The sequence below is a fragment of the Dendrobates tinctorius genome, unplaced genomic scaffold (genome assembly GCF_039654945.1).
Source record: "Dendrobates tinctorius isolate UK_male_01 unplaced genomic scaffold, ASM3965494v1 ptg000158l, whole genome shotgun sequence".
NCBI classification, from domain to species: Eukaryota; Metazoa; Chordata; class Amphibia; order Anura; family Dendrobatidae; genus Dendrobates; species Dendrobates tinctorius.
The window spans coordinates 41,537,975-41,682,153 of NW_027361825.1; the positions used below are offsets into that span (position 1 = coordinate 41,537,975).

The 144,179-nt window shown below is 46.7% G+C and overlaps 1 protein-coding gene across 3 annotated transcripts; it reads right to left on the minus strand.

Moving 5' to 3' along the window:
* Positions 1-22,512: 22,512 nt before the first annotated feature.
* On the minus strand, positions 22,513-81,624 carry PPP1R37 (protein phosphatase 1 regulatory subunit 37). 3 transcript variants are annotated; one of them, XM_073549365.1, is made up of 15 exons: positions 81,255-81,624; positions 79,792-79,871; positions 78,152-78,825; positions 54,688-54,785; positions 47,252-47,297; positions 44,879-44,979; positions 44,606-44,725; positions 44,205-44,355; positions 43,770-43,925; positions 38,526-38,638; positions 38,297-38,438; positions 33,473-33,639; positions 30,021-30,591; positions 27,534-27,629; positions 22,513-27,446 (listed from the first exon to the last, which is right to left on the minus strand). In XM_073549365.1, exons 3-14 carry the CDS (start codon positions 78,768-78,770, stop codon positions 27,535-27,537), a joined length of 2,379 nt encoding a protein of 792 aa, XP_073405466.1. In that variant the 5' UTR covers positions 78,771-78,825; positions 79,792-79,871; positions 81,255-81,624; the 3' UTR covers positions 22,513-27,446; position 27,534. The 3 variants fall into 3 exon arrangements, with proteins under 3 accessions (XP_073405466.1, XP_073405467.1, XP_073405465.1); XM_073549366.1 differs by having other exon boundaries at positions 79,792-79,874; XM_073549364.1 differs by lacking the exon at positions 79,792-79,871.
* Between the last annotated feature and the right edge of the window lie 62,555 nt (positions 81,625-144,179).

Here is a 144,179-nt window from a genome sequence, read left to right on the forward strand (position 1 = left end):
GCCGGTAATAAAATTCATGGAAAGATGAGTCCATGGCCTATCAGGAACCGGTAAAGGTATGAGTTCCCCAGACGGACGGTTATGTGAGCTTTTGGAATGGGCACACACACAAGCAGAAACAAATTTCTTGACATTGGACCTTAGTGAAGGCCACCAAAAACCCCTGGCTACTGCCTCTCTAGTGGCCGTGATACCTGGATGAGCACTCAACCTAGACTCATGAAACTCCTGCAGAAGTCTAGGCCGCAATAAATCTGGAGCAAACAATTTATCCCCTGGCCTGGTTGCCAGAGCTAGGGCCTGAGCCCTTAGAATTTCTTGTTCCAACTCAAATGAGACCCCCGCCACCTACCACCCCTGGGGGAAGAATGGAGGATGGCTACTCGGGAGCAGATACCGGGTCAAAACTTCTGGACAGGGCATTCGCTTTAACATTTCTGGACCCTGGTCGAAAAGTAAAGGAGAATTGAAATCGTGAAAAAAAAGTGACCAACGGGCTTGTCTCGGAGTAAGCCTCTTAGCAGATTCAAGGTATGCCAAATTTTTGTGATCCGTGACAACCGTGATAGGGTGAGCTGCCCCTTGCAAAAAGTGCCTCCATTCCTCAAACGCCAGCTTGACCGCAAGAAGTTCTCTATTGCCTACGTCATAGTTTCTCTTGGCTGAAGAGAACTTCTTGGAGAAGAAGGCACAGGGTTTGAGATTGGCAAGGGTGGCCGGACCCTGGGACAGCACAGCCCCCACCCCCACTTCAGAAGCATCCACCTCCACAATGAATGGTTTGGACGGGTCTGGTTGTACCAACACCGGGGCGGACATGAAACATTTCTTAATAGCTGAGAAGGACTCCTTAGCGAGTACAGACCAATTTTTTACATCAGCGCCCTTCTGGGTAAGATCCGTGAGTGGTTTAACCACTTGTGAGAAACCTTTAATGAATCTCCGATAATAGTTTGCAAATCCTAAGAAGCACTGGAGCCCCTTGAGATCTCGAGGATGAACCCAGTCAGCGATCGCCAGCACCTTCTTAGGATCCATATGAAACCCCTCGCAGGACACAATCTACCCCAAAAAAGACAGTTCCTGTACAAAAAACGAACATTTTTCCAATTTAGCGAACAATTGGTTCTCCCTGAGTCTCTGGAAAACTGTCTGTAGATGTTGCAAGTGAGATTGGCTGTCCGGGGAATACACCAAAATGTCATCCAAATAAATAATAACAAAATGGCCTATCAGGTCAGAAAACACAACATTGATGAAATTCTGGAAAATAGCGGGTGCATTAGTTAACCCAAACGGCATTACCAGGTTTTCAAAGAGTCCTTCTGATGTGAGGAACGCAGTTTTCCACTCGTCCCCTTCCCGAACCTTTATCAGATTGTAGCCCCCCCGGAGATCTAACTTGGAGAACCATTGGGCCCCAGCTAACTGGTTACATAAGTCTGGGATGAGGGGAAACGGGTAAGTGTTCCTAACCGTTATCTTGTTCAGTTCCCGAAAGTCGAGGCACGGCCGCAAACCACCATCTTTCTTCTTCACAAAGAAGAATCCTGGTGACACAGAAGGCCTGATATGCCCTTTGCGGAGACTCTCAACTATGTACTCCTTCATGGCTTGGCGCTCAGGCCCGGACAAATTGAACAATCGAGCCTTAGGCAACTTGGCTCCGGGTACTAAATCAATGGCACAATCATAGGGTCTATGTGGTGACAGCACCGCAGCCTCACTTTCAGAAAAAACGTCTTCGAAATCCTTCAGGTACTCCGGAATACCTTCCAGACTGACACAGATACGGATTTAACAGCGTTAACAAGATGTCCCAGGTTACCACATTTATCTTTACATCCCCATTGAGTAATCTCCCCTGTCACCCAATCAATGGTAGGATTATGGCGTTGAAGCCAAGGCATCCCCAGTACCAGTCCTGCAGGCAAGTTATCTAGCACAAGACAACTTAGTTTTTCCACATGAGTGGAACCCACTTTTAGAGAAAAAAGTTCAGACCGGCAACAGATACCATCCTGGGTAAGAGGGGACGAGTCAATTGCCACAAGTTTAACAGGATCTTGAAGCCTGACTGTCCCTATCTTATTAAGAGTCATAATTTTGGTATCAATCAGGTTCACGGCAGAACCACAGTCAACAAAAGCAGTAGTTTGAACCGGACCATTACCAAGTTCCAGTTCCACCTGCAGCACCATTTTTGCACGTGAGGAAAATTGTACCTGAAGGTCTGGGTAGCCTCCTCGACTACTACCCAGACCTAGTCGTTTCCCGCCATCTTGGAGGATGACAGACAGGAGGGGCAGTCCTTCCAATATCCAGATTCCCCACAATAGAAGCACCACTGCTTCTCCCGGCAGCGTCTTCTTTCCTTTTCCTCACAGGTGACAGCGCTCACCTCCATAGCCACAGGAAAAGTCCGGGTCTCATCTCCACTGAAGAATAATGGTGTTTCCAGTTGCATAACGCCTCTAGCCTGCAGTCTGCGATCCATGCGAACCGCTTGGGTCATGGCATCCTCCAGGGAGTCAGGTGGAGGATGGAGTGCCAGGGCATCCTTCAGACGTTCACACAGGCCTCTACGGAACAGCCCCCGAAGGGCAGCATCACTCCAAGAAATCTCGGCTGCCCAACGTCTGAATTCAGTACAGAACCACTCGGCCGAGTGCTCCCCTTGAGATACTCATCACCTTGTCCTCAGCCAAACGCACTCTATGAGGCTCATCATAAATATGTCCTAAGGCTTCAAAAAACGCATCCACAGACATTCTATCAGGGGCAGAAGAGGAAAGCGAAAATGCCCAGGCTTGTGGGGACATAACCACCCCCACCCTCTTTCTCATCCCCAGAGGAGCGGGGTCTCAAAGAGAAAGAGAGCTTACAGCCCTCCTTAAATGCTCTGAATTCATCTTTGCTACCAGAAAACGTATCTGACAATTTAACCGGGGATTCAGGTGGGACTAAAATTACATCTCTATTCCCCACCTGCTGAAAGCCTGCGGAAAGCACCCCCTGAACCGAGTCTGCAACCTGCCGCTGGGACTGGGCCAGAGCTTGGTGTTCCAAACTTAGCTTCTGCAGCGACTGAGTCAAGCATTTCACCTGCTCAGATAAGGCATGCATTGGGTCCATGCTGCAGAAGTGAGGAGAGGAAAAAAAAAGAAGTTCACAGTCAGTTATAATGTCAGAAACACCGCACTGCACTTGCTCACTGAGCCAGTGCGCATGTCCTGAGTAAAGCGAACTGTGCTCAAAGATACCTGTGGAGCGGGCAGCAGCCGAGTAGGTGCGTACTTTAGAACAGCAGGACCTGAAGCACGTGACTGCTGGGGGCGTGGCCTAAACTCCAGAGAGCTAGGAGCTGCACGAGAACTCCTAGCAGGGTAACTGCGAGACAAAGTTACCAAGGGGCATAGACAGGGAGGATAATCAGGACGTAGCCAATGAGTTATACACAGAGATAGCTGCAAGGTACAAGAGGGGCGAGCAGGGAGTAGTCAGATCACAGGCAATGCGTCATACACAGGGAGGAAAGCGAAGTACAGAATCAACAGGCAAACTCACAACGGGGAACAGAACCCCAGGGGTTTAAGAAGCTCTCCCAGAACCATAGAGAGGCCACAATCATTAACCCCAGGTGTGCAGGTCAAAACCTGCACTGAGCTCCAGACATTAACTCCTGACGTGCAGCTCAAAAACCTGCACTGGGATCATGACAGGTGGCCCTCAGGTCATTGAGGTTCTGGGGTACAGAATTACAAGTCTCTACACCGCCACTCAGCTGGTCCCATAGGTTTTCTGGAGAAAGTGCAGGCCGCTCCATGTGAGGTCCCCAAGTCTCCAGCAGCTGTTCCCTCATGATGAGACCTCGATGAGTTGGAGCATTGTTGTCCATGAAGATGATATTAGGTTTGTGTTGTTTGTGCAGAGGCACAATGACTGGATTAATGATGTTATTCCAGTAGTAGGGGCTTGTCACAAAGTGTAGGGCCATTCTGTATGACTAGACACACCTGCCCACACTAACATCACCACGACCAAAGGCTCGTCTGGTGACAACAGTGGCTGATGTATTGTGCTCTCCCTGATGTCTCTAACATCGTTGGTGGCCATCATTTCTGCTCAGTGTGATTCGGTTTTCATCAGTGAACAGCACTGAGGTCCCCTGGTCCCTCGTCCACCGTAGATGACGCCTGTGCCTGGTGGTGGGGTCAGGTACCCTTTCAGGTCATCTAACACACAGAATTCGCAGATGTAAATGGTATTGAATGGTCTGACGTGACACTAGAGCACCTATCACCTCCCTTACATGTGCCTGGAGTTGTGCGGCATTCATCATCTGGTTCTGAAGGACATTGTTCACAATCGAGAAGTCCCCATTGTGGGATGTGGCCAAAGGACGTCCACTTCTCTGCCTCTCTGTGACTCTTCCAGTCTCTATCTCTGTAGCATCCTGCTGATGACTCTGGCACTGTAAGATCAGAGGCCGCTTCTGTCTGAGAACATGAGAACATCCTGCTTGAAGCCTCGCAATGGCAACGTACTAGGGATCAATTGTTAGTAGTGTTGAGCATTCCGATACCGCAAGTATCGGGTATCGGCCGATATCAGCGGTATCAGAATTCCGATACTTAATTCCGATACTTTTTTCATATCTGATTCCGGGATCGGAATCGGAATAGGAAGTTCCCATCATGCTATGAGCCTGCTTGCTTTGATTAAGCCAATGGGAATCCTCCGAAGTGTGGGCACATCCTGTTAGGCATGTAGGCATGTTAACTATTGGCATGGCTGTGATTGGCTGCCGAAATGATGTCATGATGCACTATAAAAGCCACCGCAGCCGCCATTTCTGGTCACTCTGCTGTGAATTCAGTTAGGGACAGGCTGCTGTAGAAGACTGTGAGGGACAGTTAGAAATAGCGATTCTAAAAACAATATTGTGCTTTATCCAGGCTACATAAACCACCACTGTAGCTTGCTTTTCCCTAGCAGCGCTGTTTTCACAGCTGTCTGCAAGGGCTGTGTGAGTGCAGCTCACGCTGTGGAGTGGGTCCTGCAGCCACGTCAGGCTGTAGGCCACCCAGTGTGATCACTGCTGCCTCATACATCTTTTATTTTTTGAGCTGCATTTTTTAAATAATTTCAATCTAGTGTGCTTCCATCCGTATCCATATACGTTGGTTGCAAACACTAGTAGTAGACAGCGGAGCCTTTCTGCAGCCTTTCAGTGCTAGTGTCCACTTTGCTGCACTGTTCACGGCTGTCTGAGAGGTCTCTGACTGTGTGTGAGTGCAGCTCACGCTGAGTAGTGTGTCCTGCAGCTACGTCTGGCTGTAGGACGCTCAGCGTGCGTCACTGCCTCACACATATTTTTATTTGAGTGCAGCTCATTTTTTCTTCTATTAGTGTGCATCCATCCGTCTCCATCTACGGTGGTTGCAAACACTATATAGGAGTACACAGAGGAGCCTTTCTGCAGCCTGTCAGTGCCAGTGCCCACTTAGCTGCACTGTTGACGGCTGTCTGAGAGGTCTCTGACTGTGTGTGAGTGCAGCTCACGCTGAGTAGAGTGTCCTACAGCTACGTCTGGTTGTAGGACGCTCAACGTGCGTCACTGCCTCACACATATTTGTCTCTGAGTGCAGCTCATTTTTTCTTCTCCTATTAGTGTGCATCCATCCGTATCCATCAACATTGGTTGGTTGCAAACACTATATAGGAGTAGATAGAGGAGCCTTTTTTTCTGGCTTGTGCCCTGCCGGCGCAGCCAGATTAGTATTACCCAATTTTTTTGGAGCCTCATCTTTTGCATTGTAGGTTACCTGCCTGCATTGTAATAGCTCCAAAAAGTTGGTGATACTATCAGTTTCAATTCTTTGTTCTCATACTTTGAGTTTGTTTCAAACAAAGAAACCACATAAAAAGTTCACCAAACACTACATTTTGAACTTGTGTAGGCCACATCAGCTCCTATTAAAGTCTAGTCCACACACACACACTTCATAAAATTAGTGTTTCTTGTACCTGTAACCAGCTGTTCAGGAATAAGCACACTAAGGCCCCCCTTTGTCCTTTTTTGCCTATCTTAAGCAGTCTTGCAAGATGAAGAAGGCAGGGAGTAAGGCGCGGGGGCGTGGGCGTGGAGTTTCAGCAGGGAGAGGACGTGGGGATTCTGCAGGGAGAGGACGTGGGGATTCTACAGGTAGAGGACGTGGGGATTCTGGGCCTGCTGCGGGCACCAGTGGATCAGCATCCCCCAGTTTTAGCAGGCAACAGTCCTTTATGCGCAGCTTTGTAGGACCTCAACGTACCCCACTGCTGCGGGAGGAACAAATTGAAGCCGTTGTCGGATGGATGGCAGCTAACGCATCGACTTCAATTACTTCCGCATCCTCTCAGGGTCAGAGCACCGAAGAGCAACCATCTGTCTCTTCACCACCTGCCAAAGTGCCCAGGCAGTCAGAGAGACATGGACAGGAGCCATCACAATCTCTACTTCTGTTCTCGGAATCTGTTGGCTTGGAAAGAGGGGGCCAGCCAAGCAGCATTCCTGAATGTGAAGAAGAGGGAGTATGCAGTGATGCGCAACTTCTTTGTCCCTCTGAATCTGAAGAGGCGAGTGGGCCAGTGCCTATGGTCAGCACACCTCAGTACGCATCAGATGATGACGAGACTCAGTTGCCACTTTCTGGTGCGTACGGTGCTGGCGAGACAACCCCGGAGAAGCAGCTGTTTGAAGAGGGGAGGGAAGATGATGAGGTCCTTGACCCATCATGGCGTGAGCAACAGGAAGGTGGTGGGAGCAGCTCGGAGGAAGAGATTCCCCTACCGGCCAAAACAGGAGGCAGAGGGAGGGGGAAGACTTGGTTGCCTGTACCCTCCACTTCGGCACCCGTTAGGAGCATTCCTCCTTCCAAAGGCAAACCGGGCGCTCACAAGAGTTGCAGTGCGTGGTCCTTTTTTGACACAGTTGCAGATGACATTTGCTTTGTCAAATGCAAGCTGTGTCATCAGAGAGTCAAAAGAGGGAGAAATGTCAGCAACCTCAATACCACAAATATGTGGAAACATGTGCGCACCAAGCACGAGTTGGAGTTGCATAGACACCCTCAAGACGTAGGCCAACGTACAGCACCACCTACCACCTCTTCAGTTCGTGTTGGGCCCTCTTCCTCCAGCTCACACACTGCTGGTTCGGCTTCCTCACAGGATCGCCAAGGAAGAACCTCTGCCACTGTTGTCCGGAGACCCTGTCAGATTCCACCCATAACAGCACGTTCCCATCCATCACAGCCATCGGTAGCACAGGCATGGGATAAAAGGCGCCCTTACTCGGCAAACCATCCCCGAGCACAGTCTCTGAATGCTGGCATTGCCAAACTTCTGGCAGTTGAAATGCTGTCATTCAGGCTGGTGGACACTGACACCTTCCGGGACTTAATGGCATTGGCAGTCCCCCAATACAACGTGCCCAGCCGCTTTTATTTCAGCAGGCGAGCCGTCCCTGCCCTGCAGAAACATGTTGAGGGCAAAATAAAACATGCGCTACTAAACGCCGTTAGTAGCAAGGTCCACCTGACCACCGATGCGTGGACCAGTAACCATGGACAGGGACGATACCTTTCCCTCACTGCCCACTGGGTCAATGTTGTGGAGCCGGGTACGGATCTGGAGAGTGGCGCTGTACGTGTTCTTCCAACGCCACGGATTGCAGGACTCCAGTCTGTACACATAGACTCCTCCTCCTACTCAAGTTCCTCAGAAACAGCAGAGCAGGAGCCTGTTACGACCGATATGAGCACAGCCGTGGCCAAACGTCAACAGGCTGTACTCAAATTAATTTCTTTGGGGAATCGAAGCCACACAGCGCAGGAGCTCTGGAATGCTATCAAGCTGGAGAGCGATGTGTGGTTTGGGCCAGCGAATCTCCAGCCGGGCTTGGTAGTGTGTGACAATGGCCGAAATCTGGTGGCAGCTCTTGGCCTAGGCAACCTCACACACATCCCATGTCTGGCACATGTTCTTAACTTGGTCGTGCAGAGCTTTCTGAGGGACTATCCGGATCTTGATGCACTGTTGCACAAGGTCCGCATAGAGTGCGCTCACTTGCGACGTTCCAGCACGGCAAGATCGCGCCTCGCTGCTCTGCAGCGACGATTTGGCCTTCCGGAACATCGCATCATATGTGACCTACCCACCCGGTGGAATTCAACGTTACATATGTTGGAGCGGTTGTGTGAGCAGCAGGCAGCAGTCATGGAGTACCAGCTGCATCAGGCGCAAACAAGTCGCACTGTGCGCCGTTCACACTTCAGCACCATTGAGTGGGCCTCTATGAAGGACATCTGCCTCGTTTTGCGTGCCTTCGATGAATCCACGCGGATGGCGAGTGCAGATGATGCACTAGTCAGCATGACTGTCCCCCTTATCTGCCTGCTTCAACAAACACTGCAAGCACTAAGGGATGAGGTTTCAGAAGAGGTGGAGGATGAGGAGTCCCAAATGCCATCTGCTTCTGGACAGTCTGCGCTACGTGTTTCCTCACAAAGGCCTAGGCAGGGGACACTTTGTGAGGAGGATGAGGAGGAGTCGATGGAGGAGGAAGACATCTCTCCAGAGGAGGGAGGTACACAAACCTCTACTCAGTATGTACAGCGAGGGTGGGGTGATGCAGAGCAGGTCGAGGTCACGCCTCAAACAGGGGACAGCGGTTCTTTGGCAGTTGGGAGTCTGCAGCACATGGTTGATTTCATGCTGCAGTGCCTGAGAAACGACCGCCGCATCGCCCACATTCTCGTCTCGGCTGATTATTGGGTGTACACCCTCCTAGATCCTCGCTACCGGGACAGCGTACAAAGGCTCATACCAACGTTGAACCGGGAGCGTAAAATGCGGGAGTACGAAGAGTCACTGGTGCAGTCCATAATGTTTTCCATTCCACCCGACAGCATTGTTGCAAGTGCTTTACAAAGCAGCTCTGTGCGTCGAGGCAGTGGAGGAAACTCTGCACAAAGAGGGAGCAGAGGCAGTGCCGCAGCACAAGGCAAGACCACTATGGCCCAAATGTGGCAAAGTTTTGTGTGTCCACCACAATTGTCTACACCATCAGCGACGCCTCGAGTCAGCAGGAGGCAACGCTTCCGTCAGATGGTGTCAGACTACATGTCTTGCCCTGTCGCTGTACTCCCAGATGGCTCTTCCCCCTTCAAGTTTTGGGTCTCTAAGCTGGATACATGGCCAGAGTATAGCCAGTATGCATTGGAGGTGCTGGCTTGCCCTGCTGCCAGTGTATTATCGGAACGTGTCTTTAGTGCCGCAGGTGGTGTACTAACAGACCGTCGCACGCGACTATCTTCCGATAATGTTGACCGGCTGACTTTTCTGAAAATGAACAAGGCCTGGATCTCCAAAGACTTTGCCATTCCTCTTACAGACTAAATTAGTGGTTGGCAACTGTATCCAGGTCTGCTGGTGTGTTCATTTTTCTACCACCTGAACTATAATCCCTGTGCTTCAACACAGCCAGTTGTCGCTCAGATGTGTCGTCTGCACAGAGAAACACACTAGCTCCTGTGTTACTGGGGTTCAGTAATGCCAGCTGATCCCCTGCTGTGTGGACGGCAGAGTCACCAGCTCCATCAACATTCAAACCACTACTGATTTTTAACCGTGCCCAACTTAGGTCTCTGGCTCCACTGTCTCTACTATTTCCCCTGACCTCCAACCCCGCCATCTACATCTCTGAAGTGGCGTCAGCACAATCTACACTTGTTCCTGTGTTCCTGTGGCTCAGTCCCATCAGTTTATCCCCTGATGTGTGTCCGGCAAGGTCTCCTGCTCTGTCCACATTCCCATAACCAGTAGTGGGAATGAGGACAGAGCTGGCGAACTTGCCGGACAAACATCAGGGGATCAACTGATGGGACTGAGCACCAGTAACACAGGAACAAGTGTAGATTGTGCTGACGCCACTTCAGAGATGTAGCTGGCGGGGTTGGAGGCCAGGGTAAATAGTAGAGACAGTGGAGCCAGAGGCCTAAGTGGAGCATGGTTAGAATCAGTAGTAGTCCACAACCTCCATAAAAACCGCTGCCCATTGGCCTCTGCATGCGGCATGCGTAATCCTGGGCACCAACAGCGTCAGTTGGTGTTCAGAAGTGTCGTCTCCACAGAGCCAAACACATTCGTTCAAGTGTTAGTGGGGTTCAGCACTGCCAGCTGTTCCCCTGCTGTGGAGATGGCAAGTCTCCTGCTGCCTTCACCTGCCAAAATCCAGTAGGCCCCAGCCTGCTCCTCGCCTAATCCTGGGCTCCAACAACGTCAGTTGGTGTTCAGAAGTGTCGTCTCCACAGAGCCAAACACATTCGTTCAAGTGTTAGTGGGGTTCAGCACTGCCAGCTGTTCCCCTGCTGTGGAGATGGCAAGTCTCCTGCTGCCTTCACCTGCCAAAATCCAGTAGGCCCCAGCCTGCTCCTCGCCTAATCCTGGGCTCCAACAGCGTCAGTTGGTGTTCAGAAGTGTCGTCTCCACAGAACCAAACACATTCGTTCAAGTGTTAGTGGGGTTCAGCACTGCCAGCTGTTCCCCTGCTGTGGAGATGGCAAGTCTCCTGCTGCCTTCACCTGCCAAAATCCAGTAGGCCCCAGCCTGCTCCTCGCCTAATCCTGGGCTCCAACAGCGTCAGTTGGTGTTCAGAAGTGTCGTCTCCACAGAACCAAACACATTCGTTCAAGTGTTAGTGGGGTTCAGCACTGCCAGCTGTTCCCCTGTTGTGGAGATGGCAAGTCTCCTGCTGCATTCACCTGCCAAAATCCAGTAGGCCCCAGCCTGCTCCTCGCCTAATCCTGGGCTCCAACAGCGTCAGTTGGTGTTCAGAAGTGTCGTCTCCACAGAGCCAAACACATTCGTTCAAGTGTTAGTGGGGTTCAGCACTGCCAGCTGTTCCCCTGCTGTGGAGATGGCAAGTCTCCTGCTGCCTTCACCTGCCAAAATCCAGTAGGCCCCAGCCTGCTCCTCGCCTAATCCTGGGCTCCAACAGCGTCAGTTGGTGTTCAGAAGTGTCGTCTCCACAGAACCAAACACATTCGTTCAAGTGTTAGTGGGGTTCAGCACTGCCAGCTGTTCCCCTGCTGTGGAGATGGCAAGTCTCCTGCTGCCTTCACCTGCCAAAATCCAGTAGGCCCCAGCCTGCTCCTCGCCTAATCCTGGGCTCCAACAACGTCAGTTGGTGTTCAGAAGTGTCGTCTCCACAGAGCCAAACACATTCGTTCAAGTGTTAGTGGGGTTCAGCACTGCCAGCTGTTCCCCTGCTGTGGAGATGGCAAGTCTCCTGCTGCCTTCACCTGCCAAAATCCAGTAGGCCCCAGCCTGCTCCTCGCCTAATCCTGGGCTCCAACAGCGTCAGTTGGTGTTCAGAAGTGTCGTCTCCACAGAACCAAACACATTCGTTCAAGTGTTAGTGGGGTTCAGCACTGCCAGCTGTTCCCCTGCTGTGGAGATGGCAAGTCTCCTGCTGCATTCACCTGCCAAAATCCAGTAGGCCCCAGCCTGCTCCTCGCCTAATCCTGGGCTCCAACAGCGTCAGTTGGTGTTCAGAAGTGTCGTCTCCACAGAGCCAAACACATTCGTTCAAGTGTTAGTGGGGTTCAGCACTGCCAGCTGTTCCCCTGCTGTGGAGATGGCAGTCTCTCCTGCTGTCTCCGCATTACAAAGACAGTAGGCCTCTGCCTACACCCTCCTATTTCCTGGGCTTCAACACAGCCAGTTGTAGTTCGGAAGTGCCGTCCACACGGAAAGAGATACTTGCTCCCGTGTCTCAGTGGGGTTCAGTAACGTCAGCTGATCCCCTGCTGTGTGGATGGCAGTCTCTCCTGCTGTCACCTCATTCAAAATTCAGTAGGCCTCTGCCTACACCCTCCTATTTCCTGGGCTTCAACACAGCCAGTTGTAGTTCGGAAGTGCCGTCCACACGGAAAGAGATACTTGCTCCCGTGTCTCAGTGGGGTTCAGTAACGTCAGCTGATCCCCTGCTGTGTGGATGGCAGTCTCTCCTGCTGTCACCTCATTCAAAATTCAGTAGGCCTCTGCCTACACCCTCCTATTTCCTGGGCTTCAACACAGCCAGTTGTAGTTCGGAAGTGCCGTCCACACGGAAAGAGACACTTGCTCCCGTGTCTCAGTGGGGTTCAGTAACGTCAGCTGATCCCCTGCTGTGTGGATGGCAGTCTCTCCTGCTGTAAACTCATTCAAAATACAGTAGGCCTCTGCCTACACCCTCCTATTTCCTGGGCTTCAACACAGCCAGTTGTAGTTCGGAAGTGCCGTCCACACGGAAAGAGATACTTGCTCCCGTGTCTCAGTGGGGTTCAGTAACGTCAGCTGATCCCCTGCTGTGTGGATGGCAGTCTCTCCTGCTGTAAACTCATTCAAAATACAGTAGGCCTCTGCCTACACCCTCCTATTTCCTGGGCTTCAACACAGCCAGTTGTAGTTCGGAAGTGCCGTCCACACGGAAAGAGATACTTGCTCCCGTGTCTCAGTGGGGTTCAGTAACGTCAGCTGATCCCCTGCTGTGTGGATGGCAGTCTCTCCTGCTGTCACCTCATTCAAAATTCAGTAGGCCTCTGCCTACACCCTCCTATTTCCTGGGCTTCAACACAGCCAGTTGTAGTTCGGAAGTGCCGTCCACACGGAAAGAGACACTTGCTCCCGTGTCTCAGTGGGGTTCAGTAACGTCAGCTGATCCCCTGCTGTGTGGATGGCAGTCTCTCCTGCTGTAAACTCATTCAAAATACAGTAGGCCTCTGCCTACACCCTCCTATTTCCTGGGCTTCAACACAGCCAGTTGTAGTTCGGAAGTGCCGTCCACACGGAAAGAGATACTTGCTCCCGTGTCTCAGTGGGGTTCAGTAACGTCAGCTGATCCCCTGCTGTGTGGATGGCAGTCTCTCCTGCTGTAAACTCATTCAAAATACAGTAGGCCTCTGCCTACACCCTCCTATTTCCTGGGCTTCAACACAGCCAGTTGTAGTTCGGAAGTGCCGTCCACACGGAAAGAGATACTTGCTCCCGTGTCTCAGTGGGGTTCAGTAACGTCAGCTGATCCCCTGCTGTGTGGATGGCAGTCTCTCCTGCTGTCACCTCATTCAAAATTCAGTAGGCCTCTGCCTACACCCTCCTATTTCCTGGGCTTCAACACAGCCAGTTGTAGTTCGGAAGTGCCGTCCACACGGAAAGAGACACTTGCTCCCGTGTCTCAGTGGGGTTCAGTAACGTCAGCTGATCCCCTGCTGTGTGGATGGCAGTCTCTCCTGCTGTAAACTCATTCAAAATTCAGTAGGCCTCTGCCTACACCCTCCTATTTCCTGGGCTTCAACACAGCCAGTTGTAGTTCGGAAGTGCCGTCCACACGGAAAGAGATACTTGCTCCCGTGTCTCAGTGGGGTTCAGTAACGTCAGCTGATCCCCTGCTGTGTGGATGGCAGTCTCTCCTGCTGTCACCTCATTCAAAATTCAGTAGGCCTCTGCCTACACCCTCCTATTTCCTGGGCTTCAACACAGCCAGTTGTAGTTCGGAAGTGCCGTCCACACGGAAAGAGATACTTGCTCCCGTGTCTCAGTGGGGTTCAGTAACGTCAGCTGATCCCCTGCTGTGTGGATGGCAGTCTCTCCTGCTGTAAACTCATTCAAAATACAGTAGGCCTCTGCCTACACCCTCCTATTTCCTGGGCTTCAACACAGCCAGTTGTAGTTCGGAAGTGCCGTCCACACGGAAAGAGACACTTGCTCCCGTGTCTCAGTGGGGTTCAGTAACGTCAGCTGATCCCCTGCTGTGTGGATGGCAGTCTCTCCTGCTGTAAACTCATTCAAAATACAGTAGGCCTCTGCCTACACCCTCCTATTTCCTGGGCTTCAACACAGCCAGTTGTAGTTCGGAAGTGCCGTCCACACGGAAAGAGACACTTGCTCCCGTGTCTCAGTGGGGTTCAGTAACGTCAGCTGATCCCCTGCTGTGTGGATGGCAGTCTCTCCTGCTGTCACCTCATTCAAAATTCAGTAGGCCTCTGCCTACACCCTCCTATTTCCTGGGCTTCAACACAGCCAGTTGTAGTTCGGAAGTGCCGTCCACACGGAAAGAGATACTTGCTCCCGTGTCTCAGTGGGGTTCAGTAACGTCAGCTGATCCCCTGCTGTGTGGATGGCAGTCTCTCCTGCTGTCACCTCATTCAAAATTCAGTAGGCCTCTGCCTACACCCTCCTATTTCCTGGGCTTCAACACAGCCAGTTGTAGTTCGGAAGTGCCGTCCACACGGAAAGAGATACTTGCTCCCGTGTCTCAGTGGGGTTCAGTAACGTCAGCTGATCCCCTGCTGTGTGGATGGCAGTCTCTCCTGCTGTAAACTCATTCAAAATACAGTAGGCCTCTGCCTACACCCTCCTATTTCCTGGGCTTCAACACAGCCAGTTGTAGTTCGGAAGTGCCGTCCACACGGAAAGAGATACTTGCTCCCGTGTCTCAGTGGGGTTCAGTAACGTCAGCTGATCCCCTGCTTTGTGGATGGCAGTCTCTCCTGCTGTAAACTCATTCAAAATACAGTAGGCCTCTGCCTACACCCTCCTATTTCCTGGGCTTCAACACAGCCAGTTGTAGTTCGGAAGTGCCGTCCACACGGAAAGAGATACTTGCTCCCGTGTCTCAGTGGGGTTCAGTAATGTCAGCTGATCCCCTGCTGTGTGGATGGCAAAGTCTCCTGCTGCCTACACAGTCGTACCACTACTGATTTTTAACCGTGCTCCAATTAGGCCTGTGGCTCCACTGTCTCTCGTATTTCCCCTGTCCTCCAACCCTGCCAGTTACAGCTCCGAAGTGGCGTCTGCACAATCCACACTTGTTCCTGTGTTACAGGTGTTCAGTCCGATCAGTTAATCCCCTGATGTGTGTCCGGCAATGTCGCCTGCTCTGTCCACATTCCCATTATCGGAATGTGGACAGAGCAGGCGACATTGCCGGACACACATCAGGGGATTAACTGACCGGACTGAACACCTGTAACACAGGAACAAGTGTGGATTGTGCAGACGCCACTTCGGAGCTGTAACTGGCGGGGTTGGAGGACAGGGGAAATACGAAAATCAGTGAATCCACAGGCCTAAGTGGAGCTTGGTTCAAATTAGTAGTCTACAACCGATCTTAAAATTTCTTCAATGCAGCCTAAGCCTGCTCCGTGCTTGTCCCTGGGCTTCAACACAGCCAGTTGTTGCTCGGAAGTGCCGTCTTCACAGAGTAAAACACTAGCTCCTGTGTTTGTGGGGTTCAGTAACGTCAGCTGTTCCCCTGCTGTTTTGATGGCAATCTGTCCTGCTGCCTCCCAATTGACAGCACATCAGGCCTCAGCCTGCTAAGTGCTTGTCCTGGGCTCCAACATCGCCAGTTGCTGCTCATAACTGACTTTGGCACGGGTACTCCCTCCTGCCCAGCTTGGTTCCAGCCCTGCCTGCTGTTTCCGGGAAGTGTCAATGTCAGTTTGCCACCCCAAGTTTCCATGTCGTGTTGCGGTTGGGTTAGCCGAGGCTAGGGTGCCAGCAGTTTAGGTGCTTCCTATGTGGACTGCGGGTTCTGGTAAGAAAGGTTTGTTCCATAGTGCCAGTAGGACAAGCACCCCCTGTAGGACTGTGTGATTCGGTAACTGCGGCCAGCTTGCGGCATGCCAACTTTGCTTTTCAGGGGTAACTTCTGATACCCCTCCGGGTTCCAGCACCGTCAGCTGGTTCTCATCAGAGCCTTTGGCCTAGGTGCCTCCATCTCGGTATCCGAGTTCCAGCAACGTCTGCTGGTCCTTGGTAGTGCTTTGTAGCACAGGTACCTCCTGCTTAGTAACCGGGTTCCAGCACCGTCAGCTGGTCCTCGGTTGTGCCATTGGCTCTTATTCCTTCTGCTGCCCCTCCGGGTGCCAGCACTGTCAGCTGGTCCTCGCTATTTCCATTTGCTCTTGCAGCTTATGCTACCCCTCCGGGTTCCAGCACCGTCAGCTGGTTCTCGTCAGAGCCTTTGGCCTAGGTGCCTCCATCTCGGTATCCGAGTTCCGGCAACGTCTGCTGGTCCTTGGTAGTGCTTTGTAGCACAGGTACCTCCTGCTTAGTAACCGGGTTCCAGCACCGTCAGCTGGTCCTCGGTTGTGCCATTGGCTCTTATTCCTTCTGCTGCCCCTCCGGGTGCCAGCACTGTCAGCTGGTCCTCGCTATTTCCATTTGCTCTTGCAGCTTATGCTACCCCTCCGGGTTCCAGCACCGTCAGCTGGTTCTCGTCAGAGCCTTTGGCCTAGGTGCCTCCATCTCGGTATCCGAGTTCCGGCAACGTCTGCTGGTCCTTGGTAGTGCTTTGTAGCACAGGTACCTCCTGCTTAGTAACCGGGTTCCAGCACCGTCAGCTGGTCCTCGGTAGTGCCATTGGCTCTTGTTCCTTCTGCTGCCCCTCCGGGTGCCAGTACCGTCAGCTGGTTCAAGAGGACAAAGAACAGGAAGACAACCACCAAGATGCAGAACAACAAGAGAGAGAAGACAAAGAAGCATAAAAAAAACAAAGCAGAAGAACATTAAGCATAAGACTAATACTCTGAGCAAATGATATTATCTTATTTATAAGCAGAAGAAGACTAAGCAGTGTATGGGGGTGAGTCCGTTCCTCCTCGTGGTGCCCCTGGAAAAGGCCTGCTTCTGCAGGCCAAACTGAACGCGGACAAATCCTGTTGTAAATCTTTTGTGACAGGCAGAACGGAAGGTGTAAACTTCTAACTTTTCTAGATAACAACTACAGGAATGCCTGACACAAACAAGAATATGATGAAGAAGAATAGGAAGAAGATGAAGAAGCTGAATATGTAGAATAATAATTGTTGAATAAGAAGAATATGAAGAATGTAAGAAAAGGAAGAAGAAGAAGAAGAAGAAGAAGAAGAAGAAGAAGAAGAAGAAGAAGAAGAAGAAGAAGAAGAAGAAGAAGAAGAAGAAGAAGAAGAAGAAGAAGAAGAAGAAGAAGAAGAAGAAGAAGAAGAAGAAGAATGTAAAAAAAGGAAGTAGAAGAAGAAGAAGAAGAATGTAAAAAAAGGAATAAGAAGAAGAATGTAAAAAAAGGAAGTAGAAGAAGAAGAAGAAGAATGTAAAAAAAGGAAGTAGAAGAAGAAGACATACATGTCTGGCAAAATATAAATGAGGCTAACATAGTCAATATCTTTGTAACTCCTAACATCTTTAAAAAAAAAAGTTTAATTCCTGCTATTCCATTTGATTGGGCTAAACCTCTATGGCTTTAATGTCTCCTCCACCTCCCACAATACATTCTACATTATTCTTAGTTGTTTTTCTTCATGTAGAATTAACCTACAAGGAAAGAAAGGGTTTTTTTTAATTCCGATATTTTGGCCCCATTGACTTGCATTGGTTCCCGGTATCGGAATCGGCGATACCGATACTTTTTTTTAAGATCGGCCGATCCATTCCGATCCGATATTTTCAAGTATCGGCTGGTATCGCTCAACTCTAATTGTTAGGTGTCATCTTGGTGTCATGATGTCAAGAAGTGACCAGCCGGATGAGGAGGAGAACTGATTAATAACAATTCTAACTGAACCCCGAAATGTATTGGCGGATTCATGGATCAAACACCTCTTGTGAATTATGCCATTAATCTCCTTGTTAGAGAACAACAAGTTGTGCAAAAAGTACTGAAACATTTGTACAGATGGACATGTACACTCAGAAGCTTAGCGATGTGACATTAAGTTCACCTGAAAAGGTTACAGGGAATTTTAGGTTCACCCTGAAATTTCATCTGAAAGACAAATATCCCTAACTTATTATGAGTAGAGTATAATGACCCTTCCTGAAATAATTCTGTGGCTACATTTTATAAATGAAGTTGTGCATTGCAAGGATTAATGTGCCCCCCACTGTGAGATTATCGGGGTATTTCTTGTCACCTTGGAGCTTTGTGCTCATGGTATTAGAGGCACTTATACTCCTGCTAGATTTAATGATTCACAATAGCAGCATAATGCAGACATTGCTGTAACATTACAGCACAGAGTTGTAGAGTCAATAAAAAAAGGTCAAAGTCCTGAAAATTTATGTGCATGATGAGTAAACCGCCATAGTTGGCTGTAGAAAATATTGCTCTCTCCTTAAAGGGTATCTCCATCTTTTATTATAGACCAGTGGTTCCCAAACTTCTGTCCTCACAGACCCCAACAGGTCATGTTTTCAGGATTTCCATAGTGTTACACATGTGAGAGAATTCCTGATGCCTTGATGATACTTCAAATCACCTGTGAAATGCTAAGGAAATCCTGAAAACATGACCTGTTTGGGTCCGTGAGGACTGGAGTTTGGGAACCACTGTTATAGACTGTGTAAGTCCATATTATTCTGTGCTGATTAATACATCTATAAAATACCAAGTCCAATGCAAGACCTTCAACTTAAAATATAATGTTCTGACTCCCAATAGTCACCACTAGGGGGAGCTCACTGCATTCTGTGTTATTATTGAGTCTGAAGCTTCCTCTAGTGGTAAATGAAGGTAGGTCTATGCAGGGGATTTGGAACACAGAATCAGAGAAGAAAAAAAATCAAAACTCCAAAACCGATAAAGAAATTATTAAGCACAAAACTTAACTAATTTAAATACAAGAGAAACTGCCCAAATTTATGATACTTCAGGGATATTTTCTCAAGTGGCAGGGTGCTAGAAATGCATGGCGATGGGAAGTGGCTGTAAATCACCAACTGCGACACTACAAATTCATGGTCTAGTATAAAATCCCCATCCGTAGTAGCAATAATCCTTACTAGGAGCCCAATATAGCGTCAAAAAGCACAGACCTGATGACTCCCTGACATGTTCTTATGTTTTTAACATTTTTCCATTTTAAGTTTTTCTAATAAAGGCTATGTCCACGGAGTTTTGTTTAAGAAGATTTTGGAGCAGAATGCCTCTAAATCTTCTTCAGACTCAAAATTTCTCAACAACATGGAGGTTTTGCTCTATTTCTTCTCCGTAAACCCTGCAAAAAGTTTGTGCGCATAACAGTGATTTGAAGTGGATCCCTCCTATGCAGTCAAAGGAACCACATAACGTGGACCTACAGAGGATTAAGGGGAGTCCTTCCTGGAGTCCCAAAACCTCGTGGTAGTTTTTTTTTTCGTGCTTGACGCCGCAATGCTCGATGATCGCTGACCTTCAAATGTACATTTAGGGCCAGATAACTGCACTGAAAACGTAAGGTTTTTGAACTCCTGTAAAAAAAAAAAAAACAACAACAACTCAGTGTGACCATACCCTAAGCATTGGGCATGTTCAGCCATAACTGCTGAACCGCGACAGTGTCAGTATCCGAGGCGCTGTGCAGTACACAAGAACATTAAAAATCTTGACAACGGACAGGATTTTTTATAACAAGTACGGTAAATTGCAAAGTTGCTTGTTTTTACCAGCACTTTGCAATTTTTGTTTTCCTATAAGAACATGAGAATAACTATTAGGCCGCAGGCACATTAGACATCTATATACTTTAGTGCTGGAACCTCGCAGGGCTTAAACACATCCAGTATGACATTGTACATGACCTCGTATCACATGAGTACGGATGAATAAGAGCCGATGTGCGTGAGACTAGGACAAAGTCTACACTAGTGTACCAGCACAAAGCACAAGAAAAAAAAAAAGATTCGAGATCAAAAGTTTAAAGAGAATTTTTCAACGGGATTCCACCCCCCAAACATTTTATATGTACATATAACGTACGCTAGACAAGTCCAGCAATACCTTTACACAGTCGATCTGTTCCTCCGTTGCTGAGAACTCAGTGCTTGAATGGAAATTCAAATTAGGCTGAAGTGCTATGGTAGATCTAAAGCCTCTGTCACTGCAGCTCTATTCCCCCGACTCCTTCTGCTTGACTGACAGCCTATATGCTGTGTGACTTCAGGAAAAGGAGCCGCCGGTCAAACAGAAGACAACATTTGGACTTCTCTTTAAAAAAGAAAATATCGCCAGGTCAAACATGACCAGTTTTTGTTGATTTTATTCCCACTGTGCCTGAGTCTCCTGATTACTGTTGTATTTAAATCCACCATATGGCTCCAGAAATACGGTCTTTTTTATTTATTGATAACTATTATGGTCTTTACAAGGGGGCGTACCTCACAGGATCCTCTGGGGCGTGTCTTTAGGCTGCTCTGCATTAATTACCCTGTGAGCCACACCCTCTTGGTAAAGACTATAAAAATTAGCAGTAAATAAAAAAGGTCCATATCTTTTGAATCATAGATTTACAAAAGGTGGAATACTAAGGGGACCCGTGGGAATAAAATAAATGCGACAGGTCTTCCTTAAGGCCACATTCACACATCTATGTGTGCAAATCCGAGAGAAATTGAACTTTTTTTTTTTCCCCACAGGTGTCATCTTAGTTACATCTTTTTTTTCCCACTGAAGCGGGTAGACTGTCTGAACTTTGAATGAATCAGTTAGAACTGGTGGAACTCTGATGTATAAAGTTTGTCTTCAGTATGTCATCCATGATTCCCCCCCCCAATAGCCTTTAATGTCCGACTCTGATCTGCAAAACAGAGAATAGGATCTGCTCTAAGAATCGCATCTGATTTTTTAAAACTAAACAGCATGGCTCACTAAAACTATGGGTCAGTGAGCGGAGAAAAAATATTTCGGGATGTTGGCTCTCCTCAGTGCAAAGTAAGAGAACTTGTCTGTATGGCAACTCTAGGATGTGAACTCTAGATGGCACTAGAGGTTAAGTCCTCTTCCTTTGAAGAGGCTATGTGCATGTTTAATTTCCCAGAGGAGCATTGTATGGCCTATAAATCTCCTTACACTGGCATGTCGCTCTCCACAAGGATAGATGTTACCCCTTAGGCTCATCAGAGGTCTCTCATACAGCCAAATCAGATCTCTCACTTTGGACTAAGGAGGGGCAAAACCCTGAAACACATTTTTAGGATTGCTAATTCCAATAGGTGGTGCTAGAATTCAGGTCTTCCTCTCAGAAGCGGCAATTTGCATATTTAATTTCCCAGAAGAGCACTGCATGGCCTATAAGTCTCCTTAGACTAGCATGTCACTCTCCACAAGGAGAGATGATACCCCTGATAATAAAAAGGATGTGTCACACTCACGTGTGGATGTGTCCTATGAAAAATGAGCTGCATCTTCCACCAATGTTTGCACGCGACATGGGTATATGCAGCGTCAGATAGGGCCGTGTGATTGATGAAGTGAGAGTGGCCCTTTAAGCCTCCCCATAAACAAGGCAACCAAGCTGCAAGCAATAGCTGTATCCTAATGAAGTCGAGGTAAACTGCAACAAAGCAGCTACCCTTAATGAAATAACATACGAGGTAAGAATTAGCCAAGAGCTCTCAGTACTGCAGCTTCATTAGATCTCATTGATTAAAGCTAGATCTCAGCGAAGACCTAATCACCTGAAAACAAAAGGCAGTAGTCCCTGCTCCATGGAGCAGATGCTGGATTGACACGCTCCACGGTGACCCTCCGATGCTGCTGTATGCTGGTCACAAGACAACAGGGACTATTTCCCACGGGTTTCCTGCCTCCAGTAAATTACCAGGCTGCTTAAATCACTATGGCTAGGTGCACATTGCGTTAGGAGCATCCGTTTAACAGATCCGTTTAACGGATGCGTTAACGCAGATGTCATTTTTTACATCTTTGTGCACCTAGCGCTAACACATGGTAGCATTTTGTTACCATGCGCCATCATGCGTTAGCCATACAGGTCTATGCACAGCGAATGCATCCGTTCACTGTGCGCGAGACCTAACGCACCCTAGAACGCTGCAGACCGCGTTCGAGGGTGCGTCACAAAGTAGCGCATCATCGCTAATGCTTCCATGTGCCACTGCAAGAAATATACGCTATAACAAAAAAAAAAAAGATTTCAGTCTTACATCGGAATTCTGGCCAAGACTGATGAATCGGCCCCATTGAACTAGTGGGCCGATAAAAGTAGGCCATAGACAAAATGAACATTTCAACGAAAATGTATCCCACCAGTCAGCGGCAGTCCTCTATCTATGGAACATCAATCCCATCAGTCAATGTTGGACACGTGACTTGAGGACAGGGGTGAGCGACCACACGGATAAGCAGACCACCTTCTGCAGGGATAAGCATGTATCCGGTGCATGTGTCCCATTTAACTTGGGTAGAGCACACGGCCACGTGGATTTAAAAGTTTATGTGCTTACACACAACTTCTTTAAAGAATCATTCAGGTATCCAATTTCAGATTGATGCTTCCATATATAGATGGCTCCCATTGACTTTAATGAGTTCTGTATATAGGCTAATGCAGTGAGCTCCCTCTAGTGGTGGCAGATAACAGACAATATCACATCAACCAAGTAATGGAAAAAGCTGAAGACCTGGGGTGACAATCCAGCTCTGGGATAGAATAGAGAAGCAATGAGACATATAAGAAATCAGTTTATTTGACAATAGGAGGAAAACCCTTCTAAAACACAGCATGTAATTGTAGGGTGTATATAAGGGGTGACCACATAGGTAAGAAGAGGTGTGCAAAGCAACATGTGTTCAGATAATGGGGGTGGGCTGTATTGCACATCATTTTTGGTTTGCATTACTCATATCGCACCTTTAAGGATCATTTTATTTAGCATTTCCAATGTCGGCTAGTAAAAGGAGATGGTTAAAAACAGACGAATGTGTGCTTTCTTTAATAGAGTCGTACACACAGGCTTTGCATAAATATTGATTCTTTACAATAAATTAGGAATAAAATTACTAGTGTAAACATGCCGGCTTCTTTCATGTACCGGACCATTACACTGGATGGAAGCCGCCATTGTCAGTCCATGCTTGGGTGGATGGAGCCTGTACAGGGTCTAGTACAGAGTAATGGTAGAGAAGACGGGGCGGGAGGCTTAGGAACAGTGCAAGGAAATAACGGCTTCCACCAAACGCAGGCAACGCCGATTCCTTGAGGATTCACTTCTGGCAGCAGAGGACTGATTTTTTTTTTTTTTTTTTTTTACAAAATAAACTTAAAATATCTACATCCAGAAAAATGGATAGAAAGCAGACATGGTCAATGGTAAGGAACAGCTGCTTAAAAGAATATTTTACCTTAAATGTACCCAACAAGTAATATGGATTGTGCAGCAATAGCCCCCATTACACTGACATTTCCCAGGGTCCTAATGTGGCTGCATCCATTCTCCCATCTTTGCAAAAATAGGACTCACATTCCAGCAGGGGCGATAAACTTCCAATCAGAAACCTATCCCAAAAATGAAAGGTTTTCAGTACTGGGATCCTTTCTTCAGTTCGAAGAGATGGCTCTTTGTGTATCCAGCCTTAAAAAGAGGTTCTTGCCGATTGGTGGGAGGCCGAATACCGGGACCCCAACTGATGTCTATCAGCCCTCTCTGAATGGAGTGCACAACTCTACTCCATTAACGCTCTACAGAAATGCCCAAAACACCCGAGCACTGTAATCTGCCATCAACGGCAATCCCATAGAGCAGGGAAGTGCACGCCTAGCCACCACTCTACTCACACAGGGCTGTGCGGAGTCCCGTCCTTGGCATCCGCCAGGATCCTTGTGATCACAACCCCACTAATCAGATAGGTGACAACCCTTTAAAAGGGCAGGTACAAGATTAGAAAAAACAATAAAATGGGATGTTTGCTTTCAGAAAACAGCTGTTCTTGGGTTGTGACTGGTATTGCAGATCATCCCCAACTTAAAGGGTTACTCCCATCTTCATGGATGTAAAAAAAAACAAAAAAAAACCAAGCATAGCTGACTGTACACAAGCACTTTTGCAATTTAGGGCTTATTACAATTTGTAGATGTTTGTAAGATATTGACACTTGTTTACAGCTTGTTGCCTGGGAGACCGACCAACGCTGCTGTGGAGCTTATAACCAATATACTGTAGCTGGCTGGAGTTAAGCGGGATGGCGCAATCCAACGATCCTGGCCAGTTGCCAAACAGTACTTACAAGGTCATTAGGAAAGAGCTTGTAAGCACAGAGCATGTTCTACTGCATAGCAGCAGTGGTCAATTTCCACCTCCAAAAATCAAAAGTATAAATATCTCAAGAATGACTGAAAACTTTAATGAGTACATTCCAAAATTGCTTGTACTTAATAGAATAACCCTTTACTGGAGATGAATTACAATGCCAGACACAAGTGGCGTTGCTTCTTAAACATCTATATTCCCATAAACTTATCTCTTCACAGGATAAGTAATAAATGTATAAATTGTAGGGAAACCCACCCGAGAATGGAGGGTCCCAATGTCACCTGCATAAATGGAATGGTAATAAGCACGTGTCCTTTCCCTGTCTATAAGGAGGTGGTCGCACATGCTCACTACACAGGGGCAAGAGTGGGCCTTCCATCCTTGATGGGGGTGAGGGGGCTTAGACACTGGATCATATATTTATCATCTATTCGGACGATAGGACATGAATGTAGGTTACAGACAAACCCTATAAGTAGCACTGCTGCATTTCAGGACTCTAGGACAAGTGACGACATCGGTGGGAGCAGTAATAGATGCCATATTAGAGAGCACACAGCTTTTTGATACGAGTGTCTGATATTTTCTCTTTATCCTGTGCAGGTCATGGATCTGTACCCATCATCTACAATAAATGCAATCTGCATAATAATAATGTTCTCCGCCAATGCCAGACAAAAAAAAAATCTGCACGATTTCAAACACAAACATGTATTGTGCCAACAGAAGTCTAAGGACGTACAGTATGTGACATCACGATGATACACTGCAGGGGCAGCTTCTCAGGCAAACCATCATGGGGTGTAGCCGACGTCTGCAGACATGATGGGGTAAAACAGGACAACCCGCATGGAGGAGAACTGCATTCTTCATCTTACCTGGCCGGCAGTGGAATAAGTAGGGATACATTGGGGTGGACAGCCATCTACGGGCTCCGGAACATTTACGAGGCTGGTGTAACAGAGTGCAACACATCTAGAATAAAACCAGCGATCGAGGAGAAGAATTCAGCCCCGATATGTGGAATCACAGCGCAGAATCCAAATACTTCATAAAGAGCAATAAGCTGTTGGCTGCTAAACTGGCAAACGAGTCCATAGAACACGTGACACTTTAAGCCGCCGAGGACCATCAGATGAAACGTCGAAACGCTCAACATATTCCAGTGGTGGGAACACTTCTGAATATCCAAATATATTCACTTCTCTCTATTTATAAATGCTCCAGAGTTGGCATGCTGAGAGTTGGAGTTTAGCACCAATTTGGGACAGTCACAGGTTGGAGAACATAATAGCTGCTCTCCAAAATCTGACTTTTTTTTGTCACTGGCAGTATTACTTGAAGTTAACACAAAAAAAACCCAAACACGTCAAAATTAAAAAAAGCACCACTCCATTTTTTTGTATTTTATTTCATCACTGGAGTGGTATCACTAATGTAAGTTCCCTGCCTCTAGTATTATACTTGCCACATCTTCTGTTCCCGCTCCGTCATCTTGAGACCGCAACTCCCGAGTCACAGGTAAGGGACACAAGCTCTCAGTGTAAGGGATCTACTAGTCATCCGCCATCATCGGTCCGATCTTGGATCACAGCACATGGACTGAAAGCGCATCTCCTGAACAGAGAACGACAGTCTCATAGAAATATATGCAGCAGTCACGCTCGGGTCAGGAGACGCTTGGACAGTTCGGGCATTTGCGATCCAAGATCAGACCGATGATCGCAGAAGTCTATAAAGGCTTCTGGCTTGCATGGAGTCGCCAAAGAAGACACGGAGAGGTGACAATCGGTGCAATGCCAAGAACAGATGAATGCGGCGGCTGGTACGTATGAGACTAGGGGCAGGGAACTTACCACTAGAGTAGTATCATTAATATGACATAAAAAAAAGCCGGAGTGGTGCTTTAAACATATCCTGAAAAAATATTAGGAGCATGTCTGTGTCAACAGCTGCACATGATTTACAAGGATTTTTGCCTAAAACGCTAATTCTGTGTCCATCACTACTTAGGGAACTCCCATTTACTGGAATATTAAGAATGAGAAAAAGACAGTTACTTTGCTCAAAAGACAGTGTCACGTGCGGTCATAGGATGTGTCTGGTATTGCAGCCCAGTTCTACAGACTTGAATGGAACTGAGCTGCAAAGTAGACAAACGTGGTGCCGATATTTCAAAGAAAGCAACCATGTTTTTTATTTTCTAATTCTGCACACCACTTCAAGAGAACCATGAGGTTGAAGGTTTGTTTTTTTTGTTTTGAAGGTTTTTTTTTTTTTTTTTTTCAGGGAATGGGTCCAATTTGAACATGTAAAAAATCTAAGAAAAAAAAAAAAACAGGCTTACCACTCACCATAACAGGTTTCTGAAGTTTTTGCAGCCCTATGCAACTAGCTAAGTCTAAAAGAAAAAGGTGATCAAGACTGTACCAGGGATGGTGGCAAACAAGTAATACAAACATTCTACATTTGGTGGAGGATGGTGGTTATGGTCCATTGAAAGAGAGAATGTCGGAAAGAACATGCTTTGGGAGTCAGAAGTTAAACCAACCAGAACAGTGTAATGTAAAATACTAAAAAAAAAAAATCTCAAACGAATGGAATAAATAGGGAATTGGTTCTATCAGTCACAGATTCAGCCCTAGTAACAGCACATGCCTCGAAGCAGGCAGACCAGATATTCATTAGAGTTCGGAAGTTTCACCCCTATATCACCCTATAATGTCCCGGCCATAAAGAATGACTTTTTTTTTTAATACAGTCCGTCTGTTTAATTCCCTAGAGGCAATTGCTATTGTGCCATGAATAATGTAGTGAATTCTGTATCTGTTCGAGTAACTCAAGCAGTGGGATGTATATAAGGCTGACACCCCGAATATAATGTAGATAAATGGATGTTCCGCTGAGTGTGGGCAATCGTGAGGGTCAGTTTATTAGTCCGTAGCAGCCCTCATCTGCATATTTCCTCAGAACCATTAACAGTCCAGTGTTTTGTTTTTTTTTTCGGAAAGACCATTTATGTCCTTTTCTCCAGGAACCCGTAAAAAGTAACCTCGTCTCTGAAATGAGTCGATCTGGGGAACGACAGCTTGAAGCTTTGTGAGCTTTATATTTACTCTGTGCAAATTCCATTACCTGCAGGAACGGTAGGGTCTGCCCTTATTGCCATCATATCGGGTGGGGAAGCAAAAATTTAGGATCAGCTGAATGGTCTCAAAAGGGAACCCATTTATATGTGATCCTATAGGACCCCATTTCTTAAGGCGAGATGAATAGGGTGGAAGTGGAGGAGGGGTGTAAAAAGGATTTAGGGTATGAAGAAAAGGAAACCCAAAAAGCCAGAAGAATTGATCCTACAAAGAAAAAAAAACAAAACATTTACTCAGCACAAAGTGAAGACTTTACCAGAAAGGACTGCGAGTTGTGCCAGACATGGGTACCTTATAGTGTTATAACGTTCAGCGATGGGTCTGGTTCCGTGGAGGCTTCACGTAATAAATCCTCCAACTCTGTGTCACAATATGTCCCATGAGAATCTGTAAAAAAAAAAAAGTGCAGAAGGGAAGAAAAAGGAAACATTCAATCCAAAATGCCGACGGTAGCATCAGCTACTATTCAGTTTCCATATGCTAGTTGCGACAATACCTTTTGTGATGGCAGCATACCACTAATTTTCTTTTTTCTAGGATGCTCCATCAAGGGCTTTAATTGAGCCATGTCATAAATTTACAGATCAGAATTAAAGCTCTGACAATCAAGGAGTTGACCCAAGTGCCTCAATGTCTGGTTAACATCCACAGACCCACCAAAAGATTTATTGCTTCTTCCTTTGCAAGCTACATTGCCAATGCTTCTATTGGAGCTGGCAATCGCATGGTGCCTGCTCGAGATAGCAGAGCTGAGAACTTGTATGACCTCTAGTGTTTTTCAAAGAACTATCCCTTGCTTTTAAAATAAGGTCTCATACAACCAGATCACTAAAAAAAACAAAACCCACATAATTGGGAAAAACTAAGTTATGGTTCATTAGTAAGGCCTGTTTCATACTTCCGTTTTTTCAAATCCGTCAAAATCCGTTGTTTTCCGTAAAAAAACGGATCCGCCATTTTTTGCAGGATCCGTTTTTTTTGTCCCATAGACTTCCATTACGGTTACCGCGGATCCGTCAAAAAAACGGATCCGTTTTTAAAAAAACGGATCCGTTTGCATCAGTTTCCGTCAAAAAAACGGAAACGGATCCGTTTGGCGGACACAAAAACGGAAGTGTGAAACAGGCCTAAGATGTCAAAATTCAGTTACAAACCAGACAGGCCCAAATGCATCTGCACTAATCCAAGGTGCAGCGGACCCAAGTAAAATGGCAGCTGCACAGCTGCATAAATACCAAATGAAACAGCCAGCCTACAATCAGGGATTGACCGTGTGGTACACCAGTGCAGAAGAAATAATCCGCATGTGGCAGTGCTCACACAGCGAATGCAGGGCTTCTGGCTCACAACCTCTTATTAACACCATATAGGGGGGATGCCCAGTGCCAACTAGATTGCATCCCGTGTGAACAGAGGCAACAAGTTTGCAGAACCATTTGGGCCCATCTGCACCCTGGAAAAAATATAAAAAGTACACAAAAAACATATCAATATATGTAAGGTATTAGTTGATATTAAGGCCTTAATACAGAAGCTGACAAAGTGCGCCAAAGTTCCTTACACTTGTCAGTCCCTACTCTAACATGAAAACCTCAAAAAGAGGAAAAAAAATCCTCCAAAAAATTCAGTTACAAACCAGACAGGCCCAAATGCATCTGCACTAATCCAGGGTGCAGTGGACCCAGGGCTGGCTGTTTCATTTGGTATTTATGCACCTGTGCAGCTGCCATTTTACTTGGGTCCGCTGCACCCTGGATTAGTGCAGATGCATTTGGGCCTGTCTGGTTTGTAACTGAATTTTTTGGAGGATTTTTTTTCCTCTTTTTAAGATGTCAAAAAGCAAAAAAAAAAAAAAAGTAAAATAAAAAAATAAATAATCGGAAAAAAAATCCGTTTTGTGGATTTTGTGTAAAGAGGGTTTGAAGTTTTCTTATAATCATAGGTTTGTGCATTGGGGTGGGCCTGTGGGTAGGGTCTTCAGCTCTGAAACGTCCCCTCCGCTGCGGTGTCTTTATTGTCCTTTTGGTTTAAACTTTATACCAATGGCGTCCTGTGGATGGCACTTGCGCACATTGGTCTCCCGGCAGTCTTTAGGAAAATGGCACTGGTGGCGGCGCATGCTCAAAGACAGAGATTGCAATCTATTCGCCGCCATCATTTTACTGAAGACCGCCAGTAAGTAAATTTGCGTATGCGCCATTTTCCTGCAGACTGCCAGGAGATCAATATGTGCAAGAACCTCCTGCGGCTAGGATAGTGTTAGCAAAGTTTAAACCAAGAGGACGCTAAAGACAAGAACAGCGGATGGGCCGTGGCAGAGCCGTAGACCCTTCCCACAGTCCTGTCCTGACGCAGAAGCTATAATTATAAAACAAACATTAAATCTTGACCACACAAAATGGATTTCTTTGCCACTGCTATCTTTTTAGTCAGTATCACAGCGTAAATATGGCCACGTGTGTATTTTACGCAGCAAAATCATGCTGACAAATTCTTTTTAATAGAAATGAGTAAAGCTGTGTGTCAATTTTTAAAGCAACACGGGAGGGTCCTCAGGGGCGGTGCATCACACAGTGATTCACTTTTGTGTTCTTTAATGTGTCATGGCCCCAACACCCCCCCTCAGTCGCTGCAATTTATTTTACAGTGTGTACGATTCTTCCAGAAGAATTCCTCAATTGTATTTTCACATAACCGCTCTGTCCGCTTTGCTAAATATTCACATAGTAACAGCAGCTCTGAAATGCCCTAGAATGTAAGACCGCACCTGACACCCACCATTGTTATCACAGCATACTGGTGCCCTTCCAAATTCAGCCTCAAGTCCATTGGCAAGGGCAGGACTTCCTGACGTAGCGTCTCCTGTCACTGAAGATCCTTTATTCTCCTGAACTCCCTTTTCTCCATTCGCTGTACTTGGATTTTCCACCCTTGTGACCAAAAAGACTTTATGGCCTCTCCCTGGGCTAGACACGGCCACTGGAGCCGGGGGGCTCGGTACGGGCTGCTCAGCAGGCTTTTCTTCTTCCTCTTTAACCTCTTCCTCGTCCTCTGTATCAGAGTCAGAATCCTGACCAGGAGTTTCTGGGGCAGGGGTGACCTCTTTTGCCTCTTGGTTATCCGAATGAGGTTTGCTATTCTCATTGGCAGTATCCAAGTTCTCAGTAGCATGGCTGATCTCCTCTGGGGCAGTGCTCGTATCCTCCTCTTCAGCGGCGCTGGCAATCTCGGCCATTGATACTGAATGTTGGAGGCGTTCTTCTTTCTCTTTGGCTAAGACAAAGTTCCTCCTGCAACCATTCTGAATTTCTGTCAGCAAAGCCTTTTGTGTTTCAATAAAGCTCTTGACCTGAGAAAATGAGTGACATTGTCAGTAAAAGGCAATGGTACAGATGTACAACATATAGTAACAAAGCAGGGGCCCATTCACTTCTGCATTGGGAGCGACATCAAAGGCGCTCACCAATGTGGAAACGAGTTACCCCGGAACAACACTTTAAAATTGCATATGCCGTAGTTAAATCCATCACTCTGTAAATCCTTCCGAAAATCGATCAACACAGTTGTGCAAACATTTTGCGACTTTTGGCGTTTTTAGTACGATGTCAGCCTGCCCTGCTCAGTGTTTAAAAAGTCAGTGGAACTTGACCGGGAAGGAGCATGACCATATGTGCCCAACAAATTAATTCTAATTTACTACAGAAACATACTACAGTTTGCGACTTGCATACGCGCCTTTTGGTAATGTACAGCAGCTGAAAAATTGCGCAAAATCCACTAAGAGCTGTGCATTTCTTAATGAATTTGGCACAACTTACTGCAGCCTGTCGGGGGGGGGGGGGGTCAAAGTGCTTCTTTTATTACATCTAATTATGCAATTTGTCTCTTCAGAGAGGAAGAGGACTACAACTCTACTGCCGCCTATTGGAAGTAGCAATCCTAAAAGTCAATGTTGACCCTTTAACGCATAATTAGCATATTTCCCAGAGGAACATTGCGGCTTTAAGTCTCCTCATCTCGGCATGCTTAGCATGTCAATCTCCACAAGGAGAAATGATACTACTTTGATATCGGTCAGACGCCTCTCTCACAGCCAAACCAGATCTCACACTTTGCACTGACGAGGGACAGTACCCCGAAACACAGTGTCTGCAAATTGAGATTCTGGCTTGGCTTTTATCCTATGTAACAAGGCTCGTTAAAGGGTCGACATTGACTTTTAGGATTGCTACTTCCAATACGTGGCACTAGGGTTCTAGTCCTCTTTCTCTCTGAAGAGACAATTTGCATAATTTGCATATTTCCCAGAGGAGCATTGCGGCTTTAAGTCTCCTCATCTCGACATGCTTAGCATGTCATTCTCCGCAAGGAGAAATGATACTTTTATTACATCCTAACAGTAGTGTCACTTACCACTAGGATGTGAAAAAGGCACCTGCTGATTCTCCCTGGGATTGCCTTGCCAGGACTATCCCTCTCTCATTTAGGAAGGATTACGGGACTGACTTGGATAATTCCTTACTGGATACGGCCAAAAACAGCGGCAGCATATATGAAGTTGAACACAAACACATGACGGTATGAGTGATTTTTTTAAATTATTATTACCACCACTGGGCATGAATATTATGGAATAAAGTATTTTAAATGGTGTCTGTCACCCTAACCCTGAAATTGAACTATTTAGACATTTATATAAAGGAACTTGGCTCTTCTAAAAGTATTGGTACTGTAGATTTTAGTAAATTTGTTGTATAGAAGCACAGTTTTATTAGATATGCAATGAGAGGGTTTCGGCGAGTCAGGTTCTTGGTGCACCATCCCGCTCCAATTAACTACTTTCCGGTTCCCATACAGTGTTTGACAGAGCTCGCTTTGGAGCGAGACCAGATCTAAATCCCCAACCCTGCACACACTGACACAGTAAGGGCAGAGAGCACACACAGTGTCGGTGTGCGCAGATGCCATCTCCTGTGTGTAGCGGCCGCTCGCTTCATACAAGACACATGGGTGAGGGGATCCCTAGCAGCAACTGATCCTTTGTGCACAAGTCTTCTCAATACCAGTTCCATAGCAGGTAATGGTCAGTACATGTCTGAATATCACAAGATATCCAAGTTAACCTGCTTTTTAACTTTTTACCCACTGGTATATGGAGAAGTTATGAATTAGCCCCTATGGCTTATAATCCATAAGCATCTCATATTGTTTACATCTCTTCTCTGGGATTTTTGTCCCTCCTCCACTTTGTCATCATTGGTGGCTACTTAATATTGCCTTGTGCGAAACTTGGTATCAATAGCAACAACATTATTTGTGCTTACCAAGTTTTTCCCTTCACCTCTCCCCCCCCCCCCCTTTTCCCCCCTCCCCATGGTCTCCGTCCTGCCACCTTCTGTATTTGGAGACTATCATTAAGCCTGGTTTATCTCACAATTGATGCTTATTTTATATAATATATATATATTTTCTAACTGTGCACTTTATTAATTTATCAATTAGTTATTTTAACATTTATCAGAATTTCATATTTATGAAATTCACCTGCTGCTGCTTCCTTTTTTTTTTTGGAGGCCCTTTTGCCCGTTCTTATATTTTGTTGTTTAATAAAGCTATCCTTTTAATAACATTTTTCGTTTCCTATCACTTCTATCTACGTCGCACCTACTACAGTAAATTATGTTGATTATACAAGACACACAGCAGCTGATCACGGATGATTAGCGGTAGACGAGTGTGCACAATGTCTTTGTGTGCAAATTCATCTCCGTAGAAGCTGCTCGCTGCACACAAGATCACAGCATAGGCGGCCAACGATGATGAGATGGAGAGGAGAGTGGGCACGATGTCGGTGTGTTGCACGCTCTCATCTCTGTAGTGGTCGCTTGCTGCATACAGAATCACACAGCAGCAGGCGGCCGAAGCAAATAGAGCTAGAAAAGAGTGCGCACATCTTTCTCCTGTGAGTAGCGTCCACACGCTAACAGGCAGGGCCAAGTGTGTACACACTTGGAAAGTGTTGGACTTGCATACGTTTGGTCAACCAGTCAGGAGATCATAACTTTTCCTGATATATGTCTTTAAGTGCTATTTTTATAATGAACATTAGGTAAAACGACAAATCTACAGACAACACTTCAAAGCAATGTTTGCTTTTTATCCTTTAACTTATATATATATAAAAAAAAAAAAAAAAAAAAAAATGTAATTCATAGAGGAGCATCTCTTACAGCCTCTTTCTTGGGTTCTCTGTCCAAATCCATCCTGAGAAGAGATTGGTTGACACGAAGAGCCAACGATAGAGCCATCAAACCTCCTGTCTTGATCTCATTCTCCCTCAGATCAAGACGCAATAAACGAGGGGATTCGGCTACAAACTCGGCTACAGCCACCGCGCCTGGGAACACAGTAAGGTCCAGTAATGTTACCATTTCATTATCTGCAGAATTATTTTCAGGAATGCGATGACGTTCATGAACTGAAACTGTTCCAATAAAAAAATGCTTGGTTGTATTCTCAGCTCCCATAGCAGGGAATGGAGAGCTGACCCCGGTCCTGGGAAATAGATGGTGGTCCCAGAGGTGGGATCCCCATCTATTAGAAATTTTTTGGGATATCACTTGGAATTGGAGGTAGAGTTCAGAAAAACTAAGCTCTGAACTTGAGGAGATCATTTGCATATTCCCAGTGCCTTCTGGGATAAGTGAAGAGTCTCCGCGAGCTCAACGATCACTGGGTTTTGGCAGTTGCAGCTGAAAAGAGGAAATCGGAAAACCAGGGTTAGAGTCTTGAGGAGATCATTTGCATATTCCCAGTGAATTTGGGCTCATCTTTCATCGTTTTTAAGAAATCTCAATATGGAAGAGGCCAGGAGCCATTTGGTGAGCTGCATTTCTTGCTACATGTTCACAGATTTACCTGTGGAAAAGCCAAACTTCACATGCCACAAATGCAAGCTTGTGTCCCTGTTGGAGGAAAAGTTGCAAAATCTCGAAGAGAGGTTAGCTACGTTGAAGATCATTAAGGAAGGTGAAGAGTTCTTGGACAGAGCAGAATTATCTCTTCATGTTACAGAAAGAGAAGAAATTCGAAGTGCACCTGAAGAAACAGAGGAATGGAGACATGTGACCCAGAGAAGCAGGAGGATCAGGAGGCAGTCAGCACCCATACTGCTCAGAAACCAGTACCAGGCTCTCACGCAGGAAAACGATGAAGAAATACATCAGGATAAGACTTTGCCAACAAACAGCAACCTTGTACGCCTTCAGAGTCCTCCTGGATGGAGAAAGAAAAATGTTGTGAAGAAGAAACGGAGAGTGGTGGTCATGGGGGATTCCCTGTTGAGAGGAACAGAGGCCGCTATCTGCGGACCGGATATAACTTCAAGAGAAATGTGCTGTCTTCCAGGTGCAAAAATTAAAGATGTGTCTGACAGGATATCAGGACTCTTCAGACCTACAGATGACTACCCATTCCTGCTACTACAAATGACAAATGACACCGCAAGAAACGACCTGGAAACCATCTGCAGAGACTTTGAAGACTTAGGCAAGAAAGTGAAAGAACTGGGAGCGCAGGTGGTCTTCTCTTCCATCCTCCCAGTGGATGGCCATGGAACAAGGAGGTGGAATAAGATTCTGCAGGTGAACAACTGGCTACGTCGATGGTGCCGTCAGCAAAGATTTGGATTTCTGGATCACGGAGTGAATTACTTATACGATGGACTACTTGCTAGAGATGGGGTGCACCTTACGAAGACTGGAAAGCAGGTATTTGGAAGTCGCCTTGCTACACTTGTAAGGAGAGCTTTAAACTACAACAACACGGGAAGGGAAGCAAAAGACCAGAAAAAGCCATACACCTGACCAATGCTATTGAGAACTCTGCTATTAGAAGTGGAAAGGAAGAACAAAGACAAAATCTAATTAATAAAAATATTGGAGAAAGAGAAACCTATCACAAACTAAAATGTTTCCATACTAATGCACAAAGCATGGGCAACAAACAAGGAGAATTGGAACTACTAACACAGGAAAAGAAATATGATGTCATTGGAATCACTGAAACTTGGTGGGACAATACACATGATTGGAATACAAGACTAGAAGGATACAATTTATTTGCAAGAAACAGACTTGATAAACGAGGAGGAGGTGTTGCATTGTATGTTAGAAACACGTATATCTGCACAGAGATTGAAGCTTCAGAGACTGAGAGTTCTGTGGAAACTGTTTGGGTAAGAATACAAGGACAAAACAATGGAAAGGACACCATTGTAGGCATTTACTACAGGCTGCCTGTGCAAGCTGAAGATATGGATGAACTCTTTATGCATCAAATGGCCAAGTTCTCCAAAAAATATGACATAGTTGTCATGGGAGATTTCAACTATCCAGACATTTGTTGGGAATCTCTCTCAGGCAAAACTAACAGGTCAAGGAAATTCTTATCCTCTCTTCCTGACAACTTTATCTTCCAAAAGGTAGGGGAGAAAACAAGGGGAACTGCTACCTTGGATCTAATCCTTATAAACAGGGAGGAAATGGTTGAGGAGGTAAGAGTGGCTGGGACCCTAGGAGGTAGCGACCATGCTATTTTAGAATTTTGGATAACTAGAGGAGGAAGACCTGTGAAGACTCAGACGTCAAGGTTAGATTTCAGAAAGGCAGATTTTAAGGGATTCAGAAAGAGAATTGGAGGGATCCAATGGCTGGATATCCTTAAAGACAAAAATGTCCAGGAAGGATGGGAAATTTTGAAAAATGAAATTCTCAAAGCACAGTTATTAACAATTCCGAAAAGAGGGAAGAATAGGAAGCTTTTTAGGAAACCAGGATGGATGAACACAGAACTTAAGCACATGCTAAAAAGGAAGAAAAAAATGTTTATAAAATGGAAAGAGGGAAGCATATCTAAAGAAGAATATAATGCTGTCTGCAGAACCTGCAGGGCACAAATCAGATTATCTAAAGCTGAAAATGAATTGAGGCTTGCAAGAGATGTCAAAAGCAATAATAAAGGATTTTGGGGATATGTCAAAAGTAAAAGAAAAGTCAAAGATGCTATAGGATTTTTACAGGATGAAAATGATGAAATGGTAAGACAGGATGTTGAGAAGGCTGAACTTTTAAATTCCTATTTTGCATCTGTTTTCTCTCAGAAAGGAAATGTAACATCATCTGTTCTTCACTGTCCTATTAAGGGAATAGAAGAATCCAGGATATCTATAAACAGAAAGATAGTGAGGAAACACTTAGCTAACCTAAATGAATTCAAGTCTCCAGGTCCAGATGAATTACACCCCAGTACTGAAGGAGATAGCAGAAGAAATTTGTGAATCCCTCTCCATAATCTTTGAAAATTCTTGGAGAACACGAGAAGTGCCAGAAGACTGGAGAAGAGCAAATGTTGTTCCTATCTTCAAAAAGGGGAAGAAGGTGGACCCAGGCAACTATAGGCCGGTGAGTCTGACTTCTATACAAGGAAAGATCTTTGAACAAATTATTAAACAACATGTATGTCAGTATCTGGATAAGAATGAAGTGATTAAACAGAGTAAGCATGGGTTTGTAACTAATAAGTCATGTCAGACTAACTTAATTTCCTTCTATGACGGAATCACTGATTGGGTGGATCAAGGAAATGCTGTAGATATAGTATATCTTGACTTCAGCAAAGCATTTGACAAAGTCTCTCATACAATCCTTATTGAAAAAATGACTAAGTATGGAATGGACAAGGCAACTGTTAGGTGGATTCATAACTGGCTTAGTGATCGGACCCAAAGAGTGGTCGTAAATGGCTGCACATCCAGTTGGAAGAATGTCTCAAGTGGGGTACCACAGGGCTCTGTCCTGGGCCCTGTATTGTTCAACATCTTTATCAACAATTTAGATGAAGGAATTGAGGGTAAACTGATTAAATTTGCTGATGACACAAAGCTAGGAGGGATAGCTAATACTAGAGAAGAGAGAGAGAGGATTCAAAAAGATATAAATAAACTGGAGAAGTGGGCAGCAACAGAATGGTTTTTAACAGGGAGAAATGCAAAGTACTACATCTGGGCAATAAAAATGAAAAAAAGCATATACAGAATGGGAGGAATAGGGCTAAGCAACAGCACATGTGAAAAAGACTTGGGTATACTAATAGATCACATACTGAATATGAGTCAACAGTGTGATGCAGCAGCAAAAAAGGCAAATGCAATTCTAGGATGTATTAACAGAAGCATACAGTCTAGATCACGTGAAGTCATTATTTCCCTCTACTCCTCTTTGGTCAGACCTCATCTGGAATATTGTGTCCAGTTTTGGGCACCACATTTTAAAAAAGACATCAACAAACTGAAGCACGTTCAGAAAAGAGCGACCAGAATGGTGACCGGTCTGCAAACCCTGTCTTATGAGGAAAGGTTGCAGGATTTGGGAATGTTTAGTTTGCAAAAGAGAAGACTGAGAGGAGACTTAATAGCTGTCTACAAATATCTAAAGGGCTGTCACATTGTAGAAGGATCAACTTTATTCTCATTTGCACAAGGAAAAACTAGAAGCAATGGGATGAAACTGAATGGGAGGAGACACAGATTAGATATTAGAAAAAACTTTTTGACAGTTAGTGATCAATGAGTGGAACAAGCTGCCACGAGAAGTGGTGAGTTCTCCTTCATTGGAAGTCTTCAAACAGAGGCTGGACAGACATGTGTCTGGGATGATTTAGCGAATCCTGCTTTGAGCAGGGGGTTGGACCAGATGGCCCAGGAGGTCCCTTCCAACTCTACGATTCTATGATTCTTAAATACATGTTAAACAAAAAAACAAAACAAAAAAAAACAAAACACTGGATTCATTGCCGGTCTCCTTTTCTCTTCCTTCCAGGTTGCACGTGACCGCTGTAGCCAATTAGTGGCACGTTACCACGTTGGATGCAGCGGTCAGGGCAGAAAACAAAGAGATCAGAACGTCAGCAGGACGGAGTTAAGGTGGAGGATCCATAGGCGAGTTTGTGGCATTTATAACTAACCTCCTCATTATGGTTTACCACCTGGATATTACCTTCACAAGTGAGTTTAGCACATGCCAGGCCAAGTCGGAGGACACTGCGGTTTCCAATCAGACCATTTTTAAGATGTCGGACGCCTTCATTGCCGATTGCATTATGACCAAGGTTTAAAGTTTCTAATGTCTGAGTGTGAGGCTGTGACAAAAAAAACATTATTGAATTAATACAAGAAAACTTAAGAACTAGACTCATTAAAACTACAAAAGCCAATTGGAGTTTTACCAGGCACATGCTCATGTACACCATGCCGGCGTGAGTCAGCTGATTGTTCCACAAAACGAGGGTTACCAGTCCCTGGTGCTGTTCCTTCAGCCCCTCACAGAGATAAGCCAGTCCTGGAAATTGGGAAAGTCAATAGTCAACTGACAACAACGTGTCCAACATGTAAGAAAAGAATGAAAAACAATTTCAGGAATAAAGAACCGTACATAATAAAACACATGATTTAAAAATATAAAGAATGAATTGGAGGCAGCACACCGTTTGTAGTGGAAAAAAAGGCTTGAAAAAGGTTCCTGCTGTTTGGACCGAAACGTCGCCTTTTGGGCTTATTAAATAGCTCTTTTTTTCCCCACCACAAATGGTGTGCTGCCTCCAATTATTCTTGATTTTCATAATTGAGGCTTGGTATGTGCCTGGGGGCTCTGCACCCAGACTCTCTCTTTATGCTGATCTAAAATATATATATATATATATATATATATATCACTGTGTCCGCTAGGGGGCGCTGTATGGGTGTTCCAGGACAGACGTATAAGCATTTACAGTGTCCTGATAGGAGTAGGATGCTGAATGATCGTAATGTATCTCAAGGTGGGTGGCCTTGAGATGAAGACTTGTGTATGTGTTGGATCAGCAGTGATACTGCTGAGGTTCCGTGTCAATGTCTTAGGGAAGTCTTCAGGTAGCTGGAGAGATGGGCAGGACCAGCTACCTACAAATCCACCCAGGGGTGTGTTTAAGAACGCCATAGTTAAGTGTATATGAGTGTGTGTGAAGGACCTGTGATGAGGTCATAGCCATGTGACCCGGTGGGCGTGGCTACAGACCATATAAGATGGCCAGGGTAGGTCACACGGAGCGAATGCTTGGACCCAGTTGGTCCGTTGTGAAAGGTCCCGCTGGGAGATGGGGCTTCCTGCCTGACAGCACGTGAATGCTGTGAGTAATGGCTGCAAGCGTCTGACAGTTCCCAGGGAGAGGGAATGAACGTCTGCAGTGAGCTGAAGCAGTCATGAGGTAACCCTGACGGGGTGAGATATCTGTGAGGCTGAAGAGCCTGAGTACTGGACATTGCGTAACCTGTGTGACCACAGGCATAACAGAGGGAAGCTCTGTCATGAACGCTATGCTGATTATATGAACTTTATGTTGCTGCTGTGGGTTTATGATGCCTGAATAAACCGCATGGATTGTTATTGTTTTATGGAAAACCCGAGCCGGACGTGATTTGGCTGCCAAGCGAGTGTCCCCAATCTTGAATGACAGCGCTACCTTACAATTGGTGGAGAATGCTATGGGCAGTGTTGTAGCTTTGTTGCTAGGAGCAACGGATGAGGACTGCAAAATTCGGTTGCTAAGGGCAACGGTTCCAACAGCACATGTTGCAGTGCTGGCAATGCTGAGCCAGGAGGGCTGACGGTCTTGAAAGCCGTGTGATATGCTGACAGGGTACGGTGGAAGAGACTTAAAGGACACCTCTGCGGTAGAGGGGCCCAAGAACCTGCACAGCCAGCAGGTGGTGGTCGTGAAAACCGTGTGATATACTGACCAGAGTCAGAAAAAGAGACTGTGGATTGTGATAGGGTGCCTCTGTGGATATGAGGTACCCAAGGACCTGTGTGGCCGACACAGGTAACGGACAGGTGTTCGTGTTGTACTGACTGGGGTCAGTGAGAAAGACTGTGTACCTGGAGGGTTCAGTGTTGGGAGGTTCTGTGAGAAGAATCGGATCCCTGGAGCACAAGTGACCTTGGACCTGGTGAGGCGTGAGTGTTGGGCAGTCTCAGGCAGAGACGTATGTCCTGAATAGCACCCACTGAGCCCCTGGACCTGGTGAGGCCGGTGTGTTGGGAAACCCTGGGAGGGTCGGCTCCCTGAATAGCACCCGGTGCACCCTGTGTGTTGGACGGTCTCAGGAGAGGAGACGGAAGTCATGAAGAGCACACAGACAGGACACATGAGTTTTGTGTTGCATGTGTGTTTTTTTTTTCTTTTCCCTTTCAAGTCAGCCTGCGGTGGCTCAGTGGGGGTCAAGAAGGTGACAAGTGGCTTGCTGTAACTTGGCGGGGTTACGAAGGGGACAAGCGGCTTCCTGTAACTCGGCGGGGTTACGAAGGTGACACCAGCAGCTGTATGTGAACAGCAGCCGGAGGTGTCGGAGATCAATGACAGCAGGAGCTGTGGTGGTACCAGCAAGGACTTGTGTGGTATCGTAAAAGAGACAAACTGTTGTGTGTGAACTGTGGTCTAAGGAGACCTGTAGAACGGACATGGGGAAATCCCGAAAGGGGGCAGTGGCCCAAAATCGGGGTGGTAGCCCAAAAGGGGGTGGAATCCCCGAGGGGGGCGGTGACCCAAATCGGGGTGGTCCAGAGAGGGGCCAGTGTGTCAAAAAGAGGAACAGCAATGTTCGCGTATGACTTTTTCAGAATGTGGGATATTCTTTCCAGATAACGACGGGCAACAGGTGTGTACCGTAATGCTGCACCGAAGAGGAGTCTCGGGTCGGTTGGAGTAAAAGAGTCAGGTGACTGACAGGAACTCCTTTCACTTTCTGTCTGGCCGAGAAAATGGTCCAGGTTCGCGTAAACATGGGGTCACGGTGAACTATGCGGTAGACAGAGTAATATTTGAGGGGTCCACAAGTGGTGAGTGCCAAGGGGGCGGGATACCACCTGACTTAGTGTATGCCTTGGAGAGGGTCCGGGACTTTATCGTGTTTGATGATATATGGCAGGAGGTTGGAGACGTTTCTATTGTTGGGCTAACAGATCTTAAGACGGTGACGGCTCCTGACGTGGACAGATCAGAGGTAGATGTGACCGAAAGAAGGGGTACGTCTGCCCAACGGACGTACCTGACGCCTCGGGACAGGACTGACTTTGACCTGATTGATAAGACGGCTGAAGTATTCACACGGTTAGTGGGTAACTGGAAGGGTGACTCGGCAGGTCGGGGTAACTCAGACTCTGGGGGTGACTGTGGCTCAGAGAGAAAGGGAGCACAGAATAGAAGGGCTAGAGAAGGAAGTCTCTGAGCTCAGAGGTCACCTGTCAACGTGGCAAAATGTGAACCAGACCCTTAGGGAAGAGATGGAAGAACATGTCAAATGGGAAAGAGTCCTGAGGCAAATGGCCGAGCACTGGGTCGAGGGGCTCGAGAAAGAAGTCTTGGAGCTCAAAGAAACTGTAAGAGGTCTTCTGCAGGAGAAGAGCTTGGACGAAGACTTACAGCGGCCGAGCACAGGTGATAACGAGACGGAGCTGCCAGTGCCCATCTTGGCAAAGGGACCTGAGGAGATAAAGTCTCATGAAGGTTGTGAGCTAAGAACTGAAGAAGACAGTCACCCGGTCGGGACAACTGTAGTAAGGGAAGTGTCCGTGGTAAAGCCAGAGCCTTCTGTCCAGGAAGAGAGCAAGACCACGACCTTCAAATCTGTGATCGAGGTACCCGAAGACATGCAAGAAGCCTGTGCTGAGGAAGGTGTGCATGAGGCTTTCAAAGAGGCGGTCAAGGCGTGTAAGGTGCACTGGGCATCTGAGACTCAGCAGTTGGTGATAATATCAGCCAGGGAAGATACAGCAAACCGGGTAGCAGTCCTGAAAGAGATGCATTTGCAATGTCTCCACGTCAAACAGCTGGTAAGGCGGAGTAATACGAAAGCTGCTCAACGCCTAGAGATAGCAAGGGAGGCTATGGATCGGCTGGTTTTGCGGAAAGATGTACCCAAAGGTCTGATTGGGAGAATCATTGGAAGATTCGGGAAGGTAATGCAAGACCTTGTGAATATCTCCGGTGTGGTGAGGATCCCTCCTGATGATGAAGAGCCTGAGTACTGGACATTGCGCAACCCGTGTGACCACAAGCCTAACAGAGGGAAGCTCTGTCATGAATGCTATGCTGATTATATGAACTTTATGTTGCTGCTGTGGGTTTATGATGCCTGAATAAACCGCAAGGATTGTTATTGTTTCATGGAAAACCTGTGCCGGACGTGATTATTTGGCTGCTGAGCGAGTGTCCCCAACCTTGAATGACAGCGCTACCATAATATATATATGACATCCGCACCGTCGCAGCTACAGCCACAAAATTTGGCAGTCACACGTCTGGACCCAGAGAGTGTCCTAGGCTATGTTGTGAGGCGAAATTTTAACCCCGCGAGTTCCAATTCACCAAACAATTTTGCCCCTATCTACAAAATGGGGAAAAAGTGTATGTATCAAGCCCCGCCCCTCATTATGATGTCACAATGGTTGCCATGGCGACGCTGTCGTCATCATAGGTTGCAAGCCCCTCCGCTCACTATGATCACATAATGATTGACTATGGGATGGAGGATGTGTGATGGGTATATGGGCATGGGACTATGTGATGGAGGATATGTAAGATGGGTATATGGGCACGGGACTATGGGATGGAGGATGTGTGATGGGTATATGGGCACTGGACTATGGGATGGAGGATATGTATGACGGGTATATGGGCACGGGACTATGGGATGGAGGATATGTATGACGGGTATATGGGCACGGGACTATGGGATGGCGGATATGTCTGATGGGTATATGGGCATGGGACGGAGGATATGTCTGACGGGTATATGGGCACGGGACTATGGGATGGCGGATATGTCTGATGGGTATATGGGCACGGGACTATGGGATGGCGGATATGTCTGATGGGTATATGGGCACGGGACTATGAGACGAAGGATGTGTGATGGGTATATGGGCACTCGACTATGGGATGGTGAATATGTATGATGAGTATATGGACACGGGACTATAGGATGGAGTATATGTATGATGGGTATATGGGCATGGGACTATGAGATGAAGGATGTGTGATGGGTATATGGGCATGGGACTATGGGATGGAGGATAATTATAATTTGTTATAACTAACCACAGTTAGTTACTATGCCCGGGCAGCGCCGGCTCTTCAGTATATATATTTTTTAGTTTCAGAGCACTAATAAACATCCTTAAGCTAATAGTCATCCACAAAAATCAATCACCTTTGCTCCCCATTCTCAATATTGCAGGGCGTCCCAGAGGTTGGGCTTTCCAATAATCAGTACGTTCTGGGTGCAATATAATTTTCAATTGTGGGAATGTCTTTGTAAGGGACTTTTCTACGCAAGGAAACCTGGGAAGAACTTTCCCTCCAGTTTTGGACATCTAAGACCCATTATATTAACGTCCACCAGTGAAGGTACAGCTTAGTGATACACTTACTCACCCGAGTCCATTATGTGGTTGTTCCGCAGGTCCAGGATCTGTATGCAGCTGTTGAACTTTAATACATTTCCCAGTTGCGCCGAGTCCTGTAAGCTGTTCAGACGGTTGTCAGCGAGGTAAAGCTCCCGTAATACTATGTTCATTTTTAAAGCTGTGGCTGACGGTTAAAAATAAATAAATAAAAATCAGGGTGAATTTGTAAATCATATGTTTGGAATGCAAAAGCACAAGCAATGCCTGCTCTGAGTGTGCAAGAGACGCGTTTTGGTGCCTTTTACAATGAGAAGTCTGCTGCTATCCCACAGATGGGGGATAACTTGATTATTTGGGGTTTGCGATTTAATTAGCTATGGATGTGGTATAAATTGGCTGTTGAACCATTAAGAAAACCACTCTCCAAATGCAGGTGGAGGTCTAAAGGGGTGCAATGACTTACCCAATAACATCAGGGGTCTTCCAGAAAGACTGGTGTTTTCAAGGTGAAGAACAGTTAAGCTGCTGCTGATGCGTAGCGCCCGAGCCACAAATGGTGCCGAGTGGTCTAGCAATGGGGTATTTCGAGCATCCAAATACTGCAGGCAGTTTGTCTGTACAAAATAATATATAATTAAAATAAAAATTCTTTATAAAAATGTTTATTATGACCACGCATATTTTGTACTGTGGCCAGCAGGTGGTGCTACGCCTGTGTACTGTAGATTCAGGACTATATCCAGGATAAGCGGTATATTTACTCTGATCAGGATACAATCAATCTACTGTTAATAAAGGATTGCTATCAAATCAGAAAATAAAGTCTGAAAACAAAGAATCCGTCACACGACGGTTGAACCTCACCTTCCGCATCATATGAGCGGCGGCCTGCCAACCCCGAGTGCCAATGTGCTTGTTGAAGGAGATATTGAGATGCGTCGCTGACTCATAATACTCAATCATGTCAAACAGAGCGGAGGCTCCCTGTACAAAGAGGGAGAAGGGATGACAAAACCGAAGGCTACTCCCGCCCGAGTGCAGCACGTAACAAGTGCCATTAATATAGATGACCACCCCAACTATTTAGACATCCCTGGGTCCCAACAATGATCACACTTTCCATTCACCCCAACTTACATCCTCGTCCAGGTTTGTCTGCTCCAAATCTACCATTTTAAATTGCACCCGCTTAAAGATCTCCTCCAGTGCCTCACACGCTTTATGGTCCAATTTCTCCCCTATGGAAGTAAATATATTTATTTTATCAAAAAGGGTCTATATTTTGTAGGAGTACAGCCACTGCGGTTAGGAGCAGTCAGAGAAAATTTTTTACAGATGCTGCTTAGAAACCAATAGACCTAGACAGTCTGATCTGTGCAGGGAGGGGGGAGAGGTGAGCTGTGACCTTTAACTATTGTGTTGCCTGCAGCCTTTTAATACAAGTGTTACAGACAAGTGACTTTATAGAACAAGAGACTATTGATGGCTCAGTGGGAAAACTAAATTTTTACTTTCTTTCATAAAAACTGAAAAAGGTAAAAAAAAAAAAAAAAAAAAATATGCTAGCCACAGGGCAGCGCTTATAGCAGATCAGCAATGACAACCACGGGTGTCTCCTGCAGACCACTGATTTTCATGCCAACCCAACGACGCCCCGCGATCATGTCACATGGGCGCTAATGAGTGGGGTTAGTGATGCACTTCCAGCGTGATCAAGATCGACAGCGGCATTTAACATGTTAACAGAAACGGGTGGATCAAAATTCCACCGGAGCTTGCATCAAAGGGAGAAGGCACGACAAGAGTACAATTCAGCGCTGACTTATCTGTTTCAGTGCAAAAGAAAAAACTGCATTCACCATACTATAACATTTATGGGGTTTATTTTCGAAGAAATCTAAAGTGTCGTTCCATTCTTACAACTCCTAAAAATTTCTGAATAAGCTGGCAACGGTGTCCTTCCATACTCTAAGGCTGTCCAATCATTTAGACTGTTAGATTGTGTAGAGACAACCCCACTGGCAAATGGAACCGTAACACCCTGTTATGAATCCTATCAAAGATCTAGGAGAAATAAGAAGAACTATATATTACAGAGTTCTGGAAAAACAAATGCTGCAGAATCGTAACCAAGACATACCAGAAGATGCGATATGTCTTCTTTGACCTCTTAACTCCCGAGCGCTCCCCCCCCTTTATAATTCCATCATTTTCAGGTGAGGAAGCAGTGATTTAACGTTGTGCACGGTTTCATTTATTTAAAAAAAATATATGTATGATATGGCAGGGGGTATAATTACAGTGTAAACAGAAAGGTGTAGGCTTTATTTAAAAAAAATTTAAGCGGGAGAAAAATAATTTTGAATTTCGTAAAAAAAAAAAAAGTAATAATTAACAAACTTGTATATATAATATCTGAATTGTTGTCATTTTTTTAAAACCTATAACTTTTATAGCAGATGAAGCTGTTTGAGCGCTTGACATTTTGATAATTTTTTATTGCAATTTTAAGGTGCAAAAAAAAAAAAAAAAACAATTCTAGAGTTCTGCTGTTTATAAGGTTTATTAATTTCACTTTATATTTTGATAAATCAGACTGACACATCCCCATACCAAATATTCTTTTTTAATCTTTCAATTTCTTTATGAATAGATGGGGGGGGGATTTGTTGCGAGACATCCTTCAGGAGGCCCACAGCTGCCATAAAAACATATAAGTCCCCCCCAGCAATCGCCTTTTGGGGTCTGGTGATATAACCAGTGGCATTTAAATAGTTAATTAGCAGTGATACTTATCGGAGATTGCTCCAGTTGCATGTGTTACATCAAGATGCAGGCAAACACTGGCACCCGACATATGCAATTTTGCCATACTATTATGTCACGTTTCAGTAAGGGGTTAAGACAATATCTAGACCGAAACTCTGTCATCCTTTCAATTAACTGCACAGAAGATTATTTTTTGTCAGAGAAATCTAAGATTTAGCTATGGGACAACAGTTCTGATAGTTCTATATAGGAGATACAAAACAATGTTTCCATGGTAACAGACTACAAACAAATCTTGTATAGTCTGATCCTGCAATCATGCTTCCACCTGTCCCCTAATTCTAACTAGCATACAAAAAGCAGATGACTGATGGATGGGAGTAGTAATGAGCGAGTATACTCGTTGCTCAGGTCTTCCCGAGCATTTTGGCATGCTCGGAGATTGTTTTCCTCGTCTCAGCTACATGATTTGTGACTTCTAGACACCTTGAATACATGTGGGGATTCCTTGTTTGTTAGGGAATTTCCACATGTATTCAGCCTGTCTAGCAGCCGCAAATCATGCAGCTGAGATGAGGAAAACAATCTCCCAGCACACCAAAATACTCGGAGACCACCCGAGCAACGATGCTACTTGCCCATCAGTAGATGGGAGAATAACCACCAGTTCAGACTGCAGTCACCGGAGACTCCAGGTGACCACAGGATGCCTTCTACCTGCAGAAATAAAAAAGGTCTTACCCTTGAGATCCAGGCTCTCAACTCTCCCTGAAAGATCAGTCAGATCCTGGAAGAAAAAAAAAAAAAAAAAGAGCAACCTAGAATTAGATTACGTTAAACTGTCTACAATGAAGCAAAACATCAGATTTAATAATAGACTCTAAATCAGACTACTCTTTAGTCTAAATTTTTTTTTGTATGGTGGTTAAAAAAAAACTAAAAAACAAAAAAAGCACACACTAATTGCCTACTTGTTTGGCTAACACTTTCATCTCCTGATTCTACCATCAACATACACTGTCGACTCAAGCGATCATACAAACTAATTACAATGAGAAAGCAGAATAAATTGCTACCAAATTGCCTCTGTCAGCAGCTTTTCTATTGGGATTGGGCAGACTTAAATGCACCATGCCCTACCCCCTGTCGTCATGCCCAATATTTTGTCAGATGTTCATCTTATGTGTATAGCCTGCTCTGGTCAAGTTATATTGTCTCAGCTGGTGACAATAAGGCTGGGGTCACACTAACCGACGAGAAATACGGTCCGTACTTTCCATGCGTAATACAGAGAAATGTCCCCTAAATAGCAGGGCTGTGGAGTCGGAGTCGGAGCTCATTTTGGTGGAGTCGGAGTCGGAGTTGGAGTCGGTATAAAATGGACCGACTCCGACTCCCAAAATATATAATAAATTGGGTACAGTAATTCAATGCAGGATGTGCTGAATATTTTTTCATAGGAGTTTGGGAAAGTTATGAAATGTCCTATAAATGGCTGTTATATTCCTGATCTAAGGCTACATTCACACACAGCGTTTTTCCTGTGTTTTTTGAGGATACGTTTTTCAGCTGCAAAAGCTGATCATCTTTTTAAAAAACTGCATCACTGAAAGGTTTTTGAGCTCATAGATAATGTTTTCAATAGCAAAAGCAGATTAGAAATCTGTTCTATCTATCCATTTATCCATATCTGTCTATCCATATCGTATCTGTACCAAAAAGAATGAAAACCGGGTAGTACACCAATATATGTTCTGTTCTATCTAAATATCTTGATTATTGGATCATAAAAATGATTAAATGTCTGAGGTTCACATTGTACTACAATAAATTTTTCACTTAAATATAAGCAATATGTGTGGGAGTCGGAGTCGTGGAGTCGGAGTTGGAGTCGGTGTAAGGGAAATTGAGGAGTCGGAGTCGCAGGTTTGGCTTACCGACTCCACAGCCCTGCTAAATAGTGCTCCGAATGTCATCCGTAATCAAGGTGTGGTCATGCATTTTGCACATGTAAACATCCGTATGTAATCCGTATGACATCTGTATGCCGAGATTTTCTCGCAGGCTTGCCAAATGGACATATAATGGAGCCCTATGACAGGTTAAATCCCAAACGAAAGAATCGATATATACACAGAATACATACATAAATTTACATATTATATATATATATATATATATATATATATATATATATATATATATATATATATACACACACACATATTTCAGAACTCTGAAACTATATATTCTCAATGACATGCGTGTGTGTGTGATATTATATATATATATATATATATATATATATATATATATATATATATATATATACATACATACATACATACATATACACACACACGCGCATGTCATTGAGAATATATAATTTCAGAGTTCTACATAGAATGGCCGCAAAATCAATTGCCGGCTTCTGTAAAATCATTCCCAAACCCGACATGAAATGACACATGGTTTACATAGAGTAAACCATTTCATTTCATGTATTTTGTTATATGTCCTGACTAATAATTAAATTAGGGTTTGTGTGTAAAATTTGGGACGTCTAGGTGTTAAATTAAGGGGTTAATTCGTTGAAAAAAACCGCGTGGCCATTGTTTTTGGCCTCCCCCCGGCTACAAAAATCTGCCCCAGACACCCCGAAAAAAGCGCATTTATAAGATGCGCCTTTTCAGGCACTTATCCTCTATATTCCCATTGTCCTGTAGCGGTGGCTAAGGGGTTAATATTAACCCCTTTCTGCCATATGACGTACTATCCTGTCCATGTGCCCTGGGACTTAATTCCCAGGGACGGGATAGTACGTCACAGAGTGAGCGCCGCGCTGATTGCGGCCGGGTGTCAGCTGGTTATCACAGCTGAAACCCGACACTGTGTGTCAGGGGCGGTCACGGACCGCCCCCATGTTAACCCCTTGCACACCGCGATCAAACACGGGGCTCCCTCCATGCTTCCCTGAGCCCCCCACAGCAGCGCAATGTGCAGCGCTGCTGCGGGGGGGCTCCATCCCTGCAGGTCCCCGGATCCAAGATGGTGACAGGGACCTTCGAGGGCCTGCAGGGAGCTGGCTTCTTCAGTGCCTGCAAAGCGCAGGCATGAGGAAGTCTGCTTAAATGCCTGTGACAGATCGCAGATCTGTCACAGCGATCTGTCACATGACAGTTATAGTTAAAAAAAAAAAAAAAAAAAAAAATACATTCCCTAATAAATTCATTTCTTGGAAATAAAAAAAAAAACAAAAACAATAAAAGTACACATATTTGGTATCACCGCGTCCGTAACGACCTGCCCTATAAAACTGTCCCATTAGTTAACCCCTTTAGCGAACCCTTTAAAAATTAAAAAACAAAGCAAAAAATAATGATTTATTTATCATACCGCCGAACAAAAAGTGCAATAACGCGCGATCAAACATAAATATCCATAGTACCGCTGAAAACGTCATCTTGTCCTGCAAAAAACGAGCCGCCATACAGCGTCATGAGCGAAAAAATAAAGTTATAGCTCGCAGATTAAAGCGATGCAAAAATAATTTTTTATATAAAATTGTTTTCATTGCATAATAGAGCCAAAATATAAAAAAAGACAAATGAGGTATCGCTGTAACCGTACTGACCTGAAGAATAAAACCGCTTTATCAATTTTACCACAAGCGGAACAGTGTAAATGCACCCCCAAAAGAAATTCATGAAACGCTGGTTTTTGTTCATTCTGCATCCCAAAAATCGGAATAAAAAGCGATCAAAAGATGTCACGTGCCCGAAAATGATACCAATAAAAACGTCAACTCGTCCCGCAAAAAATAAGACCTCACATGACTCGGTGGGTCAAAATATGGAAAAATTATAGCTCTCAATATGTGGTGATGCAAAAACTATTTTTACAATAAAAAGCGTCTTTTAGCGTGTGACAGCTGCCAAATATAAAAACCGCCATAAATAGTAAATCAAACCCCCCTTTACCACCACCTTAGTTAGGGAAAAATAATAAAATTAAAAAAATTTATTTCCATTTTCCCATTAGGGTTAGGGCTAGGGTTAGGGATGAGATTAGGGTTTGGGGTTAGGGTTGGAGTTAGAATTGGGGGTTTCCACTGTTTGGGCACATCAGGTGCTCTCCAAACGCAACATGGCATCTGATCTCAATTCCAGCCAATTCTGCGTTGAAAAAGTCAAATGGTGCCCCTTCCCTTCCAAGCTCTGCCATGCGCCCAAACAGTGTTTTACCACCACATATGGGGTATCAGCCCACTCAGGACAAATTGCAAAACAACTTTTGGGGTCCTATTTCTCCTGTTACCCTTAGGAAACTAACAAAATTGGGGGCAAAAATATCATTTTTGTAGAAAAAAATATTTTTTTATTTTCACGCCCAGGCGTTATAAACTTCTGTGAAGCACTTGGGGGTTCAAAGTGCTCACCACACATCTAGATAGGTTCTATGGGGGGTCTAGTTTCCAAAATGGGGTCACTTGTGGGGAGTTTCAATAGTTTAGGCACATCAGGGGCTCTCCAAACGCACATGACACCCGCAGACCATTCCATCAAAGTCTGCATTCCAAAACGTCACTACTTCCCTTCCGAGCCCCGACGTGTGCCCATACAGTAGTTTTCTCCCACATATGAGGCATCAGCGTACTCAGGACAAACTGGACAACAACTTTTGGGGTCCAATTTCTCCTGGAACCCTTGAGAAAATAAAAAAAATGGGCACTAAAATATCATGTTTGTGGGGAAAAAAAAATATGATTTTTTTTATTTTCACGCCCAGGCATTATAAACTTCTGTGAAGCACTGGGGGGTTCAAAGTTCTCACCACACATCTAGATACGCTCCTTGGGGGGGGGGGGGGGTCTAGTTTCCAAAATGGTGTCATTTGTGGGGTGTTTCCACTGTCCGATCTCAATTCCAGCCAAAAAAGTCAAATGGCGCTGCTTCCCTTCTGAGCTCTGCCATGCGCCCAAATAGTCGTTTACACCCACATATGGGGTATCAGCGTACTCAGGACAAATTGCACAATAACTTTTGGGGTCCTGTCACCCTTGGGAAAATAAAAATTGGGGGTGACATTATCATTTTTGTGGAAAAAATATGATTTTTTAATTGTCCTGCTGTACGTTATAAACTTCTGTGAAGCCCTTGTGGGTTCAAAGTTCTCACCACATATCTAGATAAGTTCCTTGGGGGGGGGGGGGGTCTAGTTTCCAAACTGGGGTCCCTTGTGGGGGGTTTCCACTGTTTAGGTACATCAGGGGCTCTCCAAACGTGACATGGCGTCCGATCTGAATTCCAGCCAATTTTGCATTGGAAAAGTCAAACGGCGCTCCTTCCCTTCTAAGCTCTGCCATGCGCCGAAACAGTGGTTCCCCCCCACATATCAGGTATCAACGTACTCAGGACAAATTGAACAATAACTTTTGCAGTCCAATTTCTCCTTTTACCCTTGGTAAAATAAAAAAAATTGAAACTGAAGTATTGTTTTTGTGAGAAAAAGTTAAATGTTCATTTTTTTTTTTAAATATTCAAAAAATTCCTGTGAAGCACCTGAAGGGTTAATAAACTTCTTGAATGTGGTTTTGAGCACCTTAAGGGGTGCAGTTTTTAGAATTGTGTCACTTTTGGGTATTTTCTATCATATAGACCTCTCAAAGTGGCTTCAAATGTGATGTGGTCCGTAAAAATAAAATGGTGTTGCAAACATGAGAAATCGCTGGTCAACTTTTAACCCATATAACTTCCTAACAAAAAAAAAAATTTTGGTTCCAAAATTGTGCTGATGTAAAGTAAACATGTGGGAAATGTTACTTAAGTTTTTTGTGTGCCGTATTTCTGTGATTTAAGGGCATGAAAATTCAAAATTTTCAAAAATTGCGCCAAATTTCCATTTGTTTCACAAATAAACGCAAGTTATTTGAATGAAATTTTACCACTAACATGAAGTACAATATGTCACGAGAAAACAATGTCAGAATCACCAGGATCCATGGAAGCGTGCAAACCACCCTTGGGGGTTAAGGGGTTAATGTCATCTTGAAATTGGAAGGTGGCATTAAGCTGATTAATAATGGAGAGGTGTCATTAGACACTTATCCATTATTAACCCTAGACTATTAAACGGTTAAAAAACACAGACATTTAATTAAAAGTTATTTTAATGAAAGACACCAGCTGTGCTGTGAGGTCGAAACGTTGCACCACCTGGTGCTGAACAAAGCCCTTGAACTGGAGTGCTGCCTGATTTTTTTTCCTCATATAATAAAATATATATATATATATATATATATATATATATATATATATATATATATATATATATATATATATATCTGACATGGTCTCTAGGTACCTACCCGCACGCAACCTTCGCTCATCTCAAGATCTCCATCTCTACTCCCCCCTTATCTCTTCTTCCCACAACCGCATACAAGACTTCTCCCGTGCTTCCCCCATACTCTGGAACTCTCTGCCGCAACACATCAGACTCTCACCATCAACGGAAACCTTCAAGAAGAACCTGAAGACCCACCTGTTCCGACAAGCCTACAGCCTGCAATGATCCTCGGTCTACTGAACCACAGCATGACCTGCTCTACCCTCTCCTACTGTATCCTCACCCATCCCTGTAGACTGTGAGCCCTCGCGGGCAGGGTCCCCTCTCCTTATGTACTTGTGTGTCCCTTGTCTTACACGTTTATTATAACTTGTTTATATTTCCACTTTTCCCAAGTAAAGCGCCATGGAATAAATGGCGCTATATAAATGAATAATAATAATATTATTAATTATTATTATTATTATATACACACACTAGCTGAAGAGCCCGGCGTTGCCTGGGCTTAGTAACCAACTGTGGTTAGTTATATCAAATTATAATGATTTATATTGCACATAAAAACCGTGCATCTAATCCTATTCTGTGTGATACTGTGTGCTGAGCTGCGTATCTAATCCTATCCTGTGTGATACTGACTGCTGAGCCATGTATCTAATCCTATCCTGTGTGATACTGGGCTCCCCCTGCAGTCTGTGTCAGAGGGTGGTCTGTGTTGGCACGGTAATAAATTGTGTTATTTTCAGCTTTACAGAAGGACGATAACACCATAGAAATGATAAGAATAATAGGCCTCAGTTACCACAACTGTCTACAAAGAAAACTGTTGCCGATAGCAACCAATCACAGCTCGTTTTTCATCTTTTAAACAGCTCTGGGACAGCGTGGCAAGTTTTTAGTGGCGACTTTTGTGTTTCGACTTTTATGTGGCGAGGTTGGTGTATGTGTGGTGAAATGTGTGCTGAGGGTGGTATATGTGTTGAAGCACGTGGTAGCGTGTGGCTCATTTTGTGTGTGTGCTCATATCCCCGTGTGTGGTGAGTATCCCATGTCAGGGCCCCACCTTAGCAACTGTACGGTATATACTCTTTGGCGCCATCGCTCTCATTCTTTAAGTCCCCCTTGTTCACATCTGGCAGCTGTCAATTTGACTCCAACACTTTTCCTTTCACTTTTTCCCCCATTATGTAGATAGGGGCAAAATTGTTTGGCGAATCGGAACGCGCGGGGTTAAAATTTCGCCTCACAACATAGCCTATGACGCTCTCGGGGTCCAGACGTGTGACTGTGCCAAAATTTTATGGCTGTAGCTGAGACGGTGCGGATGCCAATCCCGGACATACACACACTGAGCTTTATATATTAGAGATATATGTGTGTGTATATATATATTTTTTTTTTTTATCTCTCTATGTGTATATATCTATTCGTTCGTTTCTTTATTAAACCTGTCAGTGTGATTTTACTGCATCGCGCACTGAATTGCCGGCTTTTCTAAAGGACACCGAGTGCATATTTCTCGCAAGTCACACGTCTGGTCCATGTGTAATGTGTTTTTTTTTGGCGCACCCATAGACTTGCATTGGCGTATTGCGGGCGGAATACTCTGACAATTGCAGCATGCTGCGATTGGCACGGACTGTAAAATACCCGTGAGAAATATACGGCTGATGGCAGCTGCCCCATAGAGATTCACTGGTCCATGTGCAATGCGTGGTTTTTACACCTCTCACTCGTCCGTGTTTAGCTCTAGTGTGACCACGGCCTAAGGCACTTATGGACACTTTTGTACATTTTTCCATATTACACATGTACGCAGCATACTTTACCTGAAGCTGACGGATAAGTTTAGGAATCTGTTTACAGTTCAGTTTCTGGCAGGCTTGTGTATATGACATGATGACATCTTCCACAGTGACATTCTGGGCTAAAGAGAAAAACAGAAGAGACATTAATATTTCCTTGGTGTCATAGTTCTGGCAGACTGCTCCTGTCATTAAGTGTTAATTGTGCACTTTAAGGCTTCATCCACAAGAGGTGAAGTCTAGAGGAAGAAATTAGTAGCGTATTTTGCTGCAAACACATATGGACGTCATTCTATGCCTTGCAGAAGGTGAAATACGCAGTGGAAAAGTGCAGCACATAAAAATCAGCTCCGCGGTTTAACGTCTGTCCATAAAAAAAAAGAAAAAAAAAAAAGACGAATTATGCTGCATATGGATGAGATTTGGAAAGGTAGTAGATTTTCTTCCGCACTGTGTAAGCAAACTATCTAGAACATTAGGCAGCTCAATTTGGTGCGAAAAGCAGAAGAACAGCTCAAAATAGGAAAAACTCTGTAGTAATTAACAAATCAGGATTCATCATGACCTGAACCCAACATAGAAGCAAAAAAAAAAAAACAAACAAAAAAAAAAAACAAAAAACACACCTCTTCCCAAGGGCATCCACAACTGACCCCATGACAGACGAACTAGAAGTAGGGAGGGAGCAGTGCCTACTAATGTATTTCCACGAGAACGTGAGTTGACAGTAAGTGCAAAAATCTTTTTCTCCTTAATGGCATGAGACAGCCAGGACCTTTGGGATGATCAAAAGCAATCCCAACTGTTGGGTAAAACAAATAGCTGAATATTTCAATCTAAAACGAAAAAAGAAGAAATATGCAGCACTCACCGATGTAGCTGAAAAACTGTGCGTCTTTATTTCACATAAATTCCATGAATGGATGTGTGGACATGCAGGACGTTAGAGGAATGCTAGGGGAGGGAGGTGCCAGACAACGGCCATTTTGCGATTACTCGCTTCTACGGGTCCAGGTGAGGGGATTAGCTAAAGGTCATTCCCTTTATAGGATCACAGACCTTACTAATTAACATACATAACAAGTTGTGAAACAAACATTTACAAAAAAAAAAAAAATATATATAGTTATACAATATACAGAGTGCAAGATACTAGTAAAGAATAAATCTTTCCATATCGATTTACAAGATAATCTATATTTTTACAATATCATAGGAAGATTATAATCTAAATACAATTTTTTTGTTCGGCACCTCCCTCCCCTAGCATTCCTCTAACGTCCTGCATGTCCACACATCCATTCATGGAATTTATGTGAAATAAAGACGCACAGTTTTTCAGCTACATCGGTGAGTGCTGAATATTTCTTCTTTTTTCGTTTTATATTGAAATATTCATGTTTTTTCATGCAAGCACCTCCATTTTTTGACTGAATTATATGCCGCAATACTTCAGAATAATAGCTCCGTCTGGTAATGTGGTGATTTCTGTGCCCTAGTATGCCGTTCATCTGTTTGCTCTTTGCTGAAAACAAATAGCTGAGCATATGGACTGCTAAGCAGACATGAACTGGCAGCATCTTACGACCACAATGGCATTAGTAAAATCCATTGAGAGAATCTAGTAAAATTTTTCAGAAAAGGTATGGACAGAAGCCGAGAAGACAGCCAAGCTGACGTGAAAAATAGAGGCTTGATGCCCAACTTCCCAAGATAGACTAAAGTTTGTCATTGGCTTTGTAGGCTTCCAGAAGAGTCAACTTGATGCATTTGGAAATTGTCTTCTTGGAGGCAGAAAAGCCCTTGCGTGGCCCATCAGGGATACATAAAAAAAAAATAAAAAAAATAAAAAATAAAAAAAAAAATCAGAACATCAGAAGGCTTCTATAACAGAAGAGTAGGTCATAACCAAATTCAGACAGTAAAGAGAGGAGAATGCACTCAGACATCAATGGGAGGGTCAGTCAATATTCTTGATGTGGAAAGTCGAGACCATCTTTGGAACAAGAGATGACAAAGGAATAAAGACCACCTAAACCTGATGGAAAATGAGGAAAGGGTGCCTTGCATGCACAGTCATTCTGAAAAATGTAAAGTTATCATCACCGGAAATCCTACCATCCATGAAGGTCAGAATCCTGTTCCTTCAGGGAGGCAAGGATTAGGCCTACCTCTACACAAGACTGAATAAAGCAATCATTCTTAAGAATCAAGAAAAACATGGGATGGAAATCAATCTTTTCTTATCATAGAAAGTAGCACTTCCAAGTACAGTGGTAAAAGTTGGCAGATTGAGGCTTACGAGACTGGCATGGTCTGAATAACAGAATCATAAAGATTCTTGGATTTCAGAACCTTGAATTCAATAGCCACGCCGTTATACACAGCTGAGCTAAGATGTGGTGGACAGAGGATAATGTAAAATGAGATGGCGATGAGGAGGAAGAGGCCATGGATTATCTGCAACCAACTGGACAAGTCTAAAGCCATCAGGATGGCCGGGCCACCCTTGACACTTGAGATTGTGGGTTAGAAGGGGAAGAGAGCCAGCAGAGAGAACTCTGTCCAAGCAGTGAAAGGAGCATCCACTGGGAAGGCCCCCCTACCCACCACTGTTGGGACCTGGCAATACAGTTTAGGACCTTGTGACTGACAATGCATGCAAAATAGATGCATATAGATCAGGGTGCCCCAGCAAAATGCAGAGCTGGTTGAAGACCTATGGGAGAGGAGTCCACTACACGGATACAAGGTTTCTCAACTGAGAAAGTCAGATGCCTAGTTTTTCCACACGAACAGCATTGATTACAGAGAAGGCTATAACGTATAGCTCCGTCACGTGAAGAATCGAGGAGATTCCCCATGGTTACCCATCTACACTCGGAAGTGAGCGATCCCTGAAAATAAACAGTGGAAGAGAGCCAGAAAAATAGAGATCAGTTCTAGAAGGTAGATTTGTAGGCATGATTCCTCCAAAGACCCAGAGTGGCAAGATGGGTGAACACCATACCCCAGCCCAACAGACTGTCATTGGTCACCACCACCTGCCTTTGGAGAGAAAGAAGAATCTATTGGAAAGCAGAGCTGCATTGTCAACCTTTAGGGAAAGTCTTTGCAGACTTAGTGGACTCCTTAGATTGTTGCATCTGTCTTGTGGTCAAACGTTTTCTAGAGAGACAAAATAGAATGCTGTAGTGGATGGATGCTAAACAGTAAGAATGTTACAAGGAACCCTCTTGCAAAAAATGGATCGAGCCCACATGACGAAAAAAGCCACTTCGGCTCGAACAAGGGAGAACTTGACTAAGGAAGGCAGATTCACCACATGAAGGTGACTATCACGCCCAGAAATTCCAGGTGCTTGGTGGGAGTTCTAAATGGAGAGTTCCAATGAACCCAAGATGATATGGAGACTAGACAGATTATTTTTCTTAAACAAGGTTTTCACCCCCACTCCCTAAAAAAAATAAAATAAATAAAAAAATTATATATATATATATTTCATTCATTCATTCAAGATAAGGAACAGTTGCTACCCCTTTGGCATAGAAGAATGAGAACTTTGGTGACGAACCTTGGAGATGTCACTAGTCAAAAGGAAAGAGAAACTAGAAATGAAGACAACTAACAGTGAAGAAATAGCTAGTGGCACATGATGAAAATCTGAAGATACGCACAAATCTACTGAAGAAGGAATCATCCTAGCTCCAGACTACAGAAATGCCATACAAAATTGTCATACCTGCACAAATCTGTTTAGTCTCCAAGTCACATTGGGTCTGACTAACCAATCCTTTTTAAGTCCTAAACAGGTTTTAGTAGTATCACTTAGTATCACTGGAACAGTTATGCATCTGGAACAGGCACAATGACACACAAAAGTTCAAACATTTCAAAGTGCCAAAAGAAAAAAAAAAAACAGAACAAAACACCTGTTTGGGGGCAAGAAGGTGAATTCAAATTAGTAATCCAAAAGATACCATCTCTTTGAGCCAGGCATCATTCATGTGAGCCATCAAAATTTCTCTGAAAGAGAGATGTCCCCCTAGCTGAGAGGTGTTAGGCAGGGGAAAAAAAACATCATGTGGTAGAAATCTTGGAAATGGACGGAATTGCAGCCTTGAGGCAGGTGTGCAGGAAGACTTCAGCTAGAACAAGGACTGTTTAGAGCTGGATACTCAGGAAGACATCTTGTCACGTCCGAAAGGAGTCACAAAAGGAGCAAAACTCTGGAATCTCCTCTATGGGTGATAGAGTTTACAGTTCTAGAAAATTAGTGCAATGTTGCCTCTTGTGGCATTTTTGATGAGTTCAACTAGGCAGTTTCTGAAAAGAGTTCCCTTTGAAAGGTGGCATAAGGGCTTTTTGGACACTGGGTCTGAAGACCAGGATCTCAGCCAAGTAGAGTGCAGCCATAGATGCACTATGGGTTGTAAGTTGGGAAATAAGATGGTTAGCTCAGGCTGAACAGGTCTTGCTGACCCAAATTGTCATGAAAGCAGGACGAAAAGGTAGAATTTGCTACCGAAAAGAACGCTTTTGAGAGGGAATCGATCATCTTATACAGGAAAGAATGTGCTTGTGTGTGCTTTTCTATTAGTTTGCAAAATGATCGTCAAAACACTCATGGTTTGGAAAGGTGAGTTCTTTCAGTCTGTAGAAAACCGCTTCATGGGAGTCCTTAACTTGAAATGGTCTCTCACTCCCAGATAAGACCCCTTTAGAGATGAAGTCACCTTAGCATCCTATTGGGACTCAGGGATTCTGACTGAAAAGGGGAAAAAGCAGTTTCACCCTCTGTGGCTCTCTCCTGGGAGTGTTTTGGAGATACCGAAATAGATCTCTGCAGAGAGATCATAGGTCTCTTGTGAGATAGTCTGTAAGGAGGTTCCTCAAGCTCTACACCAAGAGAACATTTGACTGGGTAAGATACCATTCGGCTGACAATCGCTCGAGAAAATAGACCATAGATTGAGGGAGGCTGGCCAGATTACCCATAGCCTGTGTCAAAGACCTGATATATATGGAGGGAAAGGAGGACTTGGCTCACGAGAAGGATCCAAGGAATTCCTGAGCGGGCAGGGAAGTTAAGTCACTGTACCCAGAGAGAGGTAGGCTGACCACATGGTAAATGTTTGTTAAAGTGATTAGTGCAAGGAAAGATGGAGTGGTGAATGTCTTCCTGGAAAAAATGAAAAATAGTAGGAACCATTCCATGCCTTTTACCTGGGAAAGGTCCAGGAGATGTAAAAACCACAAAACCAAATGATGCTAGCGACAAAAAAAAAAAAAAAAAAATGACTGGAGTTGCAGACTGGTGGTTTCTGAAGTTCAGCATGACCAGAAGGATGAAATACAGGCAGAGGAGGCATCAGGAGAAGCGAGGTCAGAGCTGGAAGCAAGAAAGACCGGGGGGGGGGTTACCTTTCCCACAATAAACAGCATGAAAATAGCTGATTGAGAGCAGAAAACCCACTGTCTGATCCAAACATGAGGTGGGAGTCAGAACAGGGTGCAGGCCACACGGGTTATGGCTTAGTAACGCTGCAGCCTCAATTGATTAACCCTCTTGCTTGACAGATGCACGTGGCAGATGTTGGTGGCAACAGAAGTGCGGAAAAAGAAAAAAGGATTGGAGGGGCGGAGCAAAAAAAAAAAAAAAAAAAAAAGTGCCGAAGAGCTTATACAGGTCGTGTCTCCCTATTAGGACACTAGGCTATAACTGAGCTGCCTACTGTTCTAGGGGAGAGTATAGCCCACCAAGAGGATTCAACACACTGACCTGGTGTCAAACCTCCTAGAGGCAAGGACATATACCCACAATCCTGTTCCTTCAAAGCCACTAATGGGAAAAGTGGATGTAAATCAGGCTAAATAAAATAATGTCAGCCACACATAATGATCCTGCCACCCCTCTGCCACCAATGTCCCTCATTGCAACATGAGAATAGTCAGCTGTGGCAGAATAGAGAATTGTACATCACTGTTGTAGGAAAACAATTCCAGAATGCAGAATTTGTATGTCTGTTGAGCTTAATTGTTTACTGTAACAATTAGTAGAACTATGAATGCAGCTCTGGAATATAATATAGCAGCAGTCTGGAGCGATTTTTCCTGTAGAGAAATATGCCACGTATTTGACACACACATCAGGATGACACAGGTTTGCAGTATGAACGACCGAGAGTCTGCAGAGATTAGCCCAAATGGGAATAATCCGGGTGGCTACCTGCCACTGACTCACTTACAGGACGTATTTTTAATTTTGTTGTGGCAAACTGCAACGCAGATGGAAACAACAACAGGCAGTTTACACGCTCTGAAATCTTAGGGTGCATTTACAAAAGCTCCACGACTTTTTATGCATATTTGATCTAAAAGTTGGTGAAACCAGTATACATATTGAATTAAAAAAAACAAATAGCCCCCCCCCCCACACACACACATACTGCTTAATCTATTGAGCAGGCCATCCCAGTCATTTAAGGCCAGGAATAAGCTATTTAACAGTATCCTATAATGGGATTACTGGATTCCCCCTGAATTAAAAACTTTACAAAAAGCATCTGACAGGAGTTTCTTCAATCACACACACACTTCAGGGGTCATTAGGAAGGCCAAAAAGGCTACAGAAGCTAAATTGACGTAGATCTGGTGTACAAAAAAAAAAAAAATAGCACCATACAAATAGACAATGTACGACTACACGCCATTTTTGACACATCAGGTTGCTCAGAGGGGCTCACCCAGAGCTACGCTGTCTTCTGCAACATATTCAAACGGTACAACTTCCCACCTCTGATTGCTGTCTCATCTGCTGCAATAGACTCTAATGGTAAAAATTCCCTCTGCTTGCTGTCTGCTGTGTCATCTGCTGCTTTACCATCTAGAAACATATTTTAATGTGTCTGCTAATTCTTTGTTATAAATCATTTGGTGCATTGTACTTAAAACTCACTGTTGCATTTCCATGACTGGGATCAGTGTAGATCTTATCTGGTGGAGGTGTTAAAATAGATGTTGCCAGGCTGAATGTCTTTGATCATCCCAAAAAATAAAAATAAAAAAAACCCTGGTGTGCTCAGCCCAGCTGCCAAATTATCCTCAACCAGTTCCCACAATCCATCTCTTCAGACCCTGCAGTCTGGACTATAAATTTAGAACCATCCATAGGGGTGCACGCATGTGGGGGTGCACGCATCACAGAAGCAAAGCGTCACGAAGATAAGCGTCGGGATACAGCAGTTATTACATGGCAGTTAGTCAGGACAGGAGTCAGGTAACCCTCACTCTGCTGTCCCTTTTAACCATGTGCTTTATTCCTATCCTCCTATGTTCTCTTGCAATCCACTTTCACCAACCAATCCCCCCTCCATCACGACTCATATACATCAGCTCCTCTCTCTTTGCTTCTCCCATGTACAGCTCCCATGCACTTCTCACCTTCTTAAAAAGCCTCAGCCCATCTTGCCCAAACACACTGCACATAAAATCTTCATACAATTCCAAAAACTACTTGCTCTTTATCTTCCTGCTCCTACTGATTTCAGGGGACATCTCCCCCAACCCCGGTCCACCATCCCCCAACCTCAACCCCTACCCTACCTCACATCGAAACCTTAATAATCTTACTAATATCACTTGCACTCCTTCATCTCCTTCTTTCAATTGTGCCCTTTGGAATCCACGGTCTGTATGCAACAAGCTTCCTTTCCTACACAATTACTTTCTGAAAAACTCTCTGAATTTGTTGGCCCTCACGGAAACCTGGATTCAGGATTCTGACACTGTCTCTCCTGCTGCCATTTCCCATGGTGGCTTACAATTCTCCCATTCCCCGAGACCGACAAATAGACCTGGTGGTGGAGTCGGCATACTCCTGTCCCCACAATGCACTTTCCAGGTCATCCCCTCAGTTCCATCACTCTCATTCCCTTCTTTTGAAGTCCACACCATCAGGCTCTTTCGTCCCCTCTCCCTCAGAGTAGCGGTCATATACCGGCCCCCAGGCTCACCCACCCACTTCCTGGACCATTTCTCTGCCTGGCTGCCGCACTTCATGTCCTCAGAACTACCAACCCTTATCCTGGGAGACTTCAACATCCCCATTAACAGCCCCACTTCCACATCTGCATCCCAGCTTCTATCACTAACCACTTCTCTAGGCTTCTCTCAGCTCTCAACCTCTGAAACACACAAAGACGGTAACACCCTGGACCTGGTTTTCGCCCGGCTCTGCTCAATCTCCTACCTAGATAACTCACCGCTTCCCCTCTCTGACCACAACATTCTCTCCTTTACACTCACAAATCCTCGCTCACCCCAGCACCCTCCTACCTACCATTCAGTCAGAAATCTACAAGCCATTAACCCTCATACACTTTCAGACTCCCTACACTCATCATTGTCCCCAATCTCTTCTTTGTCCTGTCCTGATCTGGCTGTACATCACTTCAATGACACTCTTAGAAGCACCCTTGACCAAGTAGCTCCCCTCACCCTCAGAACCTCCAAACACAGAGTGAAACAGCCCTGGCTCACATCGCAAACCCGATTTCTCCAGCGATGCTCTAGGTGTGCTGAACGCTTATGGAGGAAAACACACACACCAGAAGACTTCATACACTTCAAATTTATGTTAAGGACATATAACTCTGCCCTTCACCTCGCCAAACAGACCTACTTCACCACCCTGATCTCCTCACTATCCAACAACCCCAAGAAACTTTTTGACACCTTTCACTCCCTCCTCAGGCCAAAAGCACAAGCCCCTATCACAGACATTTGCGCTGATGACCTGGCCTCCCACTTTATAGAGAAAATAGACAATATCCGTCAGGAAATCCGCTCCCAATCACCAAGTTCAGTGACTCCCATCCCTCCCTGCATTTCCCCTGGCTCACTCTCCACATTTGCTCCCATCACAGAAGAAGAAGTCTCCAGGCTCCTCTCCTCTTCTCGTCCAACTACATGCACAACCGACCCCATTCCCTCACATCTCCTCCAGTCTCTCTCCCCAGTCGTCACAACTCACCTAACTACAATCTTTAATCTCTCCCTCTCCTCTGGCATTTTCCCCTCCTCCTTCAAACACTCTATCATTACTCCATTACTAAAGAAACCCACCCTTGACCCATCCTGCACAAACAACTACAGACCAGTCTCCAATCTCCCCTTCATCTCTAAACTCTTGGAGCGCCTGATATACTCACGCCTTACCCGTTACCTCTCCACTCACTCCCTCCTAGACCCTTCACAGTCCGGTTTCCGCCCCCTACATTCGACAGAAACTGCACTCATCAAAGTGACCAATGACCTTCTGACAGCAAAACGTAATGGTGACCATTCTCTGCTCATTCTTCTCGACCTTTCTGCAGCTTTCGACACTGTTGACCATCCTCTCCTACTCTCTAGGCTCCAGTCACTAGGCATTAAGGACACTGCTCTTTCCTGGTTCTCCTCCTATCTTTCCGACCGCTCCTTCAGTGTTCTGTTTTCTGGCTCCACTTCATCTCCTCTTCCTCTCACTGTTGGGGTACCTCAGGGCTCAGTCCTTGGCCCCCTTCTCTTCTCTCTCTATACAGCCCCAATTGGACAGACCATCAGCAGATTTGGCTTTCAGTACCATCTTTATGCTGATGACACACAACTGTACACATCATCCCCTGACCTTACCTCCGCTGTACTACAGAACGCCACTGACTGTCTGTCTGCAGTGTCCAACATCATGTCTGCTCTCTATCTGAAACTCAACCTCTCCAAAACTGAACTTCTTCTGCTCCCACCATCTACTAACCTCCCTAAATCTGACATTTCCCTCTCTGTGGGTGGCACCATAATAACACCCCGACAGCAGGTGCGCTGTCTGGGTGTTATGTTCGACTCCGATCTCTCCTTCACCTCCCATATACAATCTCTTGCCCGCTCATGCCGCTTACACCTAAAGAACATCTCTAGAATCCGCCCTTTTCTCACCATGGAAACAACAAAAACTCTCACTGTCGCCCTGATCCACTCCCGCCTAGACTACTGTAATGCTCTATTAATTGGCCTCCCTCTCACTCGACTCTCCCCTCTCCAGTCTATCCTTAATGCAGCAGCCAGGGTTGTCCATCTGGCTAATCGTTTCTCAGACGCGTCCGCTCTTCGCCAGTCGTTACACTGGCTGCCAATTCATTACAGGGTACAATTCAAAGTACTTGTTCTCACCCACAAAGCTCTCCACAGTGCGGCACCCCCTTACATCTCCTCCCTCATTTCTGTCTATCGGCCTAACCGACCGCTGCGCTCTGCAAATGACTTTCGACTAACCTCTGCCCTAATCCGTACCTCCCACTCCCGACTCCAAGACTTCTCCCGTGCTGCGCCAATCCTCTGGAATGCTCTACCCCAAAATATTAGGACCATCCACAATTTGCATAGTTTTAGGCGCTCGCTCAAAACACATTTGTTCAGAGCGGCCTATCACATTCAGTAATCAAAGTCATGTTTGTGTGTGTGTAGCCCATTCACTATCTCCATCTAACCCCCACCCCCTGAAGATGGCTGGACCGTCATTGTAAATACATCATTGTAAATACAAACCTGTGCTTTGTATCCCCCCCACCTCATTGTAGATTGTAAGCTCCACGAGCAGGGTCGTCTTATTTCGCTTTAATTATTGTATTGTTAACGTTGTTACTTATGACTGTTGTGTTTGAAACTGTTCATCTGTAAAGCGCTGCGGAATATGTTGGCGCTATATAAAGATTATTATTATTATTACAGTTAAGCCCCACGGTAGAACAGGGAAACACGATCTCACTGCACAACCGCTCTGCATTCTGGACACTGCATGTCACTTTAAGCCTGCGGTGTACAGAACAACCGAATTGCTGACGCATGCGCAGGATATCAGAGTCCTGACCCAGTGTCGTCATTGCACCGCGCTGGGACTCTGACGTCCTGAGCGCCCGCTCCAGCATCGCCAGTGGACTCGTCGGGATCCTGGACTAGGTGAGTATATGATGTTTTTTAATCTTAATTAAAACTTGTGGGGGCGTCAAACATTATAGGGACTACTCTGGAGGCCCTTATAAAATTGTGGGGCCTATTACACAGTGTGGGGGGCTAACGTGGGGTTCATAACAGTTTGAGGGCTAGGGTGGTGAACACTTTGGAGACCATTGTATAGTGTGGAGGCTATTATACAGTGTGGGTTCTACACAGTGTGAGGGCTTCTGTGAGAGTCAGACTGTTTTTGGTAGCAGCGTGGCCATCATACTATGTACAGAGGAGCTGTGTGCCACTGTAGTTGTAATCACAGTTACAAGTTATGATCCCCACCCTCCCCTTGAGCTGAACGCATAGTTAAACCTCTGATGGAAACAGAATGATCTATATGTAATATATCGCCATTAGAAAGGAAACAGCAGGTTTGAGAAGAATATTGGAGAATAGATACAAATGACTGATATTATCTGGCATGGGATTATAAAACCCCATTCAGCGTGCAGCTGTATGAGAACACCTAGCTCAGCAGGACAGAGGGGTCAAGCCTCAAAAGGCTGCGAGTGACAGATCTCACACCTTGAGCCAAATAAGTTCTATTTGCTTTCTATGTAGGTAGCATGTGGTCTAACTTCTTTGTTCTGACAGCTATGATTTCATAAGAACAATATGGACTTATTGTACGTACTGGTCACACACCAGTTACATTCTCGAGATTTCTGGAAAGGGCCAAATGCCTTCCAGAGTCTCTATCCATTTTAGCACCTAAGGGTGGGGAGATACATAGAATGGCTAGTAGGAACCAGATAGCAAAGATGTGTTTAGTCTCAACGTGTAGCAGGGGCCCGACCGGATCCATTGGCGCTAAAACCGCCTCTTAAGTTTGAGTATTTAGCTGCTAGAGGCAATGGGAGGGGATTTAGGTTCAGCTCAGAGGGCAGGAGCGGAGTGACCCAAAGGGAATAAAGGCTAGAATCATAGAATCGTAGAGTTGGAAGGGACCTCCTGGGCCATCTGGTCCAACCCCCTGCTCAAAGCAGGATTCGCTAAATCATCCCAGTCAGATGTCTGTCCAGCCTCTGTTTGAAGACTTCCATTGAAGGAGAACTCACCACATCTCGTGGCAGCCTGTTCCACTCATTGATCACTCTAACTGTCAAAAAGTTTTTTCTAATATCTAATCTGTGTCTCCTCCCATTCAGTTTCATCCCATTGCTTCTAGTCTTTCCTTGTGCAAATGAGAATAAAGTTGATCCTTCTACAATGTGACAGCCCTTTAGATATTTGTAGACAGCTATTAAGTCTCCTCTCAGTCTTCTCTTTTGCAAACTAAACATTCCCAAATCCTGCAACCTTTCCTCATAAGACAGGGTTTGCAGACCAGTCACCATTCTGGTCGCTCTTTTCTGAACTTGCTCCAGTTTGTTGATGTCTTTTTTAAAATGTGGTGCCCAAAACTGGACACAATATTCCAGATGAGGTCTGACCAAAGAGGAGTAGAGGGAAATAATGACTTCACGTGATCTAGACTGTATGCTTCTGTTAATACATCCTAGAATTGCATTTGCCTTTTTTGCTGCTGCATCACACTGTTGACTCATATTCAGTCTGTGATCTATTAGTATACCCAAGTCTTTTTCACATGTGCTGTCACTTAGCCCTATTCCTCCCATTCTATATATGCTTTTTTCATTTTTATTGCCCAGATGTAGTACTTTGCATTTCTCCCTGTTAAAAACCATTCTGGTAGTTGCTGCCCACCACCATGTGGTCTCTCTCGGTTATGCCTGTGGTTCACTTCGAAAGTGGGGGCCACATTGAGAAATGTGCTATGAAGGACCTAGGAATCAGCTAGCAGCCCATGATACCTGCGGCACAGCGCATACTTAGTCGAACATAAATCTGATAATTGACATGATACATCTGCTTATATCTTTTGTACTATCACTATTGTATTTGCATTTCTGACCATTGTATATGTATAACCGTTGTGTGTATATAGTGTATTATCTAGTGTGCCCTTATGGCGATTAAATATATAGTTTAACCGTGGGCACTTATTTTGATCCACAAATCCACACGTCTGTTTCTCGGTTCAACGTTCCATGCTACCAGGGCTTGTTTCTGGCTCAATATATTCCCGTTAATAGACTGGACTTAAATTTAACGAGGAACTGGTGGCTGTCCTACCGGGCAGGTAACACTCTGTTTCACTGGTGCTAGTGAAAGGGGCCTTTCTCAGCCTGTCAGGGTTGTGTGCGAGTGTGGTGCCACATAAGTGACTGCGTGGGCCACATCCTCCCACTCCCTGTGTCTCCCTGGGCCCGTGTGGACAGGAGGTGTCTGTGTAAAACTGTACCAAGCTGACCTTACATGTAGCCAGGGGGTGTAGAACATCATGTTGTTGATCATGGTGAGACCGCATTACGCGATTCTTCTGACACAATAGTAATGTCATGCGGGGTGGCGAGGTGCGGGTTCATCACATGTGATGGCAGCGGTGGGATTCTGTGTGATCTCTCCAGTGCCCTCCTTTACAACATTTTTGCTATGTAACCTAACTGCAGAATGATGTACGGACCGAGATCACGATTCCAACAATGTGTCACTTAGTTTACTGGGTGCAGCAGTTGTGATATAACAGGTTTTAAGCTGCAGATTTAGCAGTGCTCAGAATGCCGAGATGTGCACAACCCCGTCCACATCACCGATTGACAGTACACTGCTAATCATTGCTGGGGGCATGGTTGGACCAGGAGGAACAAGACAGCTAGTCCTGTAATGATAAACACCCGCAGATAAAAGACCGAATTTATTGAAACAACAGCACACAGACTAGCAAGTGACATCACTAGAATCAGGGTCTCACTCCTTACTTAATGCTGCTCTCAATTACACAGAACACTATGCTGACAGATTACATTTAATCCTTTGTTCTCCCTGCATCTGAGCTTCTGTGAAGATTGCAACCTGTATAATTTTTTTCCCCCCACTCTCTTTTTTAACCATTTGGATGCTGCACAGCCTTAAATGCTGCACATTATTTATATGCTGTAACTTTTGCTGCGGTGATATTACAGGTTATCATTGTTCCTGGGTAAATAAATTTTCTTTTATTTCCTTTTGTTAAAAGAAAATAAATTAAACACGAACCAACAAACCTGTACAAGATTTCCTGTGTTAGATGTGTAATCCATATTTGCCCTCATTGCATTTTTGGTTTTCCTTTGCCCTAAATGGAGGGCAGTGTCAATTTTTTTTTCGTTTACTGGGGTCGTCAGCCTACAAATGCTGTTATACATCTTCTGGGTCAGGCAATGGAGAAAGGAGCTGGTGACATGGCCGTTAGCCAACACTGGTGAGAACATTTCCATTGTCTGCACTGCCACATCAGCTCAACAATATAAAAAAAAATAAATAAAAAAATATTGGTCTTGCCTCCTCCCTCAAAAAACAGCACCTCTCTTGTCCAATGTCTGTATCAAGTGCTGCAGCATAGTTCTAAGGGAAATCTGATCACCTCTCAGAAAAACAATCTGGAGCGGACGGCCACATACAACACAATCACAGAAATTCCAAGTAGACGTCTCTAAAGAGCAAGGAATGATAGGGACCTCACTGACATTACATAGAGGTTTTTGGCAGGGTGGATAAAAATCAATGTTTTTTTTTTTTTAAAAAATCAAAAAAATCTGATTTTTTTTATTTAAATCGGATTTTTTTCAATAAACTGCTTTTTGAGGAAAATATTTTACCATCCAAAGGTTCTTCCATCATGAGATAAAGCTGAGTTGTTTAACTCAGTAGAATAAAGGCTGTATATGTGTAACATTCACAATGCCATGCTCTTCCAGAGGCTTCTGTAGGATTAGTGGGCAGTTTCTCTCCTATATTATCACAGACGCTCGCTTTACTTACGCAGTTCTCAAAACTGAATTTGACTCCGCAGAGGTCCCAGCCTCTTCTTCACGGCAAAAATGTTACAACATGAACAGAGTTGAGAAAAAGACCTTAATCCTATTGTTCTACAAACCTATGAATACAGAATCAACCCCTTCAGTGCCAAGTCCAAGAAGTTAGACAATATGTTTCTGATTGTTTGGAGTGGAATAGATCTGCACAACACAAGAAGAATGTGAATCTAAGTTTGAGGAGGAGGAAGGGCAAGCAGACAAGAAAATGAAAGTGAAACTTTGAGCACAATACTGCAGCATAGCCACAGACAGACAAGTCTGGATCTGTTTGTGTGTACGATCTGAGGTTTATTACATTCTTTCCTTATAATGGCAGCAGGCCGTAAAAGAGACCCAGTTTGGGAATATTTTAATGAAGCTCCTTCGCCTATCGGTAAGGCAGGCATGCGTGCAAAATGCAAACGATGCAACAAAGAGATGCAAGGCCTGGTGGCGCGAATGAGGCAACATCATGAGAAGTGCGGTGATGAAGATGACCAAAGAAACACTTCTGAACAGGCAGGATCTTCAGGTTGGTAAACATTTTTATTGAATCCTATTTCTAAAGACTGAACTGTCATGTGTGAGAAAAATTATATTTCTTATTATTACTGCATGTTACTGTCATTTGGTACAGTTATGAAGAAAAACAAATATTCCTTTTGGGGCAGGGGCAGTGACGTGTTGTGTACAATAAGCAGAAATTGTATAAACAATAAAATAACAGCATTGACTTTTTGTTTAGGGGAATTCATGGATTCTGGAAACTATCCACCTCCAAGATCACCATCATCCTGTTCTACAGTTTCAGAGTTATCCATCCAGGATAGTGCTTCATTAGCAGCAGCAGCAACATCATCAGACAGCCACATATCACCATCACCCAAAAGGAAGAAAAAACCTTTACCTCCTGGAACCACCATAGATAGGTTTGTGATAAGAACTAGCAGATTAGAAAAAGAGTTGAATGATGAAAAAATTGCCCAGTTTATTTATGCAACGAACTCTTCTTTCCGTCTGACTGAGAACCCACATTTCATTAATATGGTTCAGTCACTGAGACCAGGATACAGTCCACACAGCAGAGCTGATGTTGCAGGGAAACTGCTGGATCAAGTGTATGACAGAGAAATGGAGCAATGTGCAACAGCTCTGGAGGGTAAAATTGTTAACCTAAGTATTGATGGGTGGAGTAATGTCCACAATGATCCTATTGTATGTGCTTGTATAACAACAGAAGAAGGTAAAGTCTTCCTTGCACAAACAATTGATACGTCAGGAGATGCACACACAGCAGAATACTTACAAGAAGTGGCAGTAAAAGCTATAACGACATGTGAACAAAAATTCAAATGTCTAGTACGCAGTTTGGTCACTGACAATGCTGCAAACGTATCCAAGATGAGAAGAGATTTAGAAGAGCAGGGAGGGAATACAAAGCTGCTAATAACATATGGTTGCAGTGCTCATTTGCTGCACCTCTTAGCCAAAGACTTAAGTGTTCCAGAAATAAAGGCTAATGTTGTTGAAATTGCTAAATACTTCTATAATAATCATTTTGCTGCAGCAGCTCTGAAAAGGATGGGTGGAACCAAGCTAACGCTCCCACAAGATGTTAGATGGAACTCTGTGGTGGACTGTTTTGAGCAGTATATCAAAAACTGGCCTATTCTGATGACACTTTGTGAAGAAAATCGAGATAAAATAGATGGCACTGTCACGGCCAAAATCCTCAACATTGGGCTTAAGAGAAATGTTGAACATATGCTGAGCTTCCTGAAACCCATCTCTCAAGCTTTAAACAAAATACAGAAAAATAGCTGTTTTATTGCGGATGCTGTTGAAATTTGGAAGGAACTGAGTGAACACTTAAAAACAGAACTACACATGGACAGAATTAAATTACAAGCAGTAAACAAACGAATGGGACAAGCACTGACTCCAGCTCATTTTTTGGCAAATATTGTCAATATCCAATATCAGGGTCAAAACCTAAGTGCTGAGGAAGAGGAGTTAGCTATGACATGGGTATCCAGCAATCATCCATCTTTAATGCCAACTATAATAAACTTCAGAGCTAAGGGGGAACCATTCAAGAAATATATGTTTGCTGAAGATATTTTAAGGAAGGTCACACCAGTAAACTGGTGGAAGTCACTTAAGCGCTTGGATTTAGAGACTGTTCAAGTAATGATTTCACTTTTAACAGCAGTAGCTTCTTCTGCAGGCGTTGAAAGAATATTCTCTTCCTTTGGACTCATTCATTCTAAATTGAGAAATCGGTTGGGACCCAATAAAGCAGGAAAGCTTGTTTTTCTTTTCCAGATTATGAATAGGAACAAAGAAGATGATGATGATGAAGATGACGACGACAAGTGAGCTACAGAGGACAGCAGGGACAGTAGTATTTAAGTTTTTCATGTGTCGGCTGGGCTGACAGTCTAAGTTTCTTAAAATAAATATACATTTTGTTTAGCCAAATTAGTTAACAAACATGGATGTTTGTTTAAGCATATAACTTATGCTGTAATGTTGTTATTGTTTCAGTTGAATAAATCTATTTAAATTGTTATTAAGGTCAGGATTATTTTTCTCCTTCCTAAGTACAACAGAACAGTGGTGTCCAAATATTAATGATTAACCCATTAAACTGGGGAGAAAAAAGTAATATAAAAAGTGATTCTAAAAATCTTCATCTACTTGCATGTTAAAGTAGCAAGAACTAGTTTAGGTAGAAACTTTGATTTAAATCACTGATTTAAATCAAGCCTTACTGACTAGTGATTTAAATCGTGATTTAAATCAGTTAGATTTAAATCAAATCCACACTGCCAGTGAGTAATACTTTCGTGAAGCTCACTCAAACATTACTTTTAAAGGGGTATCCCTTATCTCGTACGATCAGTGGGAATCCAACCAGTGGGTGATTTGTAGCACAGCAGTGCTCCCAAATACTGAAACAGTGCCAAATGCCTCCTTCAGACGGACACATTACATGGACATGTGCTGTCTAAGTCAAATTTGGACAGCATGTTCTATGGGACCATTCGGATTACATCTTTGTCACATGAACTATTGGTCCGTGTGAAGAGAGAAAAAATTGCAACAGGACGCACTAATCTTTCAAGTATTGAAAGAGAATTTTCCTATACAAGTCTATGGGTGTACAAGAACAAAATCTAATCTTGTACGGATAAATTGTCATTAATAACCTAGAAAGCAGCATTAGTGTACATTTTAAAGTTGATGTGTAAAAAATGGATATCACATGGAAATTTAAAGAAAAAAAACAACCGGACAACACGGGTGACAAATGTGGATGAAAATCTTTTGGGGTTTTCAATATGAAATTTGGAAGATTTTTCTTACGCCTGTCTGACCCCAGGATCGGTGGTGGTCTCAAAGGTTGGCGCTCCAATAACCAAAGTGACGACATTGCCCATCTCATAATATATTGCTGGGATGACAGATCCTCCATTTCAACAATCAAGTTCCATATCTTTAATCTCTCTTGACACGCTGTAGGAGATCTAGACATGGCTTGGAGACAGCAGGTAGTGTCTACTTTATGCCAAGAAACAAGACATAAAAATGGATCCTTAAAAAGGGACCGTCAGCACAGAATAACTGTTCAAATCAAGTACAGGCGCTCCATGGCGGGCACTATCAGTTAAAAGCCCGTTTCCACCTGCTTGTTTTCCCGCTAGCTACACCCTATTTTGGCTCTTTCAACCCATAGCTTCAAAGAGATGGAGAGTGGAAATTGAGCGAAAAAGAGCAGGTGGGAAAGGGAAGATAAATGTTTGGCCCCGCCATGGTGTAGTGAGCGCCTGTACTTCGTTAGACCAGTCATTCTTTTAACATGAACTTGTCAATATTTGTAATTTCTCCCAATCCCATCTTTTCCTTCGCCGGCTTTTGTTTTTTACCAATAGGTCATTTCTCTCTCCTTCATATTGACAGTTTTTTTTTTTTGGATAGGAGGCGATCATATGACTCAGAAATACTCACAGCCTACACACTTTCAGTCGTGGAGCCATGATGGAGTCTGACGCATCTAATCAAGTAACAAAAACAAGTTTTGGTTTTCTCCTTTTAAAAATGATCCCAAAATTTTCCTTTTACTTAAGAATTGTTCTATCATCTAAAAACTCAGGTCATCTAAGGAAATAAAACCTATAAAAAACAGGCAGATCTGGGGGAGGCTGTTGTGAACTCTCGATTTGACTTCTCAGTCGGGGCTCCCTCTGGTGGTTACTGTGGGTAGTGGAGCTGGCCGAAGTCTGCCACCTGACGACGATGATTGGAAATCAGGGGTTACTGACTGGAGTATTTAAGTGAGCAGGCTTCCATCAGTGGCTGCTGGTGATTAGTTTTCTTCCTGTGCAATCTGAGGTCTGCTGTCTCCTGCCTGAGCCTGCATTTTTTAGTTAAGCTGTTCATTTGCTAATCCTTTGCATCTGATCTGGTTTTGCCTCTTTCCGCTTTGCTGTGAGGGTTCAGCATGCTCCCTGCTGGGGATGTGCTGGACCCCGCTCCATATGTTACAGCTTGTGTCGGTTTGTTCAGTCCCCTGTTATATTAGTCTCTTTTGCTTTGCTGCCAGCTCATACTAGAATGCTGATATAGTGGGGGAGAGGTCATGAGACAGCAGTGTTTTTTTGTACATCAGACGTGTTGAATTTTTAGGGTTTTTGCGTGATAAGCAGACAGTGTATTTCCTATCTAGTCAGTTTGGGCCCCATCATTTGCTCAGTCTATTTTCTGCCTGCGTTTGTGTCTCATCTTGTCTCACTGACTGTATATGTTTGGGGGCTATCTATTCCTTTGGGGTTCTACTCCGGGGCAGTTTAAATTTCACCTTTCTTGCTTTAAGCTTAGTTAGCTCTCCGGCTCTGCCAAGGCGTCTAGGGCATCGTAGGTACGCCTCACGGCTACTCCTAGTTGTGTTGTTAGGATTAGGGGTCTGCAATCCGCTAACTTACCAACCGTACTGGTTTCCTGGTGGCCTAGCCTATTCCTACCATCCTCCTCGGTGACCAGTTCATAACAGGAGGCAATGGGAAAATCTCATCCTACGTTTGCACAGAAATGCGAGTTTTTGCCACATTCCAGAAGTGGACAGGCTGAATGTGTGCACATTTCTGTACCAACTTACAGTGGCATGTAAAAGTCTGCGCACACCTGGTCAAAATTACTGTAACTGTGCACAGTTTAGCAAGGTGAAGATAAAATGATCTCTAGAAGGCCTAAAGTTAAATATGACATTTCCTTTGTATTTTAGGCAAAAAAAAAAAAAAAATCTATTGTAATTTTTTGCATTTTACAAATTACTAAAAGGAAAATGGGCCGATGCAAAAGTTTGGGCACGCTTGGAGATGTCCGCGCTCAGATAACTTTGCCCAACGATTCAGACCTGAATTAGCCTGTTAGGGTTCTGGCTTGTTCACTATCATCGATAGGAAAGGCCGGGTGATGCAAATTTCCAGCTTATAAAAATTGCTGCTCCTCAATACACACTGCACAAGTGCGGCATTTCAAGTGACATCTTCGCAAACCCAGGAACATAATTCAAGTTGTGAGGGCGGCGACAACCCTGACTTAATGCAATGAATTTCACCCCATGACTAAAAAAGGAGGTAAGATATAACTATATAAAGTGCTTTTTGCTAAGGATTACAGCGGCGATTTTAATGAAAAAAAACATGTTGGTGATGCACATTGCATCATTAACAACACTCTGGGAACACTTTAGATGCTACAAATAACGTGACAGGTTCCCTTTAAGCATGAAGATGGATCAATCATGGTTTGGGGTTGTGCTGCACCCAATGGCACAGGGAACATTTCACTGGTAGAGGGAGGAACAGATTAAATTACATTTCAACAAATTCTTGATGCAAACATAACGTGTAAAAAAGCTGAAGTTGAAAAGAGGATGGCTTCTACACATGGATAATGATCCTAAACACACGCCACAATCCACAATAGACGACCTCAAAGGGCGCAAGCTGAAGGTTTTACAATGGCCCTCACAGTCCCCTGATCTGAACATAATTGAAAATCTGTGGCTAGACCACAAAATAGCAGTGGATGCAAGACGGCCCAGGAATCTCACAGAACTGGAAGAATTTTCCAAGAAGAATGGATGAAAATCCCTCAAACAAGAATTGAAAGGCTATTGTGTCTAGCTACACAAAGTTTACAAGCTGTGATACTTGCAAAAGGGGGCAAAATAATTTCATTAGCTTGCTTAACTGTTCACAATAACAGTAATTTTGACCAGGGGTGCCCAAACTTTTACATGCCACTGTATGTGGCACATGTACAGGCTGTGAGGTGCCAAGTTTATTAAGAAGCATGCACAATTTGTCTATAACGTACTGTGGTTTATGTTTCCTCCATAGACTACCTTGCACTGCTGCAACAAATGCACATGTGGAAGGCCACCAAGTTCCTGCAATGGTCACGAAGACAATGCTGTGAAGAGACGGGTGCAAATAATGGTATAACACGATGAATACGGTGCACTGACCGTAAACTCCTGCCTATCACTTACTGCTGGGAAGATCCTGCCGGCTCCAAAATCTCCCAACATTTCATATTCCTGCCCTTGAACAGACACTTTTTTTTGCCAACGTCTGACTAATGGGATGAAAATTAACATCTAGACCTCCAATCCCCTGCACCAGAAATCATAGTAAAATTCCCAGAGCGTCATTCCATAATGAGAAGACTTTAAAACAAGAGCAGGAATGGTACGTCTGGTTACTAAATAACTAATAAGTGCTGGGTTTGATTTATAATTAATCAACCCAGAAAGAGGTCAGATCTGGTTTCAGATCAATGTAATGCTATAGGGCCAGAGCGATCCGGCTCTGCAGGGCTGTGCTTACATGCCACCACTTGTAGCTGGTACATGGCATGTGGAATTTCAATAGCTACAAGTGTACAATACCCCCGACAAGCACAATGTTATTCATTGCAAGAAATACTTCTCTCCTATGTATCATACATGTTCTATTGTACTCAGCCATAAAACTGGATTTTCACATCAGAATAGAAAGTAATTGTTTTTCCAGTTAAATAAATAATATACTTGGATGTATGTAAAACAAGGGAATAAGTTAAAGGGGTTGTCTCTGCCACTTCCTTCAGAAGCACACTGCTCCTCTGCCTCACCACTTTCCTGCTTTCCGGGGGAGCGGTGCGCTCCTGAAAATTGACAGTCCGGAGCAGTGGCATGGTCTTGCCCCTGCAGCATCAGATCATTACCCATTTTAAAAGAGGAGACAATCCCTTTAAATGGAAAATATGGTTTTATGCCCCCAGCACAAATCATTTCTGCAGCAAGCAGTGAGGATACGTTACCACTGTGCACAAACACAGCAAATTTGCATAGTGCCAGTTCAGGCTGCTGATGTGACTGTGGATTTCATCCTTCACAAGGCATAGGGTGAAATATGTGACCTAACCGCGCCATATTAGCATCCAAAATATATCCGGGAAAAAAAAAAAAAAAAAAGGGTGCATACACATACAGCAGATTTGTTGTAGAAATTCTTGACTACCCTAATATGACCTGCCAAAATCCATGCATGTGCAGCAGAAAATCTCTATACAAATGCATGGTATTGGTTTTAGATCACAGATAGGGACTGTCCAGAATAATAATAATATTATATTATTAATAAAAAAAAAAAAACAACACATTGCTGATTTCCTTCAGCGACTGCATCACCCCTGAGCACGAGTTTGGTCTGGTATTGCAACTCATCCCCATTGAAGTGGAGCTAATCTGCAAATACAGAGCACAATCCATGTTTAGGAGCGTCACAGTTACTGGAAGAAAGGAGCCAAATATTTCTACCTCTGAACAATCCCTTTAAAACAATAATCAGAGATCCAGCAGCTGAAAAAACTGGCATTAATCCACTAACACAACCAGATTGTACACCATGGTACTGGTACAGTTACATTTTGGGGAAATCGGTTGAAAATGGTACAGTGTGCAGGTTTTCCATCAAAGCAACAAGCACATCAATGGAAACCAACAACGTTCAATGCTACCGCTCTATTTAAAGTCCAAGGGCCTGAGCACAGCACTTGTCTATTTCCACCACGCCCATAGCCTACATGCGTGACCAACACTATGTCCAAAAAACTGGCACGGGATCCCCAGTGATCACACACACTAACCGTGTACCTGGTGTATACCTGATAAGCTGTGATTATGGACCAACCCCATTTGAGCATTTTTCGGCCAAGTGGGTAATTACGGACATAGGAAATTAGTCCATTAGCAATCTAAGGGTTGAGGGTCTCTCAACCCATTAACGGCTCCGATACTGAACATGCAGTGTAAAATCCGCAATGCCAGAGCGGAGAAGAAATACACCTTGGCATCTCCTATTAAGTTCAGAGATGTCATTGTAAACCAGTAGAGGCAAGTATCAGAATAGTTGGCTTTTCTCAAGTCCAACCTTTGTCCCCCCCCCCCCCCCCCCACACAAGAGGCACAGGAAGTAAAGCATCACAGTCCTCACCATGTCTCCACGGGTCTTTGGGTTCTAGGGCACCAGAAACAATGTCATCATCGCACGGAAATGTGACCCTCTTTGGCCCCTGTTTATTGCGGCCATTGTCCTCCTCAGGGGCCCCTTCCTCTTTGGCCCCCTTACTATGACTTTCTAGATCTGCGGCTCCAGTGGATGGAGTCCCCTCATCACAATTAACCTTTTCTTCATCTGTAATGACGGCGCTGGAGGAAGAAGAAGCCGGTTCGGTCCTATGAGGCAAAGCCTCCAAATTCTGGATACCTGGGGATGAGGCAATGTAAGACGAGTCCTTGGTCAGTTCCTGGGCACTACCCAATGAATCTGCAGATCCTAAGGAATTTTCCAAAGTCACTTCCACCCTCATGTTCTCTTGAGGAGCAGTATTTATAGATGTTAAGTTGTCCATACTGTCCTTCTGAGCGGGCACCTCGCCCAACTCATCAGTGCCATCTTCTTGTTTAGCGTTTTGATTGCTGCATTGCTCATCACCCGACCCTTCCTGTGTGCACAAAGTGTCCCCATTGTCCTCTGCCTCAATATGTTCCTCCTCTTTAAGTGACCCCTCAAAGGGAAGATTTGCAATTTCCAAGACAGCAGGCATCTCCATAGTAGCAGGTACTTATCCAGCCATGGAAGCCATCGTTAGATCACGCACCAGAAGCCTGTAACACACCAAACGCATTAGTATCAGTTCATCATGGAACGTACCAAAACCTTAAATATCATATCACTTAATATTTCCCATAGTATTAAAATTATGAAGCTTTTGTATTTGATTTCTGTAAATAATAAGGTGTAGAGATACACCCGCCATATAACTGATAACAGTTCGCTCATTCATAAATTTCCAGGAGGAATAAAAGAGGAACCGCACAAGATAAGAAAAGATAATACATAATTGGTGTATTATGGGAAATGTAGGCATCTATTAAGCAAGACATCTTAGGAAAGCAGACTATTGTCATTTAATCTAGCATCAATAAACCCTGGCATAGTCCTAGATTATCAAGTATTCTGAATTAGTCACTGAAAATAATACAAGACTCATTGGTACAGAAGGTGAAAATAAAAAGTCCAGCTGGCATACACATTAGAAAGCTTTCTGCCCCAACCACAATCTGTAGGGAGCCATCCGGGAGGCCACATACACGACATGAGCAGCCAATCCCCCTGAAAGCGACTTCATTTGTATGTGAGCCTTTATATTCAACCTTGCAAGAGGTCAACTATCCACAAGGTGATAACTTGCTGATGGGTATAAGTTTGATCCAATTGATCCCAGGAATGGGGCTCTGAAAGGTACAGCCAAAATGGAGCAATGACCACACAAGTGTGCCTGCGCTCCACTCACGGACATTTTAAGCCCTTTCGGGAGTCCTGCAAGGGTCCCAGAGGTCAGCAAGCTCTCGCCTAACGTTTGAAAAGGTGACAACTTGCAATATTGGGAGTAACAGATTTAAACAAACAAAATCTGGTGCTATAAAAAGTACATTCACAAAGCGGCAGATCTGCTACACAAATATCTGCGACTGTCGCATCTGAATGAGGCCTGCAGAAAGCCGTCCACATGCTGTCCCAAGCACATAGAAGGAATGGATTTTCAGTTGCAGGTGTGTGTGTGAACATACCCTTATCACAAGGATTTCCTAATCACTTCTCTTTGCTCAGTCGTCTGCTCTTGTGAAATTCCACACTACTCTGCAGATCTCTGCTGGAAGCAAGGATTGGATTATCAGATGTCCTTGATTATTAGATGAACTGAATATCACAATCTCTTTACAAAAAAAAAAAAAATAAAGTGCATAATTTGCAACAACAAAGAAGTAATCGCATGACAGATTATTGAACGTCATAGTCTCGCTTCTCCCTACTGAGCATTTCCCCTAAATTATCAAACAGAACTAACACGACTGTGACTCGTCCTACAAGTTGTATTCAGGCTTTACATCAGTTTAAGGAAGAGCTGGGGGACACCTATGTAAGCGTTTACTGCTCCAGATGGGTGCAGGCCATCTTTTCAAGACCCTCAATGGGTGATAGAATATGATTAGATATGTGATCACTTATAGCTGCTGGGACCCCTATAAATGCTGGGAACGAAGGGGATAGCTGGGTGAATCAGTCTTTTCCTGCACAGCAATGCTACTATCCACCCGCAGCACAGAGAAACTGGATAAGATTGGATGCAGTTCCCTGGTCTGAGGCTGCTGTCTGTGGCAAAGCAGTAAAAGGGCCCCTTAATTTTTAGGATAAAGTGGCACGGGGCCCAATCCTAACACATTACTTGATAATATTGCAATCTCTTCAGTAAAAAAAAAAAAAAGCCGTCAACCATTGTCAGGAAAATTTACCATGTAAAAAAAAAAAAAAAATCATGCACCAATAATATAAGTGGCTTTTGACAACTTTGCTCCACAGCAGTAATGGCGGTCATATCGATTCTTCCATCTTCTGCATCACGCAACAAGGTACCAATCCTTCCCATTGATGGGGGAAGATACTGGGGGGCTTAATAAGATTTCAACATTATTAGAAAACTTGTAAGAAGTTATGGATTTCACTTTGGTCCCTCCACGATCACTTGTGTGACTCCCCCGGGGAAGGGTCCATAGTGACAGTCCCCGCTGACAGTAATTTTGAGACCACCGTTGTATCTTTGGATACAAACGGGCACAAAATAGCAACACTATGGGCCCCTGGAAGCCACCGTAAGTACGGAGAAAGCTCGCTAAACAAGACCTTAGCCCCAGAATAGACCCCCATATAAAACCTGAGGTCGAGTAGCGGCCCCCACGAGCAATCGATCACCATGACATGCAAAACGGAGCTGAAATATGGCGGCGTGCACGTGACTGAGTATTGGGGGAGTGCTTGTGAATATGGGGGACCACATTCTTACAATCTTGGAGTATGTCCTGCAAAGATAAGCAGTGTCGGGGGTCAAAAGCACCGCGTCTCCCCATCTTCCAGAGAAATAACGGACAAGATAACGTGGCCCCTGGATATATGGCCCCTGGCTGCAGATTTGGCTGTCTCTTACTGCTCCTGGGAGTGTCACACCATAAATACAGACAGCAGACAGTCTCATTACCTCTCAGTGGCCGTCAGTCCCCGGCAGCATGTGTACAGCCGTGTTACATGGCCCCCCAGTGTTATACCAGCCGCAGCAAGTCTGTGCAATAAGCCCCTCAGCGCCCGCACACAGGGCAGCCCCTGTCTTCTCTTCACGGGGTTGTGTCTCTGCTGCCGCTTCTTGTTTGTCTCTGTCGTCCCAAGACTGTCTCTTACTGTCTAAACTCAGTTTCCGGGTCACATGTCTCTGTCTCAGGTCTCTGCCAGGCTGCGACGCCAGAAAACAGCTGAACCAATCAGCGCCTGCCGCGTCAGCAACCACCATAGAGATCAAGGAGGACCGGAGATTATAGGAAGGACGGACCATAAAGAGTGACACCTGGGGAAAGAGCGTCTGCACTGCAATAGAGTTGGGGGGGAGGATTGTTTAAAAAAAACTACAAATCCCAGCGTGCATTGCAGAATTGCTGAGCGGCTGTCAGCTGTAGTCATAGAAATGCAAAATAATAAAGGAATATAACATTTGTGTCAGGATTACCACAGAGTGTATGTGACGCATAAAGTTATTTTGGAAAAAACAAAACAAAAAAAAAACACCCTGTATGTGTTTGCAGCACCTATGCAGAGCTGTATGTTACCATGGTAACAGACTATATATGTCCATACAAACTCGAGCAGGTAAAAATTAAGGTTTTTTTCATTTGTTTCCAAGGAGCAGCACTGCGCCAAATGCTGACATTAACCCATTACATACACACTGTACGTTGTTTTGCACTTTCGTTTGTTATTTTTCTAGGCGGAGCTGGAGCGTTTTCATGTCTCTGTCCTCACAGCCCATATGCCAGCTTATCCTTTGTTTTGCTGTTTGGCCAGGATGTGTCGTACTTTTGAATGACACTGTTCAGTGAGGCGAAGCAGTGAAAAAAATGCAATTCCATCATCATTATTATGAATTTTTATATGTTTTGTTTTTATCGTGTTCATTGTGGGGTAAAAATGTAGCCAGTCGCTCAGATTACAATGACTATACCTTGGTTGAATTTGATGAATATTTGACTTTTTTTCAACCACATTAAAGGGGTTTGCTGTCTTCAGAATAGGCCATCAATATCAGATAAATTAAAGGGGTTGTCCGATATTGGGAAAAAAATAAAACCAGCCGATCATCAATTTCCGGTCCGCTCCAGATGTGATCAGCGGTGGAGCAGAACAACACGGCTCCGTCAACAGCAGGGGGGGGGCTGGGGATCCGCCATTATCCATTCGTATAGGGGCAGGATTGCAGGAGCCGGGCACAGCCACAATGCAGTCAGCAGAGCTTTGCTGTGCAGTGTCACAGCTGTGCACATCTGAACGACACCCGAGACCGCTGATCGGCTGATTTTTCTAATATCGGACTATATAAAAAAAACGTAAATTGTTAAAGGGCATCTGTCAGTAGGCTCAGCCCTCCTCAAAAAAATAAAGGGAACACTATTCCATTTGCAACAGGCTGTATGTGTTCCCTTTATTTCTTTGAGCAGTATAGATCAGTAGGTCATAGGAAGCTGAATAAAATGATACCTTGTTATCTGCGATCTGATGTCTTATTCCAGAGAAATTCATGTTTTTCTTAATATGTAAATGAGCTGTTAAGATCTACGAGCTGGACATAGGTCTCCCTGAGAATCTGCCTCCAGAGTTTATTATAAATGAAAGGAGGTGTTGCCTGTGTGAGACTGTGCCATGTAATCACTGACAGTCTTGCTCTCCTGTAAGAATGGTGGACTGTACTAACTGCCGAAGTCACCAATCTTGTCATGCAAATAGTGCTATACGTCTTTGTATATCTTGTGTGATATATTGTGATGTGATAATGTATAGGGGAGGAGTAATACAGAGATAATACATACGTGTAACATGTATAGACTGTGATATGGTAACGTGCAGCATAGGGTAAGAAATAGATTACGACTGAGGATGGGTCGCCCTCGCACACCCAGGGCAGCGGGGTACTCGGTACCGGGACGGTGTCAAGGTGGGAATGTGTCACAGCAGCGGTGACCCGGTCCGTGGCCCTGGGCGCCCAATATCAATGACGGTGATGTTAATGGTGTTAAAGTTTATTAGAATAGTTTGTGACGCCACCCGTGGTGTTTGGCAAGTAAGATGTTAGGCCAACGCTGCATGCAGATCCGCTGGGACTGATCGTGTGGTGCAGCAAAGATGGTGTAGCTCCCCACAGGTGGAGCTGTAGTCCCAGGGCAGTGTAGGTGCAATGGATGAGGAGAGGCGCAGAATGGTATGGAGGCTTGTACCCAGGTGTAGTGGTGCGGGAATAACTGGAGGACACCAGAGTATGCGGTTCCAAAGCTTTACTCACTGTTTGCAGTTCACTCAACTGCCTGCCTCCGTACTGTGTTCTCCAGGTCAGGGCTCCAGCCAACCTCCAGGCAGGATAGGATTCTCCCTTCCACACTCCGCCAACACGAACACGTACCTTACTGAACGATTCCTCCAAGGCGCCTTTAGGTGCGAAGCACTCCAGTACTTAGTTACCCTGGAATGCCTCTCTCTAGGTGTTCCTAGTCTTTACTTGTATGACAGACAGCTGTAGCCTGCTTCGGGGACTCCTCACTGCGTCCCGGCTCTCTACTCAGTTGCTGTTGTGTCCCAAGTCTATGATGGGAGCAAGGCGTTAGCAGCTCACTACTCCTCCGGTGTCTGTTGCCGGACATAAAGATCCAATCAACCTCGGGGACCGGGCCCCGGCCTTTGCGCTCTCTGGACTGGAAGGGTTCTCTCTCTCAACCTGCTTCCCACCATCCTTCTATTCTCCTTCGTTCCCATCTGTTCTATCCCTCTTATGGAATCTGTAGTCTCCAGTCTACATCTCTTTCTCCTTCTCTTCCTTCCCTAGGGAGCTCGTTCCACTAAGACCAGTCCTCAGCCTCTCCTGACTGACTGCCTTTCTCCGCCTTGAGCTCCTCTCAGGCTTACCTGCTGTCAGCCTGCTCTCTCTCTCTCAGACCCTCATCTGACTGACCTCCTTCTCTGGGACTCACCCCAGACTGACCTCAAATCCTACACCTTCCCTCTCTTTTATATCTAACTCCACCCGCCTCCCCAGCACCTCTCGTGTTATGAAGCCAGGGACCACAAAAGGCACCCTATGACCTTTCCAGCATAAAGCATGGATGGGTCCCTGCTGAACTATCCTGTGTGTGGGGTGCAGGTGTTGGAATGTGGAAGGAGTTCCCACCTTACCTGGATGGTGGGGCACTACACCTTAGGAGAAGGTGCAGTACCTCTGTGGCGACTGATGCCTCAGGGGCGCCACAAGGACATAAGATAAGGACAACAGGCTTAGCACATACTGATGTAAAGTAGTAACTGTAGTTAGCTGGAGACATAGGATAAGGTACAGTTAATGTCTGGGACTAGCCCAAAATGGGAAGGGGATAATGGTAGTATAAATCAGACTAATTCCTGATAGAAAGGGAAATGCAGTAACTAAAATCAAGTTCAAGTTCAGTGGGCTGCTTTCAGCCACGAGGATCTATCGTTCATGGCAGTGGGAGGCCTTGCTAGAATCGCTCGCGGACTTTCCTGCAATGTCTGGTACTAAGAAGAATGTCTTATCCTCTGGTGTACAAGGGATGATGGACATGGAACCACATGAAGGGAAGGTAACAGATCCCGGTGTACTGCGGGACAGAGCAGGAAATCCCTGGAGGTGACAGTAAAAGCAAATGTAGGAATAGAAGCGTTGCGCTGTTAGCGTGGGTGGTGTGGAGCCGGAAACTCCAGGAGTGGACCCTCTGGACCGTGGCACCGAGGGGGCCCCGGGCGAGCTGCCAGGTGAAACCGACCCCTATACAGGGACCGATAGGAGCAGGCCCAGGGGTTCGAGCACCACGGCAGCCGGTGCCAAGAGGGGCGGCTCAGGATGGACTGGAGTAGGACTGTGCGACTGAAGTGTAGAAGACAGGACAGAGCTGGAACCAAGAGACAGGAATGGAGTAAGGCAGTAGACTGGAATGTGAAGGGATGGCTGGAACAGGAACACAGGAGAGAGGGATAGAGGAGGATGGAAGAACAGGAGTTGAATGGAACTGGAACACCGGAGGAAGGACTGGAGTAGGACGGCAGGACTGGAACAGGATGGAACAGGAACACCGGAGGCAGGACTGGAGTAGGACGGCAGGACTGGAACAGGATGGAACAGGAACACCGGAGGCAGGACTGGAGTAGGACGGCAGGATGGAACAGGAACACCAGAGGCAGGACTGGAGTAGGATGAAACAGGAACACCGGAGGCAGGACTGGAGTAGGACGGCTGTGGCGCCCCTGAGGCTCAGTCGCCACAGAGGTACTGCACCTTCTCCTAAGGTGTAGTGCCCCACCAACTAGGTAAGTTGGGAACTCCTTTCCACACTCCAACACTCGCATCCCACACAACAGGGTAGTTCTGCACAACCACATTGCGGCTCAGTGCTTAGAGAGTAGCAGAGCACCTCTGGTGGTTCCCTGCATGGAACACTGGATGTGCTGGGAGGTGGGTGGAGTTGAGATCCATATAAAAGGTTGGGAAGGTTTAGAATTACAGATCAGTCTGAAGTTAGTCTGAGGGGAGTCTGGACAGTCAGTCAGGAGAGTTTGAGTTCGGGTCCGAGAGGAAGGAGATCCCTAGAAGAGGGAGAGGAGAAGGAGTGCTGCAGCTGCCTCAGTGATCTGAGCCAGCTGGCACGGGAAAGGAACAGAAGGAGAAAGACGTAGAGCTGCAACCTAAGCTTCCATAAGAGAGAGAAAGAACAGTGCGGAACGAAGGAGTAGGAGAACAGAGAGGAGACGTGGGTTGGAAGAGGAACCCTGCCTATAGGTTCTCAGCGCAAGGCCGGGGCCCGGTCCCCGAGGTTGTATGGACACTTATGGTTCTGCAGCAGACACCGGTGGAGTAGTTGGCTGTAAATGCACTAGTCCCATCTAAGACTTGGGGCACAACAGCAACTGATTTAGAGAGCCAGGACTCCGTAGAAGCGAGTCCCCGAGAGAGGCTACAGCTGTCTGCCATACAAGTAGAGTTGTTAGGAACATCCGACAGGAGGAACTCCAGAGTGCCACAGTACTGGAGCTCTTCACACCTTAAGGCGCAATAGAGGAGTCGTTCAGGAGAGGTACATGTTGGCGGAGTGTTGGAGAGGAGAATCCTGACTTGCCCGGGAGGTTGATTGAGTCTCTGCCCCGGAGGACACGGCACGGAGGCAGGCACCAGTGTGTACCACGGACTGTGAGTAAAGCTTTGGAACTGCAAGCCCTGGTGTCTTCCATTCATTTGTGCGCTAACACCGTCAGCACTGGGTACCAGCATTCCTCACACCGCCTGCGCCTATTCTCATCTATTGCCATTACACTGCCCTGGGGTTACAGCTTCACCTGTGGGGAGCTACACCATCTATGCTGGAACCCACCATCAGCCCCAGAGGATCTGCACGCATCGTTGGCTTAACATCTTGCTTGCCAAACACCATAGGTGGCGTCACGAACTATCACATAATCTATATCACAAACCACCTTTGATTTGGACGCCCAGGGCCATGAACCGGGTCACCGCCGCTGTGACACCTTTCCCCCTGACACCGGCCTGGTACCGAGTACGCCACAGCCCTGGGAGGGCGACCCACGGCAGGATAAAACAGGAACACTGGAGGCAGGCCTGGAGTAGGATGAAACAGGAACACCGGAGGCAGGGTTAGAGTAGGCTGGTGCCGGAAACACCGAGGACGGCACCGAGAGGCTGCAGAGAGCACAGGAGGAAGCAGGGCCCAGTGTGCGAGGTAGCACATCGATCAGGCGCCTCCCTCAGGGGGAAGTGGCCTGATATGGCCCTGTCTAGTCTGCCATTGGTCCGAAGGTTCTTCCGGGTCAGGGCACAGCCGGAGCACAAGAAGCAGAAAGGAGGCGCGGCCGCGGCCTTTGGCGCATGCGCATTGCATGCAGAAATGGCGTCGGCCGCGAGCCCGTCAGAGGTGACCGCCGTGGCCGTCGGGTGGCGAGAGGAGCGGAGGCCGGGTGACGCGGAGGGAGGAGTCGGGGCTGCTGTGGCAGCCTGGAGGGCCGACAAGCGACTGTCAAAGGAGGCCATGTAAGACAAAATGTGGGCTTGAGTATCTTGTTGCTGACCCAGCTCCCGTTAAGAGACTGGCCAGTTGAGTGGCATTTCCAGGATCGGCCACCTGCAGGGCCGACAAACAGGTGTCCATATACTTCATGACGGACATAATGCGGCCCTGATTCTCTCGCAGGAAGAGTAACTCTTTCTGGGTGGCAGCTGTGGTACCGGTGGGATCCATGGCCTGATTGTACTGTTAGCGTGGGTGGTCTGGAGCCGGAAACTCCAGGAGTGGACCCTCTGGACCATGGCACCGAGGACTGGAAGACAGAAGGGGCATTAGTGAACCCAAAAGGCATCACCAGGTACTCAAAATGTCCCTCCGGAGTATTAAACGCCGTCTTCCATTCATCCCCGTGCTTGATGCGAATAAGATTATACGCCCCCTGAGGTCAAGCTTAGTAAACCAGCAGGCACTCTTAGCTCTGGTGAATAAATCAGACATCAGAGGTAACGGGTACTGATATTTAACCGTCATCTTGTTAAGGGAACGATAATCAATACACGGTCTTAATGAACCTTCTTTCTTGGCCACAAAAAAACCCCCAGCACCTAAAGGTGACGAGGATGGTCTAATATGACCCTTCTCCAATGACTCCTTAATATAGGATCGCATAGTATCATGTTCGGGTACTGATAAGTTGAAAAGCCGACCCTTGGGAAATTTACACCCAGGCATCAACTCAATTGCACAGTCATAACTCCTATGAGGAGGAAAAGATGCAGACTTGCTCTCACTAAATACATGAGAAAAATCGGCTAGATAATCAGGAATATCATGAGACTGAGGAGAGGTGGAGAAAACAGGAGCGTCCCTAAGAACACACTGACAACCCCAACTCACCACAGACCCAGATTTCCAATCCAAAACTGGATTATGAGTTTGCAACCAAGGAAAACCCAGAACAATAGTATCATGCAAATTATGCAGCACCAAAAATTTACAATTTTCTTGGTGGTCTGGGGCAACCCGCATCGTCACCTGGGTCCAAAACTGAGGTTTATTCTCCGCCAAAGGAGTAGCATCAATACCCCTCAAAGGAATAGGCGTCCGCAGAGGCGTCATGGAAAAACCACAACGTTTAGCAAAGTCCAAATCCATCAGATTCAACGCTGCTCCTGAATCCACAAAAGCCTTTGTGGAAAATGTGGATAAGGAGCAGATCAGTGTAATTGCCAAAAGAATCTTAGGTTGTATACTGCCCACAGCAAATGTGTGTGCAAAACGTTTCTCTCGTTTTGGGCAGACAGAAATAATATGAGAGACGTCTCCACAGAAAAAACACAGCTTATTACGCCTTCTAAACTCCTGACGTTGCGCCCTAGACAAAACTCTATCACATTGCATAGGTTCAGACATTTGTCCAAAAGGTGGCAACTCCTCTCGTGTAGTTTTGCGTTCACGTAAATGCCGATCAAGTTGAATGGCTAATGACATAGAATCCTCAAGACCAGAGGTAACAGGAAATTCCACCATAGTATCCTTTACGGTTTCTGACAGACCCTTCCGAAAGAGAGCTGCCAAGGCACCATCATTCCAGGTAGTAAGGACCGCCCACTTTCGGAATTTTTGACAGTATAACTCTGCAGAATCCTGACCCTGGTTCAATGCCAATAGGGCTTTCTCAGCTTGATCAATAGCATTAGGTTCATCATGCAACAACCCCAAGGCTTGAAAAAATGCATCCACATTAGTCAGAATAGGATCTTCAGGTGTCAAAGAAAACGCCTAATCCTGGGGATCACCGCGCAGCAAAGAGATGACAATTTTAACCTGCTGCGCAGAGCTCCCCGATGAATTAGGCTTCAAGGCAATAAATAATTTACAATTATTCTTAAAATTCAAAAATTTAGACCGATCCCCAAAAAACACATCAGGAATAGGGATCCTTGGTTCAGCAGCATGTGAATGAGCGAGATAGGCGGAAATTCCCCGCACTTCAGCAGTGAGCTGCTCCACATGATCAGACAATTGCTTAATCTCCATTTAAAAAAAAAAAAATCCTCCTACGGCCCCAGAGAAAAAGAGGAAAAAATATACATATAAAAATAAAAAATTCTGACACTTTTCTTTTTTTTTTTTACAATTCTTTCCTGCTTTTGAGTACCCTAGAATCTGCGGTAAGGCTGGTGATTCTGTTATGAATGGGTCACCGAGGAGGAAAAAACAAAACAAGCTAAGCCACAGAAAACCAGAGAAGTTGGTAACTATGCAGATTGCAGATCCCTGATCTTACCACACAACTAGCAGTAGCCGTGGAGCGTGCCTACGATGTTCCTAGACGCCTCGTCACAGCCGGAGGACTACATAAGCCTAAAGCAAGAAAAGGGAAAACTAACTGCCCCAGTGCAGACCCCAAAGGAATAGATAGCCCCCACACATGTATTGACGGTGAAACAAGATGAAGGCACAAACACAGGCAGGAAAATAGGCTGAGCAAATGATGGGGCCCAAACTAACTAGACAGGAAAGGAAAGGCAAGTCACTGTCTGCAACCTGCAAAAAACCCTACAAAAATAATGTCCAACACTTCTGATAGCAAAATTAACCCTGAAGTCACTAGACTTCTCCCACTATATCAGCACTCTGGAATATTCTGAGACAGAGCAGAAAGAGGCCGAACTAGTAAGGGGCAAAAAGCCAATTGGCAAAATACTGATAAATAAGAGTGGAAATTCAGCTCAGCCCCCAGCCGGGGCTGGCAGACCACACAAAAAACTGAATAGACCAACAAAAACAAGTGTGAACATTAGCAGAAAAACTTAGCTTTAGATGACTGGAACAGAGCTAAAAACCAAGAGCTGACAAGCCAGAAGGAATCACCAGCAACTGAATAGGGCGTCGGCTGTCTTAAATCTGAGAATCCTGAGATCCAATCATCATCCTCATTCTCATGTGGCAGATCTCCACCGATCAAACCAGCCGCACCACCTCCCGTCACCACCAGAGGGAGTCCAGAAGGGGAACTCACAAGTGGTGAGAATGAACTCACAACACCTGCCGAGCCTGAGTCCACGTAGGCCACCTCGGAACCACGTCTCTCCCCTGAAACTAAAAGCACAGAAATCGTAAGAGGTTGAGAGGGATCATCATCACCTAGGGAGGCCTCTCTTACCTGACCTAGGTGGAGAAGTTTCCCTGTCTCTTAGGACAGGTGCGAACATAGTGTGACGAATCACCGCAATAGAGGCACAGACCTTGTGCCCACTTCTCTCTCTGACGTAACTCGACCAACTTTAAGCGATCTTTCTGCGTAGATTCGACCGAGGAGGGAGAAGAGGACCCAGCCGAACGGGGACTGGCAGAACGGGTGAAAAGGGGAACTGGCCTGGTGGATCTCCTGTCTCTCGCTGACTCCCGAATGCGCTCCTGGAAGCGTAGGTCAATGCGGGTAGCCAGCGAGATAAGGTCCTCTAAGGTGGACGGGGTACCTCGACCTGCGAGTTCATCTTTTATTCTGCCTGAAAGACCGCGCCAGAATGCCCCTACCAAAGCCGCGTTATTCCAGCTGAGCTCGGAGGAGATAGTGCGAATAGCGTACTGTCCGACCGTGAGAGAACCCTGATGTAAGTTAAAGAGTGACTCAGTGAGAGAGGCTAACCGGCCCGGCTCATCGAAGACTCTGCGAAAAGTATCCAGGAAAACCGGGAGACTCGAGACTACAGGGTTGTCACGTTCCCAGAGGGGATTCGACCAAGACAGTGCCTCCCCCTCCAGATGGGACATGATGAAGGCCACCTTGTCCCGGTCAGAGGGATACCATTCAAAGTGGAGGCTACACTGATTTAAGAACCCCCTACAGAGCTTGGGATCCCCGGTGAAGCGAGGCGGTTTGACGAGGCGGGGCGTCGGGAGAGCTGTAGACACAGAGGGAGGAGTCGGGGCTGCTGTGGCAGCCTGGAGGGCCGACAAGCGACTGTCAAAGGAGGCCATGTAAGATAAAATGTGGGCTTGAGTATCTTGTTGCTGACCCAGCTCCCATTGGAGACTGGCCAGTTGAGTGGCATTTCCAGGATCGGCCACCTGCAGGGCTGACAAAACGGGTATCCATAGACTTCATGACGGACATAATGCGGCCCTGATTCTCTCGCAGGAAGAGTAACTCTTTCTGGGTGGCAGCTGTGGTACTGGCGGGATCCATGGCCTGATGGTACTGGTAGCGTGGGTGGTCTGGAGCCGGAAACTCCAGGAGTGGACCCTCTGGACTGTGGCACCGAGGGGCCCCGGGCGAGCTGCCTGGTGAAACCGACCCCTATACAGGGACCAGTAGGAGCAGGCCCAGGGGTTCGAGCACCACGGTAGCCGGTACCAAGAGGGGCGGCTCAGGATGGACTGGAGTAGGACTGTGGGACTGAAGTGTAGAAGACAGGACAGAGCTGAAACCAGGAGACAGGAATGGAGTAAGGCAGTAGACTGGAATGTGGAGGGATGGCTGGAACAGGAACACAGGAGAGAGGGATAGAGGAGGATGGAAGAACAGGAGTTGAATGGAACATTGAACACCGGAGGCAGGACTGGAGTAGGACGGCAGGACTGGAACAGGATGGAACAGGAACACCGGAGGCAGGACTGGAGTAGGATGGCAGGATGGAACAGTAACACCGGAGGCAGGACTAGAGTAGGATGAAACAGGAACATCGGAGGCAGGACTGGAGTAGGACGGCAGGATGAAACAGGAACACCGGAGGCAGGCCTGGAGTAGGATGAAACAGGAACACCGGAGGCAGGGTTGGAGTAGGCTGGTGCTGGAAACACCGAGGACGGCACCGAGAGGCTGCAGAGAGCACAGGAGGAAGCAGGGCCCAGTGTGCAAGGTAACACAACGATCAGGCGCCTCCCTCAGGGGGAAGCGGCCTGATTTGGCCCCGTCCGGTCTGCCATTGGTCCGAAGGTGCTTCCAGGTCAGGGCACAGCCGGAGCACAAGAAGCAGAAGGGAGGCGCGGCCACGGCCTTTGGCGCATGCGCATTGCATGCAGAGATGGCGTCGGCCGCGAGCCCGTCAGAGGTGACCTCCGTGGCCGTCGGGTGGCGAGAGGCTGCGGCGTGGGAGTGGAGGCCGGATGAGTATGTCAGAGCGGTGTAACATGCGCCCTATACTGCGTGTCACAATTTGATGAGCCTAGTGTAATACACTATAGGAACAGAGAAGCGCAAATAGGGTCTTATCCGATGATACTTTTAAAATTATAAGAGATCCACTCACCTGCTGTAGGAGAGATCAAGCATATGAGGTTAGTAGTGAGCTGCTGCACGTCCAATGGTCAAACAAGTGACCGTCGATATATCAAATCCTGTGAAACTTATTTTTGGACTTCCATGCGCTGCTTGACATAATACACGATTCCAGTATAATTGAAGATTAATAATTTATTCCTAACGCGTTTCGAAGTGAGAACCACTTCTTCCTCAGGGGATGACAGATATGGAGTGTATTTAGTCTTGAAACAATGCTATTTTTTTCATGTCTGTCATCCCCTGAGGAAGAAGTGGTTCTTACTTCGAAACGCGTTGGGAATAAATTATTAATCTTTAATTATACTGGAATCGTGTATTATGTCAAGCAGTGCATGGAAGTCCAAAAATAAGTTCCACAGAATTTGATAATTTGAGCCTGAACTGTCCAGTAAACTGTTTGTTAAAGTGAACTGTGTGTCCTCTGAGTTATGTGCTGTGGCGCCACAAGATAGAGGCCTGGGGGCAGCGGAGGCCTGTAGGCTACATGCGAATGTGATGCACCCCAGACTGGGCAACACATTGGGACTGGGACACGAGTTACCTTTAAAGTGCCGGGGCGATGTGAACCGGTAGCTCGGTCATGGCTACCGCCTGCGGTCACTTTACACTCCTCATCTACGTGCCTTACACCGGTATCACCCACCTTTTAATTTACAATAAGCTCTGAAGGAAGATTCTCAGGGAGGTCTATGTCCATCTCATAGATCTTAATATATTAAGATAAACTACCTACAAATTAGTGTTCAATATATAGCCCCTTTAAGAAAACATATTTGTGTTATGGAAGGTAAAAAAAATGGAATTCCACCATTGTCTTGTGTTTTTACTGCATTCCCTGTGCTGTGAAAATTATATATAGCATTATTTTTTAAGTCAGCACAATTACAGTGATACCAAATTCATGTAGTTTTTGCTACGGTTCACTACTTTCACATGATGCAAACTTTTTTTTATTGCCTTGCGTCGCCATGTTAACATACAGTTTTAATAATACAGCCTTTTACAGACAGATTTAACATTTTTTTCATTATGTTATGCATGTATGTACATTTTTATGTAAGTAATAGAAGCTGGTTTTTTTTTCCATTGTAATTCTTTTTTTTTTTTTTGCAAATTGTGTGTTACCTCACGCATTGCAATGCTTCCGGGCCACAGAACATAATGACGTATGCCGGCGCCTGCGCAATACTGATTTTATGCTTTGCACCTGGATTAAGGGTTAATGATCAGTCCTGGAGAAGAAAGAAGCAGATTTCTCTGTGAAGATATATTGAAAAGTTTCTTATTTTCATGTGTATTATTGATTTTTTTTTAGTTTCAATCAGATCATTTCTTATTGTGAAAAGTATCAAGATACAGTCACAATAATCTAAAGAAAACAGAACACACAAATAAAAAACATATGTGTCGTGTGTATTATTGATTTCTGAAATACAAATTAAGAAAATGGATAAGGGAAAAGGGAACACCATGTTATGTATTTGTATATATTTTATTAAAAAAAATACAAATATGAATATATAAATTACATAGAAAATAAGCATTTTTTTTTTTGTTGTTGGATCCGAATTTTCCATTGCGCATGCCCAGAGAAAGGAAGTCAGGGAGAAAATTAACCCTGAAATCCTTTCTGGCGGACGAAAAAAATTCTCTCTCTCTCTCTCTCTCTTTCCCGGCCAGCGGTTCCTTTAAAATTCTTCATTCTGCGCATCCGTCACAAAACGGATCCTGTGGGATCCGTTCACATCAGTTACAAACGGATCCGCTTTTCCGCCTTTTTGGCGGATTTTAACTGACACAAAAAACTGAAGTGTGAAAGAGGCCTTAGTAATAGTGTAAATATAGAGATGAAATCAAAATTATTCAACCTCCATTGCAAATTAGGTTTATTAGCAAAGTTTGAAAACTGCATTTTTCTTTCTGCTGGTTCCACTACAGTCAGGTCATTAGTGTAACTGGTGTTCCTTTTAACTTTGAACTTGCAAACTCTTCTTCCATCTGTTAGTGTTGGAACGTTCCAATCCATCAATATTTTTTGTATCCCTTTACTTGTTTGTGCAAGGTGACTGTGGAGACATGATGTTCAGTGGGTGCTCTCGTCTGCTGGCCCAGGTGTCTTTAGAATGACTGCATGGATCAGGGCTCATCCCACTGAAAGCCAGTGTTTCTTTTCCTGTAGACAGAATACTACTCGGACAACACAGAGTGAGGTTAAAACAGCGTGGCAATACTTTATTGAACCACGAACAGACAATAACATATAGTACAGTCCCAGCAAATACACAAGCTGGTGCAAATTACAGTCTCACTCTTCCGCTGGCTCGCCAGGATTAGTGCAGCTGTGTCTACTGGTATTCCAGGGCCAACTACCCCAACCAGTTGTTAAGGACTGGCAGAACGCACCTAATTAAATAAACGTAGAGGCTAGGTGCGTTCGCAGTCCGGGGTCCACCATGCAGAGGTGTTAACTGCTGCTAGACAATAACGGACAGTGTATAGTAACAAACAGCCGAACTCACGTGGGTTAAGTCACCCGGTGTGAACTGAGTCAAACTCTGTTACCTCACAGAGAGTGCCCTGAACGGTGTAGGAACCGTATTCTCACAGACTACGACTAGGAGAACGCAGGTGTGAGGTCACAGGACGCAGCCGCAAGACACGGGGTCAGCGCCCCGCTAGACCCACATGCGCACGGAACCGCTACTGCGGTGCCAGGGCTATGTCCTTAAGGTACACTGTGCCCTGTTAACTGTCACAGGGTATGTACAGAGCCGCACTGGCAGACACCACTAACCAGCCTCAGCGTGGAGCTGGAAAGCGCACTAACTGTGCACGACGCCGCTCTGACGGACGCTGTGGTAATGCGGTACTGAGGTGCCGTGTGCTGAATGGCGTCCTCGGGTGCTAAAGTGTAGATGGAGCTGAGAGCGCTGCGGCGCTACGCAGTGCCAGTACTCGGTGCTGACTCAAAGACCCTAAGCCCTAACAACATGTGTATCAAAGGGAGGGGAAATATAATAAGTCATTCACCAGAGTCAGACATCCATCATCAAACACACCACTTAGCTACAAGTCTCTATATTAGCGCATGGCCAGGGGGCCATGCGAACCTTTTATAGCTGCAGCCTTCTGGGACCTTCCTGATGGCCCAATCAGAGCAGCAATAGGACCTGCGCAGACATGAGCACCTGACCTCCGACCTCCAATGAGAAGTCGTCCCACGGGCATGCTCAGTAGGGGAAAAGCAGGACTTAGTCCCAGGAGCGTCTGTTTGTTACTGACTCATGCATGATATAATAGTAGAGCCAGAAGGAGCAACCAGACGCCTAGCATTAGCCTGGGCAAGGCACTGGGAACGACATCTCTGCTGAGCAGCCTCCTCTCCGGCCGGAGAGGAATGGGAGACTACAGAAGGCAAGGCTCGAGTTCCCTCCTGTGCAGAGGCAGGAACTTGACGCTTAACATTACCCCCCCAGGCCCCCCTCCCTCCTGAGCCTCTCTACGTTCAAAGGCTGCAATGAGCAGTGGAGTGTGAATGTTCTCCACCAGCTCCCAGGTCTGATCCTCTGGGTTATGACCCCTCCAATCCACCAGATAATACTTTTTCCCACGTACCACCCTGCAGCCCACAATGGCATTCACCTCAAACTCGTCCTAGGACAAGCTTGATGTCCTGGCAGATGATTCAGAGAACTGGGACATGTTGACAGGCTTAAGGAGGGAAACGTGGAAGGCATCAGTGATACCCAGGCGTGGGGGAAGGGCCAGCCGGTAGACCACAGGGTTGACCTGTTCAAGGACTTTGAAAGGACCAATGTAGTAGGTCGCCCTCCCAGGGCCGTGGGGTACTCGGTACCGGGCCGGTGTCAGGGGAAGGTGTCACAGCGGCAGTGACCCGGTCCGTGGCCCTGGGCGCCCAAGTAATGGGGGAAAGGTATTGTAGTTTAAGTGGAATAGTTCGCGGCAAGGGAGGTGTTAAGCCGACGCTGCAGACAGATCCTCTGGGACAGATGGTATGGTGCAGCAGTGATGGTATAGCCCTTCACAGGCAGGGCTGATGTCCCAGGGCAGTATAGTTGTAATGGTTGTGGAAAGGCACAGGCAGTGTAAGGGATGGTACCCAGACGTAGCGGTGCTGAGCGGGTTGGCGCAAGAATGAATGGAGGACACCGAGGCTTGCAGTTCCAAAGCTTTACTCACAGTCTGTGGTACACAAGGGTGCCTGCCTCCGGGCCATGTCCTCCGGGTCAGAGACTCAACCAACCTCCAGGCCAGATGGAAAGCTCCTCTCCAACACCCCGCCAACATGTACCTTTCCTGAACGACTCCTCTATTGTACCTTAAAGTGTGAAGATCTCCAGTACCGTGGTACTCTGGAGTTCCTCTTGTCAGATGTTCCGAAGAACTCTACTCGTATGGCAGACAGCTGTAGCCTGCTTCGGGGACTCCCTTCTCCTGAGTCCCGGCTCTCTAAATCAGTTGCTGTTGTGCCCCAAGTCTTAGATGGGAGTAGTGCATTTACAGCCTACTAGTCCACTGGTGTCTGCTGCAGAACCATAAGTGTCCATACAACCTCGGGGACCGGGCCCCGGCCTTGTGTTGAGAACCTATAGGCAGGGTTCCTCTTCCAACCCACGTCCTCTCTGTTCTGCTTACTCCTTAGTTTCGTACTGATCTTTCTCTCTCTTATGGAAGCTTAGGTTGCAGTTCTACGTCTTTCTCCTTCTTTCCCTTTCCCGTGCCAGCTGGCTCAGATCACTGAGGCAGCTGCAGCACTCCTTCCTCCATCCCTTCTTCCAGGGATCCTCACTCCTGTCTGAATGACTTCTTACCCGCCTGACCTTCTGCCAGACTGAACCTGTAATCCTACACTTTCCCACTTTTTTAAATATATCTCAACTCCACCCACCTCCCAGCACTTCCAGTGTTCCAAGCAGGGAACCACCAGAGGTGCTCTGCTACTCTCTAAGCACTGAGCCGCAATGTGGTTGTGCAGAACTACCCTGTTGTGTGGGGTGCGAGTGTTGGAGCGTGGAAAGGAGTTCCCACCTTACCTGGATGGTGGGGCACTACACATTAGGAGAAGGTGCAGTATCTCTGTGGCGACTGAGCCTCAGGGGCGCCACATACCCCCCCGTTAAACACAGCACGTCCGCGGGCTGCAAGACAACAAAGTTGACAGTACAGGAACATACAAAATTTTATATTGCTGCATAACATTTCTTATCCTAAACTTCCTAATAAAGGAGGCATTGTTTCTTGAACGTTACAAACAATTCTTAATTAACTGTCTAAATTTCAAGGCAAAAAGTGCATATTTTCATACTTTACGCAATTCTAAGTGCTATTATCTGTGACTCACTATCACTCCAGTATTATTCAGCTTTCCTTCTCTAGTACACGTTTCCTTTCTCTTTCTAGTGTACATTTTCTATTCTCTTTCAAGTGACACCTGTGATACCTGGTTCACCATTCACCTTTTCAACTCTTTATTTAAATCTCTCATATCAGAACATCTCTCACTCTATATAAAAGCCATTAACTAACGGCCCACTCCTTCCTCTTGGCCCTCAGAGGGCACTCCTCCCCTGAATTCCGGTTCAGAGCTCCCCCTGCTGGCCTGGAGTGGAACTGTGTTGCAGGTATGGATCCTAGTTTCTAATACTCTCATAAGATACGTCATTATCAAAAATACTTTGCATTAAAACTTTAAACAATTATTCTTGTAAGTGCTGGACACCGCTCCCAGCCGGGATCTCTTGCAGTGTCCTTTGAGGTAGACATCATCTTCGCAAAGTGTCCTTATGTAAAACCAAGAGAGGGCACCTAAAGAGGTGCAACTATTTACAATAAAAGTTTTGGATCATACAGCGTTCATGATCTCCTCAGTTCCAAGTATAGAAACGCTGCCAATCAAAACAGGGCAACTTTGGGAAAACCAAAAATCAAACCATGATGAGCAACAAAAAAGGCACAACGGTGCTAAACAAACCCTCCGGGGTCACGAGAGTTACTGTAAATTTTCACTAATGCTGGTCCCCTCCTGGGGTTCTGGAAGCCGATTGGGTACTGCTACCAGGTGCAAAGAAGGCATTTACAGTCCTCAAATATTCCTCCTCCAGTGGGGTGAAGCCTGTTATTTTCTGTACCTTTGACTTAGGTTGCTTCCAGGGGAGATGCTCTGGGTTACCACCTCCTGGTGGGTTGACGGCTTTCCGATCCATTGCTGCCTGAGGTACAACAGGGGCGGCAACAGGTACCGGGGAAGGCACACATGCTTTTTCCTTCAGGTAAGTGTACAGGAGATCTTCTGGTATACGCCTGATGTTTAATGCGTACCAGCCGCACAGTCCTTCATGCCGGGTGTAGATAACATATTCCCCTGGCTGCAGGTCACGCACTGGGTACCCCTTCCAGAGGTGAGACTCCACGTCCCTCCGACTGAAGAACAAGTCTGAGATCCTCTGGGGGTCTGCAATGAATCCAAACCCCCGTTCTCTGTTCACATTGAGGACCTGTCCCCATCCAGCCGAGTCCCGGGGAACGTAGCGACCTGCGTGGGCCTTCTCCTTCCCATCCAAATCCGGGCCTAGTACCGCTAGCCGGCACTGCTCCCTCTCCCGGTGCTCAGCTGCCAGTTGCCGGATGGTAGCTCAACAATAGGCCTCAGTCTTCTGTTCCTCCTCCCGGGACCTGCTCTCACCCACTGGGGCCCGCGACACCACCGTTAGGGGTTCAGATGTCTCCCCCTTGGGACTAGCATCCCGGTCCCAAACAAGGTCCAACACGACCTGTCCTGCCGCTACTACGGGCGTACACCCCAGGGCCTTCCCAGGTGCAGGGGCTGCAGTCATACCTGGGACCTCCTTGCGGTGCTCCGGCTTCGGTACAGGCCTGAGACGGTGGGACGCTGCAGGGATATCCACAGGAATGGTGGGTCAGGTCCAGACGAGAGCAAGGCCTCGGCTCCCGGGGTCTGCGGTGACTCCTCCGGGCAGGCCACGACCAACTGTATGGACGTGGAGGTGTACACCAGCGCTGCCTGGGGACAGTCCGGTGCAGCAGTGGCAGGTACCGTTGGTGCAGGTATCAGGGCCAGAGGCGCCGGTGGTGTAGGCCCCTCCTGGGCGTGCGGCCTGCTCAACCTCCATAAGGCATCCTGCCTCAGTCGCAGACGGCGCGTCAGCTGGGCGATGTCATCTTCTAGTTGCTGGCGGCTCATCTCAGAGACGGGGTCAGAGCCTTCAGCCATGGCGCCGGGGAGATCCAACTCAACCTCCGCGCGCTCTACAGGCCTCCTTCCCTCACTCTCCAAAATGGAGTTCTGGCGTTCTTCCTGCCTCGGCCCCTTTCCCGTCACTGGCTTCTTCTGCCCCTCCTTCCGGGGACGGCGTCTTCTTCCAGCGCCTCCATACCAAGCCAGTATACGAACCCCTCGGGGGGTGGGCCATGTAGCTGTCACATAATAATTCAGGCAGGGGAGGCCCAAGACTCTTTGCGGTCTTTTCCTAGGACCTCCTATCTCTTCACGCCCTTCTTCTCCGCGCCAGCGGCCATTTTTAATATTCATGTCACAGTCTATTAAATTGGGTCTTCTGCACATTTTCAAAAGTTCAAAGTCCAACAAATCTTAGGCACACAGAACCCGATGGCATCGAGTCTCGTCATCCTGTTCGTGACGCCAAGTTGGGTCGCCCTCCCAGGGCCGTGGGGTACCGGGCCGGTGTCAGGGGAAGGTGTCACAGCGGTGGTGACCCGGTCTGTGGCCTTGGGCACCCAAGTAATGGGGGAAAGGTAGTGTAGTTTAAGTGGAATAGTTCGTGACGCCACCTGTGGTGCTCGGCAAGGGAGGTGTTAAGCCGACGCTGCAGACAGATCCTCTGGGACAGATGGTATGGTGCAGCAGTGATGGTATAGCCCTCCACAGGCAGGGCTGATGTCCCAGGGCAGTACAGTTGTAATGGTTGTGGAAAGGCGCAGGCAGTGTAAGGGATGGTACCCAGATGTAGCGGTGCTGAGCGGGTTGGCGCAAGAATGAATGGAGGACACCGAGTCTTGCAGTTCCAAAGCTTTACTCACAGTCTGTGGTACACAAGGGTGCCTGCCTCCGGGCCGTGTCCTCTGGGTCAGAAACTCAACCAACCTCCAGGCCAGATGGAAAGCTCCTCTCCAACACCCCACCAACATGTACCTTTCCTGAGCGACTCTTCTATTGCGCCTTAAAGTGTGAAGATCTCCAGTACCGTGGTACTCTGGAGTTCCTCATGTCAGATGTTCCCAAGAACTCTACTCGTATGGCAGACAGCTGTAGTGTGCTTCGGGGACTCCCTTCTCCTGAGTCCCGGCTCTCTAAATCAGTTGCTGTTGTGCCCCAAGTCTTAGATGGGAGTAGTGCATTTACAGCCTAATAGTCCACCGGAGTCTGCTGCAGAACCATAAGTGTCCTTACAACCTCGGGGACCGGGCCCTGGCCTTGCGTTGAGAACCTATAGGCAGGGTTCCTCTTCCAACCCACGTCCTCTCTGTTCTCCTTACTCCTTCGTTCCGTACTGATCTTTCTCTCACTTATGGAAGCTTAGGTTCAGTTCTACGTCTTTCTCCTTCTTTACCTTTCCCGTGCCAGCTGGCTCAGATCACTGAGGCAGCTGCAGCACACCTTCCTCCATCCCTTCTTCCAGGGATCCTCACTCCTGTCTGAATGACTTCTTACCTGCCTGACCTTCTGCCAGACTGAACCTGTAATCCTACACTTTCCCACTCTTTTATATATATCTCAACTCCACCCACCTTCCAGCACATCCAGTGTTCCAAGCAGGGAACCACCAGAGGTGCTCTGCTACTCTCTAAGCACTGAGCCGCAATGTGGTTGTGCAGAACTACCCTGTTGTGTGGGGTGCGAGTGTTGAAGCATGGAAAGGAGTTCCCACCTTACCTGGATGGTGGGGCACTACACCGTAGTACCTCTGTGGCGACTGAGCCTCAGGGGCGCCACAGTAGCGAGGTGCGAACTTAGTGGACTCAACCCACAGCCTGATGTTACGGGCGGAGAGCCACACTAAGTCACCAGAGGAGAAGGTTGGAGCGGGGCACCGGTGTGCGTCGGCAGAGACCCTCATTCTCTCCTTGGAGGCCCGGATGGCATCCTGAGTGCGGTCCCAAATGTCACGTGCCTCCACCGCCCAGTCTGCCACCCTGGAATAGGTGGAAGTCATGGGCATGGGAACAGGGACGCGAGGATGCTGGCCGTAATTAAGGAGGAATGGGGTCTGACCGGTGGAATCGGCCACAGCGTTGTTCAGCGTAAACTCCTCCCATGGTAGCAGGGATGCCCAGTCATCCTGCCTTGCCGAGACAAAGTGACGTAGGTATGTGACCAGAGTCTGGTTGACCCTCTCTACCAACCCGTTCATCTCGGGATGATAGGCTGAGAGATTCAGCGCAATGCTGAGCAGACGACAGAGTTCTCTCCAGAACCGAGATGCAAACTGGGGACCCTGTCACTGACTACCTTGTCCGGCATGCCATGTAGGCGAAAGATGTGTTTAATGAACAGTCCTGCCAGGCCCCGTGCACCATTTTGGAGAAATGGTTGGTGACAACCCAGATAACCATGCTGCCCCTGGACTTGGGCAGACCTACCACAAAGTCCATGCCGACCATTTCCCAGGGCCTGTCCACCGCCGGCAGGGGGTAAAGTAGCCCAGTGAGTCGTTGCCAGGGAGACCTGTTTGGGCACAGGAGACGCACGCCTGAATGTAGTCTCCGACGTCCCGAGCCATATGCGGCCACCAATATGTTCTCGCCAGTAGGTCAGTTGTTCGCCTCGTCCCAAAGTGTCCACCCACCCTGGACGTGTGAGCCCAAGAGAGGACCTCTGGTCGCAGACGGGCAGGGACATAAGTCTTGCCCGGGGGCACTGAATCTAGAGCGACCGGAGCAACGGTCCTCAGGCTTTCAGATGGGACGATTAAACGAGGCTCTGTCTTCTCCTCCTCCGATGACACCACGGAGCAAGAGAGAGCGTTGGCCCGGACGTTTTTCTCACCGGACAAAAAATGCAGAGTAAAGTGGAACCGGGAGAAAAAAAGCGACCACCTGGCCTGGCGAGAATTTAGCCGCTGGGCTGTCTGCAAGTAGACCAAGTTTTTGTGGTCAGTGAACACCTGGAAGGGAAAACGGGCCCCCTCCAGGAGATGTCTCCACTCAGAGAAGGCCAACTTCACCGCCAGCAACTCCCTGTCCCCGATGGAATAGTTCCTGTCTGCCGGTGAGGTTTTGGAGAAGAAGAAGCATGGATGCTTCCTACCTTGAGCGTCTTTCTGAAAAAGAACCTCTCCGGCACTGACGGAAGAAGCATCCACCTCCAAGATAAAGGGCTTATCCACATCGGGGCGATGGAGAATGTGAGAGCCAGCAAAATGAGTCTTGATGGAGAGGAAGGCCTTGGAGACCTGTTCTGACCACAACTTGGAGTTAGCTCCCTTCTTGGTGAGGGCAACCAAGGGAGCTACCAAGGTGGAGAAGTGGAGAATGAACTGGCGGTAATAGTTTATGAACCCCAAAAAGCACTGCACCGCTTTAATGGAGTGCGGCTCCTGCCAGTCCATTACCGCCTGCAATTTGGCAGGATCCATAGCCAAACCCTGGGCCGAGATGATATTGACCAGAAAAGGCAAGGATTCCTGCTCGAACAGGCACTTCTCCAACTTAGCATAGAGGGAGTTCGCCCGTAAGCGGTCAAAGACCTTGCAAACCTCTCTCTGGTGGGACTCTATATCTGGAGAGAAGATGAGGATGTCATCCAGATAGACCACCACCGAAGAGGAAAGCATATCTCGGAAGATGTAATTTACAAAGTCTTGGAAGAAGGCCGGGGCATTATAGAGGCCAAAGGGCATGACCAGATACTCATAATAGCCGTCTCTGGTATTAAAAGCCGTCTTCCACTCGTCCCCCCCACGGATACGTATCAAGTTGTAAGCCCCTCGCAGATCGAGTTTGGTAAACACCCTCACTCCCCGCAACCTATAGAACAGTTCTGATATCAGGGGCAGTGGATACTTATTTTTAATGGTGACGGCATTAAGACCCCTGTAATCAACGCAAGGTCGCAATTCTCCATTCTTCTTCTGGACAAAGAAGAATCCCGCCCCTGCTGGTGACACCGACTTCCTAATAAATCGTCTTGCCAGATTCTCCCTGATATATTGTGACATGACCTCTGTCTCTGGGAGAGACAAGGGATACACATGACCCCTTGGACGCTCAGCACCTGGCAAGAGGTCTATAGGACAGTCATAGGGGCGATGCGGCGGAAGAGTCTCTGCCGTTCTCTTGGAGAACACATCTGCGTACTGCCGATAGTGCTTAGGGAGCGAAAAAAGATCTGCGGGGACCTCAGTGGAGGCAACCTGTACATATTCCCTCATACATCTACCCTCACAGGACTTGCTCCAACTAAGAATTCTCCCCGAAGACCAATCTATATGGGGCAAGTAGCAACGCAACCAGGGACCTCCTAAGAGAACCTGATCGATACTTTTACGCCCTCACATCCAGGGCTGTGGGGTACTCGGTACCGTGCCCGATGAGCTTCAATGGGAGATGTCACGGCAGCTGTGACCCGGCCCGTGGCCCTGGGCGCCCATTATAAAAGGGGTTGTTTCAGTGTGCTTGTGGTGGTGAAAGTTTATAAGTGATTCATGATGCCACCTGTGGTGTTTGGCAATGGAGGTGTAAGCCGACGCTGCAGACAGATCCTCTGGGACAGATGGTGTGGTGCAGCAATGATGTTATAGCCCTCCACAGGCAGGGCTGTAGTCCCAGGGCATAGTAAGTGAAGTGACACATAGATGGTGTAGTGTCTGGCGCAAGGGATGCAGCAGTGCTGGGCAGGTTGGTGCCGGAATAAGTGGAGGACACCAGGGCATGTAGTTCCAAAGCTTTACTCACCGTCTGTGTACAAACAGGTGCCTGCCTCCGTGCAGTGTCCTCCGGGTCAGGGACTCAGTCAACCTCCGGGACAGATGGAATACTCCTTTCCAACACTCCGCCAACTTGTGTCTTTCTGAACGTCCCCTCTTATAGCGCCTTTAAGTGAAGTACCTCCTAGTACTGAGTTACACTGGAGTGCCTCCTGTCCAATGTTCTTATGAACTCTACGTGTATGGCAGACAGCTGTAGCCTGCGTTGGGGACTCCTTGCTACTAAGTCCCGGCTCACTATCCAGTTGCTGTTGTGCCCCTAAGTCTTGTGTGGGAATAAAGCGGTCACTACTTCTATTCCTCCGGTGTCTGCTGCAGGACCATTAGTATCCATACATCCCCGGGAATCGGGCCCCGGCTTTGCGCTTAGAACTTCTAGGAAGGGTTCTCCTCTAACCCACGTCCTCTGTTCTCTCTTACTCCTCACTGTTGTGAGTTCATTTTCCCCTTCATTACTGAGGCCCGAGGAACTCCCTCTTCTGGTAAAGAAAGGTAGTGAGCCTGATTACCAAACACCTGAGGCTGATGATGATGACTGGCTGAGTGGAGTTACTGACTGGATATAAGGCTGCCGACGCCCTTCTGCCCTGCGGGTGATTTCTCTGTGGGATCCTTGGAGACCAGTCTGAATTCCTGCTCCTCTAAAGCTAAGTTTGCTGCTCGGCCTTTTGCATTTGTGCTTTGACTTTGTTTTGCTTTGTTTTTCTAGATTTCTGCCATTCCCTGCTGGGGTGTGCTGAATTCCTTTAGCTCTGTCTTCTGAAAATACCTGCGTGCTGATTTAGTTTTTGAAGCCTAGCTGCTTCAGGGCCTTTTTCATATCAGCTTGTTGGCTTATGTCTTTGATAGGGTTTTGGCAGATTGCAGACAGCAGCCTTCCTGTCCTTTCCTATCTAGGTAGTTTTGGGCCCCGTCTTTGCTCAGTCTATCTTTCTGTCTGTGTTAGTGTTTTCATCTTGCTTCACCGTCATTATATGTTGGGGGCTGCCTATTGCTTTGGGGTCTGCTCTGGGGCAGTTTAGATTTCCCCTTTCTTTCTTTAGGCCTATTTAATTCTCCGGCTGTGATCGAGGGGTCTAGGGCATCGTAGGAACCCCCCACGGCTACTGCTAGTTGTGTTGATAGGTTCAGGGGTCTGCAATCTGATAGTTGCCAACTTCTCTGGTTTTTTGGACTTAGCTTGTATTTCTGCTTTTGCCTCCTACGGTGACTCATTCATAACAGAATCACCCGCCATACCGCAGATCCTAGGGTACTCAATAGCAGGAAAGAATTGTAAAAAAAAAAAAAAAAAAAAAGTATATATTTTTTCCTCTATATCTCTGAGGCCGTAGGGGGAATTTTTTTTTCTCTCAATGGAGATAAAGCAATTGTCTGATCGTGTGGAGCAGCTCGCTGCGGAAGTGCGGGGAATTTCCGCCTACCTTGCTCATTCACATGCTGCTGAACCAAAGATTCCTACACCTGATGTATTTTTTGGGGATCGGTCTAAATTTTTGAATTTCAAAAATAATTGTAAATTATTTTTTGCCTTGAAGCCTAACTCGTCAGGGAGCTCCACGCAGCAGGTTAAAATTGTCATCTCTTTGCTGCGTGGCGATCCCCAGGATTGGGCGTTTTCTTTGAAACCAGATGATCCTATTCTGACTAATGTGAACGCATTCTTTCAGGCCTTGGGGTTGTTGTATGACGAACCTAATGCCATTGATCAGGCTGAAAAGACCCTGCTGGCATTGAACCAGGGTCGTGATTCTGCAGAATTGTACTGTCAAAAATTCCGAAAGTGGGCAGTACTTACTACCTGGAATGATAATGCCTTGGCTGCTCTCTTTCGGAAGGGGTTGTCAGAAGCCGTAAAAGATACTATGGTGGGATTTCCTGTTCCCTCTGGTCTTGACGATTCTATGTCATTAGCCATTCAGGTTGATCGGCGTTTGCGCGAACGCAAAGCTGCACGAGAGGTGTTGCCACCTGTTGAACAAATGTCTGAACCTATGCAATGTGATAGAGTTTTTTCCAGAGAGCAGCGTCAGGAGTTCAGAAGGCGTAATAAGTTGTGTTTTTTCTGTGGAGATGCCTCGCATATTATTTCTGTCTGTCCTAAACGAGAGAAACGCTTTGCACACACGTTTTCTGTTGGGGGTGTTCAACCTAAGTTTCTTCTGGCTATTACTCTGATCTGCTCCCTGTCCACATTTTCCGCCAAGGCTTTTGTGGATTCGGGAGCAGCCCTAAACCTAATGGACTTGGATTTTGCTAAACGTTGTGGATTTCCGATGACACCTTTGCAGACGCCTATCCCTTTGAGGGGGATTGATGCTACTCCTTTGGCTAAAAATAAACCTCAGTTTTGGACCCAGGTGGTAATGCGGGTCGCCCCAGACCATCAAGAAAATTGCAGATTTTTGGTGTTGCATAATCTGCATGATACTATTGTTCTGGGGTTTCCCTGGTTACAAATTCATAATCCAGTTTTGGATTGGAAATCTGTGTCTGTGGTGAGTAGGGGTTGTCGGTGTGCCTTTAGTGAGGCTCCGGTGTTTTCCACCTCTCCTCAGTCGCATGATGTTCCTGATTATTTGGCAGACTTTTATGATGTATTTAGTGAGAAAGAGTCTGCGTCTCTGCCTCCTCATAGGAGTTATGACTGTGCTATTGAACTGTGCCCGGGGTGTAAATTTCCCAAGGGTCGGCTCTTCAATTTATCTGTACCCGAGCACGAGGCTATGCGATCCTATATTAAGGAGGCGTTGGAGAAGGGTCATATTAAACCATCCTCGTCACCCTTAGGTGCCGTTTTTTTTTTTGTAGCCAAAAAGGATGGATCATTAAGACCTTGTATTGATTATCGTGCGCTCAACAAAATTACTGTTAAATATCAGTATCCGTTACCCCTGATTTCTGATCTATTCTCCAGAGTTAAAGGTGCTTGCTGGTTTACCAAGCTTGACCTCAGGGGAGCGTATAATCTTATTCACATTAAGCATGGGGATGAATGGAAGACGGCGTTTAATACTCCGGAGGGACATTTTTAGTACCTGGTGATGCCTTTTGGGCTCACTAATGCCCCTTCTGTCTTCCAGTGCTTCATGAACGATATTTTCCGAGATTTTGTCGATAAATTTTTGATTATCTATCTGGATGATATTTTGATCTTCTCCAAGGATTGGGATTCTCATGTGGAACATATTCGGACTGTGTTCCGGATCTTGAGGGAGAATTCCCTGTATGTCAAAGGATCTAAATGCCTTTTTGGGGTACAGAGGATTTCTTTTTTGGGATTTATTTTGTCCCCGTCAACTATTGAAATGGACCCGGCCAAGGTACAGGCCATTTACGATTGGGTTCAGCCCACTTCTTTGAAGGCCCTCCAGAAGTTTTTGGGTTTTGCTAATTTTTATCGGAAATTTATAGCAACATTTTCTAGTATTGCCAAGCCATTGACTGATTTGACTAAGAAGGGTGCTGATGTGTTAAATTGGTCTCCGGAGGCTGTTTCTTCCTTTCAGGAGCTGAAGCAAAGATTCACCTCCGCCCCGGTTTTGCGGCAACCTGATGTCTCACTTCCATTCCAGGTAGAGGTGGATGCTTCTGAGATTGGTGCAGGAGCTGTTTTGTCCCAAAAGGATCCTGTAACATCTAAAATGAATCCCTGTGCTTTCTTTTCCCGAAAGTTCTCTCCATCTGAACGTACCTATGATGTGGGGAATAGGGAACTGTTGGCCATGAAATGGGCATTTGAGGAGTGGAGACATTGGTTGGAGGGAGCTAAGCATCAAGTCGTGGTCCTCACTGACCACAAGAATTTGATTTACCTAGAGTCGGCTAAGCGCTTGAACCCTAGACAGGCTAGGTGGGCCTTGTTTTTTACACATTTTGATTTTGTGGTTTCTTTTCTTCCTGGAACGAAGAATATCAAGGCAGACGCCCTCTCTAGGAGCTTCTTTGCTGATTCTCCTGTGGTGACCAAGCCTGCTACCATCTTAGGCGAAGGGGTAGTTCTTTCTGCCATCTCGCCCGATTTGAGACGTGCTCTGGAAGAGTTCCAGGAGGACAAACCTGAGCGTTGTCCCAGTGGAAAGTTGTATGTTCCTGACCAGTGGAAGAAGAGAGTGATGTCTGAAGTTCATTGCTCTGCTTTGGCTGGTCATCCAGGTATTTTTGGTACTAGAGATCTGGTGAGTCGTTTTTTTTGGTGGCACTCCTTGTCTCGTGATGTCAGGAATTTTGTGCAGTCCTGTGAGACGTGCTCCCGATCTAAATCGTGTTCTCGCTCTAGTGGGTTGTTGATGCCTTTGCCTGTCCCCAAGAGGCCATGGACCCATATTTCAATGGATTTCATCTCTGATATGCCTGTCTCTCAAAGGATGACTGTTATTTGGGTGATTTGTGATAGGTTCTCTAAGATGGTTCATCTTGTACCACTCCCTAAGTTGCCGTCTTCCTCTGAGTTGGTGCCCCTGTTTTTACAACAGGTGGTTCGTTTGCACGGGATTCCTGAGAACATTGTATCTGACAGAGGAGTCCAGTTTGTGTCTAGATTTTGGAGCACTTTCTGTTCCAGGCTGGGAATTCAGTTGTCCTTCTCCTCTGCTTTTCACCCTCAGACCAATGGGCAGACAGAGAGAACAAACCAGACCTTGGAGTCATATTTGAGATGTTTTATTTCTGCTGATCAGGATGATTGGGTTTCATTTTTGCCCTTGGCCGAATTTGCTTTAAATAATAGAGCTAGTTCTGCCACTTTGATGTCACCTTTTTTCTGTAACTTTGGGTTTCATCCTCGATTTTCTTCAGGGCAGGTGGAGCCCTCTGCCTGCCCAGGTGTTGACACTGTGGTGGAGAGAATGCACCAGATCTGGGACCAAGTGGTGGATAAGTTATCTCTCTCCCAGGAAAAGGCCCAGCGGTTTTCCAACCGACATAGGACCATTGGTCCCCAGTTTAAGGTTGGTGATATGGTGTGGTTATCATCAAAAAATATTGCTATGAAGGTGGCTTCTCCTAAGTTTAAGCCTAGATTTATTGGACCTTACAAGATTGTGGAGATTATTAATCCGGTCTCTTTTCCTTTGGCTCTTCCTGTCACATTTAAAATCCATAATGTGTTCCATAAATCTTTGTTGAAGAGGTTTGTTGAACCTGTTGTTCCGGGGGTGGCACCTCCAGACCCTGTATTGGTTGAAGGTAACATGGAATATGAGGTAGAGAAAGTACTGGATTCCCGTCTGGCTAAACGGAGACTCCAGTATTTGGTTAAGTGGAATGGTTATGGTCAGGAGGATAATTCCTGGGTCTCTGCCTCTGATATTCATGCCAAAAGATTGGTGCGTGCCTTTCATCGGGCTCATCCTGATCGCCCTGGTGGCATAGTTGAGGGTTCGGTGACCCCTCCTCAAGGGGGAGGTACTGTTGTGAGTTCATTTTCCCCTTCATTACTGAGGCCCGAGGAACTCCCTCTTCTGGTAAAGAAAGGTAGTGAGCCTGATTATCAAACACCTGAGGCTGATGATGATGACTAGCTGAGTGGAGTTACTGACTGGATATAAGGCTGCCGACGCCCTTCTGCCCTGCGGGTGATTTCTCTGTGGGATCCTTGGAGACCAGTCTGAATTCCTGCTCCTCTAAAGCTAAGTTTGCTGCTCGGCCTTTTGCATTTGTGCTTTGACTTTGTTTTGCTTTGTTTTTCTGGATTTCTGCCATTCCTTGCTGGGGTGTGCTGAATTCCTTTAGCTCTGTCTTTTGAAAATACCTGAGTGCTGATTTAGTTTTTGAAGCCTAGCTGCTTCAGGACCTTTTTCATATCAGCTTGTTGGCTTATGTCTTTGATAGGGGTTTGGAAGATTGCAGACAGCAGCCTTCCTGTCCTTTCCTATCTAGGTAGTTTTGGGCCCCGTCTTTGCTCAGTCTATCTTTCTGTCTGTGTTAGTGTTTTCATCTTGCTTCACCGTCATTATATGTTGGGGGCTGCCTATTGCTTTGGGGTCTGCTCTGGGGCAGTTTAGATTTCCCCTTTCTTTCTTTAGGCCTATTTAATTCTCCAGCTGTGATCGAGGGGTCTAGGGCATCGTAGGAACCCCCCACGGCTACTGCTAGTTGTGTTGATAGGTTCAGGGGTCTGCAATCTGATAGTTGCCAACTTCTCTGGTTTTTTGGACTTAGCTTGCATTTCTGCTTTTGCCTCCTACGGTGACTCATTCATAACACCTCATGTTCCGTACTAATCCTTTCTTTCTATGGAGAATCAGGCTTTCAGTCTATGTTGCTCTCTCTTCCTTTCCTGTGCCAGCAGACCCTGGTCACTGGGTTCTGCTTCAGCACTTCCATCCATCTATCCCTCTCTCTGGGGATCTTCTTCTCTCCAGCTCTCTAACCAACTGACTACTCATTCCTAAACTCTTCCCGCTCCTTGTAATATAAACTAACTCCACCCACCTCCCAGCACGTTTTGTGTTCCAAGCAGGGAGCCACCAATGGGTGCTTTGCTATACTTCAAGCAGGGAGCCGCCGAAGGTGCTTTGCTACACTACTTTGTGGTGTGGGGTGCAGGTGTTGGAGTGTGGTCAGGAGTCTCCACCTTACCCGGATGGTGGGATACCACACCTCAGGAGGAGGTGCAGTACCTCTGCGGCGACTGAGCCTCACGGGCGCCACATACCCCCCGTTAAACACAGCACATCCGCGGGCTGCAAGGAGACAAAGTTGACAATACAGGAACATACAAAAATGTTTATATTGCATAATGAACATTCCTTATACTAAACTTCCCAATGTGGGAGGCACTGTTCCTTGGAATGTTGCAAACAATTTAACTGTCTATCTATATTTAAAGTTATGCTACCTAATTTTAATGTGCTATGGAGCAAATTCACTATCAGCTTGGGTAACACATTTTCTATCATCACATTTCTTTCCTTTGTTATCTGTCACATTTTCTACTTTCTTAAGGAGTGACAACCGTCAACACCTGGTTCGTCACCTGCATACTTTTACTCAATTTTTCACATCTTTATTAAAACATTCTCTATATTTCTTGCTCAATTGGACCCTATAAAATCTGTCATCAATACTGTTACTACGAATTATCACTTTCTAGGTTCTTGTTCAAAAATACTAAACATTATTCATAAGTGATAGACATTGGTCCGGCCATCATGTCTGGAAATGTCCTTATAACGAGGTAGTCCTTGTTCCAAGGGAAAGGTTCCTATGTAAAACCAAGAGAGAGTACCTAAAGAGGTGCAAACTATTTACAAGTACAGTTCTGGATCACTCAGTGTCCATGATCTCCACAGTGCGAGTATGAAAAACGCTGCCAATAAAAACTGGGCAACAACAGGATCAACAAATAAACATCATAATCAAAAATAGAAAAACTGGAACTTGCTAATACCCTCCTGGGCAACAAAAGTTAGTTTAGATCAACATCATGGCTGGTTATCCCCTCCTGGGTTTCTGGAAGCTGATTGCTTGGGCTGCTTCCAGGGGAGATGCTCTGGGTGTCCAGATGGGTTAAGGCAGTGGTCCCCAACCTTTTTTGCACCAGGAACCAGCTTGAAGCAAGACCATTCTTCCATGGCCCGGCAGGGCGGGGATGGAGGTGTGACAGGGGCGGGGCTTTGCTCATAAGGGGGCGGGGCTATGGACGTGGTTGTAGTTTAGCAGTGCATACTTATAATTTAATTATAACATTTTTAATGTGACTCAACTCACCATAGGTTTTGAATGAGCGGGAGCACCTAGCTTGTTTCTCTGTTTCAGTGGGAGCACTGGGCTACTTCTACTGATGACTGTCACTGCTAATGATGATTGGAACCTACACGGAAATGGAGCATTGAGCACTTAAGAAAAATTGTACTGGAGTTCTGTACATGCTGATTATTTTCTAATCATCAGAAAATGTATGTGTGGTTCCCCCGTCCTGTCCAGCTCTGTGTGGCTCCCCCTGTTGTATGCATGGCTCCCCTGTCCCATCCTGTATACATGGCTCTGCTCCCACCCTCCCATCCTGTATACATGGCTCTGCTCCCACTCTTCCATCCTGTATGCATGGCTCCCCTGTCCCATCCTGTATACATGGCTCCGCTCCCACTCTTTCTCCCCTGCATGCATGGCTCCCCTCCCACTCTCCCTCCCTGGTATACATGGCTCCACTCCCACTCTCCCTCCCCTGTATATATGGCTCCGCTCCCACTCTCCCTCCCCTGTATATATGGCTCCGCTCCCACTCTCCCTCCCCTGTATATATGGCTCCGCTCCCACTCTCCCTCCCCTGTATATATGGCTCCGCTCCCACTCTCCCTCCCCTGTATTTATGGCTCCGCTCCCACTCTCCCTCCCCTGTATATATGGCTCCGCTCCCACTCTCTATCCCTTATATACGGCTCCGCTCCCACTCTCCCTCCCCTGTATATACGGCTCCGCTCCCACTCTCCCTCCCCTGTATATACGGCTCCGCTCCCACTCTCCCTCCCCTGTATATATGGCTCCGCTCCCACTCTCCCTCCCTTGTATATATGGCTCCGCTCCCACTCTCCCTCCCTTGTATATATGGCTCTGCTCCCACTCTCCCTCCCTTGTATATATGGCTCCGCTCCCACTCTCCCTCCCTTGTATATATGGCTCCGCTCCCACTCTCCCTCCCTTGTATATATGGCTCTGCTCCCACTCTCCCTCCCCTGTATATATGGCTCTGCTCCCACTCTCCCTCCCTTGTATATATGGCTCCGCTCCCACTCTCCCTCCCTTGTATATATGGCTCTGCTCCCACTCTCCCTCCCTTATAGGTATGGCTCCGCTCCCACTCTCCCTCCCCTGTATACATGGCTCTGCTCCCACTCTCCCTCCCTTGTATATATGGCTCTGCTCCCACTCTCCCTCCCCTGTATATATGGCTCCGCTCCCACTCTCCCTCCTCTGTATATATGGCTCTGCTCCCACTCTCCCTCCCCTGTATACATGGCTCCGCTCCCACTCTCCCTCCCTTGTATATATGGCTCCGCTCCCACTCTCCCTCCCTTGTATATATGGCTCCGCTCCCACTCTCCCTCCCTTGTATATATGGCTCCGCTCCCACTCTTCCTCCCGTGTATATATGGCTCCGCTCCCACTCTCCCTCCCCTGTATATATGGCTCCGCTCCCACTCTCCCTCCCCTGTATATATGGCTCCGCTCCCACTCTCCCTCCCCTGTATATATGGCTCCGCTCCCACTCTCCCTCCCTTGTATACATGGCTCCGCTCCCACTCTCCCTCCCTTGTATACATGGCTCCGCTCCCACTCTCCCTCCCTTGTATATATGGCTCCGCTCCCACTCTCCCTCTCCTGTATATATGGCTCCGCTCCCACTCTCCCTCCCCTGTATATATGGCTCCACTCCCACTCTCCCTCCCCTGTATATATGGCTCTGCTCCCACTCTCCCTCCCCTGTATACATGGCTCCGCTCCCACTCTCCCTCCCTTGTATATATGGCTCCGCTCCCACTCTCCCTCCCTTGTATATATGGCTCCGCTCCCACTCTCCCTCCCTTGTATATATGGCTCCGCTCCCACTCTTCCTCCGTGTATATATGGCTCCGCTCCCACTCTCCCTCCCCTGTATATATGGCTCCGCTCCCACTCTCCCTCCCCTGAATATATGGCTCCGCTCCCACTCTCCCTCCCCTGTATATATGGCTCTGCTCCCACTCTCCTTCCCCTGTATATATGGCTCCGCTCCCACTCTCCCTCCCCTGTATATATGGCTCCGCTCCCACTCTCCCTCCCCTGTATATATGGCTCCGCTCCCACTCTCCCTCCCTTGTATATATGGCTCCGCTCCCACTCTCCCTCCCCTGTATATATGGCTCCGCTCCCACTCTCCCTCCCCTGTATATATGGCTCCGCTCCCACTCTCCCTCCCCTGTATATATGGCTCTGCTCCCACTCTCCCTCCCCTGTATATATGGCTCTGCTCCCACTCTCCCTCCCTTGTATATATGGCTCCGCTCCCACTCTCCCTCCCCTGTATATATGGCTCCGCTCCCACCCTCCCTCCCTTGTATATATGGCTCCGCTCCGACTCTCCCGGCCTCCCTTGTATATAAGGCTCCGTTCCCACTCTCCCTCCCTTGTATATATGGCTCCGCTCCCACTCTCCCTCTCTTGTATATATGGCTCCACTCGGCTCCCCCATCCTCCCCCATCATACTTACCCTCACATCGCTGAACTTCCCTCCCTGCATCTCGCGGTTCTTCAGCTCCTGTGCGGAGAGGTCACATGCTACCGCTCATTAAGGTCTATGAATATGGATGCCACGCCTATGGGAGATGAGTGGCGTCCATATTCATGACCTTAAATGAGCGGTACACGTGACCACTCAGCGCTGGATGAAGCCGCTGCGGGATGCAGGGTGAGTATCAGGCGCTGCTGCACCGCCGCCGGCTCCCCTTCTGTCCGCGGACCGGCAAGGGCACTGCAACGGCCCGGTGCTGGGCCGTGGACCGGTGGTTGGGGACCCCTGGGTTAAGGAATTGCCGATTCTAATCTGGTATGACTGCTGCCTGAGGTACAGCAGGGGTGGTGATGTCAACGGTTGCTGGTGGTGTCTCTGCTACCAGGAGTTCAGTAGGAGTAGCAGTTGGTACTAAGGTATACTGTTCCTCCCTTGCGGTTGGTACTGCTGCTCTGGTGCGTGGCCTGACATCTAGGGATGCCGCGGCCTGTTGGCGTTGGTAGGCAGCTACACGGGGGCTTTGTGGCCAAGGGATTTCAATATCCCCCAGCAGCGTGAACTCCTCCAAGCCCTAAAGGTGTCGAATCGTGCATGCCTGCTCCTGCCGGACCCTTCTCAGTACGGACCTCTTCCACCTCCCCATTTCCGACAGTCTGCGGCCCCTGGATGGCTCTTCCAACACCCCCATTTCAAGCTCCAGCAGGCCAGCCTCTGATAATGTAAATTCAGGGGGTAACCCGTTAGGAGGGCCCGGATCTTTACCTGGTGCCTCCCGGTGGCGTTGTCTCAGGTCCAGGACAGGTATGATGGGGTCCCTGGTGGCAGCGGCGATGGTCATGGCGGCCCTGGCAAACACCGGAGGCGGCGGTGGGACATCTGGCGGCTCCCGGTCTGTGGGGGTCTCCGGTGGGATCTGCGCAGCCGCGTCAGGTCCAGGCGGGAGCTCCTCTTCCTCCGCTTCGGCTCCCTTGGCAGCATGGAGCGGCAGGGAGATGTCCACAGATGCTGCCGGGGTCATTGCAGCCGTCTCAGGTGCTACGGGGTCTTCCTGAGGGAGATCCGATGCAGCGGTGACAGGTACCGGTGTTGCGGGTACCGCAGGTGCAGGCCCCTCCTGGGCGCGCTGCAGGTTCAAGGTCCTTAGTGCTTCCTGCCTCAGTCGCAGGCGGCACGTCAGCTGGGCTATTTCCTCCTCCAGCTGTTGGCGGTTCATCCTGGATGCCGGGTCAGAGCCTTCAGCCATGGCGCCGGGGAGATTCAGCTCAAGCTCCTCGCGCTCCGCAGGCCTCCTCCCTTCTCCTTCCAATATGGCGTTCTGGCATTCTTCCTCCTTCCTGGGTTCCCTTCCCGCCACTGGCTCTCGCCCCTCCTTCTGAGGGTGGCGTCTTCTTCCTACTCCTCCATACCAAGCCAGTATACGAACCCCTCGGGGGGTGGGCCATGTCGCTGTCGCATAGAAGTTCAGACAGGGGAGGCCCAGGACAGTCCGCGCTCTTTTCTTAGGACCACCCATATTGTCACGCCCTTCTTCACCGCACCGGCAGCCATTTTTAACATTCATTTCACAGTCTATTAAATTGGGTCTTCTGCACATTTTCAAAAGTTTTAAGTCTTAGGCACACAGAACCCGATGGCATCGGGTCTCGTCATTCTGTTTGTGACGCCAAAAATGGGACGCACTCACACCCAGGGCTGTGGGGTACTCGGTACCGGGCCCAATGAGCTTCAATGGGAGATGTCACGGCAGCTGTGACCCGGCCCGTGGCCCTGGGCGCCCATTATAAAAGGGGTTGTTTCAGTGTGCTTGTGGTGTTGAAAGTTTATAAGTGATTTGTGACGCCACCTGTGTTGTTCGGCAATGGAGGTGTAAGCCGACGCTGCAGACAGATCCTCTGGGACAGATGGTGTGGTGCAGCAATGATGTTATAGCCCTCCACAGGTAGGGCCGTAGTCCCAGGGCAGAGTAAGTGAAGTGACACATAGATGGTGTAGTGACTGGCACAAGGGATGCAGCAGTGCTGGGCAGGTTGGCGCCGGAATAAGTGGAGGACACCAGGGCATGTAGTTCCAAAGCTTTACTCACAGTCTGTGTACAAACAGGTGCCTGCCTCCGTGCCGTGTCCTCCGGGTCAGGGACTCAGTCAACCTCCGGGCCAGATGGAATACTCCTTTCCAACACTCCGCCAACATGTGTCTTTCTGATTGTCTCCTCTTATAGCGCCTTTAAGTGAAGTACTCCTAGTACTGAGTTACACTGGAGTGCCTCCTGTCCGATGTTCTTATGAACTCTACTTGTACGGCAGACAGCTGTAGCCTGCGTTGGGGACTCCTTGCTACTAAGTCCCGGCTCACTATCCAGTTGCTGTTGTGCCCCCAAGTCTTGTGTGGGAATAAAGCGGTCACTACTTCTATTCCTCCGGTGTCTGCTGCAGGACCATTAGTATCCATACATCCCCGGGAATCGGGCCCCGGCTTTGCGCTTAGAACTTCTAGGAAGGGTTCTCCTCTAACCCACGTCCTCTGTTCTCTCTTACTCCTCACGTTCCGTACTAATCCTTTCTTTCTATGGAGAATCAGGCTTTCAGTCTATGTTGCACTCTCTTCCTTTCCTGTGCCAGCAGACCCTGGTCACTGGGATCAGCTTCAGCACTTCCATCCATCTATCCCTCTCTCCGGGGATCTTCTTCTCTCCAGCTCTCTAACCAACTGACTACTCATTCCTAAACTCTTCCCGCTCCTTGTAATGTAAACTAACTCCACCCACCTCCCAGCACGTTTTGTGTTCCAAGCAGGGAGCCACCAATGGGTGCTTTGCTATACTCCAAGCAGGGAGTCGCCGAAGGTGCTTTGCTACACTACTTTGTGATGTGGGGTGCAGGTGTTGGAGTGTGGTCAGGAGTCTCCACCTTACCCGGATGGTGGGGTACCACACCTCAGGAGGAGGTACAGTACCTCTGCTGTGACTGAGCCTCAGGGGCGTCACAATACCCTCGGGCATTATGAGGAAAGACACTGTCTTGTGATGGGACGGAGACAGCGAGAGCCTTAGTGGAGCAGTCTGATGAGTAATCTGCGAGGGTAGTGTCGAGCTATTCACCACTCTGATGGTGACAGGTTGAGGTAACAAAACCAAGGGGATTGCGCACCGAGCAGGACTTGGAACCAGTGCGAGACACCTCCATGGCCTCAGGAGGCTCAGACGCCCGATCAGAGGGTTCCAGAGGTTTAGAGAAGGTTGGGGCCAACCTAAACCTTGGTCTGGACTGGGAGCGCTCCAACCCTCGCTCCGTGAAGCGGAGGTCTATGCTGGTGGAGATGGTGATCAGCTCCTCCAGAGAAACGGGAACCTCCCTGGTGGCCAGAGCGTCCTTGACATGTTCTGCCAAGCCTCTCCAGAACACCGGTATAAGGACCTTGTCCGGCCATTCCAGCTCAAAGGCCAGTGTCCGAAACCGGACGGCATAATGGCTGACTGTGGAGGGTCCCTGCACCAGTGCCAACAACTGGAGCGCGGTATCGTGTGTGACCTGTGGCCCCAGAAAGACGTGATTCAGGGAGACCAGGAACTGGGAGGCACTCTGTACCATGGGATCACCACACTCCCACAGTGGAGTGGCCCACTCCAGAGCCCTGCCCGACAGGAGGGAGGTAATAAACCCCACCTTAGCCCGCTCAGAGGGGAATCGCGTAGCCAGCAGCTCCAGCTTAATAGAGCACTGGCTCTCGAAACCCCTGCAGGATGCGCTATCACCCGAAAACTTTTCGGGCAGCGGGAGACGGGACAAAGTCGGGGCAGGGATGGACGTGGAGGCGCGGGAGACAGCCTCTGCGGCTGCCTGAACAGCGACTGCACTAACATCCGCAGCTGAGATTGACCACTCAAGAGCTGCCAACCTGCCCTCCAGCTGCTGGATATAACTCTGCAGACGCTGATCATCCGTCATTGCTAGCCAGACCCTGGCGCTAATATAATGTTAAGGACTGGGGGAACGCACCTAAAGAAAAAACTTTTTGACAGTTAGAGTGATCAATGAGTGGAACAGGCTGCCACGAGAAGTGGTGAGTTCTCCTTCAATGGAAGTCTTCAAACAGAGGCTGTACAGACATCTGACTGGGATGATTTAGCGAATCCTGCTTTGAGCAGGGGGTTGGACCAGATGGCCCAGGAGGTCCCTTCCAACTCTACGATTCTATGATTCTATGATTCTATGATTCTATGAAATAAACGTAGAGGCTAGGTGCGTTTGCAGTCCGGGGTCCACCATGCAGAGGTATTAACTGCTGCTAGACAATAACGGACAGTGTATAGTAACAAACAGCCGAACTCACGTGGGTTAAAGTCACCCGATGTGAACTGAGGAAAACTCTGTTACCTCACAGAGCATGTCTTGAACGGTGTAGGAACCGTAATCTGTCCAAACTCACAGACTACGGCTAGGAGAACGCAGGTGTGACGTCACAGGACGCTGCCCCAAGACACAAGGTCAGCCCCCCTCTAGACCCACCTGCTCACGGAACCGCTACTGCAGTGCCAGGGCTATGCCCTTAGGGTACACTGTGCCCTGTTAACTGTCACAGGGTATGTACAGAGCCGCACTGGCGGACGCCACTAACCAGCCTCAGCGTGGAGCTTGAAAGCGCACTAATTGCGCCCGGCACTGCTCTGACGGACGCTGTGGTAATTAGGTACCGAGGTGCCGTGTGCTGAATGGCGCCCTCGGGTGCTAAAGTGTAGATGGAGCTGAGAGCACTGTGGCGCTAGGCAGTGCCAGTACTCGGTGCTGACTCAAAGACCCTAAGCCCTAACAACATGTGTATCAAAGGGAGGGGAAATATAATAAGTCATTCACCAGAGTCAGACATCCATCATCAAACACACCACTTAGCTACAAGTCTCTATACTAGCGCATGGCCGGGCGGCCATGCAAACCTTCTATAGCTGCAGCCTTCTGGGACCTTCCTGATGGCCCAATCGGAGCAGCAATAGGACCTGAGCACGTGACCTCCGACATCCAAAGAGAAGTCGTCCCACGGGCATGCTCAGTAGGGGAAAAGCAGGACTTAGTCCGAGGAGCATTTGTTTGCTGCTGACTCACGCATGATATAATAGTAGAGCCAGAAGGTGCAACCAGACGCCTAGCATTAGCCCAGGCAAGGTGCTGGGACCGACATCTCTACTGAGCAGCCTCCTCTCTGGCTGGAGAGGAATTGGAGACCGCAGAAGGCAAGGCTCGAGTTCCCTCCTGTGCAGAGGCAGGAACTCGACGCCTAACACCGGTGGCACGCCGCTTTTGACGGGCAACCGTGGAGAGGAGGTATCGGCAAGCTTAGGAAACTGACAGTTCTTTGTGGTACATAGCCAGGTGACCTGATTGTCCCAAGCTGGCTTCTCCAAACGTTTCCATGGGACAAATTACGTGGTTGTGCCAACATGGCTTCTCCGAACGTCTCAATGGGGCCAGGTGACCTGATTGTCCCAACCTGGCTTCTCCTAATGTCTCCATGGGTTCAGTGATGGTCAATGGATTAGATCTGTCCTTCTCCAGCTGGGGCTGTGGTTCCTTAAGCTGGCATCCTGTAGAGTATCTCAAATCTGCCTTCCTTCAGATGGGGCCATGGTGCTTTTGCTACTGTCATGTAAAGTCTTAAAATCTGTATTCCTCCAATTGGAGCCATGGTTTCCTGGCTGCTGTTCTGTAGAGACTCCCTGCAGAAAGATAGAGGTCTCTTTTCATACCCACATCTGTCCTTCAGGTCACCGTCTACAGGTCAGGGGGAAAGTGGGTGTCACGTTGCCGTCAGACTCGGGGCCTGCTGTCCCGGCTTCGGCCACTAGGAGGTGCCGGACTGTCACATCGCCTTCAGACTCGGGGTCTGCTGTACTGGCCTCGGCCACTAGGAGGCGCCGGACTGTCACGTCGCCGTCAGACTCGGGGCCTGCTGTTCCTGCCTCGGCCACTGGGAGGCGCCATGGTTCGCCCCCCGAGTGATGTTGGCAACAGAGAAGGGGCTCCAGTGCAGGCATCTGATGGACGCAGGCTCCGCTCCTCTGTCAATCATGAAGGGGTTGGTGCATCACCATCTGGCCTGGTCCTGGGGGCGGTCCTGATGACATCATCAGTCTGGGAGCCTGTGAGGGATGACCTGATCCCTCAAATACCTTGGGACTGGTCTTGCAAGCCGCCGGATATATTCTTGGTTCCCCTATGTGCTACTGTGTGATTTGCTATTGTTTAACTCTGACCTCAGCCTGGATTTCTGACCCCTCTACTGCCTGACGATTTTGTACCCCTGCCATTCTCCCGGTTTGTGACCTTGGCCTGGATATTCGACTCTGCTACTGCCTGCCGTATTTGTACCTTGCCGCCCTCCCGGTTTGTGACCTTGGCCTGGACTGTCGACTCTGCCACTGCCTGCCGTTTCTGTACCTCCGCTGCTCTCCCGGTTTCTGACTACGTTTTTGGTTCCCCGCCTTCTTCCCAATTGGCGACCGTGCTGCTCTGGCGCACTGCTCCACCAGACAGCCACCCCCTGGGCCTTGCTACAATTCCAGATCCCTGTATAGGGGTTAAGAGTCTCGGGGTTTCTCAGGGTGCTGTCCCTACTGCAGTCCAGATCCGCGGACGGACGTCACATTATATCCGGCCATAAAAAAACCCCAAAACTGCTTCTTGTGTATATATCCAACATATACAAAGGCAGTCTCCCTGAACTTTTTTTTTTTTCCCTTCTCCTGCCTGTGCTGATTTTTGGCCTGAACACCTGTTACTTGCTTCAGTGCACAGCCTGGAGGATCACTCTCATCTTCCTGCACAAGCATGCTGTAGTCTGGAGACTTCGGGGAGAAAGCTGAACGTCAGAGATCCATACTCCTGGGACATCGGCCCCTGGGCAACTCTGGCCATGGTTGCCCAGGTACTGCCCGCAGATGCGGCTAAAGTTTTATTACCTATCTCTCTTTCATTTGGTCAGAAATCTCTGTGTTTAAAAGCTTATGTGGATAGTGGATCTGAAGGAAATTTTATGGATTCTTTGGCTGCTAGGAATCTTGGTGTACCACTACTAAGACTTAATGCCCCTATTAAAACCACGGCTATTAATGGCACATCCATTATTCAGGAGGGGGTTAAATTTGTTACTGACAAAATTGCTATGTCTGTGGAAGCATTACATACCGAGCTTATGTCATTTTTTGTGATGGATAATTTAAATTCTGCAGTTATTTTGGGAATGCTGTGGTTACGCCAGCACAATCCTGTAATTGATTGGCACCTGGCTGATGTTGTACGCTGGAGTTCGCAGTGTCAGGATAACTGCATATCATTAGCAGTAAGCCAAGTTAAGGTTAAAAACCCCCTCATACCGTTTGCTTTCAGAGACTATGAGGATGTTTTTTCTACTGTAGAATCTGAGAAATTACCCCCACACAGAGAGTATGATTGCCCTATAGATCTGATTCCGGATGCCCGTCTCCCAAAAGGGGGAATATTTAATCTCTCCGGTCCAGAGCGTCAGGCCATGAATGACTATATAGTAGACAGCTTAAAAAAAGGGTTTATTAGACCATCCATTTCACCAGTTGGGGCCGGATTCTTCTTTGTAGAGAAGAAAGATGGTGGTCTCAGACCCTGCATTGATTACCGGGAATTAAACGCAATCACTATAAAGAACCAGTATCCGCTTCCACTCATCCCTGATCTTTTTAATCAGCTAATGGGAGCCCGTTGGTTTACTAAACTTGACCTCCGGTGGCATATAATCTGGTCCGCATAAGAGACGGCGATGAGTGGAAAACCGCGTTTAATACACCTCTTGGCCACTTTGAGTACCTTGTAATGCCGTTCGGACTCAGTAAGGCACCTGCCATATTTCAGAACTTTGTTAATGATATTTTCAGAGACATTTGTGGTGTGTATGTCGTCGTGTATTTAGATGACATTTTGATTTACTCTGCTGAACCTGTGACACACGCTCAACACATCTGTTCTGTGCTGCAGAGACTGCGAGAACACTCCTTGTTTGCTAAACTGGAGAAATGTGTTTTTTTTTGTTGAGGAGGTACAGTTTTTAGGGTACATGGTCTCAGGCAAAGGGTTCCGCATGGATCCTGCCAAGATCCAACCTATTAAAGCTTGGGTACAACCCAAATCGCTTAAAGCGCTGCAGCGTTTTTTAGGGTTTGCTAATTACTACCGCAAGTTCATCAGGGGTTTCTCAGAAATTGCCAAACCACTCATGGATTTGACCCGGAAAGGGGCAGACGTGGCCAATTGGAACCCTGAGGCAATTCAGGCATTTTCTACGCTAAAGGAGTGCTTTGTGGCCAACCCGGTTTTGGTTCAACCTGATCTGGACCGCCCATTTATTGTAGAAGTAGATGCCTCTGAAGTCAGAGTGGGAGCACTGCATCCCTCACTCAGCTTCGCCCATGTGCTTTTTTTTCCCGCAAATTCTCTGCCACTGAGAAAAACTATGATATAGGTAATCGGGAATTATTGGCAATCAAATGGGCCTTCGAGGAATGGCGCTACTTCCTCGAAGGTGCCAAACAAAAGATCACTGTAATTACTGATCGCAAGAACCTGACCTACCTGGAGTCAGCTAAAAGACTAAATCCTAGACAGGCAAGGTGGGCCTTGTTCTTCTCTAGGTTTGATTTTTTTATCACCTTTCGCCCTGGTGCTAAAAATGTGAGGGCCGATGCCCTCTCTCGCAGTTTTTGCCCCTCACAAGCCAAGGACTGTGAGCCAGTCCCGATATTGGCTAATGGGATTGTTGTGTCGGCAGTGTCTTTGGACCTTCTGGAGGAGATCCGTAGGTCCCCAGAACAAGCTCCTGACACTATGCCCCCCCAAAAATTGTTCGTCCCGGCTACGTTTCGCCTACAAGTTCTTAAAGAATCGCATGACTCTGTTCTGCAGGCCATCCTGGCTCAATAATACCACCAGATTGGTAACCAGGAACTTTTGGTGGCCGACGGTGGTTAAGGACTGTAAAGACTATGTTTAGCGTGTGAAGTCTGTGCCCACGCAAAGTCCCCCCATAATCACCCTGCCGGCTGGCTCCAGTCCTTGCCCACCCCTGAGAGTCCATGGACCCACATCTCCATGGACTTCATTACGGACCTGCCGCTCTCAGATGGAAAAACGTGTATCTAGGTGGTGGTGGACAGGTTCAGCAATGTCATTTTGTCCCCCTGTCTGGCTTACCTAACTCCGAAACCTTGAGTAAACTGTTCATTGTGCATGTTGTACGTCTTCATGGTGCTCCGGTGAATATTGTGTCCGACAGAGGTACCCAGTTCGTCTCAAAATTCTGGAGGGCGTTCTGCAAACGCATTGGTATTGAGTTGTCTTTCTCCTCTGCCTACCACCCCGAAACCAATGGTCAAACCGAGCGTACCAACCAGGCTCTAGAACAATACCTCCGCTGTAATGTGTCAGAACATCAGTCCGATTGGGTGGAACATCTGCCATTAGCTGAGTTTGCCCTAAATAATCGATACCAGGACTCCATTAAGACTACCCTCTTTTTCTGCAACCATGGACTGCATCCGCGCTTTGGTTCATTCTTGGCCAGGATGTCGGAGCTCCCTGGGGTAGAGAAAAATATACATCGCTGAAAAACGATTTGGTCTGAGGTAAACTCGAACTTGAAAGGGGCCCAGGTTAGACAGGCTTCGGCTGCGAAAAGACGGCGATCTAAGGGGCCGCACTTGGGAGTTGGAGACAAGGTTTGGCTCTCTACCAAAAACATCAAGCTTAAAGTGCCGTATGCCAAACTGGGTCCCAGATTTATTGGCCCATACGAAATTATAGAGGTGATTAACCCGGTAGCCTTCCGTTTAAAACTTTCTCAGTCATTTAATTTGCCCAACGTGTTCCACAAGTCTCTCCTCAAGCTGTATCGCTCCCCAATTCACCCTGTCCAGTCCCCTCCTCCTCCTGTTTCGGTCAGGGGTACCTTGGAGTATGATGTTCAGGGTATCCTTGACTCTCGCCTTGTGAGAGGCTCCGTACAGTATCTTATACACTGGAAGGGCTACGGCCCGGAGGAAAGGTCCTGTGTCCCCGCGCGGAACATCCATGCCAAAACATTAATTAGGAGATTTCATCTCCTTCACCCTGACAAACCGTGTTTTGAGGGTCCGGAGGCCCCTCTTAGAGGGGGGGTACTGTCACGTTGCCGTCAGACTCGGGGCCTGCTGTCCCGGCCACAATGTTCAGGCTCATATGAACAATGGCCTATGTCTCTTGACCTACTGGAAAATAGGTCTGGCCTAATTAAGAATAAATGTTGTGTCATCACAATAACCATCTCTTCTCTTAACTTTCTGAACCACTCTCTTGGAAATCCGAGAATATTAGTGAACTGGAAGCCATTGCCCACGAGAAATGGGATAAGATTCATGAGGAATGGTCCCAAAAGTTGCTGTTTGACAATGTTTCATGCTGGCAGCAGGTCACAACAGCCAAAATAAATTTGCTAAATACTAAATTTGCTTGTCATGAAGGGGTTGAATATTTTTTAGAATGCAGTAGTTATTAGAAGTGGTATGTTGAGTTGAATTTGGAGAAACCACTTGTCATAACAGTTATTTTGAGCTACTTAATTTTTTTTGTTTGGTTTGCAAAGAGCAGAAAGTTTTTACATTTTGCTAATAATTCTAATTTTTAATGGAGGTTGAATAATTTTAACCCCTTAACCCCCAAGGGTGGTTTGCACGTTCATGACCGGGCCAATTTTTACAATTCTGACCACTGTCCCTTTTTGAGATAATAACTCTGAAACGCTTCCATGGATCCTGGTGATTCTGACAATGTTTTCTCGTGACATATTGTACTTCATGTTAGTGGTAAAATTTCATTCAAATAACTTGCGTTTATTTGTGAAAAAAACGGATATTTGGTGAAAATTTTTAAAATTTTGCAATTTTCCAACTTTGAATTTTTATGCCCTTAAATCACAGAGATATGGCAAACAAAAAACTTAATAAGTAACATTTTCCACATGTTTTCTTTACATAAGCACAATTTTGGAACCAAAATTAAGGTGCTCAAAACCACATTCAAGAAGTTTATTAACCCTTTAGGTGCGTCACAGGAATTTTTTGAATATTTAAAAAAATGAACATTTAACTTTTTTTCACAAAAAATATACTTCAGGTTCAATTTTTTTTTATTTTATCAAGGGTAACAGGAGAAATTGGACTGCAAAAGTTATTGTGCAATTTGTCCTGAGTACGCGGATACCTGATATGTGGGGGGGAACCACTGTTTCGGTGCATGGCAGTGCTCAGAAGGGAAGGAGCGCCGTTAGACTTTTTCAATGCAAAATTGGCTGGAATTCAGATCGGACGCCATGTCACGTTTGGAGAGCCCCTGATGTACCTAAACAGTGGAAGCCCCCCACAAGTGACCCCATTTTGGAAACTGGACCCCCCAAGGAACTTATCTAGATATGTTGTGAGAACTTTGAACCCACAAGGGCTTCACAGAAGTTTATAACGTACAGCGGTACAATTCAAAAATCATATTTTTTCCACAAAAATGATCTTTTCATCCCCAATTTTTATTTTTTCAAGGGTAACAGGACCCTAAAAGTTATTGTGCAATTTGTCCTGAGTAAGCTGATACCCCATATGTGGGTGTAAACGACTATTTGGGTGCATGGCAGAGCTCAGAAGGGAAGCAGCGCCATTTGACTTTTTTGGCTAGAATTGAGATTGGACACCATGTCGCGATTGGAAAACCCCTAATGTACCAAAACAGTGGAAACCCCCCACAAATGACACCATTTTGGAAACTAGACCCCCCCAAGGAACTTATCTAGATGTGTGGTGAGCACTTTGAACCCCCCAGTGCTTCACAGAAGTTTATAACGCCCAGGCGTGAAAATAAAAAAATCTTATTTTTTCCACAAACATGATCTTTTAGTCACCAATTTTTTTATTTTCCCAAGGGTAACAGGAGAAATTGGACCCCAAAAGTTGTTGTACAATTTGTCCTGAGTATGCTGATACCCCATATATGGGAGAAAACTACTGTATGGGCACACGTCAGGGCTCGGAAGGGAAGTAGTGACGTTTTGGAATGCAGACTTTGATGGAATGCTCTGCGGGTGTCATGTTGCCAAAGGAACTTATCTAGATGTGTGGTGAGCACTTTGAACCTCCAAGTGCTTCACAGAAGTTTATAACGCCCGGGCGTGAAAATAAAAAAATCATTTTTTTCCACAAAAATGATATTTTTGCCCCCAATTTTTTATTTTCCTAAGGGTAACAGGAGACATTAGACCACAAAAGTTGTTTTACAATTTGTCCTGAGTAGGCTGATACCCCATATGTGGGGGTAAAACACTGTTTGGGTGCATGGCAGAGCTTGGAAGGGAAGGAGCACCATTTGACTTTTTCAACGCAGAATTGGCTGGAATTGAGATCAGACGCCATGTTGCATTTGGAGAGCCCCTGATGTGCCCAAACAGTGGAAACCCTCCAATTGTAACTCCAACCCTAACCCCAACCCACCCCTAACCCTAATCTCAGCCCTAACCCTAGCCCTAACCCTAATGGGAAAATGGAAATAAATACATTTTCTTTTAATTTTAATATTTTTCCCTAACTAAGGGGGTGATAAAGGGGGGCTTGATTTACTATTTATAGTGGGTTTTTATGTTTGGCAGCTGTTGCGCGCTAAAAGATGCTTTTTATTGTAAAAATAGTTTTTGCATCACCACATATTGACAGCTATAATTTTTCCATATTTTGACCCACCAAGTCATGTGAGGTCTTATTTTTTGCGGGACGAGTTGACGTTTTTATTGGTATCACTTTCGGGCATGTGACATCTTTTGATCGCTTTTTATTCCGATTTTTGGGATGCAGAATGAACAAAAACCAGCATTTCATGAATTTCATTTGGGGGGTGCGTTTACACCGTTCTGCCTGCGGTAAAATTGATAAAGCGGTTTTATTCTTCGGGTCAGTATGGTTACAGCGATACCTCATTTAGGTCTTTTTTTATGTTTTGGCGCTTTTATGCAATGAAAACAATTTTATGTAAAAAATAATTATTTTTGCATCGCTTTATTATGGCGAACTATAACTTTTTTAATTTTTTGCTGATGATGCTGTATGATGGCTCGTTTTTTGCGGGACAAGATGACGTTTTCAGCGGTACCATGGATATTTATATGCGTCTTTTTGATCGCGCGTTATTGCACTTTTTGTTTGGCGGTATGATAATAAATCATTATTTTTTGCTTCGTTTTTTATTTTTATTTTTTAAGGGGTTCGCTAAAGGGGTTAACTAATGGGACAGTTTTATAGGGCGGGTCGTTACGGACACGGCGATACTGAATGTGTACTTTTATTGTTTTTTTTTATTATTTCCAAAAATGAATTTATTAGGGAATTTTTTTGTTATCTATTTAGCGATTTTTTTAAAATTATTTTTACACTTTTTTTTTTTTTAACTTTATTACATTGTCCCTGGGGGATATAACTGTTATGTGACAGATCGCTGATCTGTCACATCACAGATCACTGTGACAGATCAGCGATCTGTCACAGGCACTGCACAAGGCTTCCTCGTGCCTGCGCTTTGCAGGCACTGAGGAAGCCAGCTCCCTGCAGGCCCCCGAAGGCCCCCATCGCCATCTTGGATTCAGGGACCTGCAGGGATTGAGGTCCCCGCAGCAGCGCTGCTGTGGGGGGGCTCAGGGAAGCACGGAGGGAGCCCCCTTCCTGCTGATGCTTCCCTTTAACCCCTGGTACACCGCGATCATGTTTGATCGTGGTGTGCAAGGGGTTAATGTGTCAGGGCGGTCCGTGACTGCCCCTGACACATTGTGCCGGGTGTCAGCTGATCGCTGTGACGTACTATCCCGTCCCTGGGAATTAAGTCCAAGGGCACATGGATGGGATAGTACGTAACATGGCAGAAAGGGGTTAATTGCAACTGTATAACTATAAATGCTTGTTTGGTTCTGTAGGAAAATGTGTGTCAAAAAGTGACTGTGTGTAGTAATATGAGTGTAAAATCATGCCTATAGAAATATGAATATTATGACGTGATATGCGTAAATACATTCTTGTGCGTGTGAGGGAGTATGTGTGTAAAAGTGTGCCTGTGTGTGGGAGCATAAGAGCAGCAAACGAAGGCGTATGCATGTAAAGGTGTCTCAGTGTGTGTAAAAGTATGCTTGTAATAATGTACCTACATGTGTAGAAATATGTGAGTAAAAGTTTTCTTGTGTAGGATATGTACCATGATCCAGGCCAGGTTTAGTATCCCGTGTCCCTTTCCCGGTCTGATCATATCAAGGGTTAAATTTTCTCTGCCTTGTTCTGGCTTCAGGCTGGCTATTTCTGTCCACTGCATCCTGCAGGCGGTGTCATTTATAGTTTCTGCCTACAGCGTGAGTAGCTGACTTCGTGTATACTCTGATTCATCCTGCTGTTGCTGACTTCGTCCGTGTCTGTTTGTTCCCCTTTTCCTGTCCCGACTCTGTGTTCCCCTTTTTATGTTTTGGACTCCCTTGTTTTTGACTTGGCTTGGACCCTGACCTGCTATTTATCTCTTGTCTTTGGCATATCTGCTCCTGACTGGTACTGACCCGTTTGGCTTGTTTCTGACTCTGTGTTTGCTTATTCCTTTGGCACTGCGCTACAGACTAATATCGACCAAGGCTTGTTTGACTATTCTGCTGCCATCTGTTGGTATCCTCGCTGCTGTGCTGCAGGTCTGCTCTGGCTGTGTGCAGTCCTCCCTCCACTCTATTGCCCTCTAGTGGAGCTTGCATCTACCCACATAGCAGCGGTGTGACAATATGAAGGAGTATGTGTGCAAAACTGTGACTGCTTGCATGGAAGTATGCATGCAAAAGTATGCCTGCATGTGTAGGAGTATGGGTGTAAAAAATAATGTTTTCATGTGTAGTAGCATGCGTAGAAATGCAAAACTGTGTGTATAAGTGTAAATACATGTGTAGAAGCTGCATGTAAATGCATGTCTGTGTATAAAGTGTGTGTGATGTGTGAGTATATGAATGAAAAAATGTGCCTGCTTGTGTAGTGAGTGTAAAAATGTGCCTATAGGAATTTGAGTACAAAAAAGGAAGTGTCTGCATAAAAGTATGTGTAAGGCTATGTGCACACGCTGCGGATTGGTCTGCGGATTTGTATCTGCGGAACCGCAGGTGAAATGACCTGCGGTTTTACCTGCGGATTGGCCTGCGGTTTGTCACCTCTACAATGGAGGAGATGGTAAACCGCAGCGGAATCCGCAGAAAAGAACTGACATGTCATTTCTTTCTGCGGATTCAAAACCGCAGCTTTTCCGCAGTTAAAAATCCGCAGCATGTGCACAGCAGAATGTAAATCACATAGGATAACATGCTACTGTACACTGTCTGCAGAACTGCTGCAGAGCCGCAGCGGCCAGAACCACAACGGATCCGCAGCAAAAACCGCAGCGTATGCACATAGCCTAAGAGTATGCAAGTAAATATTTTTCCTGCATGTGTAGAAGTATGTGTATAATAGTGTAATTACATGCACATACTGTATGTGTAAAGGTGTGCCCATGTGGGTAAGGTATGTAAGTGTGGCTGAATGTGTAGAAGTATATGTATAAAGGTGTGCCTGTGTAGTTAAGGTATGTAAGTGTGGCTGCATGTGTAGAAGTATATGTGTAAAGGTGTGCCTGCGTGGTTAAGGTATGTAAGTGTGGCTGCATGTGTAGAAGTATATGTGTAAAGGTGTGCCTGCATGGTTAAGGTATGTAAGTGTGGCTGCATGTGTAGAAGTATATGTATAAAGGTGTGCCTGTGTGGTTAAGGTATGTAAGTGTGGCTGCATGTGTAGAAGTATATGTGTAAAGGTGTGCCTGCATGGTTAAGGTATGTAAATGTGGCTGCATGTGTAGAAGTATATGTGTAAAGATGTGCCTGCATGGTTAAGGTATGTAAATGTGGCTGCATATGTAGAAGTATATGTGTAAAGGTGTGCCTGCGTTGTTAAGGTATGTAAGTGTGGCTGAATGTGTAGAAGTATATGTGTAAAGGTGTGCCTGTGTGGTTAAGGTGTGTAAGTGTGGTGTCACGGGGTCCTTCTCTGGTATCACACAATCAACAGAGCAAGCGAAGAGTGAACAATTCCAAGACCTTTATTCAGGCAAAAATACGAAAAGGTGCATATTCAGTCCACCACACAAAGGATAAGATAGTCCAGAATAAGAATGCAGTCCAGTAACAGGATAAAATGTCCAGGGAAACGAGATTCCAAAACTCTAGCACCAGAGGATAAAATGGGTCCTTCTCTCTGAAATGCAGTCTTTACACGATCCTGTCCACACCGGAACTGACTTGCCCAGCTCCTGTTCTCTCTCCACCCCCTTCCTTGTCCAGGGAAAGTCAAACAAGTTGGGGCGGTTTCCAGGCCCCCCAGAGGAGAACAAAGGGCCTTAGGGATTAATGCACTACAGGGGGGGTCATCAAGAGACAGATACATTGAGGCTGTAGACTTGCAATGTAATAAGAAAAACACTGTGAAAATAACTGAAATAGAAAAATAGGAATATACAAAAAATGACATCCACATAGCATATCACACCATCACAACCTCTCCCCCCCATAATAAGTGAGCACGCCATGAGGTCTACACAGACCTCTGGCCTGCTCACTTTAGTCCACATTGCTCAGTTATTTATAGTTCCTTGTACAGTGGCAGGGGTAGGTCGGCCTGGGGAGCCTATGGTTCTTCTTGTCGAGACAGTCCATCGGCGTTCTGGTGTTGGCTTCCCCGCTTGTATTGGATGGAGAAGCTGTAGGGTTGTAAGGACAAGCTCCACCACAGCAATCTTCCATTGTCCCCTGATACGCGATTCAGCCATGTGAGGGGGTTGTGGTCTGTAACGATTGTAAAGTCTCTGCCATACAAGTATGGTTGCAATTTTTTTAGCGCCCATACGATGGCAAGGCACTCCTTTTCAATAGTGGCATAGGCAACTTCCCGATCCAGTAGTTTCCGACTGGCAAAAGCAACAGGATGTTCTTCTCCGGCGGCGTTCACTTGGCTAAGTACTGCCCCAATCCCAAAGGTGGATGCATCTGTCTGCATGAGGAACCTGCGTTTGTAATCTGGGGCACCCAAGACAGGAGCAGTGACGAGGGCAGTCTTTAATGCTGAAAAGGCATCCTCGCATGCCGTCGTCCAAGTCACATTCCTAGGCATGTTCTTGCGGGTCATGTCGGTTAGGGGCTTGGCCAAGGTGCTGAAGTTAGAAACAAATTTGCGATAGTAACCAGCAGTTCCTAAAAATGCAAGTACCTGCTTTTTAGTCTGGGGTCTACAGTACACCAGTTGCTAATGGCTTCCACCTTGGCAGGCTCAGGCCTTAGTGTCCCACCCCCTACTCTATGCCCGAGGTACTGCACCTCAGCCATCCCTATTTGGCACTTATCAGGGCGAATGGTCAGTCCTGCAGTAAGGGTACAGTCCAGCACTATGCCCAGGTGTTTAAGATGTTCCTCCCAGGTTGTGCTAAAAATGGCAATGTCGTCTAAGTAAGCACAGGCAAAGTCCTGACATTGTTGTAACAGGCGATCCACCAGTCTTTGGAAAGTAGCGGGGGCAGTTTTCATCCCAAAGGGCATTCCCAGGAACTCATAAAGGCCAAATGGAGTAATGAAGGCTGAGCGCCCCCGAGCGTCCTCCGTTATGGGTATATGCCAGTACCCCTTGCTCAAGTCTAACGTGGTCACAAATTGGGCACTGGCCAGAAGATCCAATAGATCATCAATCCTGGGCATGGGATAAGCATCACTCTTGGTGGCATCATTTAGTCGTCTGTAATCAACGCAGAATCGTGTTGTACCATCCTTTTTGGGGACCAGGACGACAGGAGAGGCCAAAGAACTGTGAGATGGCTGAATAACTCCCAGCTGTTTCATCTCCTCCAGTTCGTTCTTTATCATGCCTTGAACAGCCTCTGGAACCCAGTAGGCAGCCTGCTGGATGGGGCGTTGTCCGGGGGTTTCCACATGGTGACTGTGAGAGTAGTCTTCCCCGGCTTTGAGGAGAAAGCAGCAGCCCTCGGCCTTAGTACGGCGACAATATCGTCCTTTTGTATATCTGATAAATGGGAGCCCAGGGGCACTTGTTCCAGGTCTCCTCCCGCTTGGGCAACCTGGAGGAGATCTGGGAGATACTCGTCGTCGGCGGTATCACTAGGGGGGTGGCAGACAGCTAGAACAGGCAGAGATCGGTCGTGGTAGTCTTTCAGCATGTTAATGTGGACGGTTTTCTGTCGTCGACCACTAGAGTCCAGGGCAATAACATAGTGTCATTAATTTTCTTGACAACCTGATAAGGGCCTTCCCACACTGCTTGAAGCTTGTTGGCAGGGGAAGCAGTAATCATGAGCACTTGCTGTCCGTCCATAAATTCCCAGTTCCTGGCATTACGGTCATACCAGGTTTTTTGTCTGGACTGGGCCATTCGCTGATGTTCTTTAGCGAAGGTAGCTAGCTGGGCGAGACTGTCTCTGAGCTCTAGAACATAGGGAACGATGGGCATTCCGGTATCTGAGATGTCTCCCTCAAAATGTTCTTTCAGAAGAGTGAGAGGCCCACGGACCTTCCGGCTAAACAGTAGTTCAAAGGGAGAGAACCCTGTGGACTCTTGGGGAACCTCCCAATAGGCGAAGAGGAGATGTGGCAGGTACTTTTCCAAGTCTTTCTCAACGTCAACAAAAGCCCTCAGCATATTTTTTAGGGTTCCATTAAAGTGTTCATATAGTCCGTTGGTCTGCGGGTGGTATGGGGTGGTGCGAATGGCTCGAACATCACAGGTATGCCATAGGGACTGGACCAGATCTGACATGAACTGAGTGCCTTGATCCGACAATATTTCACTAGGAAACCCTACCCGGGTAAAGATGGTAACAAGGGCCTCGGCTACCTTTACTGCTGTGATACTGGACAGGGCCACAGCTTCAGGATACCTAGTGGCATAGTCCACCACGGTCAGGATATATTTTTTCCCTGACCTGCTGGGGTGGGCCAGAGGACCTATGATGTCGACGGCTACACGTTTAAATGGTTCCTCAATTATGGGCAGGGATTGCAGGGGTACCTTATGTCGAGCTCCTGGATGCCGCATTCGCTGGCACACATCGCAGGTGCGGCAATAATGGGCTAACGACTGCGAGACGCCCGGCCAGTAAAAACTTTGGGTGAGTCTCTTTTCAGTCCTTTTTCTCCCTTGATGCCCAGCCAAGGGGATGTCATGGGCCAGTTGAAGTAGCTGTGCCCTGTACTTCTGAGGGACAATGAGTTGCCTGGTCGTTGCGTCAGGGTTGCCCTGGTCACTGCCCTTTGTTACACGATAATACAGTCCGTTTTCTCGAGTGAAGCCATCCCCATTATCTCCCATGTGCCCAGTTTCTGCCTTTCGCCTAAGGGCTGCTAAGGTAGTGTCACCCTCTATTTCTCTCCTAAACTCCTCTCTGTCCCAAGACTCTCCCAATGTAGTAGCAGCGAAAGTATTGCTTACCGACTCTGATGCGGTTCGTGGTGGTTGCTCCCCGATGGGGTCCGGATGACGTAGTGCTTGAAGGGCCTGTAGTCGGGTGACTGCTCCCACAAATTGGCACTGTAACTCCCCAATGTCGTTCCCAAGGAGGATATCTGCAGGAAGTCCTCCCATAACTCCAATCCAACACAGTTTTTCTCCACAACCATAATCCAAACGCACAGAAGCTTGCTGTATATATTTGCGGGCACCCCCCGCCAGGACAATGGGAATTCCCGGACCCTGGTAAATTGCCTCAGGTCGAACCACACGGGGGTCAGCGATAGTCAAGAATGCCCCCGTGTCTCTAAATCCTGACACTTTGTATCCATCAATAAAGACATCCTGCAGGTGGCGTTGCCGTTGCTCTGAGTAGCTAAAGGACAGAGGCCGGAGTCCGTACACTCCAGGAGGGGTATCTATGGTGCCGTGGTCGGTGGTCCACTCTGGTGGGGGTGGTGGTAGCTCTTCCTCAGGTGTGGTGGAGTGTATAAGATGCACTGGACGAGGTGGGGCTGCGTGGGGCTCCCGCCGAATCCTGGAGGGACAGCCAGACTGCAAATGTCCAGGTTGCCCACACCCATAACACCTCCTCTCTGTGATACCCCCAGGTCGTGGTCAGAACTGTTGGGGCCTAAGATTGTGAGGCGTGATTGTCATCGGCTTGTGACTAGGTGGAAGGGCAGATATAATTGGAGGGGGACGGGGCGCGGGAGCAGGCCGTGGTTCATTGTCCAGAAGCCTCCTCCATTGCGGCTGGATAGTAAGGGCTTCATCGGCCAGGGCTGCAGCTCTATCCACAGTACACGGCATGCGCTCCTGGACCCATTCCCGTACCTCTGCAGGGCACTTGGCAAGAAATTGTTCTATAAGGAACGTCTGTATAACATCTTCCACAGTAAAGGCGTTTTCTGCTTCCAGCCATCTCCGACATGCCTCGGACATCTTATGTGCATACATCCTAAACGATCCCCCCGTGGTGCATGGGAGGTCTCGGAACTTGGCCCTATATGAGTCTGGGGTGATAGCATGGTAATCCAGGATAGTCCGCTTTACAATGTTATAATCCCGATTCCGCAGTGCATCAGTGGTTCGGTAAGCCTCCGCCATGCTTCCGTTCAGGAGCCCCACTAACAAATGCATCCAGCTAGAGTGGGGCACCTCCATCACAGCACACTGCTGCTCAAAGTCCTTGAAGAACCCCTCCACATCTCCGGAAGCCTCATCAAATGGCTTAAACTCTGTCCGGGTGGTTCGTACAGGCTCCCGGATTGTTGGGGTTACACTCCACATTGCGATACTCCCTTTTTCAAGCTCCATTGCTTCCTGTCTCCACTGTGCCCGGCGGGCAGCCTCCTCCTTGTACTCCTGAGAGACGCCGGGGCCCAGAACCGCCATCTCTTCTTCGTACCACACCAACCACTGGCTTTTCTGGAAGGGGATCCCTGTCTCCAGTGCTCGTCCTTCAGACATCTGGGAGGAGGTGGCCGGGCTAGCGCCCACCAGTAGATCGATTAAGGCCTCTTTAGTCAGTCCCTGGTAGTTCAGGCCCAGGTCTCTGGCTCTCTCCTGTAAACTGCATACAGTCCAATTTCTGTACTCACTCTGTGGGTGGTTCTCCATTGGGTTACGCTCTGTTGATCCCACTGCTGCCACCAGTTGTCACAGGGTCCTTCTCTGGTATCACACAATCAACAGAGCAAGCGAAGAGTGAACAATTCCATGACCTTTATTCAGGCAAAAATACGAAAAGGTCCATATTTGGTCCACCACACAAAGGATAAGATAGTCCAGAATAAGAATGCAGTCCAGTAACAGGATAAAATGTCCAGGGAAACGAGATTCCAAAACTCTAGCACCAGAGGATAAAATGGGTCCTTCTCTCTGAAATGCAGTCTTTACACGATCCTGTCTACACCGGAACTTACTTGCCCAGCTCCTGTTCTCTCTCCACCCCCTTCCTTGTCCAGGGAAAGTCAAACAAGTTGGGGCGGTTTCCAGGCCCCCCCAGAGGAGAACAAAGGGCCTTATTGATTAATGCACTACAGGGGGGTCATCAAGAGACAGATACAGTGAGGCTGTGACTTACAATGTAACAAGAAAAACACTGTGAAAATAACTGAAATAGAAAAATAGGAATATACAAAAAATGACATCCACATAGCATATCACACTATCACAGTGGCTGCATGTGTAGAAGTATATGTGTAAAGGTGTGCCTGTGTGGTTAAGGTGAGTGTATATGGGGAGGACTACAGCTCCCAGCATGTGCTGAGACTCTCAGTCCGAGTCTGAAGCCACGGACATTTCTGTTCCTTTGCCTGAAGTGAAGGTTACATTTCAGTGTTATGCTGTCTATGGTTTATGGAGTAATAAACCTGGTGAAATTTTAAAGGAACGTGCCTCATGTTTGTCTCCCGCTGCACCTAAGCGAGTCAAATCCCTACAATTGGTGACAGACTGCGGGCAGCGACTCCCAGAAGCACGTGTGGCAGCGCTGGTGATTCTGAGCCAGGAGAGCAGACTGTCTGACAACCGTGAGTAATACTGACCGAGGTCAGAGAAAGTGACTGTGTTAATATTTGTGGGATACCTCTGAGGAGAAGAGGCATCCGAGAACCTGTGTGGCCGACACAGGTAACAGACAGGAGTCTGTGTTGCACTGACCAGGGTCAGTGAGAGACTGTGTCCCTGGAGGGGTCAGTGAGCAAGGTCCTGGAGGGTCAGTGTTGGGAGGAGCCCTGAAGCACGTGCTATGACCTTGGACCTGGTGAGGCGTGTGTTGGGCAGTCTCAGGTGGAGACGGATGTCCTGAAGAGCACTCGCTGAGGCCCTGGACCTGGTGAGACCGGTGTGTTGGGAAACCCTGGGAGGAGGGCTGCTCCCTGAATAGCACCCGGTGTGCGCCTGTGTGTTGGACGGTCTCAGGCGGAGACGGTACGTCCTGAACAGCACACGGACAGGACATGTGAGAGACTGTGCATGTGTTTTTTTTTTTTTTTTCTTTTCCTCTGCAAAACCTGAAGGTGCTTGCTGTGGCTCAGTGGGGTCACGAAGGTCTCGCAGCACAGGGTCCTGGTGTTTTTCCTTTTTTGGGATCTGCCCTGGGAGCATTGGTAGCAGACGCTGTCTGTCTACACCATCCTGCTGCAGCTTTATTGCATGTGACTAAGCGGATACAGTAGTTGTGGCTTTACACAACTATTGAGGGTGAGTACCCTGTATTATTGCTGCATAACCCATTATACCTGCACTGGTAAGGCCCTATGGGTGCACTTTTGTGGTTTTTATCTTTGAGGGTGACAAGCGGTTTCCGGTAACCCGGCGGGGTTAAGAAGGTGACAAGCGGCTTCTGGTGGATCGGTGGGTCCACGAAGATGGCGCAGCAGGAGCTGCAGTGACACCAGCCGCTGTGTGTGTGTGAACAGCAGCCGGAGGTGCCGGTGATCAGTGACAGCAGGAGCTGTGGTGGTGCCAACAAAGACTTGTGTGGTATCGTTAAAAGACAAACTGTACTGTGTGAACTGTGGCATAAGAAGTTCTGCAGAACGGACATGGGGAAATCCCAAAAGGGGGTGGTGACCCAAAAGGGAGTGGTAACCAAAAAAGGGGTGGAGTCCCAAAAGGGGGCGGTGACACAAAGTGGAGTGGTAACCCAAAAAGGGGTGGAGTCACAAAAGGGGGCGGTGACCCAAATTGGAGTGGTAACCCAAAAAGGGGTGGGGTCCCAAAAGGGGGCGGTGACCCAAATTGGAGTGGCAACCCAAAGTGGGGTGGTGGTCCAGAAAGTGGCCAAGTGTGAAGAAGTGACAGCACTGGGTGACTCAGTAGGTATGTCTGGAGTACCGCAGTGTATGTGCAGGTCTTTTTCAGAATGTGGAATATCCTTTCCAGGTAGTAATGATGGGCCACAGATGTGTACAGTGATGCTGCACCGGGAAGGAGCCTTTGGTCGGCTGGACTCAGAGAGTCAGGTGACTCTGACAGGAACGCCTCTTGTTTTCTCTCTGACCGAGAAAAACGTCAGGGTTCGCTGTAAACACGGGGTCACGGTGAACTACGCAGTAGACACAGTAGTGTTTGAGGGGACCAAAGGTGGTGAGTGCCAAGGTAGAGGAATACCACGGGACTTAGTCTATGCCTGGGAGAGGGGCCGGGACTTTCTTTTGTTTGATGACGTTTGGTCTGACGATGGAGATGCTTCGACTGTGGGACAAGCAGACACTGAGACAGTGACGGCTCCTGACATGGACAGGTCAGAGGTAGAACTGACCAGAGGAAGAAGTACATCTGCCCAACTGACGGACCTGACGTCTCGTGATAAGACAGATGGTGGGCTGGGAGATGAGACTACTGGACTAGACACATTGGTGCTGGACGGTAACTGGAGGGTTCACTCGACTGGGGTGACTGACCCAGTGGTACCCTTTAACGATATAATTAAAGAGGTAGTGGTGCGACACGTGATGGACAAAAGAGAACAAGATTGTGAGATACAGCTGATAAAGGAGACTGTAACAGAACATGTCGAACGGGAAAGAGTCCTAAGGCAAGCAGCTGAGCACAGAGTGGATGAGCTGGAGAAGGAAGTCTCTGAGCTCAGAGGTCACCTGTCAGCGTGTAAAACCATGAACAAGACCCTGTTGGAAGATATGGAGGTGCTCAGAGAGGCCCAAGAGAAGCATCAACAGGAGATTCTCAGGAGAGAGGATGAGCGTCGCTACCTGGCAGAGGAGAAAGATAAAGTTCTGCAAGAACTCAGTGGAGTAGTAAAAGGTCTTCTGCAGGAGAAGTGGAGGGGCGAAGACGTACAGCGGCCTTGCCCGACTGATAGCAAGGCAGAACTGCCAAAGCCCATCTTGGAAAAGGGTCCTGAAGACTGTAAATCTCAGGAAGATGGTGAGCCAAGAGCTGCACAAGACAGTCACCCGGTCTTGGCAGATACCTTGAGGGAAGTGTCCGTGGGGAACCCAGAGCCATCTGTCCAGGATGAGAGCAAGTCCATGACCTTCAAGTGTATGATGGAGGTACCCGAAGACGTGCGAGAAGCGTGTGCCAGCGAAGGTGTGCATGAGACCTTTAAAAAGGCAGTAAAGGCCTATAGTGTGAGCTGGGCACCAGAAACAGACCAGTTGGTGATACTGGCAGAAACGGAAGACACAGAGAGAAGGGTGGCTGTCCTGAAGGAGATGCACCTACAATGTCTCCGCACGAAACAGATGCTCGTGAAGCGTAATTGGAAAGCCGCTCGACGTCTGGAGCTTGCAAGGGAAGCACAAAGTCGGCTGGGCTTTGTGGAAGACATAATTCCGGTGCCCAGAAATCTGGTGGGGAAAGTCGTTGGCAGACTTGGAAAGGTGATGCAGGAGATGGTGAATCGATCCTGTGTGAAGAGAGTGAGGATCCCACCTGCTGGTGAAATCCAAGTCGTTATTGAAGATGACATGGTTCCTGTCATTGTGGTTGGTTCGGTGGAAAGCATTGGGAAGCTTCGCATGCTCATGGAATATCGGGTAGCGTACCTGAAGGAGATTGAGCAGCTAAGACAGGATCGACTGCAGATGAATGAGCAGATAGAGAACGTCAGGTGGCGTCCCCCTCCAACCCAAGGTGTAAGGACCCGAAGGGATCCTCCAAGGAATGAAAGGACAGGTAGTTGAAGGCAAGAACGTCGAGAGTCCGCAAGTGGCCGTTCTAATCTTAGTAACATAGGCACGAGACTCGGTGGTGGACATAGCGACAGAGGGTCAGACTCAGACCAGCCAGTTGGCCCAGCTGGACGTGGGACTCATGACCGTGCAACTGGGAGAGCCAGCCAGTGAGAGAAAGGTCGCGTGATGAAGCACACTGCAGACAGGTGGAGACTAAAGAGTGTCTGGTCACACTGACGGACGTTGACGGGAAGGCCAAAGCCCAAGGCCGAGATACTGACCGCTGGGGGCAGGGGAGGCGTAACGTAAATATGCAGTATGACTACCGAAACAGACGGAGATGGTCCTCCCGACTGGTAGGGCAAGGTGACATGGGTGCCAGGTCTCAAGATCCCTGGGTGATGTCATGTGTTCAACCCCACAAGTTTGAACAGAGGGGGGAGGTATGTGGTGTAGTTACCACTATGTCAGCTAGGGGGCGCTGTGTGGGTGTCCCAGGACGGGTGTACAGGCACATTCAGTGTGGTAACAGGAGCAGGGTCCTAAATGACCATTATGGGTCTCAAGGTGGGTGGCCTTGGGATGCAGGCTCCAGGGTGTATTGATCAGCAGAGGTACTGCTGATCTTTCTGTTACACTGTGTCAGGGAAGCCTGTGTGTGTCTATACAACCTTTAGTGATGTCATAGCCATGTGATCACCTGTGGGTGTGGTTACAGGGCTATGTAATTGAGGTGTTTGGCACATGTGAGAGAGTGTGGAGGGAGTCTGTCTGAGTGTGGACAGACTTCCATGTGTCCAGGTGGGACACTACAGAGAGTGTATATGGGGAGGACTACAGCTCCCAGCATGTGCTGAGACTCTCAGTCCGAGTCTGAAGCCACGGACATTTCTGTTCCTTTGCCTGAAGTGAAGGTTACATTTCAGTGTTATGCTGTCTATGGTTTATGGAGTAATAAACCTGGTGAAATTTTAAAGGAACGTGCCTCATGTTTGTCTCCCGCTGCACCTAAGCGAGTCAAATCCCTACAGTGTGTAAGTGTGGCTGCATGTGTAGAAGTATATGTGTAAAGGTGTGCCTGTGTGGTTAAGGTGTGTAAGTGTGGCTGCATGTGTAGAAGTATATGTGTAAAGGTGTGCCAGTGTGGTTAAGGTGTGTAAGTGTGGCTCATGTGTAGAAGTATATGTGTAAAGGTATGCCTGCGTTGTTAAGGTATGTAAGTGTGGCTGAATGTGTAGAAGTACAGTATATGTGTAAAGGTGTGCTGGTGTGGTTAAGGTATGCAGGTGTGGCTGCATGTGTAGAAGTATATATGTAAATCACTGCCTGTGTGTACCATTATGTATATAAAGGCTTGCCTGCTGTGTGGGAGTATGTGTGTAAAAGTGTACTTGTATGTGTCGAAGAATGCTTTTAAATTCATACCTCTGGTATAGAACTATCATGTAGAAGGTTATCTATGTGTGTAGAAGTATGTAAATTTGTGCCTTAGTGTGTATGGAGTATGTGTTTAAAATGATGCCTGTCATGATCCAGGTTGGATTATGACAGATAAATGCACAAGTAACCTTTTTTTTCCTTAAGCTGTGTGCTTAAGTTAGGTTTGCCCCCGGTGGCCATTAGGGTCATTGCACTGTGGTGGTTTCAGTTCTAGTTTTGCCCCCAATGGCCGTTAGGGTCATTGCACTCTGGTTACTTTAGTTTAGTGCACGTGATTATAAAGCAGGTGTGATTGCTCTGGATCTGACCTATAAAGGAATGTCAGGTGTTGCAATCACTGTTGATGATATTGCTCATTTCCAACCAAGTCTGGTGGAGGAAGGAACTACAGAGAGGAGTTCCTGGCAGCTCAGGGGAGCTCTGGTGTTATAGCTTCAGGTGGAAGCTGAATTCAGGTGTCGAGCTTCAGGGGTGAAGCTGAACTTTGGTGTCGTACTCTGTTGCTTGGAGCAATAGCAACAGAGCAAAGCTAAGTGGTGATATCCCTGTTTGTACCTTTCCTTTTGTTTTGTGTGTTTCAGTGCAGTGGTGGGATTAGTTTCTGCACTGTCCATTTCACTAGAAAGGGCTAGGTGCAGGGCGAGCTAGGGTTTTTAGGTATCCTGCTCGGCGCCAGGTGCGGAACCTTCATAGGGACTATTCAGGAGTGTAGAGACACTGACTCAGGGGAGTGCAGCAGGTCTCCACGTCCCCGTTCCCTATTGCAGGGTCCTCCATTGTATCGGTTTTTCTGGTGTTTCCCTTATTATTTAAATTCACCCTGCTGGAGGCGGTGTATCCAGTTACATGTGTAATTCTGAAATTCGCCTGCTGGAGGCAGTGTATCCGACTGCACGTTATATTATTTAAATTCGCCCTACTGGAGGCGGTGTATCCAGGGTCACGTGTGTCAGAGAAATTCGCCCTGCTGGAGGCGGTGTGTCCAGTCACACGTTGACCATCACATTATCACCAACCACTGCACTGAAAAACACATTGAGGAAAGTGACAAACAGGGAAAACACCACTTAACTTTGCTCTGTTGCTATTGCTCCATTTATCTGTCATAATCCAACCTGGATCATGACAATGCCTGCGTGTATTGAAGTATGCTCTATAAAGTGCAAGTGTGTGTAGAAGTATTCATGTAAAAGCTTGTCTGTTTAGGAGTATGAGTATAAAAGTGCGATTTTGTGTAGAATTATGAGTTTAAAATTTTGATTGTATGTATGGAAGTGTGAGTGTGAAAGTGTGTATACATATATGTAGCAGAGTGAGTGTGAAAGTGTAGTAGTTGTGTAATAGTGCCTACATATATGTAGAGGTATGTATGTAAAAGTGTGTTTGTATGTGTAGGACTTTGACTGGAGGACATTTCTTGTGGAGGAGAACAGCAGCTGAAAATTATGCCAAATTCATGAAGAGGTGTACATCTTTTAATGACTTTGTTACGTCTTTCTCCAGTGCACTGTCCATCATAACTGGCAAGCAAAGCATTGAATCAAGGCTTCACTGCTGTATTCTGGGTCTCTCAATGGGGCAGCGTCTACTTGAGCTTTTGGTTGAGCGTAGGAGAGCTTGGACATGGGTGGGTATTCGACTGAAAAATTGTGGTATGTGCCGTATTATGGAAGTGTCCTTTAATTTAGTAAAACACAGTATATAAAACTGTATGAGCCATCGTTAGTATATGGCAGAACAAGAACTGAACACTTCTTCTACTTTGCTTCAGTGATTGGTGGAAGTCTCAGAATCCAGACCTTCAATGTTCCTGGCAGCTCAGGGGAGCTCTGGTGTTATAGCTTCAGGTGGAAGCTGAATTCAGGTGTCGAGCTTCAGGGGTGAAGCTGAACTTTGGTGTCGTACTCTGTTGCTTGGAGCAATAGCAACAGAGCAAAGCTAAGTGGTGATATCCCTGTTTGTACCTTTCCTTTTGTTTTGTGTGTTTCAGTGCAGTGGTGGGATTAGTTTCTGCACTGTCCATTTCACTAGAAAGGGCTAGGTGCAGGGCGAGCTAGGGTTTTTAGGTATCCTGCTCGGCGCCAGGTGCGGAACCTTCATAGGGACTATTCAGGAGTGTAGAGACACTGACTCAGGGGAGTGCAGCAGGTCTCCACGTCCCCGTTCCCTATTGCAGGGTCCTCCATTGTATCGGTTTTTCTGGTGTTTCCCTTATTATTTAAATTCACCCTGCTGGAGGCGGTGTATCCAGTTACATGTGTAATTCTGAAATTCGCCTGCTGGAGGCAGTGTATCCGACTGCACGTTATATTATTTAAATTCGCCCTACTGGAGGCGGTGTATCCAGGGTCACGTGTGTCAGAGAAATTCGCCCTGCTGGAGGCGGTGTGTCCAGTCACACGTTGACCATCACATTATCACCAACCACTGCACTGAAAAACACATTGAGGAAAGTGACAAACAGGGAAAACACCACTTAACTTTGCTCTGTTGCTATTGCTCCAAGCAACAGAGTACGACACCAAAGTTCAGCTTCACCCCTGAAGCTCGACACCTGAATTCAGCTTCCACCTGAAGCTATAACACCAGAGCTCCCAGGAACTCCTCTCTGTAGTTCCTTCCTCCACCAGGCTTGGTTGGAATTGAGCAATATCTCCAACAGTGATTGCAACACCTGACACTCCTTTATAGGTC

Coding starts and splice junctions, on each gene's coding strand:
- PPP1R37 (XM_073549364.1), bottom strand. CDS start 78,770: ATGGAGATGCCTGCTGTCTTGGAAATTGCAAATCTTCCCTTTGAGGGG. Junction 54,786..78,151: donor CAAAGACCCGTGGAGACATG/GTGAGGACTGTG, acceptor TTTTCTCTTTAG/CCCAGAATGTCACTGTGGAA. Junction 33,640..38,296: donor TGCTAAACTCACTTGTGAAG/GTAATATCCAGG, acceptor CTGTGTTCCCAG/GCGCGGTGGCTGTAGCCGAG.